General features: G+C 39.6%; 4 protein-coding genes and 2 pseudogenes across 4 annotated transcripts; 2 read left to right on the forward strand and 4 right to left on the reverse strand.

The window, feature by feature from the left end:
• Window positions 1-5,993: 5,993 nt before the first annotated feature.
• LOC130711162 (DNA damage-binding protein 1a-like) lies at window positions 5,994-21,544 on the reverse strand (annotated as a pseudogene).
• A 5,668-nt stretch (window positions 21,545-27,212) lies between these two features.
• Window positions 27,213-43,404, forward strand: LOC130713012 (uncharacterized). Its single transcript, XM_057562820.1, has 4 exons — window positions 27,213-27,283; window positions 39,414-40,051; window positions 41,853-43,249; window positions 43,390-43,404. Exons 1-4 carry the CDS (start codon window positions 27,213-27,215, stop codon window positions 43,402-43,404), a joined length of 2,121 nt encoding a protein of 706 aa, XP_057418803.1.
• A 10,549-nt stretch (window positions 43,405-53,953) lies between these two features.
• On the reverse strand, window positions 53,954-55,002 carry LOC130713013 (UDP-glycosyltransferase 74F2-like). Its single transcript, XM_057562821.1, has 2 exons — window positions 54,493-55,002; window positions 53,954-54,274 (listed from the first exon to the last, which is right to left on the reverse strand). Exons 1-2 carry the CDS (start codon window positions 55,000-55,002, stop codon window positions 53,954-53,956), a joined length of 831 nt encoding a protein of 276 aa, XP_057418804.1.
• An 11,623-nt stretch (window positions 55,003-66,625) lies between these two features.
• LOC130710214 (calpain-type cysteine protease DEK1-like) lies at window positions 66,626-94,333 on the reverse strand (annotated as a pseudogene).
• Window positions 94,334-116,484: 22,151 nt separating this feature from the next.
• On the reverse strand, window positions 116,485-117,330 carry LOC130713014 (uncharacterized). The gene has a single exon (XM_057562823.1). The coding sequence runs from the start codon at window positions 117,328-117,330 to the stop codon at window positions 116,485-116,487; it is 846 nt and encodes a 281-aa protein (XP_057418806.1).
• A 22,318-nt stretch (window positions 117,331-139,648) lies between these two features.
• LOC130713015 (uncharacterized) lies at window positions 139,649-140,480 on the forward strand. The gene is made up of 4 exons (XM_057562824.1): window positions 139,649-139,711; window positions 139,881-140,148; window positions 140,226-140,322; window positions 140,411-140,480. Exons 1-4 carry the CDS (start codon window positions 139,649-139,651, stop codon window positions 140,478-140,480), a joined length of 498 nt encoding a protein of 165 aa, XP_057418807.1.
• Window positions 140,481-144,179: the final 3,699 nt, after the last annotated feature.

Genomic DNA, 144,179 nt, shown 5'->3' on the forward strand with positions numbered 1-144,179 from the left:
CTCTTCCGACATCCACTGCAAAAAGTAACTTATCGGGTAAAATAGATTTACACCGACTTTGCGTTATGCACCTAAAATCCAAGAAACCTCTTTTGAGTTTTGGAATTCTGTCGCCAAAACCTATCTTAGAATTCACTGAGAATGAAGCCGGAAAAATCGGAATCGCGAAACTTTCATTTTCCCGCTTTTTTCCATCCTCTATATATAGCAAGAAAATGAGAAAAATTGCAAAACTTACCCATTTTCTTCCCAAGAGGCCGCGAGTTTGAGAGGAGAGGAGGAGAAGAAGATTTTCGCCATTTCTTGCTTGATCGTCGATCCAACAATTGCTACTTGAAGGTATCGAGGTATAGTCGCTAATCCTTACCTCTGATCGTCGTTTCCGTAGCTTTTCACTATGTTTTTCTGTGCTCTTAGTTTTGAGGTTTTTGCAAAACTATCCAGATAACTTCATTTTTCTATCTAAACATCTTCCCTACGTGCCCAAGAGCATGTTTAGCGAATAATATTACGCCGATTCTCGAAAAACTACCGTCGAGTTTCAATTCTGCTTCAAATACCCATTTTGGGACAAAGTTTCGTCCTTTGGACTGAAAACTATCGCCTTAGCTTAGTGCTAGTAGGATTAGTCGTCATAAACGTCGTTGGTGACGTCCCCATCCAATTTGCTTTTTGAAATTCCAATTTTGAAATTCTGAGCTAAAAATATTGACCAAAATACCCCTACGACAGTTTTCGATCCGATAATTTTTCCGAGTTTAGATTAACCTTAGTTACGGCTAATGATAACCTAGGAACCAAGTTTGATCGAAGAAAAATCGACACACACAATTACCATGTGTGGCCGTGAGCACCCTAGGAGGAGAAAGAAAATTCTTTTTTCAAAAACTTGTCCTTTCGCGCTAGATTATCGTACCTCGGAGTATAGGCTACTTCGTGTAACCTTAGTGAGTATTTGATTGCTGAGTTTCTGATAGATTTTTGACGGAATTCTGTGGTTTTTACTCTAAAGGTTCTTTTGAGGAATTTCCTGAAGAACAAGGAGCTGATTGTGAAGGAGCGTTTGAAGAGAACCCTGGAGAATCTACAGGTGAGGGCTACTCACTGAAGTATTAGTTAATGCTTTAGGTGTCGACGTATTCGACTTGATTTATTGTTTAAGCACTTGTTTGTGTTTGACTGGGAAAAATGTTTTCTGAGGCTTCGGCTGACAATGATGAGTATTCATCTATTGATTGTTTTGAGATTGATTCACATGCTATGTGCTAAGTGGTTAATCTAGGATGTGTGATATTTGCCTATATGCTAAGTGCTACGTGGTTATTCTAGGATGTGTTGATACATGTGACATGTTTGTTGACTGTGCTGATTTAACTATGCCATTACACATATATCTGTGGTACTGAAGAGTGAGGATAACAGGCAAGTCATGCCGAATTTTTATGAGAGTTTTGAGAAATTTTGACGGGACGAACGGAGTTCGGGCCTTGTTCTTGTTTTAGTGGATCGAGACATTCTCTGGGAATTACTTGGGAATATAGATTCTTCGAAAACTCGTAGGAAATACGATAAGACTAAAAGGAAACTATTTTTACAAGAAAAACTCATAAGATATTAAACAACCTCTAAACCTTTAAATAATGATAACACTCTCGGATGCAAGCTTTGGAATTGAATATCAGTTTTGGAAAATGAGAATTGTCGTCGAGCCCAAGTTTTAGGAAAACTGTAAGTTCTGAGTATGTCGATACTCCTTCGCTCTTTGAGCAGTTTGTTTAGCCATCCAAGGGATGAGCCGAGAATCTCCACTGAGGCGTGAGACCTTGTGAAAAGCATGGATCTTCACAGAGGCGTGAGACCTCGTGAACAGCATGAAACTTCATTGAAGCGTGAGACTTCGTGCAAGTGTGTAAATTCACTGAGGCGTGAGACCTTGTGAAATCATAAAACTTCACTGAAGCGTGAGACTTCGTGATTGTATGAGACTCCACTGAAGCGTGAGACTTCGTGAGAGCATTGATGACTCGAAAAGTTATCATGAGTGATTGCACTCATTTTATGATTAGTTGTATTTTGTCGCAGAAATCGGCTTTTACCTTAGGGTATTCTTTTTAGAGACAATAAGTTAGCTAGAACACGTGGCGACGTGTCGAGTGGGGTCGGAGACGTTGTTTGGCTAATCACTTTGCATTCATGCACTCATTTTGAGGTATTAACACGGGACGAACTCCGGACCTCGGTGGATTCCAAAATGGTCATAAGACCCGGATTTCGGCGTAAGAGCGCTATTAGGCGACTCTTAGTAGCAGACCGAAATGGCAGGCCTTCGGGTTTTATGCTGATCTGGCTACCTTTGTGTGGTGTATTTCAAAGAGGCACGCGGGCCGAAATGGTCCCACCGTGGCTAGTGCTAGGGCTGATCAGTTGATGTCCATCCTTTTCCGGAATGCATTTGGTTAACTGGGTTAACCGGCATTTGCATTTCATGCAACATGCATATTGACTTAGTTGTTGAGTGTGATTGATACTTGTTAATCTTATCTGATGCATGTTAATTGTTATTTACTGTCGTTTATATTCATTGTGGAATATACAACCCTAGGATGCTACCTATAACTTATAAGCCTAAGTGGCTATCTCTTATCTGTATCTATTGGAATTACTACTTACTTAATTCTTTGAAGTTGACCCTCGCGTCTTCTGTGTGTGTTTTGGCGGACTACGCCCATTGTCAGATGTCCATGGCGGACCGGTTCATGATGGTTCACCCTTCGGGGGGAACTAGTTTGGAGATGCTTGATCAGGAGGACTACGGTTCATGGGTGGTCGACCCCGCTGGCTACCGAGCGACTTGCTCGAGACAGAATTAGTGTAGGAGTAGAGTCTTAGCTCTGACCGTCATTGTTTCTTTGGGAACAGGGTAGTTTCTTGCCGATAGCTTTTGTGTGGTTCCTTTACGGGGATCACAGAGAGTTGGTTGGGCTAGGAGGTCTTGTTTTAGGCCGTTAGGGCTGACTTATTATCATTTTTGAGGGTTTGTGTTGCAGACACTTAACCTCTTCTTTTGGATTGTACGTATTGCCTACGGGCGTTACTTTTCTTACTTCCCGTCACTGGAGGTTTACTCGTGACGTGGTTTACTACTTACAGCGGGGGCTGTAATTATTATTGTACATTAGTTCTGTTATCTTTTGTTGTAGAGTTTTATTTCTTTCAGCCTTGGTGCTATTATCAAAAAAAAAATATTTACGATTTTCCGCATTAATTTCTTTTTGGTTACTAAAGTGACGCCACCGAAATCGGGGTGTTACATGCGCTGCTCGCGGGGTGAGGATCCCGGGTTCCGGGGATCTGTGGCGGGGCGAGGTTGGAGGTGTGGTCCTCTGAGGCTGAGGAGAGGCTCGGCGGTCGGTGGATTCGTTGATGGTTTCCACATGGCCCTTGGGGGTTGGGTTGAGGCGGCGTGAAGTTTGGCGTGTGTCCACCATTGCGTCTCTGAGTTGCGGTGAGGAAACTACGACACGTGGTGACGGGAAGAGTTTCACCAGATCTCCACAAACGGCGCCAATTGATCGGGGTGACCAAGCTACTCGGTGGGAGGGAGTAGCGGAGAAAAGCGGGGGAGATGGTGAGTCGGCGAGCTGGACGTTCCCGGGAGGGGCTCCTGCAAGGGAGTCCGATGCTAAAGTAAGTAAGAGTATGAGTAATGAGTGTGATGAAGTGAAGAGAATGAGTTACCTTGACAATGGAGGAAGTGCCCTCCTTATATACACGAAGGGAAATTAGGGTTGGAGCCATGCAACGTCATGCATGGCTCGTACTTGGTTCATCCTGGGTCGTTAGATCATCCGTTGCTCTCTACCGCAAAGCAGTGATCCAACGACCCAGGGTTCACTGGGATCTGTGCCTCCAACCACTAGTACCATAGGGTGGTTGGGATAGGTCAACCCCTACATGGTGGGCCCAGTGATTGTCTTGTACTCAAAAGGGAAGTCTCTCCCGTCCCAAGCGGGCCAGGAGAAGGTAGTGATCGTTTAGTGGGTGATGGTCCCATTAGGTACCCTCCCCGGAGTCCACTCCGGTCGTCCGTTCATGGGTTTCCTGGGGCAGTGATCGTCCACAAGCGGTGGTGGTCGTTCTATTATGTACCCTCCCCGGAGTCCGCTCTGGTCGTCCGTACCAGGGTTTCCCAGAACAATGACCACACCCCTCTTCACTCCACAACTCTATTTTCTTCTTTGTATTGCTCACGTCGACGACCATTAGAGCACGAAGTGAGCACCGCCGCCACCATCTAGAGGAAACTGTTCTTGGTCGCTCTTCATCTTCAAGCAAACCTTGCAAGATGAAACCTTTTCATCTCTGTTGGTGGTGACGAATAGCAAGGCTTTTGTTATCTTCTATTTTAATTTGTATTTTTCTTTCTTCATCTGTGAAATTTTGTATCATTCTTCTAAGTTTTTATCTCCCATGTCTGGCTAGGGCAGACACCGCCCCAAACCGCCCGCCCAACCCGCCACCCGACATGCCCCGTGTTGTTACATGTTGTCGTGCATTTTGTCAAAACAATCGATTGTCGAAGCATATGCCGTGACATCTGATTTCGTGAAGCTAGGACATCAGTCCTTTGCTTAAGTTTGATTTTGTGTGCCCTTGAAGATTTTATGAAGATATGTTTTTATAGTTACTTGAGGATCAAGTAGCTGTTCTAGAAGGGTTTTGATTTGTGGGTTGTTATTTGTTGAAACAATCTTTATTAAAAGATTGGTTTCTATCTTTACGTTTGAATTTTGCAACAATATCTTAGAGATTCAGTTTTGATTTGTTGCTGCAATCTGTTACTTCAGCCTAAGAAAACCCTAGTGCCCAAGCCACTGCTGCTGAAGTTTATAAAAGGACAAAGACCTAAAGCTTGAAGACCACCGAAGCTAATAGAGAGATTAAGTGTTTTAGGATTGTTATTGTTTTTTTTTTTTTTGAATTTGCTTGTTCTTAGAAGTTTGTTCTGTTGTATGACTTGATGGTTCTATTAGGAATTTGTTTTGATTTTTTTTTTTTTTTTTTTTTTTTTTTTTTTTTTTTTTTTTTTTTTTTTTTTTTTTTTGTTTCTGTGTTCTTTGATTCTTAAAACTCTGATTGTTGATTGTTTGTTACCAATCACTGTGGCAGTGATTGAGAGAAAGTGAGAGGGGCTCTCATACTTAGGTTGAGATACTAAGTAGAAATACACTTGGTAGATTAGGAAGTGAACTATGAACTCGGGTGTTCATGAGTGTCTGTAATTCCTGAATCTTGAGATAGTGGATTTCCTTTCTTTGTGTGCAAACTCTCCAGACGTAGGTGAAAGTTTTTCACTGAATTGGGTTACCAATCCTCTGTGTTATTATTTATTATTTTGCTGGCTTTGTTATTGTTAGTCGATTGTCGATCCTGTTGTCCCAGCATCGCGTTCGACATTTGTCCTGTGCGAGAACTGTAATTACAGCCCGAACCCGAAAAAACCGACCTTGAGCACGGTTGGCCACGAACCAAGTAATGCTCAGTTCGGTTTTGGTCGGTTGGGCAAAAATTAGTCCGAAACCGACCTGAACCGCCCGCTGCTCAGCCCTACATCAAAGTCCGGCGCGCTTGAGAGAAAGTTGGGACTTCTCTTAAATGCTGACAAGTACTCAATCATGCATGGAAAAAATAATGAGAAGAGAAAAATCAACGAGTGACTCAACCATTTATCATTTCCTTTTGTCGCATATATCTATAAGAAAAATCCTACATAATATTCAACCAAAACTTCTAAACATTGACTTACACATGACATCAGATTCATCCCATGTTTGAAAACTTATGTTCAATTGACTTTAAAGCTAAAATCAATTCTGATGAGAACTTATATAAGTAGCTTCTAGATTTCAAAATTGATTCTGATAAAAGAGAAGTTGATCTAAACATTCTATTAGTGAGATGATTTTCTGCCCTCTAATTCGTGCAACCATAACTGACAGCCAGAAAGCATATCTTATGAAAATTGTAATATGGGAAAAATGGAAAGACCCGTTAAATGCCTTTGAACATAACGCCTATTATACACCATTTGTGACCCATATAATGTAAAATGCAAACAAGTCTAAGCAACACTGAGGGCAAAACTAGGGGAAACAAGACGACACATACAGTTATGTCAATTTAACCCACATTCACAAAAAGGAAAGAAAAAGTTTAAGGAGAATAAAGAATAAAGGAACAAAGAAGCTCCAAATGAGGATAATAAACTCAGTGCAACCTAGTCAACTCTTCCACTCTCTTGCATAACTCTTCTACAGAAACGTCCAATGCCTTGGAAACCTCATCCATCTTACTGCGGTTAAGATCAAGAAACGATTCAATTAAATCCCCATCCAAAAAGTTTCTGCCTTCCGCAGTTTTCTTCTCATTGTTAAATGACCTCCATTGCTCATGGCTCAGTCCTCCAACGCCTTTAATCACCTTCCTCAAATTTGACTGGAGCTTCTCCAGGAAAACATACTGCTCATGAGGAAGAGAGGCAATTACCCCGATAACGCCATTAATGGTGCCGAAAATAACAGTTGGAATCTGGCCGACGTCAGAATCCGGCAAGCACATGACAAGGGAGCCATGCCGGAACCGATTGACAAATTCCCCAAGGTGATACTCACCAATCACTTCAAGACGACCCCGCTCTTCATCAGTAGCACCTTCACTATTTTTCCGAACTGTAAAGAGATTGAAACTATTTTCCGTACCTAGGTATACGTCATCATCAAGGATTTCAACAGCTGACATCCAATTTGCATTGTAGTCACGAGCTCTCTCCTCAATAGCACCTTCTTCATTCTTAAATAATGAAGAGCAACAATTTATCATTCCGAAAGAAAATGGAGTAAATATCAAGAAAATTAACTATTCACCCACAATGATAAGATCGCAACTGTTCAAAATTTAACGAAATTAATCAAAGACTTCTATCAGGTTTTAAAAAAATAGTGGGAATAAAAAGGAAATGGCATCGTTGGTAAAGTTAACATTGAAGATAGTAAATTTATTTGAAGATAAACTTCAGCATTAAGACCACTTAAAGACTTACCTTATAGATCAACAAGGAAATTGATTTCATCAGATCGCCAACTACAATGAAATCTCCTCTAGTTTGCACATATAGAGCTAGGATGTGTCCATGGTGCCCACATTCAGACTGTAACTCATGGGTGCCATCATCCCGGAGCACCCATTTATACAGCTGAATATTTTGATTAATAGCAGCAAGAAATTTACCATTGAACGCATTCAAGCAGTAAACAGCTCCTTTTGTCTCTTTCTCAGCAATTAGTTGTAGCTTTCCATCTTCAACAGTAAAAACAAGAATTCTTCCCTACATTTGTTTAGAAAAGGCCAACAAATCAGGATCAGAGGCTTTGACAAGACCAAAGCTGAAAAGAAGTTATATTTCTCAACTTGCCTTGGTTGGTTCACTTTCCTCTGGCAATACATAAGCTGTTCCAACGCAATAATACATGTTATTATCATCTGAGAAGGAACAGCTAATTATAAAGCAACCATACTCGTAAGTGTCAAGTGGATAAGTTGATATGAACTCAAAGGTTTGGTCATCTAACAAGCGGACAAAATGACTTTCAGATTCTTCAGCACTTGTATGGTTGTATTTCAAACTGCAAATAGCAAAAGTCCTTGATTGTTCCTGGTGACAGATACGCCGTGCATGCTCCCCCAGTGGAATTGTACGAATATGAAGTTTTTGAATGTCATCAATGGTGCCAATAGTGAGCTCACCTTCTTTTGCAATTGCCAAACTGTTGAAATTATGAATAGCAGAATACATCACCATCACCAATAATGGATTTTGCATCGAGGTACGAGACCCAGAAACAACAATATGGGATAAAATATAAATCAACCATTCTTGGATGTCAAACTAAAAGAGACAAATATACCTGTCAGGAATAGCAGCAGAGTTGAAAGGGCACATGTGACTCACTTCCTTCAGATTCACATTACTAGACAGTAATTTTTTGTTACTACTATAAATCACAGTTGGCCGATCAGATGCGGCAAATACATGGGTAGTATTCTTGGATGAGAAAGTCCGTAGCGTAATAGGTTGTGTCCCAAGAGAGACCTTTTTCCTATCTGTTAACTCGCCAGAACTTGTGTTCAACATAAAGTTTAAGAGATGACCATCACCAAGGGCACATAGCAAGTAAGATATCTGGAGAATAAAATGAAGAGCAATACACTTTAATAGAAAGCTTCAGACTAGGAAACTACCATTGAAGTTAAGAAAGATGAGTTGGAAGCTTAGCAAATGTGTCAATTCAAAATCCTTGGAGCATTATTAGAAAAATATGTAACTCGAGCAGAATAGTAAAATAGGCATTAATGTTGCTGATCTTGTTTATTCCCCAAAACCATTTAAATGTGTAAAATCCGAAATACCCATTCTGAAATTAGAACTTAGGAGATGAGCACCCCAAATGATATTCCGGCATTTCAGAAAAATAAATAAACTAGTACACCCTATGCAGAAGCAAAAAAAAACAGTACACAACAAGATAGGTCAAGAAAAGCGCACCCCTTCAACGCACAAAGAAGAACAGATCTAGGTATTATCTCTCCTCCTAAATGCTCCTTTGTGATGAGATTCAGGTCAGGAAGAGAAAAAATTCTAACACTTATCTCAGTCCACATTCCAACTGCTGCTAGATGACTCTGATTGGGGTTTTCACCAATTGGATTTATGTCTAGGCATGAGACCTCATACTCCAGTTGGGCGTGCTTTACTTCCTGTAGTATGCCATCTCCAATTTCGAGGTAAACTAAATGTCCACCTCCTGTGGCCAACAAAACCTGTATCCAGGTGTAACAATAATTACCAACTCGATACAAACTTAATGTGTGCAGAATAAAATCCAACATCTGAAATGTGCATAATGTTCAAGTAATGAAATAGATTGAAGCAAAATCACTCAAATGGTAACTTTTATATAGCTTCATTCGATACTATATAAAAACTAGTTGTGAGAGGCATCATTGGAGAATCCTAGGAAATGCCAAGTAAATAATAATAGTGGAAGAAGGCATTTGAAAAGTAGAGCCATATCGCTCTTTGAAAACCTCCAGGGAATGCTCCCCTTCAAGCTTACAAAAGCCATAAAATCATTGTTCAAGGGAATTCAAAACAACCAATGACGTAGGAATTCCTAAATCATTATTCATTCCAAACACCAAAATTTTCATGACTATGAAATATTCTTTTAATATTGCTTTTCTGACTTTCTCCTTTTAACTTACAAGTTAACCCGAGGTAGCAACTGTTAGTGTTATATTCTACTTGAACGATCCAATAGATTTCTAAACACAGTATCTTTTATCCAAATAGAACTAGCATCTACTAGCAAAGCTGGTGCTCAGTTCAAATTAAAATTGATGATAAGAAGCTGCTCATGGGTGACAACCAAGCACCAACCTTCTACATCTTGACAGCTAAGTTACATCCATGTTCCCATGGGAAAGAGTGGGAGGGGGAACGAGACAGATTCTGTGATTCTCTGCCTCAGCTCAGAAGTGCCACATTGATGAGGGAACCCATTGCATTTACAAAGCCAACAAGCAAATATCACCTATAGTATAAAATTAACATTAAAAAAGAATCAAACCTGGGTAGCATTTGCAGTAGCTACGTTTATTGAATAGCCTTCTGGTGCATGCCATTCATTCCGGAGCTCCCTAGTTGTGGAACTGACCAGTCTCACAGAGCTTGAGGTGACCAGTTATGTTGGTTTATTAGCTAATGATCGGAAGCTACCATTTCAACAAAATAGATAAGCAAAAACAAAAACATAGAAGAGTACAAATGATGAATGTTAATTTATGGAATCAACTTACAAAGATTACACAAACTACAAACGAGCATGCAAGACTTAAGCTTTCACAAGAAGCTCCTAGAAACATAAAGCATAATTTCAAATCTGTTCATTTTAATCACAATGGATTTCGGTTATTTTTTGTTTACTCAGATTACAACAAATTAATATCAGTGTATTCTCCTTAGACTCAATCAAATTTCCTGCCTTATATTTTTTGAACAACAAACAAAAATCGAAGACAGCAGCAACAACTGAGCCACAACCCACTTAATAAAGTCTGCTGTATGTGCACAAGATATATCTTCTTTGAATAAAGATGATTTCATTTCAAAGTACCGCAATTACAAAATGGACAATGATTTTTAAAGCAAATGCATACTTAATAAACTTGAATCACTGATGGATACTATTAGAAATTGGGAGGCCTATACTTAACCACAAAAGCTAGCTCAAGAGTTGAGGTTTGCACAACCCTTATAAAGCTTATCTTGGCTCTATCTCTAGCCAATGTGGGACTTCTAACACACCCCCTCACGTCCAGGACTGAACAACCTGGAACGTGGGATCAACAACAACGGGTGACCCAATAATGGGAGGTCTCCACAAACAACAAATGGATCTAGGATAGGCTCTGATACCATATTAGAAATTGGGAGGCCTATACTTAACCACAAAAACTAGCTCAAGAGTTGAGGTTTGCACAACCCTTATAAAGCTTATCTTGGCTCTATCTCTAGCCAATGTGGGACTTCTAACAGATACACTTAGAAGAAACCCCTGTTACAACTCTAAGTACAAACACCATAGTAATGCGAAGAAAGCAATCCTGTCTTCTGTCTTGAGTAAGTAAAAAGATATGGGGAAATAAAACTTTTTTTTTTAAAATGAGTTTGTTAAGATTGAAAACACATGTACAGCTGTTCACACTCCAGGTAATTTTTGTAAAGATCTCAAGATAAAACATGCCATTAATCGTTATGTAAAAGTTTAAAACAGTGAATGGGTATTTGTAATACGAAAGGGTAATACATGTTAAAAACCTTGAGAGAACCATACCACAAAGGCTAGTCATTGTGGTTGGATATCTCAAGGCCTTATAAACCCTACACTAGAATCTTATATTTCCAATATGGGACTCAAGTCTCATTCCTTGCAATTGGATCCTAACATCCCACCACGCTCTACAGCCCCAATGCCCACATAGAATGGCTGTGCACTAGCCCATTGATTAGTCCCCAGGCAAACAGCGCAATGCCGACATCACCACCCGTGCCGCTCGTTTTTAGTTGAGAGACATGGTGGAAGGCTCAGATACTAACTGTTAAGAACCTTGGGAGAACCATACCACAAAAGCTAGCCGTTGTGGAGAGAGCCCAAGGCCTTATAAACCCCACATTACAATCGCATAGTTCCAATATTACCTTGCAATTGGATCCTAACAGCGCATTTTTTTAAATTAATGTTCGATTAGTTGAGAAACAATATAAACATTCAAGGAAAGCAACCATGTAGAAAAACATAATAAATATAAAGCCTGATTAATTTTGATTGTAAATTCATATGACAACAATTCTGCAGAATGAATATGTAAGACCCAAGTTTTTAGCTTGGAATAAATTGGTGAAAGGACAAGATTCGAACCGACGGAACTTATGACGCAAGCAGCATTCGCTTAAACCTAGGACAAGAACCTTAGGAAAAGAATAAATTTCAAAGATCTTCCACCCTTGGAACACTATAGGAATAATTCCAAAAATCTTCAAGAGGAATATAAGACTTTCTCTTATTCCTTTTTATAACTATCGTTTCAAGGCGAAACTCTAGGATCTACGAACGTCCGATTCCAATCATTGGAAGTTTGCCGAAACTAAAACCCTGATAGTTCAAGAAACCTAAAATCAACCGACGATGAAGACTTTTTCTATTCAGAGCTTCAAAAGAAGATTCCACACGCGTACACCCATTTCTCTTGATGATTTCAATCTTTCTTCAGAAGGAAGTTTTCTATTCCGACATTCGATGCAAAAAGTAACTTATCGGGTAAAATAGTTTTACACCGACTTTGCATTAGTCACTTAAAATACAAGGAAACCTCTTTTTAGTTTTGGAATTTTGTCGCCAAAACCTATCTTAGAATTCACGGAGAACGAAGCCGGAAAAATCTGAATCGCGAAACTTTCATTTTCCCGCGTTTTTCCACCCTCTATATAGCAAGCCTCGAAAACCAAAAATCATACTGATATTTCTTTGAAGAATTAGAAGATTCAGCGGGATAAATATCGTGTCTAAAATACGTTGGAATCAGTAGGAAGAAATCGGGATCGCTCTTATATTTTTATCTTAACTCTATGAGTTAAATCCTCCGATATCTAAACTAATCTGTACCGGTTTACAAAATATCTATTCAACCTTATCCAATCTTTGATAAATATCTATTCATACTTATCCAATCTTTGATAAATATCTATTCATACTTATCCAATCTTGATAAATATCTATTCATACTTATCCGATCTTTGATAAATATCTTCCATTTCATTCCCTATAAATATGTGAAGCTTGAAACAAAAACCTCACAAAACACACACACACAACCCGCGGCCACAAGAGGAGAAGGAGGAGAAGAGTTTTTCGCCGATTCTTGCCTGATCGTTCCATAGTTCGTTGCTACGCGTATGTCTCAAGGTACTGATGCTAATCCTCACTTCTGATCGTAAATTCTGCCGCTTTTCTCTATGCTTTTATGTGCTCTAAGTTTTGAGGTTTTTACAAAACTATCTAGATAACTTCATCTTTCTATCTAAACTTATTCCCTGCGTGCCCCTGAGCATGTTTAGCGGATTTCATTTCGCCGATTCTCGCCGAATTGCCGCCGAATTTCAATTCTGCTCATAATACCCATGTTTGGCTAAAGTTCCAACCTTTGGGCTTAAAACCCTCGACTGAGTTTAGCGTTAGTAAGATTAGTCGTCATAATCGTCGTTGGTATCAACCCCATCTAATTTATTTTTCGAAATTCTGATTTTGAGTTTCCGAGCTAAAAATATTGACCAAAATACCCCTGCGACAGTTTTCGATTCGATAATTTTTCTGAGAGTTTCCCTGGCCTAGATATCGCCTAAGAATACCTAGGAATCGATTTAGATCGAAGAAAAAATTCGGGAACCCTATTTTTTAGAGTGGCCGAAACCTATTGCTTAGGATACCGTGTCCAAAAATAATTTTTGGGTCTCTATGACCTGAACCATTGCGTAGCTCTTTCGATTGTCGAAATTTTGACGCTGGTTTCGTGTCATTCCGAGTTCTGTAGCTCGAGTTATGCTCGTTTTAGCGAACGAAGTTCTGTTGTCAATTCATGCCTTAAGAGGAACTCTGAAGCTTTAAAAGCTTTCTTTCCGGTTTCGATTAGCGTTATTAGATAGTGTTACTTCTAGTAGGGCTTGTGTTGATGATTGTGTTTCCTTGTTCTAGGTTCACAACTTCCATGCCCAACTTCTACTCACGAAGGTAAGGGTAACTCAGTTTTAGAGTGTCTTTGAGTCTTGCCTGCTTTTATCGCACTGCCTGTGTTTGAGATGAAGATGTTTATATTGATTGGCAGATGATTATGATTATTATGCTTGCTTATGTTGACTGTTTCTGAGGCTTGTGCCAAATGTTTTCTGAAGGCTTCGGCCGAGTAAACTTATTGAGACGTGTGTCTCCGTTTTCTGAGAGGCTTCGGCCGTTTACTGGTTTCTGTCATTACTGCTTTCTAGTGGATATGGCATGGTTATTGTTGATACTTGACTTGGTTATTGGATTTGGGAGTTGTTGATTGACTTGGCATTTAGGGCTTGAACTTGAAGTGGCAATGTGGTGGTGATTGTCCCACGTGATTGTCCCGTCTTTTAAGGCGTTATAAAGTGGCGGTGTGGTGGTGATTGTCCCACGTGATCGTCCCATCTTTCGAGATGTCCTAAAGTGGCAGTGTGGTGGTGATTGTCCCACGTGATTGTCCCGTCCGTAGTGGCGTTAAGTGGCGGTGTGGTGGTGATTGTCCCACGTGATCGTCCCGTCTTGAGAGACGTTGCTGATCGATCCATTTTGGTAGAAGCATATAGTTGCATTATAGGGAACTAACACCTACCCTATGTTGTTGGATTTTAGTTATTAGTTTATTGATATCTGAATTGATGTTATATGTTAGGTTGTCGATATCTGAATTGATGTTATAAGTTAGGTTGTCGATATTTGAATTGATGTTATATGTTAGGTTGTCGATATCTGAATTGATGTTATATGTTAGGTTGTTGATATATGAGTTTAGTTATGTTGTTGGTTTATTTACCATGATAGGTAGTTAAATTTGAATAGCATGATTTTCTCTTTCATACATGGTAATGGTATGGAGTTAACCCTTTCTATTTGCTACTTGTTGTTTGGGCGCTTAACGCTATTAGGCGATGGAGAGCCTTCCGCTGAAGCTTAGTCGTTCGAGTTAGAGACCGTGACCGTGGGCGGTCGTGTAAAGGTGGATGAAGCAGTTGCTTCTTCCTTTTGGTGGACTATGTCCGAGTTTCTTTCCCCATCTGAAAACTCTGTTGTTTAAACTTTATCTTCGCCACTGTTCCAGTGAGCGTACTTATTTTGGAAACCTGCTTACGATATTGTATGACACTATTATTATATGTCGGGAACGGGTTGTTGAATAAAGTCTATGTTATGTATTCAATTATGTTCAGTGTTTCGAAAAGGAAAAAAAAATATATTGTGTTTTCTTAGGATTACGAAATAGTCCTTAGATTTTGTTAGGTAACTAATGTGACTCCTCAGTTGAGAAATTGGGGCGTTACAGAATAGCTTTCTCAGCATCCATTTTTCTTAGGATGCCAGTGTCGAAATCAACAAGAAAAGAAGAAAAACACCAAAGCAGAAAAATAAGGTGATAAGATTAAACCACCTTGGGTCATCCCTATACAGCTACTGAGGTTGCTGCTGTATTCCTTCAAGAAATTGTCAGGCTCCATGGTTTTCCTTCCTCCATTGTATCTGATCGAGATCCCCTTTTCTTGAGCAATTTTTGGAAGGCACTTTTCCGAGCAGCAGGTACTCAATTGAAATTTAGTTCTGCTTATCATCCCCAAACTGATGGCCAAACCGAAGTTGTCAACCGGTGCTTGGAGGTGTACTTGCGCTGTCTTACAGGTTCCAAACCCAAAAAATGGGTTTCTTGTCTTCCATGGGCTGAATTCTGGTTTAATACTAATTATAATGCTTCCAGCAAAATGTCACCTTTTCAAGCCTTGTATGGGCAGGATCCTCCTCTTCTTTTCAAAGGTTCGACCATTCCTTCCAAGTTAGATGAGGTTAATAAACTTTTTAAGGACCGGGACGAATTGTTGGCAGATTTGCGGGACAACTTGCTTAAGTCTCAGGATATCATGCGTACATATGCCAACAAACATAGAAGACAAGTGGAATTTGAAGCTGGCGATTGGGTCTTCTTGAAGTTGCAGCCTTATAGAAGGCGATCTTTGGCTCAACGAGTTAATCAGAAACTCAGTCCACGATTCTATGGGCCATTCCAAGTGTTAACCAAAGTTGGAGCTGTAGCTTATAAATTAGACCTTCCTTCCCATAGCAGAATTCATCCGGTGTTCCATGTCTCTCTTCTTAAGAAAGCCATTGGTGATTCGTTTCAATCTCAGCCCTTGCCTCCAATGCTATCTGAAGATCACGAGTTGCAAGTTTATCCCGAATCGGTTCTCAATGTTCGTGAAGATTCTCCTGGTAATGTTGAGGTTCTGATTTCCTGGCAGAATCTTCCTTCTTGTGAGAATAGTTGGGAATCGGTGGCCCGCATTCATGAAGCCTTTCCAGACTTTCACCTTGAGGACAAGGTGAATCTTCAAGGGGGGGGTATTGATAAGATTAAACCTCCTTTGATCCAAGTTTATCGCCGGAAAAAGAAGAATTTCAGGTCTGGAACCACCATGGGGGGTGGCACAGCCTCTACTGTGGCCATGGAGACTGCTGAGCAGCCAAAACAGCAAGGAGAGAGGGGAAATACGAATTTGACAGATGGATAGGGGCAGTTACCAGTCTGTAGTTATTAGGAGTTAGCAGTTATTATGTGTGTATGTCAGTTTGAATTCAAAATAGAAACTGCACTATGCAGTTGTATAAATAATAGATGTAGCCTATTAGATGGTTGTCCAGGAAATTATAAGTGTGTGGTAGTATGGAGAGAACAGGCTCTCGAACTCCTTCTGTATTGTATTATTTCCAGTAGAGATTCTTCATCTCTGCAGTATCAATAATAATTATCCATTATTCTATTCCCCTATCTTATCATAAGGTCAGAACCTACTTGTACAAGTTGATTGTGAACTGCATCATGGCAAAATAATGTCTGTACTAGAGAACAGAATCCCTCAATCTCAATTTCTTCAAGCTCATCCTCAATATTCATTGCTAAGATTCTCGTATCTCTTATGAAACTTACAACCAGGAAAGTGTCAAACGGATCATCTGTTGAGGATCTTAGTGACCACATTCCTTTGATACCTTGAAGTTCTACAGATGCCTACATCAATGAAATAATATTTTACAAAACATGCGTTGTTTGATAAAGTTTAATTTATCTTTTTTTAAATGTCTCAGGTGCAGAGGTCCCACACTGGCCCAATAGGAAGGGAACTGACCTGTTCATTGATCCCTATTCCATTACGAACAACACGAAGAGAACCATCCTTGTAAGCTCCAGAGCAGGTTACAACCTGACCTTGGCCTTGCCTTTCAAGGTCAACCACACAGAAATCAACAATTGGCCCCAAATTGACATACCTTTCCAAAACTTCCACATAAGAGCCTTTTGCATCAGGCTGTAGATTTAGTTTTATAAGCTGTTTTCCATCCATCAGAAATTGTTAATACGTTATCAAGTCTGAATATGGAAGTAAAAGTAAACACCTAAGGATAAGCCATAATACATGTCAAAGTCTTAAAAGCAATATGACCAGGGAAACAGTGAAGAAAATACATCAAGTACTGCAAAAGCTACATGATACAGATTTTGGTGACGCTGCTATGAACAGGAAACGGCCCATCCTTATATTGTCTTGTTGACTTGTTTTCACTTTATTTTTGTCATGAAGTTGAAATGCTAAATATTTGCGATATATATGCTGTTAAATTATATGTGGGGTGATAAAATATTTTTTAGGTAACATTTCAAAAGTCTCATCAAATTTTCAAATTGAGTATATCTAAACTTGAGTTTGACAACCTTGCCATTTACTATATAAACAAACCATGTTCTCGGAAGTTCTAGAACATTCAAGAGTTTGAATTCTCAATACATGGGCAATTAATTACCCAACATCCAACATAGCATGCAGACTCCACTTCACACACAAATAATACAGAATTCAGAATCTCCATACTGAGTTCAAAAGAAGTAGTTGGACTTGGGGAAGTCAGAATTTTGGATAAAATTAACTATCATATCAATATGGACTCGATAAAAATCTATACAACAATGTTCAAATTTATCATCCCACCTGAGAATCTCCATAACTTGAACCAATGTAGACAAATGCATTATCAAGGTATGATATTGTAGATGCAATGGAAGTCTCCCCAAGGGGCTCAATTTTCAGTCCTGTAACCCTACAAAATAAATGCACATGATAAACCATAATATTCACTTAAAATACTGAATGCTTAGTTTTTTAAGAAAAAATACAGATTATTACCTTAATCAACAAATTTATGCACAGGGAAGATTAATAAATCTGTTATGCCAACAGTAAAAGAAGACATTGGGTGATACTTACTTTTCTTTCTCATGGGTTATTACAAGCAGACTAAGCAACCCCGTATGGTCACCAAGTAAATATCTAGAACCATCAGGATCAACTCTTCCATATGCTTTTGTAATTGACTGAAAAGCAGATCAAAAGGTATAATTTAGATAAGTCCAAAAACTTTGTAAACAGTTACAGTTCATCAAATTTAAAATATCACGGAAGATGATTTAAATGGAAGTAGCAGATACAGTTCTATTACATACAGGTCTGATTGGAATAGCTTTAAAAGAATTGGCACTGCAGTATACTATGGTTTCTTCACCAATAATAAGCACACCACAAAGAGGAGGGGGAACTGGTATCAATAAATCAGCCCCATTATCAAGGTTGTTCTGGGACCATGGGCCCTCAACAAAATCTTTATCCTTCAGAGCAACCTCATACGTTTTCACGTGACGAGCATCTTTGTTGTCCTGTCATTGTTTTAAATATAATACCAAAGCCATCAAAATGGTTATGTTAAAAACAGTTATGTTTGCAACCAAATATATTACATAAGGGAAATAGAGAAAATGTAGCAGACGTTTACATAGATAATAAAACCATAGAAACATTGAATAGATAATGTTATGCAAGAATATGAATGTGCCCAATCATGAACTCAAACTACAATAATACAACTAAGGCATGTGGGTCTCAAAACCTCAACACTACAAATGTTGTCTTAAACACGTATCAACAATTCTAATTCTAATACAAGTCAGTGTAATGCTAAATCTTCAGTCATTTCTATAAAAAAATTACATGTAGAACCTTCCCGTAATTTTTTTTTCATCTTCTGTTCATCAATTATATGCTATATTAGAATATGAAGGAATTATTTTGAAAAAAAAAGACACAAAGCACATGCTATTATCACACTGATCACAAGCCTTCTGTGCGGGCATTTTTTTTATAAGTGTTTGCTATTCACCATCTAACTGGTACAAAGTTTGGCTTGCAAACCATCTATTCAACTAAACATAGATTAAACCAGCTAATCAAAGCATATACATACGTCCTTTTTTTTCTCTCCGAGAAAACTACATCCAAGTTCATTATTGACCCAAATGCATGACTCATGAAAATTATCTCATGTAGAGACATGACAATATCCAACATGAAAGGTTCTAGGTCATAGTCATACATACACAGTTAGGACTGTGGTATACTGGTAATAATTAATCAAGGCAATACCCTCAGTTGCTACAATTATGCACGCCTAGTAATGAAGGTCCAATGTACATTTGCTAAATGGAGCATCATCATTGATAAGAAGGTCTTTTTCTACCATGATAATTGATTTCTTTAGGACAGAGACAAGGAGCCCAAGGGAGTATAGGTATCTTAATCATCTAACTGGTACAAAGTTTAGCTTGCAAACCGTCTATTCAACTAAACATAGATTAAACCAGCTAATCAAAGTATATGCATACTTCCTTTTTTCTCTCCGAGAAAACTACATCTAAGTTCATTATTGACCCAAATGCATGACGCATGAAAGTTATCTCATGTTATAATATCCAACATGGTCATACATAAACAGTTAGGACTGTGGTATACTGGTAATAATTAATCAAGGAAAAACTCTCAGTTGCTACAATTATGCACGCCAAGTAATGAAGGACAAATTGTAAATAAATTCTGTGTGGAGACAATTAAAAGATAATAGGATTACCTAATATTAAACGCTTCCTTGAGTTGTCCTTTATTATCGAAGGGAATAACCTGGAAGGCCAATGAACAGTGAATCACCAAAGTAGTTAAAATGAAACTGAAAACCTGAATGTATCGTCATTCTAATCTAACATCTTTGCAGGATAATGAACGAGAGGAAGTTACATACTTTAAACAAGCCATCATACAAATGGAGTCCAATCAACCTACAATCAGGATCGATAATGCCAATCTGCAGAAAGAGAAATGTATAACTGCTGAAATGAACTGAACAATAATCATCTGAATTTAAACTAGAAAAAACATTGGTGTTGTTAAAAATTATAAGAACTATGAGAACACAATCACCGCCCATGAATAATTAGAAGTGAAACAATTTATATACCTGTCCATTATCTGTGGGTCGTCCTATACGATCAGACACATCCCCCATAGCCCTGGATGACAACAATCCAGAAAATCCAACAAACAAACGAGATAAACAACATTGCTCTTAGCCTCTTACTAAACATTTCAATTTATAATTTACACACACACACAAGATTCTAATTGTAAAAAGTACACCAAAGTGAAATTATGAGCTGGGGATCCCATTGGAATTGAGTTACAATGCCTAATTTAACCCTAAATCTTCGTCCCGCTATACATTCAACAAAAACAATCTCAAGAAAAACTTTTAACCTTCATTCTTCACTGAAATTCCCAGCTTTTGCGGTTAAACCACTGATTAAAACAAAGAACCAACAACCATTAATCCCACCCTAAGGAAAGTAAAATTGCTGCCTAGTACGTGAGGCTCAGTCTATGGAAGGGAGATGAAAGCAAGTAAGAAAGGAAGCTAAAATTCTAAGGGATCATTGCTAGTTTCAAAAGGACCCTAAAATTCTAAGGGATCATGGTTATTTTCAAAAGGATGCTAATTGCCTTCTTCATAGGCTCTAACTCCTAAGAGAGGATACAAAACTCATCAACCAGGATTTTCTGGCCATACATAGTGTTTAAGCAGCTGATAAACTAACAAGCACGCAAAAAACACACATCGCGAACACTATTATGTTTTCATTTCTTTAGCCAATGGTGACATATGAAAGCCTTGCTTCAATGACTATTGACAATTTTAGGCTTATACAAATGCGCAATTCAGTTTTGATGAATAAAGATGCTTGCGCCAAAGATACGAAACTGTCTTTCACACACAGCATACAAACTTCTGCTTCCTAAACTAACTAAACGGATTAGCACTAACAAGCAGCTGACGCCCCAGCATCAATAATTGCTGAATAATTTTTTAAAAAATATATATTAATTACAATTAATATTTCTTCTCATTCATACCTTGTAACAAGTTCAGAAGTCTCAGGATCCCATTGAAGAACACAGAACTTGTATCGCTTAGTCGCAACAAACAGATAATCCTGTGCTTCACCCTGTTTGAGACCAAACCAGCAAAGAGGGGACTATTATGTCAGAATAAAATTACAAAAAAAATAGATAAAATTCAAGAAAAGTAGATGGTTTGTTCTTTCTTACATGAGGGCGGAAGAGTTCAAGGGTGGCAATTCTTCCTTAAATGGGCACATCTAACATGGGCTGCAAAGAGAAATTTCACATTCATCTTACTCTATTACAAATTCAACCAAGAAGGAACATGCAAAGAGAGTAGAAAACAAGAAAGAAATGGGATATACCTGCAAGCCCTGAGGAGAGAGCAAATGAATCTCGATACGGGTGCATTTCCTGGAAGAAAAACAAAGAGGAATGAATGAATAAAATTGAAGAGTGAGTGAGGAGAAACCCTAAGAATGAATGAGAGAGTGGAGTATCGAATTTACGCGACGATGAGATTGAGGTCTTGAGGGCCGGTGAAATTGCCGACGCAAGAATGGGTAACGTTGGTGGGTTTGTGAGCTGTGACGACGTAGTTCCATGTACTCATCGTTTTCTTCTTCTTCTTCTTCACTCTTCATTAACGATGCTGCTTGCTACGAATCTCAGTTCTCACAGTGAGAACCACAGAGCGTTACCTAGCTTCTTCCTTAGGGTGCTGCAACTGTAAACAAACCCTCACCACGAACCACGAGCGAAGTTCGAAGCCCTCGTTGTGTGCTGTGAGTTTTCGTTCGGTTTTCACTGGTTTTTGCCGGGAAGTGAAAATATTTAAAATGCATATTTAATTAGTGGAAATAGATAATTTATTTAGTGAAGTCTTAGCATCCTCTATACCCCTACCACCTCACTAGTAGATTAAGACCTCTTTCCGCCCTTCATTCTCGGTATCTATTCAAAGCAAACAAATTTAATAGCACTAGCATCAACTATCTAATTTATCTCAATTATCTAAGTAATTTCTACTATCTATGTTATATCAATATTAAAGAATTCACTAAATAAATTATCTATTTTCACTAATTAAATATGCATTTTAAATATTTTCACTAAATAAGAAAAATAAAATTTCATTTTAAATAGGGTAAATCATTTATGCCCTCCTCAACTGTATAGTCCATCCCTATACAGTCTCGGAATACCTCTTGTTCGGGTGTAAGATCGGCTCATTCCTGTGACCCTCCGCCTAGAAGCCTGCCAGGAGCCGCTCCTTGTTCGTGCCTCACTGCACCGGCGATCACTCCCCGCCCTCGTCAGCCCCGGGTGTCACAGGCCCACCAGCTTCCGCTTGGTTCGTCCTCGAACCACACCGTACTGGGAGAGGTTGGTTCTGATACCATTTGTAACATCCCGATCTGACGACTGGCCTCACGGTAACAACACAAGTCTTTTCAGTGCACTTTGTCATCACTTGTGCACTTCCTGAGAAAACTTCCCAGGAGGTCACCCATCATAATATTGCTCCAAGGCTAGCACACTTAACCATGGAGTTCTTATGAGTTGGGCTCCCGAAAAGAAGTTGCAACTTGTTATGAGTAGTACCAATCAAATCTTTTATGCCCTCCTCAACTGTATAGTCCATCCCTATACAGTCTCGAAATACCTCTTGTTCGGGTGTGAGATCGGCTCATTCCTGTGACCCTCCGCCTAGAAGTCTGTCAGGAACCGCTCCTTGTCCGTGCCTCACTGCACCGGCGATCACTCCCCGCCCTCGTCAGCCCCGGGTGTCACAACCATATTGAAAACGGTAAATCATTTACCATATTGAAAACGGTAAATCATTAACCGTATTTACAGTGAAACCCATGAAACCCACTCGCGGTCACCCTGTTATACGTTTAAATAAAATACGGTTAATGATTGGCCGTATTGAAAACGGTATATCATTTACTGTATTCTAGTCAGGAGGGACTTTACGGTAATTTTCCCACTTTAAGTGGGGTGGGGAGCCTAAGGGGTGGGGCGCCAAACCCAATTCCCAAGTTTTTGCCCTCGTCGCTTCAGGCTAGAGATGGCACCCGTGCGGGGCGGGGGCGGGCCCGTCCCCACATATTTCCTCTTTCCCCGTCCCCATCCCCATTTCCCACGGCGGGGTGAATTTTCACCCGATCCCCGTTCCCTATCTCCCCACAGGTTCTCACGGGGATCCCCAATATGTCATTAAAATTTTAAATTAAATATATAAAATACATAAGTTAATTTAATAAATTTAAAAAATACAATTGATAATGCAACTGCATCAAATTTCAAACAAATGTATAACAAAGTTAAAATAATACTAAATGAAATTCATCACACAATATGTGAAGCTTACTAAATAAACAATTGAAAACGTAAAGTACTAAATTCAACTCATTTAAAATGGGAAGTACAAAACTCAATACTTTCTCAAGCATTTAACTCATCCAAAATGTGAAGTTTTCATCGTAGATAATTCAATATTTTGAAGTACTTGTATTTTTTTACTTATATATACAAGGCGGGGACCCCACAGGACAGGGAGAGCGATCCTCATCATCGTAGGTAATTCAATATTTTGTTGTTGTTGGCTCGTCGGATTGTAGGTTGGGTAGGGTAGGTTGACCGACCCTAACCTATTCTCGCCAATTTTGGTGAGTTTGTGGATTGACGAGTGTATCCATATGGACTCAATTTTGGGCATCAATTTTATTGGGCAATGAAGTGCTGCAATTTGTGTTTTGAAGTCTAAAATGAAGAGAAAGCTAGAGTTACAAGAGTTTGAGGAGCTTCATCTAAAAGCATATTAAAACTACAAGATATTCAAGGAGAAGACAAGACAACCATAATGAAGTGATATTGAAGAAGGAGTTTTATGTGGGTCAAAAGTTCTTCTTTTCAACTTTCATCTCAAACTTATACCCAATAAGCTTCCCTCAAGATAGGAGGCCCCTTTTATTGTCACTAACGTTTTTCCTCGTGGTGCGGTGGAAATGAAAAAGGAAAGGTTAGGATACATTTTTCAAGGTTAATGGGCAAAGCTTCAAATGCTTCTAGAGAGTCCGGTGCTACAAAAAGATGTGTATTTGAAATATCTACTCTATCCCAAATGTTTAATATGGGGTATTAAATGTTAGTTAATTTGTAACATGAATAGTCATGGTTCATTTATATTTTGTTTCAGCCAATTTATCTATTTCTCTTCATGAGTCCATGCATGATAGTTTGAGTTTAATGTTTTTTATGATCATATCAAGCCAGACAAGCCTCATTTCATTAACTAATTATATTAATTGTAAGTGATTGCAATAAATACAAGCTCATTTTTCAAGTCTAGTGTAGAATGGTTGAAATGCTTCCTCAAGTTTTTGTTATTGCCTCTTAAATATTGACGCTCCCCCATTGACGACGTTGGTACCGCGTGAGTTACCATTTGTTTATATATTTTTTTTACAACAAAAAAAAATTAAACTTTATTTTGTTTATATTTTATATTAAATTTGTTAAGTTCAAACGTCTAATTACATCGTTTATCATGTTTTGTACGATAACAATTTTAAAGGCATAATGGAACACTATAAATTTCATATTTTAGGAACACTTTGACTTATCGTCTATGACTATGTTGTTTTGTTCAAGTCTAAACAGCCTACACAAAACGACAGTTCAATCCCTGTGAAGAAGCTGCATTCTATTGGTCAAAGCGCATCGTCTTACTCAACATGACCATTGGAAGAAAGAAGATCATCTAACCGAAGAAGATCGTCTGAAGAATGAGCGTTATCTTTGAATCACAAAAAGATATTAGACAAACTTGGAGAAGAAGTTTCAAGAGGAGAGCACGTGATCTGACAAAGCACAATGGCCAAAGCTGGAGTACAACGTTGTCACCATCACGCTGCCATATTTGCTTCTCAACAGATAGAAGCAAAGACCAATGCTATCTACCAACTGACAGACTACTTCTTTTGGGCAAAAAGTCTTCATCAAATAGTGTCATGCATTTAATGTACCTGACACAAGTACACTAAAGCACCGTTTGATCCAACGACTAGAATCTTTGTGAATTTTTTTGACATTGTCTGCTTCAATAAGATAACCATACCCAGAGTCAAATCCTCTTATCTCACTTTCTCTAGACTTAGAACATAAAGTATAGCCTCAAAGTCAAATCTCACTTCAAATACTTTATAACTCCAGAGCTTGAAAGTCTCTACAATCACTCTTGTAAGATATATACTAACAAAAGATGCCATCATTGATGAACAAATATTTTAATTTTGCCGTGAATGGATACTATAACAATCAATTTAATTTTCTTTTGCAATTAACCGTAAAAAATAAAGTAAAAAAGAAGCATATTTTAATAATTCTTTTTTTATTTGATGAATGTATAATATAATTTTTTTTTTAAACGTGAATTGATACTATTTTTTTTAAATTCGACTGCAAATATATTAAAGGCCAACCGGCAAAAGGTTCATTACATCAGCATCAATAAGCGGTGCGGCGGCTAAAGGGACCTCTTACACCCATACCATATCGGTATAAGCTTCCGCGTTTTTAGCCAAAAAATCCGCCACCGCATTGCTCTTACGGCGAACAAACATAACAGAAACTAAATCAAAAGCAGAACTCAATAAACGACAATAACTAATAATAGAACTCAAATACGACCGGCCATCCTCCTTTGCATGCTAGTGGTTAAACAACTGCAGACAATCTATCTCCAATGAAATCCGCCGGAAACCCAAATCAATAAACAGTTGTAAGGACCACCTCATGGACATTGCTTCAGCCAGAAGAGGAGTGGTAACATGAACTGGATAGGAGCATGCAGAGGCCATCACCTCGCCTCTATGTTTACGAACCACCATACCCAAACCGACCGGTCTCCCATCCACGAATGAAGCATCAAAATTGCACTTATAAGTGCCACGAACAGGTCCACGCCAAGCCACATTTCTCTCAATCGTAGCTGGAGCTGATGCACCAACACACACCTCCGCCTGCACGCTTGCTACTCGCTGGAGAATGTGCTCCGTTGAAGAAGGTCGCTGCTGGAACTGGTGGTGATTACGGGCCTCCCACATCATGTAAATAGTTGTCTGGACTAGAGCCATAACTTCACTATCATGCAGCTCATGAATGTGTCTCCAAATATCTGCAAACGTGAGAAAATTATCAACACGGAGAGACAGAGGTGATGCAAACCAGACCTGACAAGTCGTTGGACAATGCATAAAAAGGTGCTCCTTCGTCTCACTCTCTTCACAACACATATTGCAGCCTGGGTCTACATCGACATGGCACCGATACAGCTTCGCTCTCAAAGGAAGATAACTTGAAACCGCTCTCCAACTCACTTCCTTGCGTCGAGGTAAGGCCGTGGATGCCCAAAATCTTTTCCAGAACCCCGCCGTGAACAAAACAGATGAGGATGATGAAGGAGCTTCACGGGACGCTTGGTGCATTAGGAAGTTGTAACCTGCCTTAGAAGTGTACTGACCTCTTGAATCTGTGGGCCAAAACAGCACATCTCGGCCACCATTTATGCTCAAAGGGATTGAAAGAATTTCCTCAGCTGTGCTTGGACTGAAAACATGTTCTATCAAGTCCCTCTTCCAGCTATGTTGCTCTTGGTTAATTAAATTGGCAACCTTAGATAGTGCTAGTTCTGCAGCAAGGTCTTTCCTATAGACAGGAGAAAATCCACTAGGAAACCATTTATCAGTCCATAAATTGACTTGGGTTCCATCCCCAATCCTCCACATTCCCCCACGCTAAAAAATCCAACTAGTTTTCATGATACTAGACCATGTATAGCTTTAACCAACCTCAAATCACAGTTATTAAAATAGACCGCCTTGAAAATTCGCGCCAAAAGGCTCTCTGGTTTAGTGTAAATACGCCACCAATTTTTTGCCACCAAACCCAAGTTAAAAGATTTAAAGTTTCTAAATCCCAAGCCACAATCTGTTTTACTCTTGCATAGGTTCTCCCACTTTGTCCAATGTAGACCTTGTCGAGATGGATCTCCGCCCCAGAATTTTTTTGAGACCATACGGTCAATTTCTGCACATAAACCATTAGGTAAAACAAAGCATGACATAACATAAGAGGGTATCACTTGCACTACAGATGTAATTAAAACTTCCCTCCCTGCTCGTGATAAGAATTTCTCTTTCCATCCTTTAAGCTTTTCCAAACTCTATCCTTGACAAAACTAAAGATTCGGGATTTAGACTTACCAATGATGGTCGGTAATCCCAAATACTTGTCATAGCTTTCCACCGCCTTTACATTCAACAGCTGCTTAAGCTCATGAAAACTATTATCAAGTACGTTTCGGCTTACAGAAAGCATAGATTTGTCAAGATTAATCATCTAGCCAGAAGCTCTCTCATGGATGGTGAGAATATTTTTCAGGCACTGGGCCTCCTCAACCCTTGCTCGAGCAAACATGACACTGTCATCTGCAAACAGCAAATGTGAAATGGCAAGAGCATGCCTACTAATTTTAAGGCCAGTAAGGTAAGACGAAATAATAGATTTTTCAATTAGAGCTGAGAAAACTTCCCCTCATAGGATAAATAAATAAGGAGATATAGGGTTCCCTTGTCTAAGTCCCCTATATGGCTCAAAACCAGGCTGAGGGTTTCCGTCTAACATAATAGAAAAGGACACTGATGTCACACAATACATAATAAGACTTACCTAGCTATCAGGAAAACCCATCTTTTTTAGTACTGCCTCAAGAAAGGACCATTCAATACGGTCATACGCTTTGGACATGTCCAATTTTAGCGCCATAGTGCCATTGCGGCCAGTAATTTTCTTCTTCATATAGTGAAGCATTCATATGCAATCAACGCATCATCAGTAATTAAACGCCCTGGGACAAACACGAAGGTATGAAAAACGGTAGAAAAGGGGGGTTTGAATAACGTTTTCAGAATAAAACTTCCACCTAAAAGATTTTAACAAATCTTTCGAGAACAAAGTGCTTAAGATAAGGGATAGAAAGACACACAAGGATTTTATCCTGGTTCACTTGATAAATCACTCAAGCTAATCCAGTCCACCCGTTAAGGTGATTTCTTCCTTCTTAGAATGAAGGCAATCCACTAATCAAGTAAATGTTACAACTGCACTTGAAACCTTCAAGTGACTAACAATACACTGACTTAGCTCACACTAAGATTCACTCTCTTAGTCTTCTCTAGGATCCGATCAAACTTAATCTCCTAAAGGTAACTAAACAACTGTTTAAGAAAGAATGTTTACAAAGAATTTGCTTCTGAAAAGCTAATAGTAAACACAATGAATTCAGATGAAAGAATGCTTAGAAGGTTTGAATATAGCTTGCGCGTGTGAGATTCTTCCAACCGCATCTTTGTTGGGTCCAGGTGGGCCAGCATCCTGCCTGCAGGTAGCATTCGAAACGGGGCGCTGTCTGCTACGCTATAAGAAATAACGTTGCGCCCTCACTAACACCAATTGGTTTTGGCGTAGTGGTAAGCGCGTGATCCTACAAGTGGTATCAGAGCCAGGTCCCGTGTTCGAATCCCACGGAAGGCATGCTGTGCAGCTAGTTTGGCTGGCAGGTGCTGGGGGGGGATTGTTGGGTCCAGGTGGGCCAGCATCCTGCCTGCAGGTAGCATTCGAAACGGGGCGCTGTCTGCTACGCTATAAGAAATAACGTTGCGCCCTCACTAACACCAATTGGTTTTGGCGTAGTGGTAAGCGCGTGATCCTACAATCTTTCAATCTTCAGCCTCTATTTATACTCCAAGGATTAGGGTTTGAACACTGCATGGGAATGCTACCGTTGGAGGGCAGTTCTGGAAATTCCAGCTTCTGCTGTGGCTGAGAGTGTTAGGTAGGTCGTCAGGATAGTACATTTACTTTTGTACTTGGATAGTGACTTGACCTTTAAACCTAGTAGACTTCTGATCAGGGGAATGCTTCATGTTGGAACTTGTGAAGCAAGTTGATCAGAGTCAGAGGGAAGCAGAGATCCTCTGACCGTTGTATCTTCTGATTCTGAACTCAGAGGGAAGTACATGGTCTTCAGAGTCATCTTGCTTCTGGACATCAGAGTTTCCACTTTTCAGCTTCTGGATCTTCAGAGTCTTCTACACCATCAGAACATCTGAACCTTCAGAGTGTCTGGGTTGTCAAAACGTCTGGATCTTCAGAACTTCAAGTGACTGAGTCCATATCAGAGCTTGTAAGGCTTCAGATCTTCTGAAGCTTTTCTACTGTTCAGAGTGAACATAAATGTTGCGAAAGCGTTGCTTGGGTCACTCTTTAAGCACAGTGCTTCTGATTTGTGTGAGATAAAGTCGAGGTCAGAGCCTGTAAATAGCACACTCAGAAAAACACGTTAGAGTACCATAATTGTTCATACTAAAATGTTAACTTGTAATCATCAAAACATAGAGTTGTACTACTCGATCAAAACTTGATCTTACAATCTCCCCCTTTTTGATGATGACAAAACCAAGTATTTTGATGAAAATTCTTAAACAATAAATTGAATTCACTCAGAGTTTAGAGAGATAGAATTAGACTTATCCTGATGTGAATAGTTTATTTTGCTCATTCTGAATCCAAGTCACAACTTGATTCTGAGCATAGCTCCCCCTGAATCTAAGACTTAATGAAAACGTTAGAAATGTCTAGATTCTGAGCTAAATAATATAAGAGTTCAGAGTGAAGGCGCATGACATAGATGAAATAAAATAATCAGAGCACATAAGTATTCAGAATCACCAATAAGTGGTATCAGAGTCAAATAGAATCACTTCAGAAGAAGTGAAATGTATTCCTTGTATTTGCCCAGTGACACATCTATGGTCATAAAGGTGGAACTCTTAAATTCTCCAAAAGAAAAATAAATCACACTAACATAGCTTACACATCAAAAACTGGGTGTACTCCCCCTTTTTGTCATAAGCAAAAAGTATGGGGTGTGAAAAACTTAGCTTGAAGTACAAGGTACTCCCCCTTAGAGAAGGTCTAAGTTTCAAACGAATGGAGAAAATAAACGATGCATGAGTGAGAGTTAAGCGAATTAAAGAAGGGAGTTAATGCAAAAGAAGAACGTTTACCACCGGCCACGGGAGTAAAGAAAAGCTTCAGTTACCAAGGACTTAACCTCGAGAAACTGTAGGAGCAATAACTTCCAAGGAGAGAATGAAGCTTATATAAAGCAATTTAGAAGAGGGTAATCTTCACAACTCGATCAATACCAATTAAGAGAAAATGGCATCATACAGAATGGCATTAGAAGAGCTCAGAAGGAAGGCTTTTGAGGAAGATATGTTCCTCAATATAAGACATCCGGATGGTACAAAGACCATACAAGAGTTGACGAAGACACTACTGGGAGAAGATCTTGGTCCAGAGATGGAGAAAGATCTTAAAGAATTCCTCAGCTTCGTGGAGGAGATTCAGGTGCTGAGCCAGCTTGAGAAGAATCTTCTTGAAGAGAAGGAGACTGTTGAAAGGATACTCAAGACGACAGAAGATAGTCTGGAGAGAGATGAGCTGAGCATCAAACTCGGCAACATAGAGTATACACTTGATCGTCTGGAAAAGGAGAGAGTGGAGCAGCGCCAAGAGTGCAGAAGAATGAGGAAGGATCCTCCATTCTAGATGTAGGGAATTATGTATGATGTAATAAACAAGATTGATAAAGAAAAAAAACATTTGCAAGCACAATGTGATATATATAGATATGCAATGAGAAACAACGAGTAAGCAAGAAAAGCAAATATCTTAAATAAAAGTAAAATAAGTTAAGAAAGAAAAAGGGTCTGTTGAACTTGTTGGGCTAAAGGGTCTGCTTCATGCAAAGGGTCAGCCTGGATAGGATGATCTGGGTCAACTAGACGTTCTGGTCTAGGTCCAGGGTATCTCCTAGGGCTAGGTACTGTGAGGTAGTACTCTAGAATGGCAGACTCTTTCTCTTTCGCAATTTGAATAAATTTGCGATTAGATTCAGAGTTGTTTGAGGGTGAGGAGTCAGCAACATTGGTAGGAAAGGATACAGAAGTATAGGGAGTTGAGGAATCTGTATCAGTTGTTCTGCGAACAGGATGTTCTGAAGCTCTGGGGACAGAGTGATCAGAAGGTCTGGGTTCAGGTTTTGGTTGGTCGAGAATAATGGGTTCAGAGGTTAGTGGGTTGTATTGAATGGTTATGGGTGAGGTTGGTTCAGAGGGTCTAGGAGTCTGAAGCATGTTCCAAAGAGGTGCTTCTTGTTGGGAAGGTTGGAAAAATGAAGACCTAGGTGAATTTGGTGGAGATGTGGTTTGGTCAGCTGGTTGAGACTCTGGGATAGGAGTGAGTTGGGTGGCAGTGCGGTGGAGTGCATCAAGTGAATTTAACTCATCATCAGATTCAGTAACAACAGACTTACTTGATGATCGCACGGCAGACCGAGTCACTCTGGCAGAAGTCTCCATTCTGATTACTTGAGCAGCTGGTTCCACACGAGTTGGCTTATCCACAATTCTAACTTGCTTCTTTTTCTTCTTAGGAGGAGGAGCATCACCATCAGATGGACCATCTGGTTTGGTGGGTTCCTCGTGCTTCCTCTTAGATTTGTCAGCCTTCTTCTTCTTCTTCTGATCATCAGACTCTTCAGAGGATTCCTCCAAGACCATTTTTCTCTGAACTTTCTTCTTGGGAGGAGAGTCAAACTCTGGAGTTGGTGGCAGTTTTCTGAAAAACTCGTCCACATCTATCTCATACCCTTGTTTCTTCAGATTGCACAAAATAGCTTCCGGGTTATCTGCTTGAGACCAGAGAGGGTAATCATTCATAGGCACCCTTCTTTGTCTTACTTCATCAGAAGTATCTTCATGAGCAGGGGCAACCTTTTTCTTGATCAATCCCATCTTCTTCAAAGATGTGGATATGGTGAAGACATCACTAACAATTGTCGACAGATCCTCTGTGCATCCTGCCTTGATCAGATTTTCTATGAATTTGCTCTCAATGAAGAGGTCTGAAAGCAGTCTCCCAAAGGGGATATACTTGATAACAGACTTGATGGAAGCAGTGGTTCTGGATTTCCTGATACACTCTTTCAGGTAAGAGAACAGGAAGAAAGGAAGACAGATCTTCCTATGATCCTGAATGAAGAACAGCATCGCCTTCTGACAGAAGTTGATGTAATCAGGAGAGCTTTCCTTTGGCCTCTGGTTGATGCAGTGAAGCAGAATCTTGTGCCAGATCCTTAGCTTGGGATGAAGATCCACCACTTTGTAATCACTCTTGCCAGGTTTGTAGTTGGTGTAAAGAGCCTTGTTGGTTTCTTCCCTTGTTCTGGGTGTCAACTTTGATTCCGTCAGTTGGAATCTATACCCAGTTCTAGTGTGTGCACCCAGAAGATCAACAATAGACTTCTCAGTAATGATTATCCTCCTTCCAGCAATGTAGGAAACCACTTGTGTGTCATCGCAGTCGGCATGTTTCCAGAATTCCTTGACCAATTTGTCATAGATTGGACCTCGAAGCCTGTTGAAGTATTCTTCCCAGCCTTGAACATGAACTTCAGGACGAAGATCATACCCATTAGCAGCTATATTATCCAGGTCGAATCTCCATTCAGCAAGCACCTGGAGTTCTTCCGGAGAAAAAACACAGTGAACGGCACAGCCCCGTTCTGCAATTGGAATCATCTTCTCTTGAGCTTGACTTTGAGTTTCAGGACCCGATTGACCTGTAGCTTGGCCTACTACCATAGTAGGAAATCTGGTTGCATCTGTAGTTTCACGTCTGTTGGGTCTAACCATCTTGAAGGCGGTTGAAGGTTTTGGGTAGAAAGGAGAAGGATGAATAGAGAGAGAGAGAGAGAGAGAGATCGTGGGGATAAGGTTTTGAAAAACTGAAGAGAGAGAAGGTAAAACCGTAAGTGTAGGAGAACGTGTGTGTATAGTGGGTTTTGAAAAATAACCGTTGTTGATCAAAAAGCAATTTAAAATCAACGGTTAAAAATTAAAGACATCATAGTAACAGTTAATACACATATCACACGCAGGAGAGAAGCACATCAACACTCATTACGACAGACTGTCAGCACGGGCACAAGGAACTATGTATCAGAGATACTGACACACATTTACTGTCTCTGCTTCAGAGTCAGCAACAATGGGTACTTAAACTCTGATAGAGTTACCTTCTGAACTAGACATCTTTTGATAAAGAAGCATCATAGTCAGAGGTTCTGATCCATCTTCATGCTGGACAAAAGTCCATATTCAGATTTTTCAGAATGAAATTAAATCTATCCTCTGCTAAGGGCTTTGTAAAGATATCTGCCCATTGATGGTTAGTATCAACAAACTTCAGAAGAAGTACGCCCTTCTGTACATAATCGCGAATAAAATGATACTTTACCTCAATGTGTTTTGCCCTTGAGTGTAAGATAAGATTCTTACTCAATGAAATTGCAGCAGTGTTATCACAATAGATTGGGATATTGCTCTCAAGGATTTGATAATCCTCCAGCTGATGTTTCATCCAGAGCATCTGAGTGCTGCATATTGCTGCTGAGATATATTCTGCCTCTGCAGTAGATAGTGAAATGGTTGATTGCCTCTTGCTTGCCCATGAGACTAAGTTGCTTCCCAGAAATTGACAATTTCCAAAAGTGCTTTTTCTCTCTGTTCTATCTCCAGCATAATCAGCATCACAATAACCTGAAAGCTTATACTCTGATGTTTTCTTATACATCAAGCCAAGGTTAGTGGTACCTTTCAGATATCTTAGGATCCTCTTAACAGCTGTTAAGTGGGTTTCCCTTGGATCTGATTGAAACGAGCACATAAATGAACACTAAACAGTATATCTGGCCTAGATGCAGTTAAGTATAGAAGTGATCCTATCATACCACGATAGAGCTTCTGACAAACTTTACCACTTGCATCTTCTTTCTCCAGAATGCATGTAGGATGCATTGGAGTCTTGGCAACTGTAGATTCCAGCATATTGAACTTCTTCAGAAGTTCTTTAGTGTATTTGCTCTGATGGATATATGTTCCTTCTGGTGTTTGATCAACTTGTATTCCCAGAAAGTACTTGAGTTCTCCCATCATGCTCATCTCAAATTCAGCCTGCATCATCTCAGAAAATTCTTTGCATAGAGATTGATTAGCAGAACCAAATATAATATCATCAACATAGATTTGCACAATTAAGATATCATCTTTGTAAGTTTTGCAAAAGAGAGTTGTATCTACTTTACCCCTTACAAACTCATTCTCCAGAAGGAATGAGCCGAGTCTCTCATACCATGCTCTGGGAGCTTGCTTCAGACCATAGAGAGATTTCTTCAACTTGAAAACATGATCTGGGTTCTTCTCATCTTCAAAACCTGGGTGTTGATGAACGTAGACTTCCTCTGATATGTATCCATTTAGGAAGGGACTCTTAACATCCATCTGATGTAGACTTATGTTGTGATTCACTGAGAAGGAGATCAGCAGTCTGATTGCTTCAAGTCTTGCTACTGGAGCAAATGTTTCTGTGTAGTCTATTCCTTCCTGCTGACTGTAGCCTTGAGCAACTAGCCTTGCCTTGTTTCTGATTACATCACCTTTCTCATTCAACTTGTTTCTGAACACCCATTTGGTTCCAATTACATGGACACTTTGAGGTTTCTTCACTAAGCACCAAACATCATTCTTGGAAAATTGATTCAATTCTTCTTCCATAGCCATAATCTAGTCCTTGTCCTGAAGAGCTTCATCAATTGACTTGGGTTCAATTAAGGACACCAATCCTTTCAGACTAAGCAAGATCTCTTCAGAGGGTCTGAAGGCTGATCTGGTTCTGACTGGTTCATCTTTGTTGCCCAGAATCAATTCCTTAGGATGAGCTGTAGTGATTCTGCTCTTCTTCTGAGATTGAGAATCAGAGGGACCAGCTTCTTCTGGTTCAACTTCCTCTGGCTCAGCTTCCTCTGGAGCTTTGCTTTTGTCAGAAACGTTTATGCTTAAATCTGCAAACTTCTCAACTAGCTTTGACTGATCAGAGTCAAGCTTATCATCAAATCTAACTTGTATAGATTCTTCAATTGTTTTAGCATCAGTATTATAGAATCTAAAACCTTTAGATCTCTCAGAGTAACCAAGTAATAGACATTTAGACGATTTAGCATCAAACTTATGCAATCTATCCTTAATATTAAGAACATAACAAACACAACCAAAAGGATGAAAAATAAGAAATGTTGGGTTTTATATTATTCCACAATTCATAGGGAGTCTTATTCAGAATTGGTCTCACAGAGATTATGTTCTGAATGTAACACGCTGTGTTTACTGCCTCTGCCCAAAAGTGCTTAGCCATGCCAGTTTCTTGGAGCATGGTTCTAGCCATCTCCTGAAGAGTTCTGTTCTTCCTCTCAACAACACCATTTTGTTGAGGAGTTATGGGACAAGAGAAATCATGTGCAATTCCATAGGAATCAAACAGACTCTCAAACTTGTCATTCTCAAACTCTCCACCATGGTCACTTCTGACACGCACAATCCTACAAGCCTTCTCGTTTTGCACTTGGGCTATGAAGGTAGAGAATACAACATGAGACTCATCCTTGCGGGTTAGAAATTTTACCCATGTCCAGCGGCTATAGTCGTCAACAATGACCATCCCATATCTCTTGCCACCTATAGACTCAGTTTTCACTGGTCCAAACAGGTCGATATGCAGAAGTTCCAACGGCCTTGAGGTTGAGACAACATTCTTTGCCTTGAAAGGGACTTTTGTGAATTTGCCTTTCTGACATGCTTCACAAAGAGCGTCTGAAGAGAACTTCAGAGTGGGTAAGCCCCTGACAAGGTTTAGCTTACTCAGCTGAGAAATCTTTCTCATACTGGCATGCCCTAACCGTCTATGCCATACCCATTGCTCTTCATTAACAGACAGAAGGCACTTCACATTCTGAGCCTCCAACTCAGATAATCTGATCTTATAAATGTTGTTCTTCCTCTTGCTGTTAAACAAAACAGAGCCATCGATCTGACTTACAGCCCGGCAGGACTTTTGATTGAAGATAACATCATAACCCTTCTCAGCTAATTGACTTATAGACAATAAGTTATGAGTTAAGCCGTCTACCAATAAAACATTGTCAATGCATGGACTACTATCTACACAAATAGTACCAGTACCAACAATTTTACCCTTTTCGTTGCTACCAAAGCCAACTTCGCCTCCAGGCTTAAGTTTTAGCTATTGGAACATACGCCTTTCTCCCGTCATGTGACGCGAGCATCCACTGTCCAGATACCATGATTGGTGTTTCAGTGGAGCTATCAAGGATATCTGCAACATAGATAATCTTATCCTTAGGTACCCACTTTCTGGGTCCTCTCTTGTTAGTTACCCCAGAGGTTCTGATCACCTTGGGTTTCTCAACATGGTAATGTAAAGGAATATTTGCATGATATTTAGACATGGAGAAAGATCCCTTTTTGAGAGGGGGTTTAACAACTTCAGCAGGTAAAGGATCAGGCAATATGGTACCAGAGGGAACAAAGCATTCATACAAAGATTTAGCTTTAGGCATAGAAGGCTCATTTCTAATTGGTTTAGAATAGCCAATGCCATGCATTCCGTTTCTGCTTACGCCATAGATCATTGAAGCCATTAAGCTTCTGTCTACGCTTTTAGCCAGGAATCTTTGAAAAGATTTTTCATACTTAGATTCATGCTTACTATCAGAGGCATCGCAGGCAATAACTTCTTCTAACTTAGCAATTTGATTCTTAAGCACAGAGTTAGAATTCACTAAAGCATGATTATCATTTTTCAAATCAGAAATGATTTTCTCATGTTCAGAAGGAGTCTTAGAAGCAGCAGATAAGTCCTTTTTCAGCTTCTTATGCTTAGACAACAAAGAGTTATACTTATCCATAATATCAGACAAGGCATGTTTCAGTTCAGAGGTAGAGAAAGAAGCGAATACCTCATTTTCATCGTCTGAATTAGGATCTCCTTCTGATTCTGAGTCAGAGTCAACAACTTCCTTTGACTCTGCTCCTTTGTCTTTGACAATGGCCATGAGTCCTTGGACTTCACCATCAGAGTCAACGTCCTCTGACTCTGATTCGTCAAAAGTCACCATCAGACTTTTCTTGGTCTTGAAGTTCTTCTTTGGCCTCTTGTCCTTCTTCAGTTTTGGACAGTCACTTTTGTAGTGCCCAGATTCTTTGCACTCAAAGCATGTGACTTCCTTAAGTGAGGACTTCTTCTGACTTGAGGATTCAGACTTTCCTTTGGCCTTTCCAGAGCCTTTGTACTTGCTTTGCTTGTGCTTCCAGATTCGGTTGAGTCTCTTAGAGATCAGAGTCAGCTCATCTTCATACGAATCTTCTGATGCTTCTTCAGATTCTTCTTCTTCAGCTTGAAGAGCTTTTGACTTCTCTGCTTTAGCCTTCTCAGATTTGGATTTTAAGGCTATTGACTTCTTCCTCAGATCTTGCATCTCTGAGCGCTTCAGCTCATGGCACTTCAGTATGCTGATGAGTTCTTCTAAGCTTATACGCTCAACATCTCTTGTGAGCTCTATTGAAGTCACCAAGGGCATCCAGCTTTCAGGAAGAAATCTGATGACCCTTATGACATGATCTTTAGTTGTGTAGCTCTTGTTGAGAGGTCGTATTCCAGCTACCAGCAACTGAAATCAGAAAACATTTCTTCAATGGACTCATTTGGCTCCATGACGAAGGATTCATACTTTTGAATCAAGGACAATGCCTTTGATTCTTTGACTTTCTTGTTTCCTTCATGAGACATCTTCAGGGACTCAAAAATGCCTTTTGCATACTCACGATCTGTAATCTTCTGGTACCCTTCATACGAAATAGCACTTAGAAGAATTGCTCTAGCTTTGTGATGTTGTGAGTAGAGCTTCTTTTGATCTGCAGTCATCTCTGACCTTGGGATCTTCTTGCCTTCTGCATCAACTGGACGCTCATAGCCATCCACAATAATATCCCAGAGATCTGCATCGAAACCCAGAAAGAAACTTTCAAGTCTATCTTTCCAATATTCAAATCTTTGACCGTCAAACATGGGAGGCTTTGCATTGTAACCATCTCTTTGAGTTTCACTGGTGGTAACCATTGTTTTTCACACTGGCCCGGATCACTGAACACTGTTAGGTGTGGTAATCAGAACTTGCGCTCTGATACCAATTGAAGGTATGAAAAACGGTAGAAAGGGGGGTTTGAATATCGTTTTCAAGTTAAAACTTCCACCTTTTTTAAAGATTTTAGCAAATCTTTCGAGAACTTAAGTGCTAAAGATAAGAGATAGAAAAGCACACAAGGATTCTTATCCTGGTTCACTTGATAAGTCCCTCAAGCTAATCCAGTCCACCCGTCAAGGTGATTTCTTCCTTCTTAGAATGAAGGCAATCCACTAATCAGGTAATGTGTTACAACTGCACTTGAAACCTACAAGTGACTAACAATTACACTGACTTAGCTCACACTAAGATTCACTCTCGTAGTCTTCTCTAGGATCCGATCAACCTTGATCTCCTAAAGGAACTAAACAAACTGTTTTATCAAGAAATGTTTACAAGAGATTTGCTTCTGAAAAGCTAATAGTAAACACAATGAATTTCTGATGAAAGAATGCTTGGAGGTTTTTGAATATAGCTTGTGCTTATATAAATTCTTCCAACCGCATCTTTCAAACTTCAGTCTCTATTTATACTCCAAGGATTAGGGTTTGAATGCTGCATGGAAATGCTACCGTTGGAGGGCAGTTCTGGAAATTCCAGCTTCTGCTGTGTCTGAGACTGTTAGGTAGGTCGTCAGGATAGTACTGTTGCTTTTGTACTTTGAAAGTGACTTGACCTTTAAACCTAGGAGACTTCTGATCAGGGGAATGCTTCATGTTGGAACTTGTGAAGCCGGTTGATCAGAGTCAGAGGGAAAGCATAGATCCTCTGACCGTTGTATCTTCTGATTCTGAACTCAGAGGGAAGTACATGGTCTTCAGAGTCTCTTGCTTCTCGACATCAGAGTTTCCACTATTCAGCTTCTGAATCTTCAGAGTCTTCCACACCATCAGAACATCTGAACCTTCAGTGTTGCTTGGTTGTCAGAACTTTTGGATCTTCAGAACTTCTAGTGACTGAGTCCTTATCAGAGCTTGTATGACTTCAGATCTTCTGAAGCATTTCTACTGTTCATGCTGAACATAGATGTTGCGAAAGCGTTGCTTGGGTCACTCTTTATGCATAGTGCTTCTGATTTGTGTGAGATTGAATTGAGGTCAGAGCCTGTAAACAGCACACTCAGAAAAACACGTTAGAGTACCATAATTGTTCATACTCAAAAGTTAACTTGTAATCATCAAAACATAAGAGTTGTACTACTCGATCAAAACTTGATCTTACAGAGGAGAAACTCCTCAAAGTTTTGAGGGATCATAAGTCAGCTTTGGGTTGGACTATTGATGATATCAAAGGTATTAGCCCTGCGATATGCATGCATAAAATTTTGCTGGAAGAAAATTACAAACCTATAGTCCAACCTCAAAGAAGGCTTAACCCTTCCATGAAGGATGTGGTGAGGAAAGAGATAATTAAATTGCTTGATGCAGATGTTATTTATCCAATTTCGGATAGTGAATGGGTAAGTCATGTTCAAGAGGTTCCCAAGAAAGGAGGCATCACTGTGGTTGCCAATAAGAACAATGAGTTGATTCCCACTCGTCAAGTGACGAAGTGGAGGGTTTGTATTGATTACCGAAGGCTGAATTCGGTAACTAGAAAGGATCATTTTCCTTTGCCTTTCATAGATCAAATGCTAGATAAGTTGGCTGGACATCAATACCACTGTTTTCTTGATGGCTATTCCGGGTACAACCAAATTTGTGTTGCACCGGAAGACCAAGAGAAGACGGCATTCACTTGCCCATACGACGTGTTTGCTTATAAGAGAATGCCATTTGGGCTTTGCAATGCCCCGACCACTTTCCAAAGGTGTATGTTTGCTATTTTCTCTGACTTGATAGAGACTTGCATCGAGATTTTTATAGAAGACTTCTATGTTTTTGGTCCAAATTTTGATGCTTGTCTAGGGAATCTAGCTTTGGTTTTGAAGAGATGTCAAGAGACCAACTTGGTCTTAAATTGGGAGAAGTGCCATTTCATGGTTAGGGATGGCATAGTGCTAGGACACAAGGTGTCTAAAAAGGGGATTGAGGTTGATAGAGCTAGGATTGAAGTTATTGAAAAGCTCCCTCCCCCAACTAACATCAAGGGTATTAGGAGTTTTCTCGGGCATGCTGGTTTCTATAGGCTGTTTATTAGAGACTTTTCCAAATTAGCTAAGCCTATGACCAACTTGCTTGAAAAGGAAGTGTTGGTCAATTTGCAAGTGCACAGATATCTCCGGGTTTTAAATTATCGAACCACAGGGAATTGGAATGTGAATTCAGTTTAAGAGTCAAGTTCAAGGTTAAAAAGCGAGTAAAATTCAGTTTTTAAGATTGGTTGTTTCTTTGATTATGTAACAGATAAATGAACAAGTAGTAAAGTGATCGAAATTCAGAAATGAGATTGCCTTGGGTTCTTGTTCAACTAATTCAGTTTTAGCAAACCTTCCTATCCAATAAATCCTAAGTCTCTCCTTGAAGTTCTAGCCTAGATAGTCATCTATCGATGCCTCGTAAAGAAAACCCTTTCCAACCAAAAGATAGGTTCAATTCCTTGATAACCTAAGCATTTGATAGAAGCAATAAGCATACAATTCAGGCCAACCAACCCCAACTCTTCCTCTATTCCTAGTAGCAAGTATAGAAGGAGTAATCTCACAACAAGTCCCAATTCTATAACAAACTATCGTTATGATTATAGAAAAGTAAGAAGCTAGCATGCATTCAAGCTTGAAAGATTAAGCATAGAAGTGAGATTCAAGGGTTTACTCAGAACATTACGAATAGGAAAGGAATTAAAAGCTAAAACATCTAAAGTCTTACAAAGAACCCAAAACATAGGGGTTTTTAGCCAAGCATGGCTATGGAATCCATACAAGAAGATGAAGATAAAACCTGGAACATAAGGCCTAGAAAAAGTTCCTCAAGCTCCAGAACTCAAACCCTCTCTTCTAACTTATTGAAATATGATAAAATGACAAAAGGTCCCAAGAGAAATGACAAAAATCCTATTTATAGGCAAAATGGGCGAGTTTTCTGTGTGTCGGGCGCTCAAGCGCCAGCACCAAATCCTGGCACAAAAAGTATCTGTCATCCTGGCGCTCAAGCGCCCATGTGGAGCGCTTGAGCGCCCCAGCTCGCCTGAAAACCTCTTAAACTTCAACTTTAACACACTTTAATGCCTCCATCAAGCCTTTAAACCCCTTGGCCTTCTTCCTTCAGCTGTTACAACCTGATTGCTTGTATAGAAAGACTAGGAACAAAACCAAGAAACTCAAAGGTTAAATTGCACAAAAGTATAAAATGAACTAGGAATTAAACTAGACCCCTAAACTCTACTAAAATACCATTAAAGACCTTATAAAACTATGAAATTACCAAAGCAATGCAAATGGACTAATAAAGATAAAAATGCATGAGAATGCAGGAAATACTACATGAGACTCAACAAAAAGACTCAAAACCCACAACGAAATGACCCTAAAAACACTACTAAACTGGGGTCATCAGGAAGCACCTTTTACTTTTGATGAAAATTGTTTGAAAGCTTTTGAGTCTATTAAAGAGAGTTTGGTGACAGCCCCTGTTATTGTTGCTCCGGATTGGTCTCTACCATTTGAGATCATGTGTGACGCTAGTGATCTAGCTTTAGGGGCTGTCTTGTGTCAAAAGAAAGAAAGAGTGTTGTATGTGATATACTATGCAAGTAGAGTGTTAAATGAGGCCCAAAGGAACTACACTACAACTGAAAAAGAGTTGTTGGGTGTAGTCTTTGCTTGCGAGAAGTTTAGGCCTTACATCTTGGGTTTTAAAGTTATTGTTCATACTGACCATGCTGCTTTGAGACATTTGTTTGCTAAACAGGACTCTAAGCCAAGGTTGATTTGATGGGTCTTACTCCTTCAAGAGTTCCACCTTGAGATCATTGACCGGAGAGGCAAGGACAATGGAGTGGCAGACCATTTGTCGAGATTAGAAGGTGGGGCGTGCAACCCAATACCTATTCAAGAGGAGTTCCCGGATGAGAAACTCCTAGCTGTTTGCACCGAGGAACCCCTACCCTGGTATGTACATTTTGCTAATTTCCGTGTTGCTGGACTTATTCCCCATGACTTGACCTGGCAGCAGAAGAAGAAATTTCTGCATGATACAAAATCATACCTCTGGGATGATCCTTTTCTTTTCAAAATTTGTTCTGATGGAGTCATAAGAAGGTGCATCCCAGATGTTGATTTTGAGAAAATTCTTTGGCATTGCCATGGATCAAGTTATGGTGGACATTTTAGCGGAGAGAGGACTGCTGCTAAGGTTCTCCAAAGTGGTTTCTATTGGCCTACTCTACATAAGGATAGTAGAGCTTTTGTTGAGAGTTGTGATAGATGTCAGCGAACTGGGAACATTTCAAGGAGAAATGAGATGCCCCTAAAAAATATTTTGGAAATTGAGTTGTTTGATGTTTGGGGCATCGATTTCATGGGACCTTTCCCGCCTTCTTTTGGTTGCCAGCATATTTTAGTGGTTGTTGATTATGTTTCTAAGTGGGTTGAAGCCGCTGCACTCTCAACAAATGACTCTAAGGTGGTGGTTGCTTTTCTGAAAAATAACATTTTCACTAGGTTTGGTGTCCCTAGGGCTATTATAAGTGATGGGGGTACTCACTTTTGTCGCAGAGCTTTCGAGGCTCTTTTGGAAAAATACGAGGTTAAGCACAAAGTGTCTACCCCCTATCACCCTCAAACTAGTGGGCAGGTTGAGATTTCTAATCGGGAGTTAAAACGTATTCTTGAAAAGGTGGTAGATTCTTCCAGAAGGGATTGGTCAAGGAAACTTGACGATGCTTTATGGGCCTACCGAACCGCTTTTAAAACTCCGATTGGTACTTCTCCTTTCCACTTGGTTTTTGGGAAAGCGTGTCACTTACCTATGGAATTAGAACACAAGGCCTATTGGGCCATAAGGAAATTGAATTTTGATTGGAAAGTTGCTAGCGAGAAGAGACTCTTGCAATTGAATGAGCTTGATGAGTTTCGACTCCGAGCTTATGAGAGTGCTAGCATCTACAAGGAGAAGACAAAGAAATGGCATGACAGAAAGATTTTGAATAGAGAATTTGTCTCAGGGCAATTGGTGCTTCTCTTCAATTCTAGATTGAGACTCTTCCCTGGGAAACTTAAGTCTAGATGGTCTGGACCCTTTGTGGTCAAGAAGGTGTATCCTCATGGTGTTGTTGAGGTTGAAAACCCAAAGACCAAGAATACTTTTATTGTGAATGGGCAGAGGTTGAAAGTTTACCAAGGTGGTGAGGTACTGAAGTTGGAAACCATGTTTTTCAAACCTCCAGCTTGACAAGGAGGAGAGTCTACCTAAGACTATAACAATGGGCTGCTTGGGAGACAACCCAAGTCTTGTTTTTATTTTGTTTGTTTGGTTGTTGCATTTTGCAGGGATTGAGAGTCTAAATTCTGGAGTAGGAGGTGTATCTAAGGCCTCCATGGTAATTGGTAAAGGAGGTCAATTCTTCCCTCAGTTTAGCTCATGCATTTTTACATATTTTTCTTTTTAGCTTTTATTTTTTTCTTTTGATCATGCATTGTTTTGTTAGAGTCGTTTTTGGGTCCTTACTTCCCTATACTCACATGTTTCTGCCCGTAGTGATGCTCTCTAACATGTTGCTGTTTTTGAAAATGTTTTTGTGAATACTTGTGTTTTCTTTTGGGGATGAGTGATTGCATGCTTTGGGGAAGAGAGAATGAGACTTTGGTCTTCCGAGTGTTTCTTAAGGATAGAATTGGTGTGAGTCCATAAGGGTCCATCTTTGACCCTTCACCATAAAATTCTCTGGAGGATCCTAACTCACTTGCAATTCTTGGTTCTGCATTAATTTCACTCATAGCATGCTTAGTGATTCTTGCTTTATTCTTGAGACTTGTAGGATTTCTTGAGATTCTGAATTTGTTGGTCGTACATTATCCTTAGTTGTCCCATTTGAGCTTAATTGGAGAATTTCTTGTAGCCAAGTGTTTGGGACGGATGTTTGGTTGGAATATTGGGGAGTGATGGCCCTTGTTATATTTGTTTGGAGCTGAAAAAATTGGTAAAATGATCTCTTTCCCCAAGAAAAATGTTGTTGAAAAAAAAGAAAAAGAACTCCTAAACAAAAGTTGGAGTTGGTAAAGAAAAAGAAAAGGAAAAAAAAAAGAGTTTGAGAAAGGGGGTGCAAGAGATTTGTGCTAAAAAGTTTGTTGTGAAAAGCTCCGGGGTTATTAGAAGAGGACCACACTCAATGCACTTTGAAGCCTAGAATTTCCTTAGGGACCAACCACCATCAAATTTTACCAATCCAACATTTCAACCCTTTGTGAAAGTCTCTTTGAATAATTGCATGTTTGATCTTTGTTGCTATTGAGTGAATGACATTCAGGACCCATGAACTTGCTTGTGTGCTCAGTGCACTAAATTAACATCTCATCCTAGGATTTGTAGATCTAAATGCTTCCCATGAATGGACTTTACACTCTTCTCTATTCAAAAGATGCATGAAGTAGGTTGTTGGGTCTTTCTCTTGGAACTAGTTGTGATTACTTTGTCCCCCTGTTTTTTGTGAAGTATTCCTTGTTGAGCGCTTGTTTTGGGAGCATTTCTTGCGCTTGAGGGCAAGCGAGTGTTGTTTACGCTCGAGGGCGAGCTGTCGTTGAGTATAGTGGTGTGATGACCATAGTTTAGTAGTGTTTTTAGGGTCATTTACTAGTTTGTTTCGAGTTTTTTTTGTTGAGTCTCATGTAGTGTTTCATGCATTCTCATGCATTTTTATCTTTATTTGTGTTTTTACTTTGCTTTGGTAATTTTGTAGTTTTATAGGGACTTTTCTCGCGTTATAAGTAAGTTTAGGACTTGCATAGTTTTCCTATTTTAATTTAGGGATCTTTTTGATAATTAACTCTTGAAGCTTCTAGATTTCTCCTTTGCTTTGTGCCTAAGTTACCAGGTCTGAAACTGATGAATGAGGAAGGTCAACTGGCTTGGTCAATTGAAGAAAAGGTTAAAGAGGCTTGAATAGGAGTTAAGAGGAAGTTCAAAAGGTTTTCCAGCGAAGTCAGAGCGCCTAGGCGTGCTCCATTGGCGCCAATTGCTATATTCCAAGTTTTGGAATTGGCGCCTAGGCATGCTCAATTGGCGCCTAGGTGCCAATTACCTTCCAGAGAGCTTGTTTTGAGCTGGAATTGGCGCTCAGGCGCTCTGAATTGGTGCCTAAGCGCCCATACTCGCCTGTTTTGCCTATAAATTGGTTTTTAGACATTTCTCTTGGAACCTTTTTTCAATTTCACATCTTGTAATAAGTTAGAAGATAAGGTTTTGGTTCTGGAGCTTGAGGAGCCTTCTCTAAGTCCTATGTTACAGGTTTCATCTTTATCTTCTTGTATGGATTTCATAGCTATGTTTGGCTAAAACCCCTTTTGCTTTGGGTTCTTTGTAAGACTTTGAATGTTTTAGCTTTCATTCCTTTCCTATTCATGTTGTTCTGAGTAAACCCTTGAATCTCACTCCTATGCTTTATCTTTCAAGCTTGAATGCCTGCTAGCTTTTTACTTTTCTATTATCATAACGAGAGTTTGTTATAGAATTGGGACTTGTTGTGAGATTACCTCTTCTATACTTGCTGCTAGGAATAGAGGAAGGGTTGGGGTTTGTTGGCCTGAATTGTATGCTTAGTGCTTCTAACAAATGTTTAGGTTATCAAGGAATTGAACCTATCTTTTGATTAGAAAGGGTTTTCTTTACGAAGCATCGATAGATGACTAACTAGGCTAGAACATCAAGGAGAGACTCCGAATTTATTGAATAGGGAAGCTTTGCTAAAACTGAATTAGTTGAACAAGAACCTAAGACAATCTCACTTCTGAATTTCAATCGCTTTATTACTCGTTCACTTGTCTTTCACTCAATCAAACAAACAATCAACCTTTAAAACTGAATTTTACTTGCTTTTCAACCTTGAACTTGACTCTTAAACTGAATTCGCAATCTAATTCCCTGAGGTTCGATAATTTAAAATCGGGTAGATTCTGTACACTTGCAGATTGACCAACACACTCCTCGAGCTGGAAGACCTTAGGGCGAAGCGGGAGGAGGACGGTCAGCTGACAGCGACAGTGAACGGAGAGTTAGAGGCCGGTGTGACTGCTATCGAGGAGATGAAGGCCTGAGTAAGGACAATCAGGGTCACCCGGAGGCGACCTCGCCCTTAAGCTCATGCTCCACCTAGGCGGTGGACCAGAGATGGGGGACTACTGTTCCAGGAAGGCCCGAGTTAGAACGATCAGGGCAACCCTAGAAGCGACCGGGACAGATACCATCCCTGAGGCGACCACCTGAGACCACGACTAGGTCGGGGCTTGCACCCGGAGCGGACAATCGCCCGCGTAAGGCGCCTTGCCTTAGGTTAGCATTGGGACCGATCACCTTCCAGGACGAGGCCTGTCTGGACGACCACAGAAGGGACGGTACCTGTCTCTAAGCTAGCAACCGGGCCCACTTGGTCGTACAAGATCGCGGCGGACCCCACCACCTAGGAGTTGACCTAAGCCAACCACCATACAGAACTAGGGTGTTTGAGTGCAAATCCCTAGGAACCCTGGACCGTTAGATCACTCCCTTAGCGCAGGAGGGACAGAGGATCCAACGGCCCGCTACCAACCGATACGAACCATGCATGACGGTGCATGGCTCCAACCCTAATTCCTCTACGTGATATAAGGGAGGCTCTCCCTCTATGCTAAGGTAACTTATTCTCTTCACTCAACCTTCCTTCCTCTTCATACCTCTACTTACTTTAGCATCAGAGTCCCTTGCAGGAGCCCCTCCCGGGATCGTCCAGCTCGCCGGCTCACCAGTCCCCCACTTCTCTCCGCTGCCCCTTCTCACCGGGTAGCTTGGTCCTCCCGATCATTTGGCGCCGACTGTGGGGATCTGGTAAAACTCCTCTCGTCACCACGTGTCGTCAGAGACAAGTGCAGTTCAGAGACCCAATGGTGGAGACGCGACAAACTTCACGCCGTTTCCACCCAACTCCCGAGGGCCATGTGGAAACCATCAACGAGTCCACTAATCACCAATCCTCCCCCCGGCCTCAGTGGACCACTCCTCCAACCCCACCCCGAGACCGCTCCCCGGAGCCTGAAGTCCTTACTCCGCGAGCGGCTCACGAGGCACTCTGCAGGCTAGAGGTCCGTGTTAAAGCCATGGAGGAAGATCACCCCAAGGGCAAGAACAGGAACGCAACGACCAAGCCCACAGCACTCGGGAAGAAATCCGCATGCTCCGAGCGAGCTTGCGCCAGCTGGAAGAACAGGAAGAACGCTCGAGACGAGACCCGACGTTCTCTCAGGAGGGGGAGACAGGTCAGAGGCCTTTCCCTCCCTCCCACTACCACGAAGACTATCGCCAGGAGCAGACCATGGAAAGGGCGGCTAACCAGCCCTCCCATCACCACCGTAAGCCCCACTCCCCTCAAAGAAACTTCTCGGGAAGGAGGAGCCTCGTATCAGTCAGAGAGACGACTCGGGACCGGGCTAGACCATATAACGCCATCGTTACCCTACCCCAGGCGATCAACGACCCACTATCCCCGGACATTATGGCAACTCCATTCCCTCCGGGATGGTCAAGGCCCAAAATGAAGCTCTACGAGGGCGACTCAGATCCAACCGAACACATCAACTTCTTCATAGGAGAAATGCAGTAAGCTGGAGCAAGTGACCCGATCTACTGTCGTTGCTTTCCGATGAGTTTGGGGAAGGGCCCGATGAACTGATTCCAGAACCTCCCCAACAACTCCATCCACAGCTGGGACGGGGTCATGAATTGCTTCCTGTCTCAGTACTCCTCAGTAAGGACCATTCCCAAATCAGAAGAGACCCTAGCTTTAGTTAAACAAGGCGAGAAAGAATCCCTGAAGGATTTCCTTAACCGCTTCAACAAGGAGGCGGCAGACATTCCGGACCTCCTTCCCCAAGTCCGTCTGATCCTAGTGCATCAAGCCCTCCGACCCGGACCTTTCTTGTCCTCCCTGGATGGAAAGAAAGCAAAGACCCTGGAGGAATTCCAAATCCGATCGGAGAAATACATCATCATGGAGGAAGCTGCAACATTGAGGTCAGCCAATCAAAACCCTACCCATAGGTCCCCTGAGAAAGCTAAAGAACCGGGTGAAGCGAAACGGGACCGAGAGACCCGTCGCAAGAACCAGGACGACAAGAAGCCAAAACGGAAGAAATATAACAGCTACACCCCCCTGAACTCTTCCCTCTCTCGCAGCTTGAGAGAAAGGGCCTCCACCGACCTCTGGGATAAACCTCGCCCCTACTTACTCGGGGAGATAAGTTAGACTCCAAGAGATTCTACGAGTTCCACGACAGCCTCGACCACAACACGGACGAGTTCCTGAACCTGAAAGACATGGTCGAAGAACTGATAAGAACCGGAAGACTGTCAAAGTACGTCGCCCTCTCCACGGGGGACCTTCCTCGTCAATGCTCACCCCCCTCGAGACGGTCCGCGATGCTGCCAAGGTACCGAGCCTGAACCCCGCCAAGAAACCGCGCCCGAACTCCAATAGGACACCGAGGCCGATCACCCCCATGAAACAGGAGCCCTAATCGTCGCAGAAGCCCCAATCGTCGTAGAAGCCCCTCCAGACGCAGAAGTCCCGACCGTAACGGCCAAAACGAGGTACATAGGCGCCACGGGACTAATCTAGTTGATGTCGGCTTCATTGTCGGGGGTTGGGCCGCCGGGGGTCCTTCAAACAGTAGCTGGAAAAGGAGTACTAGAGTTATCATGTCGGCCGCAGGACGACCCCGCCTGAGCTCCTTCTGCCCTCCACAACAGAAGGTAGCCATCAGTTTCACCGAGGACGACTATGGTGCGGACACCGGTGAGGAGGACGACCCGATCGTGGTCGAGGCCTTCATCGCAAACGGTAAGATCTGAAGGATCCTCATCGACACATGTAGTTTCGCTGATATTATGTTTTATGATGCTTATAAGAGCTTAGGCTTTTCGGTGAAGGACCTGATCCCCTACGACCACGACCTGATCGGGTTCACTGGGGACAGAGTACTTCCTTTAGGATATTTTGATACATACCTCTCCCTAGGAGACACTGATGTTTGCAGGACAGTGAAGGCCCGATTCTTGGTGGTGGAATGTCCAACAATGTACAACGCTATCATCGGTAGACCAAGCCTCAACGTCTACCGAGCCATCATTTCCACCCACCACCTCATGCTGAAATACCCATGGGCCGGTAGAGCGGTTTTCGTACGCGGAAACCTAACCATGGCCAGGGGATGCTACAACTCCAGCTGCAGAATAGCCAGAGAAGACCGCAAAAGGAAGAAGTTCGGCCACGGAAAGCGAGTCGAGAACTTCCATCTTCGAGAAGGAGCCTGCTTGACCGACATCGCCCCTAGAGTGGACCAGTCCAGGGACGACCAACGCCTCAAACCTGACGGAGAGGCCCAACCCCTCCAGATCAGCCCCAGACCCGAGCAAGTCACGAAATTAGCACGAGACCTCCCGCATGACCTGTCCGACCGATTGGAAAGCATTCTGAAGGACAATGGGAAGTTATTTGCATGGTCGTCCGCAGATATGCCAGGCATTGACCCAGCCTTCTGCAACCACAAGTTAGCAGTCGACAGGAAGTTCAGACCAGTCGCCTAGAAAAAGAGGCAGATGAGCGCGGAAAAACAAGAGGTGATCAAGCAACATACTAACGAGCTACTTCAGGCCGGGATCATCCGCGAGGTCAAGTACACTACTTGGCTATCGAGCGTGGCCCCGGTGAAAAATTTGAATGGGAAGTGGCGGATGTGCGTCGACTACACCGACCTGAACAAAGCATGCCCTAAGGACCCTTTCCCCCTTCCCAGCATCGATGCCCTGGTAGACAACTCCTCGGGTACGAGTACCTATCCCTCATGGACGCGTACTCCGGGTACAACCAGATTCCTATGCATCGTGAGGACTGTAACGCCCCGATTTTCAAGGGTTAGTTAGTGATCCAAAAGTAAATTAATCATGCTAATGTACTTCCGAAATCATAAAAATGCAGTTATATATATTTTTTTTTTCTTTTGAAACATAATACTTTGTAATACTTTCGAAAACATGCTCTAACCAATGCATACATAATACCCATCATAATAAATACCCTTACATCAACGAATATAATCACAAAATAAACTCCAAAAGGAAAATAAACTAAAAGGCTCATATGCCCACCGAGCTCCCCGTAATCTCCACACGACTAATCTCTGAATTGCTAGCTCGTCGTCACATCATTTCCTTGCGGCGTCTCCTCACATGCGTCCATCGGTCTCTTGCTCATCCTTTAGAGCGGTGTCGTCGAACATTCATAAGAGAGAAAAGGTGCAAGGGCCAACTTCTTATACCACAAGGCCATAATTAGGACGTGCACACATACGAGCAAGTAAGAGCATGCATATTCACATATATAATCACCTATCAAGAATCTTACCAAACGACATACTAATACATCCCTAAGGAATTCTAGATGTAGCATAAGATAAGGAAAACACTTCAACAAGCAAGGCACAAGGCCCACAACCACACGTTGCACCTTATAGGGAATTCAATCGTCTAACACAAGCCACAAGACAACAACCAATGTTCTTACGTCAACGACGTTCAAGGGAACCTATGTGTCTCTATATTGTTAGCGTATGTTATATGCTCAATGCTCAATGCACACCATGATCCGGATAAACGCCAACTCCATACCAGGCAGGCGGGACAAAGACCCATCCAGCAGTCAATTGCCACTTATCTAATGACCCTTGCCATGCAGTCATTAGCCAACACCTCGGCGTACCCTATCCAAGTAGTACCCTCGGTCAATGCAATGATATGCTCATGAATTAGTCAAACAACGAAGTTATAGTCTTCTGTCGTTCGATGACGACTTCACCACACCTCAACATGAGTGATCGGGGTCACCGACTCATAGGTGTCACCAGCTATCCGTCACCACGGTAGCCCAACCATCGTAGGTTCCACATTCGATCTCATTCGATCAACATCGCCCATACAACTCATATCATTCGATAAATATCAGGGCATACAATATCATGCATCATAGGAACATAATTCAAGACTTACATTCATCATAAACATCCTAAGAGTTCATCATGTCATATTCAACAAGTAGTCATGTACTCAACAAGTAAGCATGTTCTCAACAAGTGATCATGTTCTCAACATCAAGGCACTTAAGCATGTTATCATTCATCATGTTCATAAGAAATTTCTCATGTTAATCAAGCATTCTTAACTCATAAACTTCATGTATATCATGCAAATAATTCAGGGCAACAAAACAGCAGAAAATGGTAGAATTAAAATTGAAAACTGTATTAAACTAGCAATCAAAAAATTAGGAAACTTTCACAGATTTAGGAACTTTAAGTTAGCTTTCAGATAAAATTGGTTTCACCCGATTTGGACTCGTATCCAAGGAGTTATGCCCAAAACAATGCGAACTGCCTAGCTTACTCGGCAACAGAAAAAGGGGTGAAACAAAATTAAAAACTGTATTGAAATAGCAATCCAAAAATTATGAAACCTTCACATACTTAAGAAATTTAAGTTAGCTTTCAAATAAAAGTGGTTTGACACAATTTGGACTCGTATCCAAGGAGTTATGCCCAAAACAGTTCAAAGTAGCAAAAAAAAAAAACGTCACTTGGCGCTGGAGGGACAAAAGTCCCACGCATGTGCGTCGTCTATCCACGCACATGCGCCCATAGCTGCAGGTTCCCCACACATGTGTGCCAGCTACCCACGCACATGCATCGCGGTTCTGTACCTCTTTTGAGTTTCATACATTTTCTCACTTTTAACTTGATTTTTAGCCCAAGACTTAACCTTTAAGTTTCCATTCATGATTATAAGGATCATACAACATACTAAGCTCATTTACATAAGTCTTCCAATGTCTTAACATGTTCATAGTCATCAAACAAGTTCATGCAATCCTAACACACAATTCGTGCACGCTGAAGTCCAAGACCCGAAGTGCCCTTACCTCGGTCGTTGGCTTTCTCCTTAACTTCTCTAGTCTGATTTCCTTCCTAGCCTTTAGCTCCTCGTAATGAAATGTACAAGGTGTTCTTCACCTTCACACAAACACATAGTGCACACAAACATCAATCACCAAAATCACATAGAAATCACACATACTCTTAACTAAGTCTAGCACTTCTCATGAATTGACTTAGTCTTAAGAGCTCAAGGGTATGAGTTTGAAACAACACTTGAAATGATCTTTGAGGGTTAAAAACTGAACTTTTAGCCTCAAGGCTTTTAAGAAACAAGCTTGGAAACCTACTCTTGAAGTCTTTACTTCATGAGAACATTAAAACATCAAGATTTAACCTTTTGAACAAGAAAAGGTTTTATGATGAGTAGTTTTCTTCCTTGGCTCTCTATTTTCGAAATCTATGGTTCAAAACACAAGAGATTAAAGCCTTAACATCAAGCTTCAACCTTTTTCCAAAACTCTTTTCACAAACAAGAAGCCAAGGGGATCACAAGCTCAACACAAGCACACAACAACAACAACAACTCAGTTTTTAGAAAGGATGAAGAGAAAGATAGCTCTCTTTTGAATTTGGAAACCATGACTATGATCCTCACCTTGAATGCTAGTTCCTTTGTGAAGGAATGGAAGACAAAAGTTGATTTCTTGGTGGTGTTTAGAGATGATGAAGATTTCAGTTTTTTGGTAAGAAGGATGAAGATAAGATGAAGATAAGATGAAGATGATGTTCACTCTCTCTCACTTATCTCTCTAAAGTCCTCTCATTTCCTTTAATTTTGGTTCAGAAATCTGATGGAAGTCCTTATGAAAAGGTGATGGACATTTCCCTATGTGAAAGGCGGCTTGTACTTTTGGCTTTGGTTTATCTTCTCATGCACACTACTTATGGCAAAGCAATCATGATACTAACTTTTTTTGACCTTGGTTCATGAGCCTACCCTAATGACCTTTCTCTCCACACTCAACATCTGAAAACTCAACCCCAAGATCAGATATTTTCTGGCCAATTTCGTGATTGACTCGTTTACGAGTCGAACTCAACTCGTTTTCGAGCCGAAAACACTACCGGACGAGATTTTTGACCTTATATCGATATTACATTCAAAATTCTCGAAATTACGCGTAGATCATCGTAATGATAAGGAAAATATTTATTTCACACTCAAATAATAATTCGATGACAAAAGGGCGCTCTAGGCGAAACGCGTCGGTTCGACCGTTTTCCGTACTGCAGCCGAATCCTCTGATGAACGAAGAATAGAGTACTTGGAAAAATAACTTCTTAATAATCAAAATATTACTTTCATTAGATAAAATTCATCATACAAGGTCACACCCATAAAGATCACATTAACCGAGCATTAAAGCACTAAACCGAGAAATTGACCGAGTTTATTTCTCTTAAACTTTCACGGGTCTTACAAGGACGAAGAAAACTTCGTCACGTCGTCTGCGACGTGTCTCCATCGAGCTTTGCTAGTGAACCGAAGAACACGAACGGAAAATCTCCTAAACTCAAGAAAAACGTGCAGAAAATCGTGCTTCTCTCAACCAAATCAAAATCCACGTAGTCCGGGAATCGAAATCTACCGTTCCCCACAGACGGCGCCAAATGTTCTATCCAAGAACATAGAGTAGAGGTATAGTACCCAAAGTGTGAGGAACGTGATGTGAATGCTTAGAGAGAATGAGATTCTAACTGTTAGAGAGAGAAAGAGTAACTGAATTTCAATCTTGTTATTTCTCAAAATAGGCTAAGAGTCTCTTACAATTGGTAACCGTCCCCTATTTATAGGTGTGGAGTTGGGCTTGGCGCCTCTGAACTATTTTAATGGGCTAGTTGGGCCTGCGGGAGAGAGGTCCAAGTCACTGGCGCGTCCATCGTCCTAGGCCAGTGCTTCCTGGGCGAGGTACCCCTGGGTCTCGCCCAGTCCAGGGATCACCCACAAGAAGTGGAAGCCAGTTCCCATTAAGCCCAGTGCTATTTCCTTCATCTGCTCTGTGCTAAAGGAGACCATGCTGCCAAATGATACATAAATGACTGACCTTGGTGGCTTTGGGTTGAGCCAGTTGATGGCTGATGAGTCTACTTGGAAGAGATTCACATTATTTGCTTTGTCACTTGGGACTCCTTCGTCCAGATGAAAGGATGGAACTGTTGGCCCAATCGTCACAAATGGACATAGCTTTGACATGGCATCCACCACCTGTATGGAAATTCATGGGGTCATAAATTGTTTAACCACACTCTACTACACACTCATATTTAATGCCACAATATGACTTTTGTTTGTATGCCACTTTTATGACAAACATTGACATAGCTATTAAGATTTCATGAACCTTAAATTACTCCATATTTGAAAGGAGTGAAAAATAATGTGCAAGCGTGACAAGGAATATAAAGAGGAAGTAACTGAAAAACCTGGTCCTCTAGCTTGTAGAAGGAATTAACAAGAATGACATCTGCTTCGTGGGGATTAGAAAATTGATTCATGACTAACTCATTGTAAGCTGGATAGACACCAAGGTCATGAAAAAAGGAGGGTGTGTCTTTTAGATCAAGCAATGGAAGCCCCGGTATAGAGATTGGTGTTGAAGAAATAGGAAGCTTTAAAAGTCCATGGTGGACATAATAAAAAATACAATTAACAGCACACATTTGAGTGAAAAAAGCAGCTCCTAATAAGCTAAATTCTTTGGCCACTTCCAAAACCCATGGAAGAAAAGGGTCATAAACTAAGCAATCTATGGGGTAATCAGAAATTTTGTATTTTTGGATGAGTTCCCTCAAGTTCTTGGAGCATGTGGCTTTCATGCTTGAAAGATAGGTTGGTATGCTGGATGCTTGAGCAAAACCACCTTGGTCATAGCCATCTGATATGGTGTCAAATTGAATGGAATTTGGTAAGAGTGATGATGAGTGGAGATGCATGGTTTTGGAGATGAATATGGTTGTAACTGTTTGTAAGACCCAAGTTTTAAGCTTATGCTAAGTGAATAAACTTCCTATTCACGATTAGGGTTGATGTATCGTGAAAGGAAAACCTGAACAAGAGTTTACTAAATGGAATAAATTATGAAGGAGGGAGTTCAGGAAAAGTCAAAGGATTGTATCGAAGTCGATTTAAGTTATAGCACGACTAATATTCGCTTTAAAACCTAGGACAAGAACCTTAGAAAATCAAACTATGTTCCACCCTTGGAACACTGTAGGAATTTAGTCCAAAAATCTTCAGAGAAATGTTAGAACTTCTCTTTTTCCATATATAACAATCGTTTCGAGGCGAAACTCTAGGATCTACGAACGTCCGATTCCAATCATCGGAAGTTTGCCGAAACCGAAACCCTGGTATTTCAAAACCCTAGAATCAACCGACGATGAAGACTTTTCTATTCAGAGCTTCAAATGAAGATTCCACACACGTACACCCATTTCTCTTGATGATTTCAATCTTTCTTCAGAAGGAAGTTTTCTATTCCGACATTCGATGCAAAAAGCAACTTATCGGGTAAAATAGTTTTACACCGACTTTGCATTAGTTGCCAAAAATACAAAGAGACCTCATTTTAGTTTTGGAATCCTTTCGCCAAAACATACCTTAGAATTCATGGAGAATGAAGCCAGAAAAATCAGATTCGCGAAACTTTCATTTTGCCGCGTTTTGCCAACCTCTATATATAGCCAAGAATGAGAAAATATCACAAAATCTTACCCATTTCCACCAAGAGGGCCGCGAGTTTGCATAGGAGAGGAGGAGGAGAGATTTTCTTCATTTCTTGCTTGATCGTCGATTAATCAGTTGCTACTTCAAGGTTTCGAGGTATAGTCGCTAATCCTTACCTCTGATCGCTTTTTCCATAGCTTTTCTGTAGACTTTTCTGAGCTGATAGTTTTGAGGTTTTTGCAAAACTATCCTGAATATTTCATTTCTGATTCTAAACCTCTTCCTTATGTGCCCAAGATAACTTCTGCCGGATTAGATTTTCCGTTATGTCGCCGGAATTCCGCCGGAATCAATTTATGCCTTAAATACCCATTTTTGGAGTAAAGCTTCAACCTTTAGGCTGAAAACTATCGCCTTAGCTTAGTGCTAGTAGGATTATTTGTCATAAACGTCGTTGGTGACGTCCCTGTCAAATTTGCTTTCCGGGATTTCAGTTTGGAAATTCTAAGTTAAAAATCATGACTAAAATACCCCTGCGACAGTTTTTGATCCGATAATTTTTCCGAGTTTAGAATACCCTTAGTTACGGCTAATGATAGCATAGGAACCAAGTTTGATCGAAGAAAAATCGAACCCCACAATTAACCAAAGTGGCCGAGCCCTATAGAGGAGGAGGAGGAAAATTCCTTTTTCGAAAACTTGTCCTTTCGCGCTAGATTATCGTACCTCGGAGTATGTACTACTTCGTGTAACCTTAGTGAGTATTGATAGCTTAGTTTCCGATAGATTTTGATAGAAATTCTGTGGTTTTTCTCAAAAGGTGCTTTTGGGTACAGTATACCTTCGGGTACAGTATACCTTCGGGTACAGTATATCTATATGCCTTCGGGTACAGTATACCTTCGGGTACAGTATATCTATATGCCTTCGGGTACAGTATATCTATATGCCTTCGGGTACAGTTTATACCTTCGGGTACAGTTTATACCTTCGGGTACAGTTTATGCCTTCGGGTACAGTTTATACCTTCGGGTAATTCGGACATCGACGGGGGATATGATCGACCGTGAGGTTAGGATCGACCTGTTGATTGTCGGGCATAGCGGAGGGAAAAGTCGACCCACAGGGTTAGGACTGATCCGGCTATGTCAAGGTTGTAAGTGACACCCGAGGGATTATGGTCGACACAATGCCAGTGTTAGGACCGACTCGATCGTGCCCAGCCTACTTCTTCCGGAATCGTCGAGATTGTCGTTGCATGGGCGTATCATGCACTCTAATTATATTCGTTGGGATTTGGATGAGTTAAAGTTGTTAAACATTGTTATGTGTTTTTGATGAGTAGATGCTGATAAATATCGTTACGTGCTTTGATGACATGCTATGTACTAGAGATTTGATAACATGCTATGTTTAAACCTTAGGGTAGACAATGCAAAACTTGTATGTATGTATACAACATATATATATACCCCTTATGCTTTACTTGTTGTATTGTATTCTCTATACTGTCTTCCGTAAGTTGACCATTGCACGTGCTACCTGTGTGTGGGGGGCTATGTATGCCCTTTTTGTCAGATGCCGTTGACGGATTGTTCCGTGATGCTTCGTCGTACGGAGAAGACCCGGAGCGAAATGACTACTACTGAGCTTTCGACGTGGACCCGGACTGAATGCATGACCAGATGAGGGTCGATGATGGAAGTATAGGGGATGGGTGTTTAGAGTCTACTAAGGTTGGGTGTTAGTGTCATAGCTCTGACTTATTCTATTTTGAGGGCTTATGTTGCTGACACTTGACCTATCCTTTTGGGATTGTACATTTTGCCTACGGGCGTTACACTTTTCTACTTTCCGTCACTGGAGGTTACTCGTGACGAGGTTGCTACATACAGCGGGGGCTGTATTTATATTGTATATTAGTTCTATTGCTTTTCGCATTTGGGTTTTATCTATTTCAGTTTGTCTTAGTTATCATCGAAAAAAAATAATAATTCACGTTTTCCGCTTTAAGTTTCTTTTTGGTTACTAAAGTGACGCCACCGAAATCGGGGTGTTACATTGTGGTATCAGAGCTTGTCGAGTCTTTCGGGAGTTTTTGGGGAATAGGTCTTCTGTGCTAGGTTGTGTGACTCTGCAAAGAGTGAAAATTGATTGTCTGCAAGCGATTTTTCGCTTAGAATTGATTGAAGTTATTGCTTAATCATATTGTATAGTCATGCTAAATGCTATCTTATGATGAGTACTAACTGTTTGCTTAACTATAGAACATGGTGAACTCTAACCAACTTGCTGAGATGGTGGCCACTTTGGTCCAAGCAATGACTGTACAGACGAATGACAATGCACATAGGCGTGCTACTGAGGATACACGCGAGCTACACCGACTTCGGAGAGAAGCAGCCCTGGACCAGAACAGGGGACTGAATGATTTCAGAAGGCAGGATCCACCCAAGTTCACGGGTGGGACTGACCCGGACAATGCGGATCTGTGGATCCAAGAAATTGAGAAGATTTTCGAAGTACTGCAGACTGCTGAAGGGGCTAAGGTGGGCCTGGCAACTTATCTGCTGCTGGGCGATGCTGAATACTGGTGGAAGGGTACCAGAGGAATTATGGGAGCTAACCTTGAAGAGGTGAATTGGAACTCTTTCCGTGCTGCATTTCTAGAGAAGTACTTTCCAACTAGCGCTCGAGACGAGCGAGAGGCACAATTTCTGACCCTTTGTCAAGGGACCATGACCGTACCTGAGTATGCTTCCAAGCTGGAATCATTGGCTAAGCACTTCCAGTTTTTCAACAACCATGTTGATGAACGCTACATGTGTAAGCGGTTTCTGAATGGACTGAGAGCAGACATCGAGGATTCAGTGAGGCCGTTGGGGATTATGCGATTTCAAGCCTTGGTGGAGAAGGCCACAGAGGTGGAGCTGATGAAAAATAGAAGGATGAATAGAACAGGAACTGGGGGACTGATGAGGTCGAGCTCCCAAGACAATCTTGGAAAAGGAAGGTTTCAGATGAAGAAGCCTTATCAGCGCCCTATGGGGGAAGGTTATACCCTAGGACAGTACAAACCGATGACCCTTGCTACTGGAGGTGCAGGGAATCAAGTCGGCAACACGGATGTGACATGTTTCAGGTGTGGGAAGACTGGACATTTCGCTGACAAGTGCCCAGCGACTGGACCAAGATGCTTTAATTGCAACCGAGTGGGACATCTAGCTGTGGATTGTAAGGTGCCCAAGAGGGAGCCATCTGTTAACACTGCAAGGGGAAAGCGCCTCACTCCTAGGGGAAGAGTTTATATCATGGACGGAGGAGGATCGAAGAAGTTAGCCAGAGGAGAGCGCAAGAACGACGGTAACCTTCTAACCATTCTTTCACATTCTAGTATAATACGCTCCATTACTCTCGTAGCGCATGCAACACACCTATCTTATTTATATTGTTTGAGCTTTGACCTTATAGTTATTACACCTATTAAGACTTTATTTGACTATTGCTCGTGTTTAAACTATAGAAGTACACGAGGTTTAGAATAACACGTTAAGCCTAGAAAGTAGTCTTGTACCGATGCGTTTAACAAGAAGCTAGAACCTGAAGAATGAATCTCATAGAGATTCCGTATGGATAGTATATGGATGATGTTGAGAGTGTGTAGTTCCGTAGCGGCATCATTGAGGATTTAATATCAGGGTATTTGTGACTACTGGATGATAGGAACTCATTGACTGTTCCAGTGGGCTTTTTCTAAATTTTCACCTTCGATGTATTAGGCCTGATCAACTTAATATTGAGAGGGTGATATTCGGAATCACAGCTGGATATGGACTTTGATAGAAGGAATGGTAAGATTAACTTGAGTTGATCGAAGATTAGTTGAGTTTGGGAGGAAAAAGTTCTCATTAAGTATTTGTTTTCTTTGCGAAGGAGTTGTAGTTTTAAGAGGTGAATATTCATTTAAGGAGTGTTGGAGAGTTAAAGGATATTAGAGGTCCAAACTTAGTGAAGGTTTAGATTTTAGATCAATCGATTGTATCACGAACGCGTGAGACATGAAGTCTTGTCAAGTTTTGATCGAGAGACTAAGTATTGGAATGATTGGAGGATGGTCAAATTACAGAAAGGGAAGTGTTCGTATCAAGATGAATACTTGAGGTATAGTTATGATTGGATCTTCTAGAGGATAAATCTCGATTTATGCGAAGTGTCAGGGATTTCAGTAAGCCTAAATTGGTTGGAGTGAGGAAGATTTTGAGGACGAAGACGACAATAATGGATTGTTGGATATTAAGAGGATGATTAGCTTATGAGTGGTCGATGAAGTGATGATTAAGGGGATGAGTCTTGTCATGCACGAGGTATTAAGACTCAAGTCGAGTTTTAATTTGAATGGTGACTAAGTAGAAGATTGACTTCATGGTGCGAATGAGGATAGTTACGAAGTTGGAAGTGACGTTAATGGACTAATAGATTCCAAGGCAATCGTTCGTCTAGGAGTTATCAAGCGATCGAGTTGAGTTTTGGATCGTGAGTGAACATCACGAGGACCAGTTGAGCATTCACTTCGGAGCATAGAGGTGTACCGAGTTTCTAATCAGCATTTTGGACGAACGAAAGAAAAGGAGCATGTGGTTAAGGTTGTGCGATTGCACGAATGCCAACAAATATTATTTCCAACGGAGACCCGACGCAAGTGGTCGAACCGGACAACATAGAATTGGAAGATGATATGTCTTTTGAGACGTCGTCGGTCAACATTGGGGCCAGAAGAGTGAAACAATCGAGGAGAAAGCAGAGTGTTTTAGTGAAAGTTATTTGGAACAAGGACACAGACGGTGCTATATGGGAGTTAGATGAGAAGATCGAGGGACAATATTCAGAACTTTTGCTGAACCCTAAGTTTCGAGGACGAAACTTTCTTTTTGGAGGGTAGTAATGTAAGACCCAAGTTTTAAGCTTATGCTAAGTGAATAAACTTCCTATTCACGATTAGGGTTGATGTATCGTGAAAGGAAAACCTGAACAAGAGTTTACTAAATGGAATAAATTATGAAGGAGGGAGTTCAGGAAAAGTCAAAGGATTGTATCGAAGTCGATTTAAGTTATAGCACGACTAATATTCGCTTTAAAACCTAGGACAAGAACCTTAGAAAATCAAACTATGTTCCACCCTTGGAACACTGTAGGAATTTAGTCCAAAAATCTTCAGAGAAATGTTAGAACTTCTCTTTTTCCATATATAACAATCGTTTTGAGGCGAAACTCTAGGATCTACGAACGTCCGATTCCAATCATCGGAAGTTTGCCGAAACCGAAACCCTGGTATTTCAAAACCCTAGAATCAACCGACGATGAAGACTTTTCTATTCAGAGCTTCAAATGAAGATTCCACACACATACACCCATTTCTCTTGATGATTTCAATCTTTCTTCAGAAGGAAGTTTTCTATTCCGACATTCGATGCAAAAAGCAACTTATCGGGTAAAATAGTTTTACACCGACTTTGCATTAGTTGCCAAAAATACAAAGAGACCTCATTTTAGTTTTGGAATCCTTTCGCCAAAACATACCTTAGAATTCATGGAGAATGAAGCCAGAAAAATCAGATTCGCGAAACTTTCATTTTGCCGCGTTTTGCCAACCTCTATATATAGCCAAGAATGAGAAAATATCACAAAATCTTACCCATTTCCACCAAGAGGGCCGCGAGTTTGCATAGGAGAGGAGGAGGAGAGATTTTCTTCATTTCTTGCTTGATCGTCGATTAATCAGTTGCTACTTCAAGGTTTCGAGGTATAGTCGCTAATCCTTACCTCTGATCGCTTTTTCCATAGCTTTTCTGTAGACTTTTCTGAGCTGATAGTTTTGAGGTTTTTGCAAAACTATCCTGAATATTTCATTTCTGATTCTAAACCTCTTCCTTATGTGCCCAAGATCACTTCTGCCGGATTAGATTTTCCGTTATGTCGCCGGAATTCCGCCGGAATCAATTTATGCCTTAAATACCCATTTTTGGAGTAAAGCTTCAACCTTTAGGCTGAAAACTATCGCCTTAGCTTAGTGCTAGTAGGATTATTTGTCATAAACGTCGTTGGTGACGTCCCTGTTGTAGGATCACGCGCTTACCACTACGCCAAAACCAATTGGTGTTAGTGAGGGCGCAACGTTATTTCTTATAGCGTAGCAGACAGCGCCCCGTTTCGAATGCTACCTGCAGGCAGGATGCTGGCCCACCTGGACCCAACAATCCCCCCCCAGCACCTGCCAGCCAAACTAGCTGCACAACATGCCTTCCGTGGGATTCGAACACGGGACCTGGCTCTGATACCACTTGTAGGATCACGCGCTTACCACTACGCCAAAACCAATTGGTGTTAGTGAGGGCGCAACGTTATTTCTTATAGCGTAGCAGACAGCGCCCCGTTTCGAATGCTACCTGCAGGCAGGATGCTGGCCCACCTGGACCCAACACCTGTCAAATTTGCTTTCCGGGATTTCAGTTTGATCCGATAATTTTTCCGAGTTTAGAATACCCTTAGTTACGGCTAATTATAGCATAGGAACCAAGTTTGATCGAAGAAAAATCGAACCCCACAATTAACCAAAGTGGCCGAGCCCTATAGGGGAGGAGGAGGAAAATTCCTTTTTCGAAAACTTGTCCTTTCGCACTAGATTATCGTACCTCGGAGTATGTACTACTTCGTGTAACCTTAGTGAGTATTGATAGCTTAGTTTCCGATAGATTTTGATAGAAATTATGTGGTTTTTCTCAAAAGGTGCTTTTGAGGAATTCTCTGAAGAACAAGGAGCTGGTTGTGAAGGAACGTTTGAGGAGAACGCTGGAATAACTAGAGGTAAGGGCAACTTACCTTGCTAGCTAATGCTTTAGGTGTCGATGAATTCGACTTGATTTACTGTTTATGCACTTGGTTGTGTTTGATTGGAAAAATGTTTTCTGAGGCTTCGGCTGACAATGTAGATGATGCATCTACTGAATGTTTTGATGATTGACTTACATGCTATGTGCTATGTGAGTAATTTAGGATGTGTGATGCATGCTTTATATGCTAAGTGTTACGTGGTTATTGCATAATATGTTGATATATGACATGTTAGTTAATTATGCGTTTGCAATGAAAGCTGAGTTTCTGAGTAGAGAGAATAGTGGGCAGGTCATGCCGATTTTATTTTGAGAGTTTGGGGAAAGTTTGATAGGACGAATGAGATTCGGGCCTTGCTATGGGTTTTTCATGGATCGAGACATTCTCTGGAGTCATTTGGGGATTAGGAGATCCCGAGAACTTATAGGATTCGCGATAAGATTAAAAGGATATTCTTTTGTAAAGAAAACTCATAAGACATTAAACAACCTCTAAAATCTTCAAATAATGATAATAAACTCGAAAGGAAGTTTAGGATGAAGATCTTAGTTTTGGAAAACGAGAAGTGTCGTCGGATCCAAGCGTTGGGATATTGAGAGGTTTTGAGTATGTTGATACTCTTGTGCTCTGGGAGCAGTTTGTTTAGCCATCCAAGGGATGTGCCGAGGAGCTTCACTGAGGCGTGAGACCTTGTGAATGCGGGATACTCCACTAAGGCGTGAGACCTTGTGGAAAGCATGGATCTTCACTGAGGCGTGAGACCTCGTGAACAACATGAAGCTTCACTGAGGCGTGAGAGCGAGAATCTTCACTGAGGCGTGAGACCTCGTGGAAAGCATGGAGTTACAGTTTATGCCTTCGGGTACAGTATACCTTCGGGTACAGTATATCTATATACCTTCGGGTACAGTATACCTTCGGGTACAGTATATCTATATGCCTTCGGGTACAGTATACCTTCGGGTACAGTATATCTATATGCCTTCGGGTACAGTATACCTTCGGGTACAGTATATCTATATGCCTTCGGGTACAGTATACCTTCGGGTACAGTATATCTATATGCCTTCGGGTACAGTTTATACCTTCGGGTACAGTTTATACCTTCGGGTACAGTTTATGCCTTCGGGTACAGTTTATACCTTCGGGTAATTCGGACATCGACGGGGGATATGATCGACCGTGAGGTTAGGATCGACCTGTTGATTGTCGGGCATAGCGGAGGGAAAAGTCGACCCACAGGGTTAGGACTGATCCGGCTATGTCAAGGGTGTAAGTGACACCCGAGGGATTATGGTCGACACAATGCCAGTGTTAGGACCGACTCGATCGTGCCCAGCCTACTTCTTCCGGAATCGTCGAGATTGTCGTTGCATGGGCGTATCATGCACTCTAATTATATTCGTTGGGATTTGGATGAGTTAAAGTTGTTAAACATCGTTATGTGTTTTTGATGAGTAGATGCTGATAAATATCGTTACGTGCTTTGATGACATGCTATGTACTAGAGATTTATAACATGCTATGTTTAAACCTTAGGGTAGACAATGCAAAACTTGTATGTATGTATACAACATATATATATATACTCCTTATGCTTTACTTGTTGTATTGTATTCTCTATACTGTCTTCCGTAAGTTGACCCTTGCACGTGCTACCTGTGTGTGGTGGGCTATGTATGCCCTTTTTGTCAGATGCCGTTGACGAATTGTTCCGTGATGCTTCGTTGTACGGAGAAGACCCGGAGCGAAATGACTACTACTGAGCTTTCGACGTGGACCCGGACTGAATGCATGACCAGATGAGGGTCGATGATGGAAGTATAGGGGATGGGTGTTTAGAGTCTACTAAGGTTGGGTGTTAGTGTCATAGCTTTGACTTATTCTATTTTGAGGGCTTGTGTTGCTGACACTTGACCTATCATTTTGGGATTGTACATTTTGCCTACGGGCGTTACACTTTTCTACTTTCCGTCACTGGAGGTTACTCGTGACGAGGTTGCTACATACAGCGGGGGCTGTATTTATATTGTATATTAGTTCTATTGCTTTTTGCATTTGGGTTTTATCTATTTCAGTTTGTCTTAGTTATCATCGGAAAAAAAATAATAATTCACGTTTTCCGCTTTAAGTTTCTTTTTGGTTACTAAAGTGACGCCACCGAAATCGGGGTGTTACACTGTTAGAGTCTCACATTGGCTAGAGATGTGGCCAAGCAATTGCTTATATATGGTTGTGCAAACCTTAACTCTTGAGCTAGCTTTTGGATTGAGTTAGACCTCCTTTATGGTATCAGAGCTGCTGGTTGTTTGACCATGGGCCTGGGCCCCTATCCTAGATCCATTTGTTGTGGAGACCTCCCATATTTGGGCCACCCGTTTCATTCCACGCTCCAGATGTTCTACACTAAACCTTAACTCTTGAGCTAGCTTTTGGGTTAAGTAAGGCCTCCTTCAGTAACCATGGTGGTTCTGACTCCTTTGGTGCTCAGGAGTTTGGCAAATTGAAGCATTGGATTTATGTGGCCTTGGCTTGGGTATGGAATCATTAACACATGCCTACAAGCATTCTCCGTGCTCTTTTTCTCTTCCATCACCTTTGTGTTGACACAAGCACAAAGAGAACTGAATTATGTTGGAGGGGATGATGTTGAAATGATTTGAGCAACACATCTATTTATAACGCAAAATGTTTGGTGGACAGCAAGTAGGTGCAGATACCTGGAGTAAAATGATGAAATGGAAGAGAGGTAGTGGACGTGGTATATGATTTGATGTGATAAGAAAAGTTAGAGAGAAAAATGCGATGTATGTGGATGTATACCCTTTTGAGTGCTTATAAATCATAACTAATCTATAAATATAATTTTTGAAACGCAAATTGCAAACTGTGGGCTGGTTTATCAGTCTTTATTTAACGTATGAGTCATTTGTAATTGTATGCTTAGTTGCATTTGTGGTAAGTTATTCTATATTTTATTTTAGGCTTAATAGCTCTTTTGGTTCCTCATTTATCACGATTTTACACTTTTGATCCTTAATAAAAAAATTAGCACTTTTGGTCCTCCACATTGCTTACTTTTTGCAAAAATGATCTCTATTTGGGACTAAAACGGAAAAAATGTGTAAATGTGAGGGACTAATTTTATTAATTTTTTCTGGAGGGACCAAAAGTGAAAAATCGTGATAAGCGAGGGACCAAAAGAGCTATTAAGCCTTTGTTTTATTTCTAAAATAAAAAACTCTCACATTATTTTATTTTTTTTGAAATAAAAAACTCTCACATTATGAGTTAAATGTATTGAACTTTCAATTTTCTTTACTATGGAAATACCGAAAAATTTCTCCTTAGAAAGGAAAACCATTTTGAAATAGATAAATAATTTATTCAAACACATGTAAAATGAATCACTAGATCACATCACATATATGAGGTGTCTTGTGGATGTGCAAATAGCATGCAAAGATTTAAATATCACGAATGTTCCAGTGAGTATAACATAATAACAATCTTATGTAGACTTCAAACAGCACACAGATACCCCACATATCACACGACATCATATATCTTCTTTTCCCTCTCAAGGTTTTACATCAATTAGGTGTATAACCAACATTTTCAGAAACTATCTCAACTCTAAAACTACATGTAGATATCCAACATGCTAGTCCCCACATTTTTGGTTTTACTCTCAACCCACATTGATGTGAAAAATAAGTTGACGACTTTTTAGTACAAACATCTTGAACGATAGAGATGATCGAATAAATTAACTCTCAACCCACGTAGATGTTAAAGTGAACTTTTTGTCACAAACTATTTTTTTCACTTAACCTATCATCAAGGACTCTTCTCCACGTCCACGAAGCGGTGATACTGAATACTGATAATTATAGAGATCATATATTGTTCTTTTCATAGGACCACAGAGGAGTTTGTTCACCTTAAAATTACTTGTAGCCACATATTTGTTTGGCGTTTGTCAAGTGATCAACGCAGAGATGAAAATATCTAGCCAAAATTCCTTAATTTTTGAATTCAAATTAGATTAGAAAATGTTTATACAAAATTTCCCCAAAGGTCAATAAATGATAGGGATTAATAATTGTTAACATTTGTACAATTTTTTGTAGTAATAGCAAAAAATGATAGCGGAATTTACAATCGATTACTCAATGCTTGTCACTATACCTCCTAGATCCCCCTTCACGTCCAATTGAACCAGTTGTTAGCAATTTCCTACTTATTTTCAGCTATTTCCTTTCCCACTTTGCTTAAATGGTTACAAGTATACTCCTATAGTGCCACTTTCTATGTACACAAAACACCCCGAGGGCCCTCTGCAATCATGGCACATCATATTGGAATTTGTTAGACCAAGCATTTTTGTACACAGGTCTCCCTCTTTCTTCGTTACAACAAATGACATGACATTCCCATCAGGAATTGAATCTCAATGCTCTGAAGCAGTCCCCTCATGTAAGAAACATCAACCACAGGCTGTGAAAACATAAACATGAATGTTAGAAAACATCAATTGATTGGAGATCCTTCTATAATTCATTCTTAAGCCAGAATCAATTCTGAGAATGAGAAGAAGCTAATACAGAATTGATTCTGATAAAAAATAAGCCGATACAAAGATGCTAATACAGACTACTACTATATGAAATTCGGAGAGAAAATTACCAGTGATCTAAGCAGCTTCAGCAGTGCAAGCGCACCCGAGAACCCGAGCAAAGAAACTTATCAAGAGGACAAGATACAACAGGTAAGGTGTCCCTATGCACTACAAAGCTTCCAGATTTATTGATGCCTTGGTGAAAACAGAAAGTACAAAGGGTGCTTCTTCCCCAGGATGTATAGTAGTAGGGACTATAGTGTATCCCTTAGGCTCAGGTTCCAGAACCATTTCACAGGATATTTCTCGAGAGTTAACATAGTCTGTCCCACCAACTGATTCATGTAGGTATATATTGTACGCAGCACGCCAGCCACGTGTTTTGAGTATCCTCATTCCAATGTAGAACATCAGTGAGTCGTGACTGGATTGGTAGTTTCTGAAACCAGCACTAGTTCTTGAAAATCCCACACCCTGTAAAAATAAAATAAGGTTTTAAAGAAATTCGAAGGAAATGTTTTTTTCCCAATGAATGCATTACTGAATATCTAATACCATTAATACCTGAATTGATGTAATGAATACATGAATTGGATGTGATGCATCTTGACCAGTTGCAGTCAGTCTGAACTGTGGATTTTGATTCCATGTGTCATAATCCTGACAACCCCCAGCACTATAGCCACGCCATTGACCATGAACAGAATGACGCATCTCCGATGGATAGATTCGGCAAATATATATCGATCGAAAATGAATTTGAAAATCTTGCCAGGACATCCAGAATATACCATCTTTTGACTGTTACAAAAAGTGAAAAAATAAGGATTGAAGGGTAACTTGTCAGTAAATAAATGTTAATAACACTGGCCGAGAGCAAATAGCCTGCTCATACATAAAGCTAAGGAGTCGAAGCATATGACAAACCCACAACAGTAAGGCATTAACAATACCTGAGAAACATGCTTCAGCTTGTGCTTTATCCTATCTGTCCATTCAGGTGATGAGTCAGACCAGGGACCATTCCACTCAACTTCATTGGCCCATGGATTTCGGATCTGAACAAGTTTATGACCATCTACCTCTCTTACCTAAAATTGTATGACAGCAATGATCACTGAAAATCATTAGGATTGGCAAGAACCAACAGGTTTAAGTAGTAAGGTATTTCTATATCAAATACAACTTCTCATAGGAGCAATTCGGCTTGAGCTTGAATAATGTACAAACCCACCTCAACGTAATGCAGATATTCAATTTTTTTATTTAAAAGAATGAGGGTAGCAAGGATCAAACTCCACTTGATCATTTAGACTTTATTTATATTCCATGTCAAGGACCAATTCTCCTAAAATCTTAAGCCGTTTGGTGGACGATTATGAATGGCCTTATTATGCCTAACAAGGATGACGAATACAATCAGTATAAAAAGTTATCCCATTACCTGCAGTATTGAGTATGCATGTCCTTGCACAATGCCACTAGAAGATATGTGCACATCTGAACCTGAAGGACTTCCTGCACCTAGCAGAAAACCTTCTTGCTTGAAGCGTAACAATTGAGACCACAATCTACCACTTGCAAGGTCAATCTGGGCTTCACCACTTCTCATGTCAATTTCCTCCCCAGAACCCCCAGTTAGATCAACCAAAGCATCCTGAACAAGCCCGCCTTCTAGTGCTTCATAAGAACCATGCAACTTAGCATATGCCTTCTCCAATATGGAAACCCAAAGTTAATAACCTTTCTTACTAGTAGCAAATGCAGGTTTACCCGGTGATTCACATGGAATCCAATCATCAACCACAACCGGGATCCAGTCACCCTAGATATAAACCAGAAGGTGCAATGACTAAGATGTCAAAATCATAGGAAACTATGGCAAACATACAACTAGAAACAACATGGAGCCGATATGAAAATGTCATTGTCAGGTACCTCAGATCATATATGTAGGATATTAAATGTCAACTTGTCAAGACAAGTATTTTATGAGTAAAGTAAATGAAAGCAACGCAAAACCATGTGTCACCAACAATGCAGAAGAGAAAACTCTAATGATATACTTTCATATTTAAGAGCCCTAAGCCCCTAACATCATTGTTAACCACTGAGTTACACATCACTATACCTATATATATGTACTGAAAAAAGGAATTCATTAAACAACTTTAGGGCTAATGGCGCCTTTACATCTTCTAGAAGTGGATCGAGATGTTACCTTCCAGAACTTTACAGGTGATGCAAGTGATGTACAGAAGCAAAGCGACAACACAACAACTACATTCTTTATCAAAAAATTGATAAAGTTCTTCCAATTAGATGAAGGTGACTTAGATGATAGTTTATTCTCAAGTATCCTTCGAGAATATTTTTCCCTGCTATAATGAATCTATCTTGAAAACTATTCATCAATGGAATAATTTTATGTTCTTTTCTACCAAAAGCTTCGCTATAAACTGCTTCAAATCACATCATTGTTTAGGTTAAGCAGCTAAACCAAGATAATCAAATAAATCTTCAATTTATATTAATTTTTTGGGCAAGCACAGATGGTTATTTAGTTGTAAGTTTTAACAATCATGTTACTAGCCTCTCTGAGAACAGAGAAAAAGCAAAACAAAGCTAAAAGTTCATCAGTGTTTGAAGTTCAAAACATCATAAATTCATAATAATTGCAAGTCATTTTGAAAACACTATCCAGATACAGCATGAACAAGAGATCAACAATAAGAAAGTGAACTCTTCTTATATGCTAATTACCTGAACACAAAAGCGAACGGTGTATATTCCCTCCTCATTATATTCTGGAGTGATGATCACCTCTGATATACGTGAAACCTGTAACACCCCGATTTCGGTGGCGTCACTTTAGTAACCAAAAGTAAACTTAATGCGGAAAAACGTGAATATTTTTTTTTTGATAATAACTAAGACAAGACTGAATTAAATAAAACCCAAATGCGAAAAGTAATAAAACTAATATACAATATATAAACAGCCCCCGCTGTAAGTAACAACCTCGTCACGAGTAACCTCCAGTGACGGAAAGAAAAGTGCAACGCCCGTAGGCAATATATACAAACCAAATGAAAAGGTGAAGTGCCCGCAACACTATCCCTCAAAACTGAGAATCAGCTGACCCAATGGCCTGAAAATAAGACCTCCTAAGTCCAACCAACTCTCTGTGATTCCCGTAAGGAAACCACACAAAAAGCTATAGGCGGATCTACCCTGTCCCCTAAGTAACAAATGAAGCAAGACTGTCAGAGCTAAACTCTACTCCTACACTAATCCTAACTCGAGGAGCTCATGCCAACACCCACAACTATGTGTCAGCATGATCGTCGTCTGAATCAGAATCCAGAACGACCAAGTCTATCAACCCTATCCGTCCTCCCCTCGCACCCGCAACGCTCTCCGATGCTGGACTCACGGGCTTAGGGCCCGAACCCTGATCATCAATGATCGCAACGGAGGGTGCACTAGACCCTGCCGAAGGCACTCCCACTGGAATCTCCTCTGAGGGATCCTCCTCCTCTGAAGATGACGGTGGCGGCGGTGCTCCTCCAAGACCTGGTCCACAGTGAACGCCCGGTGGCAAGTTGAAGCTGATAGAGCATCGCCTCAACACTCCTGACCTCAAGAGTCCTCCACTATCCACGTGGTCCTCCATGATACGCCCCGAATACGTCGCTCGGTGGCTCGCGGGGTCAACCACCCACGACCCGGGGTCGTCCTGGTCGATCATCTCGTACCTAATCCCCCCCGAAGGGTGGACCATTGCGAACCAATCCGCAATGTTCATCTGACAAAAGGCGTTGTCCGCCAAAACACACACAGAAGACGCGAGGGTCAACTCTAAAGAACTATGTACATAATAAACCCAATAGGTACAAATAATAGATAGCCACTTAGGCTTATGACTAGAGATATCATTCCTAGGGTTGCATGTTCCATAATAACATAAACACAATAAAAGCAGATAGCATGTTCCAAATAGGTTTAACAATTACCAATCACACTCAACAACTAAATTAGTATGCATGTTGCATGATATGTATGCAGGTTAACCCAGTCAACCAACATGCAATCCGGAACGGATGGACACCAACGGATCAGCCCTTCACCAGCCACGGTGGTGCCATTTCGGCCCGCGTGCCTCTTACTCCAACAACAACGGTAGTCAGATCAGCCGTAACCCGTAGGTCTGCCATTTCGGTCTGCTACAAGAGACGTCTACAGACGCTCTATCACGGAAATCCGGGTCTTATGACCATTTTGGAATCCGACGAGGTCCAGAGTACGTCCTGTGTTAATACCCCATTAATGTTGCATGAATGCAGGATGATTAGTCAAACAACGTCTCCGTCCTCACTCGACACGTCGCCACGCGTTCTAGGTAAATTAAAGTCTCTAAAAATCTTACCCTAAGGCAAAGTCGATTCTGCGACAAAAGACACATTTCACAACACACATCGCTGCTCCAACAGCACAAGAGTATCACATACTCGGGAACTAACGGTTCCCCGGACTTATCCCCAGGATAGCCCAACAACATCGCTGCTCCAACAGCACAACAACAACCGCTGCTCCAACAGCACAACATCAAACGCTGCTCCAACAGCACAACAACAACAAACTCAATACTTGGATCCGACGACACTCCTCCTTTGTTTCCAAAACTAAGATTTGACTTCCAATGCCTTCCTTCGAGGTTGTTATCATTACTTAAAGATTTAGAGGTTATTTAAGGTCTTATGAGTTTTCTTTATAAAATAGATTCCATTTTGTCTTATCGCAAGTCTTATACATTTTCAGGATCTCCCAATCCCAAGTCGCTTCCAGAGAATGTCTCGATCCACTAAACAAAATTAAGGCCCGAACCTCGTTCGTCCTATCAGACTCTCTCAAAACTCTCAAAATAAAAATCGGCATGACCTGCCCGCTATTCTCACCATTCAGAATCTCAGATTCCAGTACAGAGCATATTTAAATCTTCACAATCAACAACATGTCATATATCAATAAATCGCATCATAAACACTTAGCACTTAGCATATAAAGCATGCACCACACATCCTAGATTACCCACATAGCACATAGCATGTAAGTCAATCTCAAAAACATTCAGTAGATTCATCATCTACATTTTCAGCCGAAGCCTCAGAAAACATTTTCCAATCACACACAATTCCAGTGCATAAACAGTAAACAATGTCGAAAAATCGACCCTAAGCATTAACTAGAGATTCAGTGAGAAGCCCTCACCTGAAGGTTCTCCAGAGCGATCGTCTAGCGCTTCCTCGTACTCAAAGTGTTGGTCCTCGGGGAAATCCTCAAAAGCACCTTTACAATAAAATCACAGAATACTATCAGAATCTATCAGAGGAAAAAGGAAAATTTCCTCCTCCCCCCCTAATAGGGCTCGGCCACTTTGTGCAATTATGGGGCTCGATTTTTCTTCGATCAAACTTGGTTCCTATGCTATTATAAGCCGTAACTAAGGGTATTCTGAACTCAGAAAAATTATCGGATCAAAAACTGTCGCAGGGGTATTTTGGTCATGATTTTTAACTTAGGATTTTCAAAACTGAAATCCCAAAAATAAAATTTTGCAGGGACGTCACCAACGACGTTTATGACAACTAATCCTACTAGCACTAAGCTAAGGCGATAGTTTACAGCCTAAAGGTTGGAACTTTACTCAAAAACTACATAAATGGGTATTTTAGGCTCAAATTGATTCCGGCGGAATTCCGGCGACATAACGGAAAATCTAACCCGGCAGAAGTGATCTTGGGCACATATAGAAGAGGTTTAGAATCAGAAATGAAAGATTCAGGATAGTTTTGCAAAAACCCATAAACTATCCGCTCAGAAAACTCTACAGAAAAGCTATGGAAAAAGCGATCGGAGGTAAGGATTAGCGACTATACCTCGAAGCCTTGAAGTAGCAACTAACGGATCAACGATCAAGCAAGCGATGAAGAAAATCTCCTCCTCCTTCTTCCTCTTTGTGGCCGCGGGTTTGGGTGGGGAAATGGGTAGAAAATTTGATTTTTTCTTCCTTTCTTTGCTATATATAGAAGATGGAAATTCGCGGGAAAATGAAAGTTTCGCGAATCTGATTTTTCCGGCGTCATTCTCCGTGAATTGATAGATATGTTTTGGCAAAAGAATTCCAAAACTATAAAGAGGTCTCCTTGTAGTTTTGGCAACTAAAGCATAGTCGGTATAAAACTATTTTACCCGATAAGTTGCTTTTTGCATCGAATGTCGGAATGGAAAACTTCCTTCGGAAGAAAGATTGAAATCATCAAGAGAAATGGGTGTACGCGTGTAGAATATTCATTTGAAGCTCTGAATAGATAAAATCCCCATAGTCGGGTGATTCTAGGGTTTTGAAATACCAGGGTTTCGGTTTCGGCAAACTTCCGATGATTGGAATCGGACGTTCGTAGATCCTAGAGTTTCGCCTCGAAACGATTGTGATATATGGAAAAAGAGAAGTCCTAACATTTCTCTGAAGATTTTGGAATTAACTTCCGTCGTGCCTAAAAGTGAAAATTAGCTATATACTAGGGTTTCTGACCTAGGTTTAAGCGTAAAACGTTCGTGCTATAACTTTTATCGATCATAATGCAATCCTTGAACTTTTCCTGAACTTTCTCCTTCATAAATATATTTCATTTAATAAACTTTCGTTCAGGTTTCCCTTCACATTACATCAACCCTAATAGTGAATAAGAAGTTTATTCACTTAGCATAAACTTAAAAACTCGGGCCTTACAAAACCTCTGTTAGAACAGCAACAACGCTCAAGAACCAACAATCACCTAACCGACCCTATTCAGTATACATAGCAACTATTAAGAGAAATTGCAAAACCCAAATCTATCACATATTTGAACAAGCATTTATTGTTAAATTCTTTCTAGTGAGATGTAATAGCATGAAACCTGATAAACACCAGAAGGATTTGGAGATCCTGAAAATAAGCAGGGATGGCGGTCTAGATTGTTCAGGCTAGCAATTTCACCTGGTCTCAACCACTTAGAAACAACCTGTATACAGGAAACAATGTGAGAAAAATACAATTAAACTAAACTAAAAATAATAATAAAGATAAGCACCTGTAACTTTGCGGGGGGGATTTTCAGGGTCCAAAAACAAAGAGTGATCATTTGGAGGAAATTCCTGATCTGTAAAACATGTCTCTCCTCTAGCCAAGAGAGCTTCTTTGACGGCCAATTCTACTGATAGCATCCACTGATTAATCTCTTCCTGCGTTTCAATTCTAGGTTTTCTATACTTCATGGAAAAGGAATCCACATCCAACACAACACCATCACGTTCTGATCTTTTTTTCCTCCCACTAGAATACTGTCCATCCCAATCTACATCATCTCTGTCATATAAATCTATATCGGTTGGATCACTGTCATATAAAACAAGTTTGACAATCATTGGCCGGGTCAACTATCCTATATCCTATAGTTCAAAATTTCTTAAAAGGGCATATGCGCTAGCTAGGACTAATTGCCTAAGTGATCACTGAAACTATGTCATTTTATGTGACTCATGTTACTTAAAAGTACTTGACTTGATTGAGAGACCCGTCATCCATCCCGGATGTTCTAGCTCTTCAGGGCCGGACTGTAACTGCCCCGCAGGGAACCGAACCCCCGGAGGGAAAAAGTCTTCTATTGATTGAGTGAAGTGAGCCCCCATATAGTAGGGACTAATGGCTCACGAACGAGAAGATAAAGACTTCCTATTTCGTACAAGGTCAATCGAAATACCTGTTTTGGGATCGACGAGTACCTTGCCCGCTTTAGCCTTATTAAATTAAATAAATTGTTTTTTCGTCCTTGTCCGGTAACTGCTCACGAGGGATAAATAAATGAGGAAAGATTTAAGCAAAAAACATTGAAACAAGAAAGGGTCCCTCCTTTCTTTCATACCAGGCAATCCTTGCCACTGATGTAGAAAAAATAAAGGCTATTCCTTATTCTTGATAGCACAAAACTCGGTTTTTTCCATTTGAATAAGAGAAGACCAAGCCCCCAAAAGGTTCACTAAATCTTAGCCCAGAGAGCGACCATGAGAAGGAAAGAATGCCACTTCCCACATAACAGTAGTGGAGAAGGTGTAGTCGGAATGTCTTGGCAAGCCCCATTCATACGAACCCAAAGAATGCCTTTTAAAGAAAAGTGATCCAACCAGTTGATTACTTCCCCCATCTTGGAAGCAAGGGAGTGTCGTCCCTACCAAGAGGTAAGGTGACAGGCGAAACAAAACTCCCGGGGCAGGCTATCAACTAAGACATTCACTTTGCATCTCGAAAATCAATTCCGTCTTAGCCGTGTAACTTGGTCTATTGTTCTAGTGCTCTTCGGTAAAATCTCCTTTGTTTTTTGTCCCGTCGTTAAAGGTCGAGGGCAGAACTTAGGGTTAGAGCTCGTGGGTTATATCCAATGAATGAAGGGCACCGATGCCACCAATCCCCTTTCATCTTGGGGGCAACTCTATGCCTTCCCAGCTTTCTTTGCCCAGACAATTTCTCTTTACTTGGCTCAGTCTCTTCGAAGATGCTCTAGGTAGAGGTTCGAAGAGTTGCGGCGAGTAACTGAACTTCAGGAAAGAAGCTCGACTAAATCTTATTGAGTAAATGCTCCCTGAAATCTTCCTGGAAGGGGATTCCCTTATCGACGCTTCTTTCTCCTGTAAAGTCGAACCTAGTTAGGAGTTAGTCTTTCCCAACCAAGTGGTATACCTTAAGAGTAGTCAAAGCTTTCAATCTCTCTCTTATTAGAAGATACAAAAGGCAACTCTCCACGTAACATAGAAAGGAGGATAATTCTTTGCGCTTGAGCCCTTGACAAAAGATCTTCACCTTTGAGAGCTGGGGCCCCACCTCTGAACCAATGTACGTACTACTTCCCGCGTCATGGCCAATGCACTATGATCCGTGGCAACAACTATCTATCTTGGAAACACTGCCAGTTTCCTTGCCGAACATCTCTTTTCCTTATGAGACTGGATTAAATCATCACATCAAGAAGTAGTCTTTCAATTCCACTCTAGTTTACCTGACTTCTTCCTTCTTGGATGCCTTCATTTTCTTAAACGATGATAGTTGCTTCCTTTTGAAAGCAATGAAATCAGGATCGTCGATAAATAGAAGAGAGGGAACTCCTCTCCTTAATAAAATGCTACTTCATTCCGTCGCTTTAGAATAAGAGAGAAGTGTGAAAGCAATGCTACCTAAACTCGAATAAGAGAAGTGAAAGCGGCCTCTCACTCACGGCACACACGCTATATGTGCGATGTCGACACCAAAGAGCCCCCCTTCGATAAGCTGTCCAACTACGATAGGAAGACTATCCACTTTCTTAGCAAACTAGGCCTTTTTTCAGTAAGCCCTACTCTACCAGACGTTGACCGGCTTTCGTAATAGCACCTTTGGGCGCTGGCTTTTCACGCTTTATGATAGAGACTAGTCTGATAGAATTATTCTTCTTGCTATACGCAATTTATTTTTGAGTAAGACAGTAGGAATTCTTTAACTCAATAAGCCTCTAAGGATAAAGTCTTTCATCTGCAGGGTAGGCGCTGTGCCTTGAATTTAGGTACGGGATAAAAAAAAGAAAGTCATGCCTTACTTTGTTCCGGAGGATATAATGTTAAAGGCTTCACATATGATAGAACTCTTAAAGGGAGAGCGTCATGACTTTTCGGAGAATAAATATTTAAAGAGGTAAAGTCTCTTGGGAGATATAAAATTTTATTTATTCACTCTTGTGAGTAAGGGCATTGAGCTTATTACTCTCATTTTAGCAGAGTTATGAGACAGTATCCTACCGAATTCTGTCGATGGAAAATCCTCTAGCGTCTAACTCTTCCTCAAGAGTCCTTCAGACTCAGGCAAACTCAAGCCGGAAGAGCCTCTTATCTTATAGGCCGCGTCTACCTCCTTTTCTTAGATAAAGGCATAGAGTAATGTAATGGCAAGATCAGCCTAAGGAACTATCCATTGCTCGGCTACAATTGCTTTAGCGGGTCTAGGTCTATTTGCCAGAAAGAGTTCTCAAACATCACAGCACTTCTTCCCTGACGGCTAAAAGAAAGTAAGCCGCTAGTTAAACTTAACGCGGGAAGCGCCTATAACTTGGCTTTAGGGAAGCCGGTAGTCCCTTCTTTATTCTGGGAGAGACTTTCGATTCCTTCCGCCTCAAGTACGTTCCTGTTTCTGCCCGCAAAGGTCTTTTGTCTGCTAGGACCATCTCAATCTCATTCCAAAAGACTAAGAATGAAGCGAGGCAACTAGCCTGTCTCTACCTAGTAAGGCATTGTACGCCACCAAAAAGCACTAACCTTGCAGATAATAATATAAAACTCGAAAATAAAGTCCTGCTTGCACCGGTCGACTACAAGGCATGGGCCTTGCAGCAGGCGTGGTAATCTTAGCAAGAGGGCTGAACGTCTCCTCAGAATCCTGTCTATATTTCATAGTGAACCTCTTAGCCACTAAGCGAGCACCGGGCCTACCTCTGTGGGTCTCTCAACTGTCTGTGGGTATCGCGAGAATACGAAGAGTCACCTTGTCTTGGATTTACGCCTACAACCAGATGCCTTTTTTGTGTAATGGAGTAATCATTCTCTTTGAGAAGTAAGTCTATGGCCTTGTAAGGATTAGAGCGTCCTCGGGGATTAGAAGAACTCAAGGATTAGGCCTCTGTCGCGCAGCTTGTCCACAGAAGTCTCAGTTCAACATCTTAATGAACCAGGCCGTTCAGGATGTTGAGGGGACCCGTGAAGGCTATATTTGAAATGACGACAAATGTGAATGATTTTTGTGTGCGTGGTAACCCGATGGAATGGCATTTTCTAGGAGTTCGAGAATGGGGGCTCTGACAGTTATCTCGAAGTAATACGAATCTGTCAACTTGAAAGGTGGGGCACTAGCCGCCAGAAAGGGCTTGGAAGTAAACGCATTTCGAAATCGGCTTAGAAGGGAAGCCCTTCTCTATTCAATTCAACCGTAAGGTATAGTATGATGGCACGACTAGCTGCTTATTTCCGTCCGTCTAATCGGCTTGGCCTATCGGCCCTAAAAATATCATCAAGCTCTCACTCTTTCAGGCTCAACGGTTCAATGTTCGCTAATGTCCGAAAGAATTATAATACCCCTGTAATTTAATTCAAAAGCAGCGTAAAGAGCTGAACTTTCTTCAGTATCTTCCCCGGCGGGTCCGAGACTTCTATCTTAAAGCTATTGAAATGTACGATCGGGCAGTCAAATAGGCATGTAGTCTTGACTCTGGCTTTACTATATGATATATAGCCCCACTTTCCCGCTTTTCTTTGGCGTTTTTATTCTGGCATTAATTATTTTCGATCCGCAGTTCTTGCTTCCTTCACTTACTTACTTTACTACCTTAGAAAGGAAGAAGCTTAACTCATACGAGCCTCCTTGCATTGTCGCTCTACTCTTTTCTCGCTGTCTGGGAGCTCCATTCATCACCCCTATTCACTTACGAAGCAACCGGACTCGCCTCAACAAGAGAAGCTGCATCCCGTAGGGAAAGAGTCCCGTAGGCCCTTCGGGAAAGATAGCAGAAAGAGAACCGCTGCTTTGACTTGACTCTCCCCTGTAACCCTTTGCCCTCCTGCCTGCAGATTGCCACAAAAGACGTGTGAGTACGCCCCTCATGCTTTGCTTTGTCCAACCCCTTTGACTCCCTGCACCTATAACATAACTATACCCCACTTAAGGCTTCTTTCGAGGCAGTTAAAGACGGTGGAAGGACAGCATTCAAACAATTTAACAATTGCCTGTTGAAAAAATCCTACGTTAGAACCAGACTTTCAGCAATCCCAGAATGCGGGTGGCAGTGGGATGTCCTAAATCCCTTTGATGAATCTCATCCTTGGGGTCAAGTTAAGGTTGCTCTAGAGCTACACAGAATCCGAAATGGACTGTTTTCCTTGCTTCTCGTCGATATTTTATTTTTTATCTTCCTATTGTTTCATCAGATGTGATTGGAATGCTTTCCTTGGAAAAAAAGGCTTAACTAGACTGCTTTCAATGGCTAGATGGTAAAAATCCCACACCCGAAACAAGAGAATCAAAGGGGCGTAACGACGGAGAGAGTTTAACTCTTTCTCGATGCGACTCGATAAAGGTTATTCCCAGATATGTTGATAGCTTACAGTCAGAAGCCAGCTCTTCTTCAAATCGACTGGAGTAGAGGGGAAAAGACCGACTCAGCATCCCGAAGAGTTCCATTTCTAGGCCCTGGCCCTTCGAAGGCGCTGCTCTGTCGGACCTTTTCTTTGACTTTCCTGGGATGAGTCTTTCGCACGAGATGAGCTCTTTCGAGCTGCATTCGTACATTTCTTTCAAGCGAGCCAGTCCAAGTCCAGGTTTAGGAGTGAAGAGCTAAGCCTGAAACTCCTAGTTTGGCTATGGGTCAGGATCGGTGGAAGAGAAAGAGGCCAGTCCTGCTTCAGCCTACGCACAAAAAGCATTGATAAGATTAGACATCCATAGTAAACATGCAAGCCAAAATAACATTTCTTGTTAAACTATTTTTAATAGTAAAGCAGACCGAATAGTATGATGCAAAGTGAAGTGCGATGAAAACAAGTGATAGTCACTAGGAACGTCTTACTCAGTTTAAGTGATATAATTTGTTTTAAAATTTCATTTATGCTTTCTTCCATTTCGTGATGTAATTAGTTTTTAGAATTTCATTTATGCTTTCTTTCCATTTAAATAGTGAAGGGCTGAGCAGAAGGATACCCTAGAAGGTGATTCAGCCCACTGCCAATTATCTTCAGGGAAGTCAAGTGCACTGATGTCCGCTGAAGCCACTGAGGTATAGAGAGCAGAAACCTCATCATCTGTTAAACACCTTCCCCAGAGAAAAGCATCCATAATATGCATCTTGGATTCAACCCCTTCACTATCTGACCTACCAAATGCATCAATATCTGTTGGCGGTCTAGCTCCAATCCACACTTCTGTCCCCTGTTCCCAAATGCTGCTACCCACACACAATGGCAATCCATTTTGGTAGCCGTCAAATCCACCATCTAAATAACATGTTGCTTAACCTATATCAGAATCAATTGTCATTGTTACAATATGCCACCTGCAAGATGATTTATTCACACACACATGTTAGCAAGTACAGCAATAACTTATTTGTAGAAATGACATTTTAAAAATATATTAATACAAGCATAACCAAGCAAGCAAATAAGAAAATTAAATGTTTCCTAAGAATCTCACGCATTAAATAGAGTCCTAAAAGACTCATGCAGATTTACCAAAATAGAAAAAGTTGGAGCTAACAGTCTCTAATTGGATCTAGTTATCTTGCACATCTAAAAGAAGCTGACAGAGAGATAGAATCTTTGTATTTCGTATTCAAAGTTATTGATGAAATCTTAAAACTTAATCTTGAGAAAAGACTTGTAACAAGTAACTGAAACCATGTAATTAGAAAGTGCTTTTGGATAAAATTATAATATTAATAATAAATTACACTAAGAAACTTTCTGTTGCACATTTAGAATCAACCTACAACAAGTCAACAACAGGTAAATGATAACTAGAAAACTCAGAAAGATGTAAACTTCAATTTTAGAAAACCAAACATGAGATACGTATAATAAAGTGAAAGGCCAAACCTTCCATCTGCAATACTTGTTGCACCAATGCTCCACTCCTTTGCAACAGTTGTATGTCTATCACCTTTAGTAATCAATCTAAGCCCAACTTGTCCAGCCTCAATACCTTGTTCAGAACCAGCCACAAGAATTTCCCAGCAAACCTTCTTCTGAAACTCCGTGCCCAAAAGGCAAATAGGACCAGACTCAGGCTGAATCATCAATGCAATGGAGAAGCTAATCTTTTGACTTTGACATAGACTGGAGTCAATTGGACCGCAATGCCTGCCACTTGCCGTTGGCTCATCATCAAGAACACATATTGCACCAGTCACTCCAGTCTGCCAAAGATACCAAATAGTCATTAGTACCAGAACCACATAAATTGAATATCTCCATAAGAGTTACCCTAATTAATTAAAATATTTTACCACAAGCAGAGTCAATATAATAATTTTTTAAGCAGTTTCAGGCCATAATTTTTGTGGTGAGTAACCCATTAAACAAACAAGGATACGCTGCAATGGGATTGTGGGAATGGAATAAGTATCCAATGCCAAATATAGGAATGGAAAACATTTCATTATTAACCACATGAAAGATGATAAATAAAAGGAATGCCCAGTATAGTCCATGTCCTATGCCTATTCTTATTTTATTCCTACTGCAAATTACCATCAGAGTTCAGAAGTAATAGCAAAGACAGTTAATGAACCTGAAGGGCACGGCAAGCTAACTGTGAAGCACGTATCCTACGTGCAATGCTTGAAACCCTCTCACGAGCAAAAGAATCATCTAAAACAGAATCACCACCTACTGCACGCACTGCGGCTGCCATGGCTGCAGCCTCTCTGCTGCTAGCATTAGGGATAGAGGAGAGCAGAGAAGCTTCTATCTCTTTCCATTTGCGTTCCTCTTTTTCTAGGAGGACCTTCCTCCTCTCTTTCCCTCTTCCCTCCTCTTCACGCCTTTGCATAAAGATTTCCTCTTCCATCTCCTTTTCTCTTATGTAACTAGAAAATTCATAACAAAATATTTAGATAGAAATAGCTTGTAAGTCCTACACTTACTAATATAAGATGGATGAGATAGTACCTCTCCTGAATGATTTCAAATTGCCTGCGATCTTCTGGCATCCACTTCTTTATTTTCTTAGCATTTAAGTCAGAAAATCCAATGCTATCAAGAGTCTCAAACGAACTTCATCCTACGAGGAAAAATGGATTATTATTGTTAGATTAGTTAAAACTAGATATCATCCACTGCATGCAATGCAGCTACAATTGTTCTTTTACCTGTGCTTGTTCTGCCTTGGACGTCAAACCAAGCAACAGAAGCAAGTAACCACCAAACTTGTCCCACATGTACACCCATTCAGTATCAATGGCCTCTTCTAGCGCTAGAATCCGCTCATGAGCACACATCACCCTTCTGTGATCTACATCACTGGTCGGATCATGGCGAAATGTCCTTCCATACCTTAATCTACTAAAGAATGAACCTGCAACCAATTCTTCATTTCTTAAACGGTCTCTCAATTTCATGACGTCAGCTCTGGGAAGCACAAAATTCCCTGCCCTATCAAGCATAGCAGTAGGGTCTCCAATCAAAAGTGCTGCCGAACTGGCTGATCTCTGTGGTGCTGAGTAAGTTCCAGATAATGCATTTCTGGTCTACAAAGCAAACAAACAACATCAACTTTTATTTAAAGTACATTGGCGTGCGGGGTCCAATATCAAAGAGTACAGTTCAAGCAATTAACACATCTCCATATGTTTAGAGGCTAGTTATTTTAATTGTCAGGATATAACTAGAAAGACAAAAACCCTTTTTCTCAAAGTATAGATGCATGCACAAGAAACGGATGCAAGGACTAAAAATTCTCCAAACTCGGGATGATGGGAGAGTGAACTACAGTACTTTAAAATACATATAGCGAAATTCACATGTTTATGCCAGTGGAAAAAAGTTCTCATCTGTACAAATATACATAGGTACTAACTACAAAGCAGTAAAATATTATTTTAAACAAAGCATTGTAAATTTCTAAGACTAGCACAAGCATAAAATAAAAATATAGGCATAGTAGGGTCCTGCAATCTCATTAAAAAAATGACAGACCTTCGTCGCTGATCTAGCGATTGTTTGAACAACAGTTTCCTTGCTGAGAAAATGAACAGCATCTTCCATCATCTGTATATATAGAAAGGTTGGAACTTCAATTATAAAGAAGTAATCATTCAGCAGATTATGATAGATTTCAAAGTAATTTATGAATCCAATCATTTGAATTCTGAAGTAGCTTATAAATCTCAATGATGGTCACAACTAACTCTCAAACCTTAAGAGTTAGGCAAGGACGGGAGACAGCAAAACCAAATGAAACAACAAGTGTTATTGCTGATACAGCTGCACCAGCAAAAGGTGGATAAATCTTTAAACTGGCAACCACCCCCCCCCCCCCAGCCTTCAGCAGCCAGGGCAATCCCATATAGCATGAGAAAGGACACACTGTATATAGCAGATACAAGCAGAGGATCATAAAGTAATAAATCAGATATATGTAAATTAAAGAAAGAATCAATCAACATATTTTACAAGGAATAATCAAACTTAGAGCATATAGATAAACCTGACATTCTTTCCACAATCTGCATGAGCATCATACACATACACTGGCAAAACACGGGGAGAATATACCACAATAGGGTTTGAAAGCAAAACCTGGACAGCAGAAAAAATAAAAGAATGAATCCTCTAAGCAAATTAAAGATGAAGCATTAGAGTATTCAAGATTCAGAACACGCTGACTATTATATATAAGGTTGAAAATTTGAATGAGGAACTCACTGTCAATGCCCGTCCAGCTAGAAGAAAAAGAAATATAAAGTAACCAACGGATGCTCCAAAGAATGGTTTATCTAGAAAGTAGAAAATAAAGAAGATAACATTAGTAGATGAGGCACTTTCTACTTAAGGTATGTATATCAATGCCAATATAATAGATTTGGCTAGCACCTTCAAACCACCCAACTAGAAATGCAGCCAAAGCCAAAAGAAAGGCAAGCAAGCAAACAAAGACCATCTGTTTCCGGCTCAAATAAAAATTGTTTGAGGCCCAGTAATGAATGGCGCCAATTGCTAGAACCATAAGAAGAAGAACCAAAAGGAAAGCTACCCCTATCTGTAGTAGCAGAAAAGAAGAGGTTCAGCCAAAACGTTGGAAGAGGGAAGGTGGTGATATTATATTCAACAGAACAAAGTGAATTTAACTTACAGTCCAAGGTTTGACGACAACTATCAAAGCTGAAATAGCACTAAGCAGAAGCATCAGCCCAATTATAACAAAAATATATACACCACGAGAAAGCTTCCAATCATCATCCTTCCTGCAAATAGACATTTTAGAAAAGATCAGGAACCCATCAAACTGCAAAGCAACAATGGTGTCAATTAACCATACAGATAAATTGACGAGTACAAGAAAGTTTTACCAACCACCTAAGCAATCCGCAGCAAAGTGAGAGCACTGCTGGAACGCAGACTAAAGGAAGTAAAGCAGCTAAAAAATCACCCTTTGTTGGAACTTGGTCATCCCTAGATTTGATAACTTCTAAATAAGACACACCACAAAATGCTACAAGGATAACTGCAGCGAGAAAAAAAAGGTATAAAAATAAAGAAATCAGCAATTATAACAAAAAATAGTGTATACATTGGTGTTTAAATCTGTTAGTAGTATAAACAAAATGAAAAAATACCTGCAGATATTCCAACTAAGATAGCAGATGAAAGGGAGAACCGATATGTTGCAAACCAAGAAATTATTGGAAGTGCACTAGTAACAACTAATCCAATGTCAGATGCCATTGCCCAGCCAAGAAAAACAGATGATGTGTAAGAGGAGACCAAGCTTTTCTGATCACCATTCAAACCCTTATATCTTAAATCATCTAAGGGCTTTGCAGAAACTATTGCTCCCAAAGCCAGCACAGTTCCAACAAATACTGACATGCAAAAAATGAGAACTATACCCTGTAAAAGAAAACAAGATGAAATTAGGCATTTACGAGGAACTTACTTGGCCAAAAAACAAGTGTAACAAAATGCATAAAAATCATCCCCCTAAGTAATGACTCCCTGAATTACAACCTTCCATTTTACCAGTCATGTAAACTAAAGTACATGCTTCATTGATGTTGATATGATTCGCAGTGAAGCAGATCCTATTACATTCTGTAAGCACTCATCCTTCAATCAGTGTATTTACCTTGTGGTCTATGTGGATGATGATATCAGATCCCATTATATCTATTTTTATTATTTTCTTAATTAACATTTCAACTTTCAAGGACCTAGCCACCCAGGCACCATTTCCATACAATAAACTAGCTTATAAGAAAATTAAATAAATTTAATGCAAGTGATCACAAATTTATCATTTCCCAAAAATGAGAAATATTACTCCATGCGTGTCGCCCTGAAAGGGAAAAGGACTTTCAAGGAAAGAACATCAACTTAAGAGAGAAAAACAGATAAGAAGAAATTTTAATGAAGAAAAATAAGCCAAACAAGAAGTAAATACATGGCCTTTAAGGTCTAGTCATAGTAGAAAAAAAATAGATATATAAGAATGACATATCTTACAATGAAAAACAAACTGATCCATCAGGAGGTAAAGCTAAAGACAGCAAAAAATAATTTATAGACACCATAAAGGACACGGTAGGTTGGAAAGGAGTTAGCACTAACCTTTGTACGAGGAATTCGATCATTTCCGGCACTTCCAGTACAGTTTACACAGGGAACCCAAAATTGGTAACCATTACAAATCCATATAGGAACAGCAACAGAAAGGCATGCCACCATTAGTGGCACAGTTAAGGACAGTCCGAGGAGAACAGATGATTTGCTGCAATATACAAAGAACAATTAATAACATGAAAACAAATGCATGAGCATTATTACGTAGTCGCCTGACCAACAAGAAACTAAATTAACTGGAATGAAACGATGAGAACTTCAAAACAAAAATCTGGTTCAATTTCATAAGCAACTGCATCATTCTCCTAAAATGCTATAGATTTCATTGTTTCATAAAATGAAAAGAATTGCTAAATGTCATAATTTGATATCAATCCTACTAAATATTACTTTTAACAAAATTCAATATGCTGTGAATATACAGTTATGTACTCAATTGCAATCATAAAATGTTTTCCATAAACAATTTCAGTCAAAATAAGGTCATAAAATAAAAAGGCATGAATGACTTTCTGGAATAGCAGGGCATACCTCAAAAAGGAAAGCAACAATCCCACACATGTGCTAAGCAGCCAAGCAATGAAACCATACTGAAGACAGCAAATCATGAAGGAAAATCAGGGATAATATATTATTAGAAGATAGTCATCTTTGAACTTAATACATGACTAGCTACTATAGCGTAGTGTGGTCTTGCTAACCCCATCTAGCGGGGAAAGACTTGGTTGTTGTTTTCGTATATTAGTATTAAGTAGTTATTAATCAAACTTCAAATAATGTCTATCCAGGCTAAACATATAAATGAGGAACATGAAAACAAACACAAGGACAAAATGGAATCCCATATTGTAGTTAACTTTACAGTAATTGTACTGTAGCTAAAATCATTCCCACGACAATCAGTGCCAATAGCCATTAACAAAGGTTAATCCTCTAACAAACTCTTAACTATAGTTAAGCAGCAACTAACAAACTAACAATCATACTTCTAACAGCTGTTAGTATACTCCTGTTGTACAGGATGATAAACTCAACTCTGTTAGTTCAGCTGTTGCAACAGCTTGTATTAACACATGGGTGCACATGGGTAGTTAAGTTTAGTTAGTTACTAACTGATTCTAATCGGTTAGCTTTATATAGTTAAACTCTATGTACCATAATCATAGAGTAATGAAGTCAGAGTTTTTAATTCATTATTTCTCTCTCCCTCTCGCTAACTTGTATGAAATCTAACATGGTATCATAGCCTGACCTAGGAGAGTCATGGCTGATGCCGGTTCTCCTCCAACAGTTAGGGATAGAGAGAGACTTAGGAAAACTATAGGCCAAGTTATTAAGAAGGATTTAGAGGTAAATAACCTATCTGTAAACTTAATTTCTTACAAGACATTATAGCGTAGGCTGATCCATGTAGCCAACCCAGCGGAAAAAGGCTTGGATGTTGTTGTTATGGTTGTTTGTGAAGTCATATGGCACGGAATTTCTACAGGATTATGATATAAAGTCTACATGAAAGAACATGCAAATAGATTTTCTTCACAGATTAAAAAGATTTTCAAAGAACCATTGGCACTTTTAATGAGAAACTACAAAAGGAAGCGGAAATGATAGAGATCAGCAGTCAACTTAGCACTCTCGTCTAAAGCTAATGCATGTGCTCTACAAGAGAACAAACCTCAAAAGACTACAAAACTGCAGAACTCAGACCAATAACATTGTAAAGGAACAAAAGCACTTTCTATTCTATATTACAATCACTAGTCCAGTAGACAGAGCAACCCCTACTTAAATAACATAAAAAGAAGTGGATAATCAAATCCATGCATCTCAGTAGAAGAATTGCGCATATTTGATCCAAAATCAGCCAATCCTGTACCTTTCTTGGTCTCGATGTCATGGTCATTTCTTCTGCTGTAATTGATCGAAGAAAAGCCATAATTGAACGTATCACAGGAGACAACAGCAGTACTGCCAAGCCAAACTCAAACTACAAGCAATAAAGGTTTATAAAACATCAAGATGAGCGCATGTGACATTGACAATTAGGTTTGAACGATTTCCACCCCAAAACCAAACAAACAAAATAAATAAATTAGGCTTCCAGAAATAAGTTTTCTTGTATATAAATCTTTCCCCCAAAACAAACAAGAAATAATATAGGGTGAGACTAAGCACTAACCTGCTGGTGCGTTGCATTGATAATTTTGATTGTTTTTGGTCGAAATATAGCAACAGTGACAGTTTCAAGTTTGAACGATTTCCACCCTAAAACCAAACAAACAAAATAAATAAATTAGGCTTCCAGAAATAAGTTTTCTTGTATATAAATCTTTCCCCCAAAACAAACAAGAAATAATATAGGGTGAGACTAAGCACTAACCTGCTGGTGCGTTGCATTGATAATTTTGATTGTTTTTGGTCGAAATATAGCAACAGTGACAGTTTCAAGTTTGAACGATTTCCACCCCAAAACCAAACAAACAAAATAAATAAATTAGGCTTCCAGAAATAAGTTTTCTTGTATATAAATCTTTCCCCCAAAACAAACAAGAAATAATATAGGGTGAGACTAAGCACTAACCTGCTGGTGCGTTGCATTGATAATTTTGATTGTTTTTGGTCGAAATATAGCAACAGTGACAGTTTCAAGTACGAAAATGAAACTAAACAGAACCCATGCTCGTTCTGGAGTACCCGTTATGTGGTGCAATAGAAGTCTACACAACTGAAGCCACTTTTCAAGTCCATGTAGCCTCAGTTCTTCAGATAATGAAATTTGATGAGGTATGGCATTATCAACACTTGTATTATCAGTATTTTGTTGATGATCTCTATCTGCATCCAGACTACTCCTCTGCAATAATGCCCGGATAGTTGGATCTAATTCCAAACTTTTCTCTTTTAACACCATTGCAAAATTTGGATCCAAGCCTTTATCTTGTAATAAACTACTCAGTTCTATATCACCATGTCTTGTTCTTCTTTTCAGCATAGTTGCAATCTTAGGGTCTTTCAACCTTTCTTGGAATGCAAGAGCCAAATTAAAATCCAATGTTTGTTGATTTGCGGAGTTTGATGCACTAGAGTCATTCCCTTGACTATCAATGCCACTACTGGAACAAACCACCAAGGAATTATTGTGATCCAAATTTCTATCATTAGATGATGCTGCCACTTCTGGCTCATGAACAGCTGAGCGACAGGAGCTGCTATGTTATGCCAAACTTGATCTCCCACTATCTATGCTTTTATCACTATTTATTCCATCAGGCAAGTTAGCAGTTTGAGACAGGACATTGTTCCAATTGCTCCCATCAGCTGCAGTCATACCCCTGGCAGTTTCAGTACCATTTCCAAGATTACTGGCTTCAACACTACTACTTCGTTTCATACTTGAGCCACAGCCTTCAGAGAAGCTAGATGAACTGTTTTGCTCCTTCTTACGAAATCCTTCTCTCAGGCGAACTACAGTACTTTGTAAGGCATCTCTCCTTGCAGCTAATGGATTTGTGACTGATAAATGGCGAGAAACAGCAGCTCCTAAAAGTACAGAGGCTATACAGCATAACTAATACAGTGCCCCAGGTACCTATACGAGGAAAGTAGAGATGAGTTAACAAACCATTAGTAATGTAGTTGGGTTAAAAGACTACACATTTCAGATGAAGGAACTAACCAGTATTGAACTCCAAAACAGATAAGAAACACCCGTGATGTTCCAGCAATAAATAGTACTGTAACACGTTTGTTAAGAAGTTGAAAACCATAAAGGCATGCTCCCATATTCCAGTCTACAGGACAAAAAATGCACCGAAAAAGAGCAAATCAATTAAACAGAGCTATAAAGTGAATCAGAGTTTTATTTGCAGGCAACCTTTAGAGATCAATATAACTGATAACAGTAAGGGTTAATTAAATAACCAAGAACAACAACAGCAACTGATGTGATTGCTCCAAGCCAATTTTTCTCCTTTGCAGTTAGACCATACAAGATGGAGTATACCACCAGAACAAATACCGAGCCAAGATAAAGAAGTACAAGATGGGAAGCCCTGCCAAGAAGATAAAAATCAATAAGAACTTGAAAGAAAGTTCACTGAAGTAAATCAAGTAATCACTATATCCACATAAATATTTGAGATTTGAAAAGCCAAACTAAAGCGTAACCATTCAGTCATTGTCAGAAGATAGGGAACAAATGAACCAAACCAAGGTAATTAGATGACCAACACCAAATAATGAAAGCTATTTAAATACCAGAGTTGTTTAGTCTCCACTTAGATAGTCAAAAATCAAAATTGAGAGCAAGAACTAGAATAAAAACAAACCTTCTAGATTGCCGAGGATATAACTCGTTCGGCTCTGGTGGTTCAGGCAAACAAGCCACAGGACCCACTTCAATGCAATCGGAATAAGCAAATTGTACGCTCTTCGCACATATTCATCCACATCCAAACCATTCCCTGCAATGAATAATGGTAATAAGAATTTTCACATTATATAAAAACAGAATCAAGCATTCAAGCCTATATAAGAGTAAGTACAACTGGAAACCATCTACATCATCAACGTACATCAGGATGCAATGTTTCTATAATCAAGACATAATTTAACAATGGTTAAAATTTACTTTTAGTTCCTATACATGACACTTTTCAATTAGGTCTCTAAAAAAAGTTTCCAATCTAGTCGCTATACATATAACCATTTTTAATTTGGTCAACTGCTATTATAATACTCTATATTGGAGCTATCACACAATGAATTGTAAGGACTAAACATAAAATAAGTATCATTTATAGGGACCAAAAAGATAGTATTTTGGTCCCTATGTGTGATAATCATAATAACTTAGTCTCTGTAATTTACAGCAACAACATGTCAATCTCAGGGTACATAACCGGATAATTGAAAGTATTCAAAGTAACTGTACATAACTGGATAATTGAAAAGTTTGGTATAAGAACCAAATTGAAAATGAGAATCATACATAATGACCAATAATATATTTTAACCTCTGGCTACTAACAATTTGCATACAAATAGTGACTCAAAAACATACCATTAAATATCATCCGGCAAATAAATAGCATGTTGATCGCCAGAGCAATTGCAGAAACTCCAAAAAAGAAACCAGAAGGAGAATAACGATCAGATGCTCGTGATCCAGTTGTAACATATACTGCACAAAGTTCATATGCACAAAGTAGAGCAACCGCCAGAAGAAGCAGGATTGCAACAGCCCCTGTGAACGAAAAATGTGAATATTAGCTAGAAGGATTATAGCAAGAGCCAACATATAAGACATAACAAACTGGTCAGCAAATACATACTAGAGCTTTGCCATTGTGTTCTCCACCACAACATAATTGAATAAAATGCCAATAGAAGAGCAGTGCCGGCCATTATTACAGCCAAACCGATCAGGTCTCGATTCAATATTACAATCAACCAGGAGCCCCAAATGATAAGCACCATAATTGGAGAAACAACAACAAACCATGCAGAAAGATTCAGGAAACCACAGAGCAAATGGAGTTGAGGACCATGCAAGAAATTTGGCCATTTCCGAGCAAAGATCCAACTGGAAACAGAAACCAACAAATAAAATTACATCTGTAAAGAAGCCCAGCATAGGGTCAAAAATTCAGCGTAATTTAATTGCATTATTAGATCAGCACAAAACAACAGTTTCTTCCCAAAACATTATAGGTTAAACATGACAAAGTGCAAATTACTTTCCTACTTCCTATGCTTTGATCGTAGAACATAATCATAATCTTTACTGAGTCATTATCTCAATAAAAATAAAACAGCAGCAGCAACCAGTAATAATATAATAAACCTGCAGTAGCAACCGTAATAATAAAAATATAAAAAAAAAAGAGCGCGTTCAAATTAACAAGCTGACAAACCATCCGCAAAGCATAAGAAAGTGGGATTTCGGGCCAAAGTGGGACCGACCTGAATCAACTCACTAAGAATAAACAGGCTGACAAAGAAAGGGAGAGCAGAGCACGTTCATGCTACAGCAAAAAAGATGAAGCGGTGGAGCTTGGAGTCCTTTGAGCGAATTCTGTCGGTCCTTCGAGGGAAGCGACCCCCTTTGTCCCTTTATATTTAAAAAACATAAAAAGAAGCACAAAACCCGCAAAAATGAAAACAAGTTATGTAACCCGACCCGTTTTCCCGAAGACCTGCTTATGTGTATGAATCGTCCGATTCATTGTTCGCGATTCTGGCGATACATAATGATTCAGCCCATTCATGGCACAAATTGATACACTGCAATTTGAATCTCTACACCCCTTGAATGTATCGATTCGCAATTCGAATCGTACGAATACTAATAAGTAATAACTATGCTTTGGACTAGTGTTGTCGATCCAGAATAGAGGCATGTCACAGCTAACCTCAAAAATGCTATAGTGGTATAGCAAATTGCAGGATGGTCGCTATGCTGATTTTTTTTATACAACTTATGTATACTATATGTATATATATATAGACATAAATGCTAAAAAATACTCCAAAAACAAAATTCATTCCATTCATAATTACCAATAACAATTCATAGGGGTCTTAAACAAAACATACAAAATAGAACCAACAACACAAAGAAAAAGAGGGAAAGGGAACTAAGAGAGAATAATCGCCATGTCTGATCAGATAGACAAAATAGATCACAAGAACCAGCAAAATAAAGAAATAGAAGACAGCAACCTAAAGCTGCTGGACTTTGAAAACTGAGAAAAGAGAGATGGTTGCTCGATGGGTTAGCTTGGTCACTCAACGATAGATCAGCTCAGAGTCTCAGACAGAGAAGGTGTGGAAAGTGCAAAGAAGCCGGGGGTTTTACTACAACAGACCTTTTATTTATGTTTCAGATGTAGAAACCCAAAAAAACCCTAATGTTGACATCCCATGAACACTTTCGGGTTTTCGTCAATTGTTACTTAATATCCAAACACCCATCATAAAATTATAAGCCTAATACATTTTATTTTACTATGGTAAAATTGTAAACCATATTCTAATAATTTTGATGCTTTAGTATAAGACATCAACAGATAACGTTGTCTTCTACAATAACCATAAATATAATTTTGAATGTTTCAGGTCAGTATGCTGCTCATCTTACATTCCGCATCCCTCACATCCATAGTAGTCAATCCCGGATAGCGGCGCGTAGCAGCTGGCCCCAAAAGTGGGATAGCGTGATAGCGCATAGCGGGATGGCCGCTATTCTGAATTTTTTTATGTAATTTTATATCATTAATAGTTTAATACTATATACATATAAATAGCAAACAATGTCAAATATTGCCTAAAATTCATAACATTCATAATAGAAATAAAAATCATAAGTCTTGAACAATAACACACAACTAATAACTTCTCAAAAGCAAGGTAAAGAAGTCGAATTTGCAAATCTGAATGAAGAATGAAGCTTAATTCTTTCAATTTTGACCTATAATGGCCCTGAGAAGTCCTAACATGCCCATAAAAAGGTTCCCCAACGATTTAAAACGAATGGGCTTGAGTCATTTTCTCCTTCATTCATATAGCGCCGCTATTTCCCGCTATTGGCCGCGATCTGCCGCTATTTTGGCCGCTATTCGCGCCGCTACGACCGCTATTGTGAAGTTGGCCGCTATTTCATCTCAATAGCGGCAGGGAGCCGCTCCGCTCCGCTACGCCGCTATAGCGCCGCTATTTGCCGCTATTGACTACTATGCTCACATCAGCGAACGATCTCCACGTGGAATCTCAAAAAATAATTAAAACAGAAGCAAAAAGGAAAAACACTCAAAATTGTAAAGATCAAGATCGTGATACGACCGTAAATACCCGTGTATAGAATCTCCTTCAAGTTGTCAAAAATCAAACTACTCAGAATTCAATACAGGAGCCAAATTTCTATAATCCATAGAATATCCAAAAAACCCAGAAAGTGCCCCCCCTGACAATTTAGCTTGTTTCCCAAATTATACTGTCACTAACAACAGGAGTACCCTAAAGCAGGCAATGCCAGTAAATTTCATTTAATTTCAAAACAAGTATGAATTTAATCACCAACAATTCAACAGCATTTGCAGTGTATCATGATAATTAAACCTGAAAACTACACAACATAACTGAATTATAAACAGAAATAGAGAAAATCATGAAAGGGGTTTTAGTTTTACCTATAAATTCGCCAGGGCCTCCAATTAACAGTCCAGAGAATGGAGAAAGAAGCCGCAGACAAAAGCGAGAAGAGGGTACCGCAAATCGCGGAAGCCAGGAGAACCCCACGGTCACCCCCTTCTTCTTCCATGTAGTTGTTGTCCTCTCAAACGAAGAAGCGCATGCACCTACAGTGATGATGATGCATGTGAAGAGGGCGATGCAGGATGCAGCTACTTCATTGTTGCGGAGTGAAATGGCGGTGGAAGCAGCATGATAGCATGATGATGAATTGAGCTGAAATGGGTGAAGCTAGCTAGTTAGGGTTTGAGAGTGGAGCTAAGCTAAGAGGTGAGGTGAGGTAGCTAGGGTTAGGAAAAAGCAGAGAGTGAAATTGTTTGTTTGTTTGTATGTTGTGTGGAATTGGGTATGAATCTGTTACTGAAAGTTAGTCTCTCTGAGATTGTTGCAGAGTTGAGTGGGTAAGAATGAGTATGAGTAATGATATATACACACCTCATCTTTTAAACACTTTATTTCCACATATTTTTGTTTCTACCTCTCTCCTCTTATCATATATCACATGTCATACTTTCTCTTTCATATTTTTTCTTTTCTTCCTATCTCTCTCCTCCTCCACCTTCTTCCACCTCAAAATGAGGTGTGAAGAAATCATAATTCAAACAAGATCAAAAACCCTACTCTCTCTCTCTCTCTGCTTCAGCTAGACAGCTACATTTCTTTTTTTGGTACATGCTAGACAGCTACTACTTCTTTTTTTGGTAATTAGGAAAAGTACAAGACAAACAAAAGAAAAAAAAACTAAGACTAGCCACACCCCACTAGAGGAGCGATCTCATCCGGCGGAGAATACTAAGTAGTGAAGTCCAGACGCTGTCGCAAACCGAGCTTAGCTAAGGCATCCGCAGGACGATTATGTTCCCTAGGAACATGCTGAAGGGACACCTCCCAATCTTGATGCAGGAGGCTCTGAGCTTCAGCCAAATAAGCTGTATGTGAGTACAGATTGAGAGATCTTGAACCATTCAAAGCTTGTACCACCTCACGGCAGTCTGACGTGCAAACGAGCTTGCGGAATCCTTGATTCCAAGCCAGAGACAAGCCACGGATAAGCGCCAGTAATTCTGCTAGGAAAACTTCACCACGACCTTCGTAGCTAGCGAACCCAATCACCCACGCTCCAGTATGATCTCTAAAGATCAGAAACTTTTTTAACTTTTTCTCTCTCCTATGTGTCTGAGAGAGTGTGTGTGTGATATTTTATTGTGAAGACAAATGTCTGAAAAAATATTTGTCTTAACTTTTATTTATTTATTTATTGAAAAAAATAACCACTCACACTTAAATTTCATATCTACCGTAGTGAAATGATAGCTCAAGTGGTAAGAGTTATGAGACACGTGATAAAATTAAAAATATATATATAATGGATGATGTAATAAAATTAAAATAAGATGGATAGTAAAATATAGATATTTGAAAATATTTTTTTCATATAACAATGGGTTTTAAGTTTGGATTTCATCACTAATAAGTGTCTTTATGATAGAGATGCCTTATGTCAATATTTCTTGTCTCGTGTCAAAATTACTAATAGGAACTTCAAAGTGAATGATGTATGGGATCATGGGTGACTCTTGGAAAATTGCATCATGTTATCTTGATTGAGCATGATAATCTTATTTCCAGCCTTGTAGAACCGAATGGATCTCTCGCTTTGAGAATATTTGGGGCTTGAATGTCACGGAGTTAAATGTTCCATGGCAGAAGCTATAGATTCCGAAGGTACCAGAAAAATATAAAGATTTTTAGCAACACTATTTGTTTGTCTACATATTGTAAGGCCCAAGTTTTAAGCTTTGGATAAGTGAATAAAATAAAAGAGTTTATTTGATTAAAATAAGTTTGTGAAGGAAAAAGGTTCAGGAAAAGTCCAAGAATTTTATCGAAAAACCGATAAGAGTTATAGCACGACTAACATACGCCTAATCCTAGGTCAAAGGTATTAGTGAATAGTTAATTTACACTTTAGGACACGATGGAAACTAATTCCAAAAATCTTCAGAGAAATGTTAGAATTTCTCTTTCTCGTCCATAAACAAGTGGTTCGACGCGAAAACCTGGAAAGTACGAACGTCAAATTCCAATTCTCGGAAGTTTGCCGAAACGGAATCCCTGATAGTTCGAGAAACCTAAGATCGACAGACGATGAAGACTTTTTCTATTTGGAGCTTCAAATGAAGATTCCACCCACGTTCTCCTATTTCTCTCGTTATTCCTAATCTTTCTTTAGAAGGAAGTTTTCTCTTCCGACGATCACTGCAAAAAGTAGTTTTTCGGGATAAACCGACTTACACCGACTCATGCCGACTTTGGATCGTTTGGTTTAATTCCAAGAATCCTGTTTTGAGTTATGGAATTCTGTCGCCATAACCTATCTTAGAATTCGCAGAGGAACGCGCAGGAAAAATCGGAATCGCGAAAAAATCATTTTTACGCATTTTCCAAAACCTATAAATAGCTTGAAAATTAGATTTTTTGCAAAAACTTACCCATTTCCCTCCCCAAACCCGCGAGCTCCAAGAGAGAAAGAGAGGATCCGGATTTTCGCCGTTTCTTGCCCGTTTGCTTCACCGATCGTTGCTAATCGAAGACCTTGAGGTAGGTAAACTATATCTCTCTTCTGATCGTCGTTTCTGTCGACTTCTTCTATGTCTTTCTGTGCTCAAAGTTTTGAGCTTTTTGTAAAACTGTTCAAATAAGCTGATTTCAGTGTCTAAACTTATTCCCTGCATGCTCCTGAGCGTGTTCTGCGGATTAGATTTTGTCAGATGTCGACGAAATGCCGCCGGGATCAATTTTTGCACCAAATACCCATTTTTAGGCAAAGTCGCAACCTTTAAGCTGAAATCTATCGACTTGGCTTAGTGCTAGTAGGATTAATCGTCATAAACGTCATTGTTGACGTCCCCATCCAATTTGTTTTTCAAAAATCCAGTTTTGAAATTCTGAGCTGAAAATAATGACCAAACTACCCTTATATCAGTTTTCGATCCGAAAATTTTTCCGAGCTTAGAACCGTCTTAGTTACGGCTTATGTTAACCTAGGAACCAAATTTGATCGAAGAAAAATCGACCCTCCCAATTAAGGAAAGTGGCCGAGAGCTATACCAAGGGGGGAGGAAAATCCGACTTTTCGAAAACTTGTCTTAACGCGTTAGATTGTCGTACCACGGAGTTGTAGTGTACCGTGTGACCCTAGGACTTATTGTTTGCTGAGTTTCTGATTCATTGTGTTGATTTCTGTGATTTTTGCTTAAGGTTCTTTTGAGGAGTTTCCTGGAAATCAAGGAGAGGAGTGTGAAGGAACTTGCGAGGAAGAAGCTGGAAGACCCACCGGTGAGGGCTACTCTCTGAATTACTAGATAATGCTTTAGGTGTCGACGAATTCGACTTGATTTATGTGTTATGCACTTACTTGCTAAATGTCTGAAATGTTTTCTGAGGCTTCGGCCGATCTTGTTGAGTACTTGATGCCATGATCTTGTGTGCTAAATGATTCACATGTTATGTGCTAAATGGTTAATCTAGGATGTGTTGGAATATGTTGTTTATGCTTATTGATTGAGCTGATTTAATTATGTTATTCCACTTATAACTGTGATTCTGAGGAGTGAGGATTGCGGGCAAGTCATGCCGAATTTTTATGAGATTTTTGAGAGAGATTGATAGGACGAACGGAGTTCGGGCCTTGTTATGTTTTAATGGATCGAGACCTTCTCAGAAATTATTTGGGATTATGGAATCCCTGAAACTCGTAGGAAACGTTATAAGACTAAAAGAAACCTATTTTCTCAAGGAAAATTCATAAGACATTAATTAATCTCTAAAAACCCTTGAACAATGATAACAACCTTAGATAAGAGCTTAGAGCCTGAATATTGGTTTTGGAAATATGAGAAGTGTCGTCGAGACCAAGTTTTGAGGAAATATACAAGTTTTCGAGTATGTTGATACTCTTTTGCTCGATGAGCAGGTTATTGTTTGGCTATCTAAAGTTTAGCCAGAAACTATGAGTTTCCAAGTACTTCGGTACCTTTTCGCTCGATGAGCAGTTTATTGATTGGCTATCTAAAGTTTAGCCGGGAACCATGAGTTCCAAAGTACATTCTTTCTTCTTTGATTAATTCATTTTGTCGCAGAATCGACATTTACCTTAGGTATTCTTTTAGAGACATTAAGTTATTTAGAACACGTGGCGACGTGTCGAGTGAGGTCGGAAACGTTGTTTGGCTAATCACTTTGCATTCATGCACTCATTTTGAGGTTAATACACGGCGTGATACCGGACCTCGGTGGATTCCAAAATGGTCATAAGACCCGGATTTCCATATTTAGAACACTACGGTGGTTCTTAGTAGCAGACGGAATGGCAGACCTACGGGTTCACTGCTGATCTGACTACTTTTGTGTGGTGTAAGAGACACGCGAGCAGGGAGGTACCCACCGTGGCTGGTGTTAGGGCCGTCTCGTTGATGTCCATCCTTTTCTTCCGGAATGCATCTTGTTAACCAGCATTGCATTGCATGCAACATACATTCTTACTTAGTTGCTGAGTGTGATTGGTACTTGTTATCCTATTTGAGGCATGCTAATTGTTATTATGATCTTTTATATTTATTATGATACATGCAACCCTAGGATGTTATCCCTAAACTTATAAGCCTGAGAGGCTAATAATAATTATTATCCCATTTATATATCTGGCTTTAATATTTATATAATTCTTTGGAGTTGACCCTCGCGTCTTCTGTGTGTGTTTGGGCGGACTACGTCATTGTCAGATGAGTATGGCGGATTGGTTTACGATGGTCAGCCCCTTGGGGGGGACCAGATTCGAGATGCTTGACCAGGACGACCCAGGTGCATGGGTGGTCGACCCCATAGGCCACCGTGCGACCTACACCGGTCGGATCATGGAGGACCGTGTTGACCGATTCGGACGCTTGACGGAGGGGGTCATGAGGAGACACATAGTGAGCTTCAACTTGCCGCCCGGCGTGCATTGTGGACCCGGCTTGGGAGGACCACCACCACCACCATCATCTTCGGATGATGAGGACCCCTCTGAGGAGGTGCCAGTGGGTGGGACTTCGACGGAGTCCAGTTCGTCTACTGCTGCCGTCATCGAGGATCCTGGTCCGGGCCCCGAGCCCGAGAGACCAGTGCAGGAGCGCATCCGGGTGGATAGAGAGGGTAGTGTTGTGTATGTCGACTTAGTCATCCTGGATGTAGATTCGGACGACGACCGCGCTAGCATGTAGGATCGAGTGCTAGTGTGGGCTCCTCGAGTTGGGATTAGTGTAGGAGTAGTGTCGATGCTCTGACCGTCATGCTTTCAGTTTTGGGACAGGGTAGTTTCCTACCGGTAGCTTTTTGTGTGGTTTTCTTATGGAGATCACAGAGAGCTGGTTGGACTTAGGAGTTCTTTTCTTAGGCCGCTGGGCCAATTTGTTCTCAGTTTTTGAGGTAGGGTGTTGCGGACACAGGTTTTACCTTGGTTTGTACATATTGCCTTCGGGCGTTACTTTCTTTCTGTCACCCGTCGCTGGAGGTTACTCGCGACGTGGTTGGTATTAGCTGGGCATGTATATATTTGTAGATGTATATTAGTTTCTTTTATCTTTCGTTGAGATGTTTAATGTTTCTGTATTTAATCATATTATCGAAAAAAATAATTCACGTTTTTCCGCTTAAGTATTTCTTTTGGTTACTAAAGTAACGCCACCGAAATCGGGGTGTTACATTGTGGTATCAGAGCTTAGTCGAGTCTTTCGGGAGTCTTTGGGGAATAGGTCTTCTGTGCTAGGTTGTGTGACTCTGCAAAGAGTGAAAATTGATTGTCTGCCAAGCGATTGCTCGCTTAGAATTGCTTGAAGTTATTGCTTAATCATATTGTATAGTTATATTAGATGCTATCTTATGATGAGTACTAACTGTTTGTTTGACTTAGCAGAACATGGTGAACGCTAACCAATTAGCTGAGATGATGGCCACTATGGCCCAAGCTGTGACTGCACAGGCAAACGATAATGCTATGAGGCGTGCTGCTGAGGAGGCACGTGATCAGCATCAACGCCAGAGGGAAGTGACACTGGACCAGAACAGAGGCCTGAATGACTTCAGGAGACAGGATCCACCTAAGTTCTCGGGGGGTACCGACCCGGACAAAGCGGATCTCTGGATCCAGGAGATTGAGAAGATCTTTGGTGTATTACAAACTGCTGAGGAGCCAAGGTGGGGATGGCAACCTTTCTACTGTTGGGTGATGCTGAGTACTGGTGGAGGGGCACCAGAGGAATGATGGAAGCAAACAACTTAGAGGTGAACTGGGTTTCGTTTCGTGCTGCTTTTCTGGAGAAGTATTTTCCAGATAGTGCTCGTGACGAGCGTGAGTCACAATTCCTGACTCTTCGTCAGGGTAGCGTGTCCATCCCGGAATATGCTGCCAAGCTGGAATCGTTGGGCAAGCACTTTCGATTCTTCCGCAATGGGGTCGATGAACCCTACATGTGCAAACGCTTTGTGAATGGGCTGAGGCCCGATATTGAGGACTCGGTGAAACCGTTGGGAATCACTCGCTTCCAGACCTTGGTTGAGAAAGCCACGGAAGTGGAGATAATGAAGAACAAGAGACTGAACCGTGTTGGAACAGGAGGGCCGATGAGGTCGGGCTCTCAAAATTTTCAAGGCAGAGGGAGATTTCAGAGCAGGAGGCCGTATCAACGTCCTGCTAGTAGAGGAATTGCTTCAGGATCCTATAGGCCCATGGTGGGCACTGCTGGTGGTTCTGGAGGTCAGACTGTGAACAGGGAGATGACCTGTTACAGATGTGGGCAGCCTGGGCACTACGCCAATGCTTGTACTGATATGAGGCCCAAATGCTTTAACTGTAACAAGTTGGGGCATACTGCCGGTCAATGCAGAGCACCCAAAACAGAACCAGCTGTCAACACTGCTCGTGGGAAGCGTCCTGCTGCCAAGGCAAGAGTCTACACCATGGATGGTGAAGAAGCTGAAGGAGTTGATGGTCTGATCAGGGGAGACTGCGAGATTGACGGTAATCTCCTAACTGTACTTTTCGATTCCGGAGCAACGCACTCTTTTATCTCTAGAGAATGTGGGCAGCTTGGGCACTACGCCAAACTGCCAAAAAGGTCAATTCAACCTCGGTGAAGCATCTATATTTTTTTTTTAATCACTAACGAAATTACTCGTGCCCTACACGGGTGACTAATTTTATTATTTACAATTTAAATTTCGTGTAATATTATGTTTTGTATCTTTTTAGTCAATATATTTTAACAATTGTTTCAATTATATGTTCTTAATAGTGACAATTGTGTTTTTTTTACATTGATAATTGTGTATTAGTCTACAATAATTTTTTACTTATTTAAATATAAAAAAAATATTTTAAATTATAAGACTTAAATTCACTCAAATTTGTGTATATACATTAAATTAGTATTTTAAAGTTTTTAATACATGTTTAATTATTAATATTTGATTGACTATTCATATCAGTGTTTTTATTTATAATAACAATAAAAACAATAATAATATATATTTTGATTCAAAATTTTAATTTTGAAGAGAAATCAATATCAACATATAACAACAAAATGAAACCTCACTTCTAATTAAAATCAAATCAAATCATAGGAAAAAATCACAAGATTAAACAAAACAAAAAAATAGATAATTTACAAAAAAAAATTGAAAGCAAAAGAATATATATAAAAAGTGTTGAGAAGTATCCCCTCTCAACATGGGTACAGTAACCTAGCAACATAAAGCTGAAATAATAAAAACATGTCACTATAGCGAAAACCTCGAAAGAACCCTAGAGGCACACAAACGTGCTAAAAAAGCCCACATAAAATCCCTAGCGCCTACCCCCACTGAAAAGATCCCAATTGAAATCGAGAAAACAACGACTAACGAGAATTATTTCGATCCAAAGGTTTCTCTTATTTTTGAATAAAGTCTCACGTGACTATTGAAAATTTGAACTCGTTCCCCTTTTTTGTCTTTGGCTCTTCGATCTTGCCTTTGGTAACCACCGCCTACCAGAGACGATGGAGGAAAAATCCATTTTATCAATCCAAGCAGATAAATTGAAAGATTCTCATCTTTCCCCTTCATGATTTTAAAAAGGGGTGAAACAATATATAATGGTGAATCAAAAATGAAAGAATGAGTAAATAATAGGATCATGAAATAGGAGTGTTCATTTTTTTTTTTTTGAAAATGAAAGTAGAATTATTATTAAGAGATATAAGGTAACCTGTGCACAAACAAGCAACAGGATAAGTACAATGACCAAACGACTAAGCAAATAATTAACCCACCACCAACCCGCAAAATGGCATCAGCGTCATCCCAAGCAAGGGCCTCATTAAAACATTACTAGGCAAAACCCAGTGGGAAAAAACCCAGTAAGGAAAAAGAGTACCACAAGCTTGGGATAGCCATTCTGCTACAAAATACAATAACTCTATACTCATAAGAAGTCTAACTCAATAAACAGCTCCATGGTAGCCAGATTCGTGCAAAACATTAAAAGCAACAACAAAACAGCAACAACAGTAGCACAAACAGCAACATCAGCAATTAGCCTCAGCAAAACAGCAAACATCACACATTCAACAGCACCAGCATCAGCCAACAGCAGCCAGCAACAGCAAATAGGAAAACAACAACAGCAAACCAGCAGCAACAAAACAGCAACAGCAATAGAGCAACAACAGAAACAGCACCTGCACAAACTGCTGAAAAATTACCTCGCCTGCATCCAGCACCCCTCCAGATGACCGTTCAGATCCCAGCAGAACCGCGTTAAAATCCCCAACAAGAAAAACCAATCCATTACACTACCTCCTTCTTCGTTATTCCGCCTAGCCCACGTACATTCCAAGTGAGACAAGGCCCCGTCATGTCAATTAAGGTGAGGGTGATTTTCGCGAATTTGAGCTTCCAAACCCCGTATCATCAAAGCTTCCGACCCCCGCGGTTTAAGCCCTAACTGCTTTCCAACCAACCAGGCTCTCTGCGCGCGTGTCGTCACACCATCCTCTCCTGTCACTGGTTCTAAGAAATCATGTGGAACTGCTAAGGGTTTGTTCTTGCTCCCTTTCGGACGCCCCTTCTTGGATGAATTTGTGTTTAGTGAATTATACGGCGTCGGCGTAACTGGTTCTGCGTGCTCAAGAGGCAGCGGAGTTTGTAGCGTCTGAGCTTCAATGTTCACGCCTTCCACAGGAAAGATAGGGCTGGTAGGATGCGTGAACCTGACAATCTGATGAGGAGAGGTATGCACAAAAATTTCACGACATGCGTTAACTTGTTTCTGCGAGCCATAAGTTGTCGAAGCTGGAAAAGAAGTCAAACTCAATAAGTTGTTATGTCTGAGAAAACCATTTGCCAAACACGTCCCAGACACTTGTTGCTGCAGGATATTCTGTGGGTCCCAATAAGTGGAAAAGAGAGGCCAACAATATTTCTGATTCAAATCCTTTGAATTAAATGAGAAACCTGAAACAGCTAAATTGTTATTTGCATTAATATCATGATTTTGAAAATCATTAGAACAGATTTTGTGTGCATTTATCATGATGGTAGCAGCGTTTGATTTTTTCCTCCACTCCTCAATCTCTGGAAACGTGTAACCTGAGTCCAACAGCACCTGAAACTGCTCCTTGATCTCCTCCCTAAAATTAATGGCTTCAGTTATTCCATTCGAATTTGAATTCTTGGCTGCATCATCCACGCACACCGTTTCCGGCCGCTCCTCCTCGTCGGAAACCGCCGCCGGCGAAGAGCCTTGAAACCCCAAGCCGCCGCCGCTCAAAGGATTCTCTCTGGCTTCATCATTCAACGTTAAAAAATCTTCATCCTGAATCACGTGTAACCCTTCCAGATTTTCATCCCTAAAAAGCTCATCATCTTCATCTGATGCAACATCAACAACAGATTCATAATCTTTCTCACTAAAGAGAATTGGAACATGTGTTTCATCTACATCTTCATCTTCCTTATTCTCAGAATCATCATATGACTGAACGTCGTCCTCGGAGTTGTAAATTTTCACCGGCGTAGACGGCATACATTCAACCTTGCCATAGTCATAGGCACCATCATCTTTCTCCACCAAAATTATAAACGCAGTACCCTCTACGTCAACTGCCACGGTAAAACAGTGAAGCAGTGGACGATGCGTTCGGACCAAAATGCGAGCAAAATCAGCCCTATGTCGCATTTCAGTTGCTGTATCCAGACTCACAAAACTCCCCAATCTATTCCCCACAGCGGTAAAAAAAGGCTCTGACCATAATCCCAACGGGACTTGCCATAAACGAATCCAAACCAAGTGTGCTACCCCATAAGTTAGCAGTGTACACGGCCTCAGCTCTGTCAACTTCTGTTCTAGAAAAAATCTGCATTCCGCTAGTGTTGACTCCATCTCTTCCTTATCCTGAAACTCTAACAGTACCTCATTTGCACCAAGCGGGATGAAACGAAAATTATACATTCCAATCTGTGCCAATTCATCCTGAATGATGTCAACTGGCTTTGATTCAAGTGTCATTGCCCGGGCACACCGTTGGTACCAAAAGTTGTCCAAATCTGATGCCGAAAGACTCAAACGACACGCCACTGCATCCTCCTGTGGCTGGACTGAAGCGGATTCCTCTTTCGGTATTGCAATATTGTCACTTGGTTGCTTACTTTGCTGGGATTTACGGCGCCAAACTTTCCTTTGCTCCTTTGGTTGTTGGCGTTCTTGTGCCTCTGTTTTGACATTGTTGAGAGCTTGTTTTGTCTTTGCTTTTTTCACAACAAGATAATTACCCTCGAAGCATGACCCATTGAGAATTCGAATCGCCGTCAATGCCTCTTCCTCCTTTTGAAAGCGAACAAAGCCATACCGAAACCGTCGCTGAAATTTTTTCTTGAATTGAATATAAACATCTCTCACCCTCCCTGCCTTCCCAAAATAGCTTCTCAGTTTCAGTAAGGTGATTCGATCACTCAATCCATCAACATACACCGAAAACAACTCCCGCTGCATCTTAAAGTCATTGCAATCTCGAGAAGAACTCTGTTGTTTCATAGTTGTGTGCCTCTGATCATATAAAATCTCAGGTTGCCTCTGATCATGTAAAATCCCAGGTTGTTTCTGTTGATCGTATCTAGTAGAGACAGCTCCTGGGCGCGAGAATTGACGGGGCGCCACCCGCCTCCGCTGCTGTTGGCGAAAGTTGCCAGCCCATAGCTGTGAAGACTGCGAGGCATGATTAGTCTCCAACCTCCAATGAGGAGGTAGATCATAGTGTTGTCTTGAAACCCGCCAGGAACCTCCATAACCGAAATCCCTCCTCTGCCTCTCCTGCCCAAAACGGTGATAGGATCCTTGGCCATTCCTGGCCGTAGTCTTCCACCACCGTGGCTGGCGCCACCGCTGCTGCCACCCAGAGCCTCTCTCTCTACTTTCTCTCATTCCATATAATCGAACCAAACCAATTAAAACATCTCAAACCGACCCAAAAAACCAAAACTCGAAAAAATCGATAACCAAAAAAACCGATATTTTGGTAATGGATCAGTTTGATTTTCAGTTCCCATGTTCAAAATAGAACCGATCCAAACCAAACCGAAAGCATTTAATTATTTAAATTTTGACATACATAATTACCCATTTAACCATAATTATAATGTTTTATTCCATGTACATCCAAACCTTTACAGTAATGTGTTTAACCTTTTCCAAGTTAGAAGACATATGTCTTCTTTTCATTAAGCGAAAGTGAAACCCTCATTGTTCTGCTTCTTTGCCTCTTACTCAAAACAATACATTTGTAACATTGGTTGATAATCAACTTAGATAAAGTTAATTAGATATTGTCCATGAAATGCAGTAGTGTTACAAATTACAGTCATCACTTAACAATAATCATATCAGTGCGTACAATAATGTGAGAAATATCCCAAAAGAGCAAATGAATTCTAACCAATGCGCAGGTATAGCAAAATTAATTATTTTTGCATTAAGATAAAAAGCATTACCTTGCACATGATTGATAAATTATTTTTCTCTATAGTTGTTTTAAACGAAAGAAAAATTGAAGGTGAAAGTTCCTTAACATGAAATCGAATAACAAATTGAGAAAAAGAAAAATGAAAGGGAGGAAAGAGAGGAGTATGAAAAATATGGAAGAAGGTTGAAAATACTTACCATTGAGTAGAAGAACGAAGAAAAAAAAAACATGATGAGTTTTTTTCATAAGAAATCTCAAAGATGCGAGGAAGAAGTATATATGACGAATAGAAAATGAAGGAAAATGAAAGTCCTTGCCTTGTTGTTGAGGAGATATGCACAAAATAATGCTAAAATTGTGACTAATGCTATAAATTTAACATGCAATTTTATTCCTAAATTAATAATTTTGATTTATTAATGCTTAATTTTTTTCCTAAAATGAAATATTCACTATTGGTCAATGAAAAATTAATCAGAAATTAAACATATCAACAAAATTATTTGTATTAAATGTTCTAAGGATTAATTAATTAAATTATATCAATTTAATTTCGAAAATGTGGAATATTTCATTTTGAAAATTCAATTCTTTAATTTAATGAAAAAGAAAATTTAATTATTTAATTAATCTTGTCTCATCGAATTAAATTTTTTCGTTATTTATTACAAATTATTTCATTGTTCCAATAAATTATCAATTCTTGAGCATCAATGTTTTTAAAATTTGAATTTCAAAAAGATAATTAATTATACTCATTAATTTTAGGAATTAATAAGAGCCATTAATTTCAATTATAAGAAATAAAATTGTTGTATCTAAAATATGAAGTATTTATTCAATTGGAAATTTTTTGAAAAAAAAAAATAGTTATGCTGAAAATTTAAAAAAATCAATATTTATTTTATTTTCAAAAATTCATTTGCTCATCACATTCATTTTACATCTAATCTAGTATTAATTAGATTTTAAACAAAAATTAAAGAAAAACAATTTTATCTTTTAAAAGCATTTTAACCATAATATTTAAGGAAATTCGAATTTAACAAAAAATTAATTTATCTTTTATAATCACTTTAACCATAATATTAAAGAAAAACAAATAAATGAATTTTAGAAAATAAAAATTAAAAGATCCAATATTTATTTTTATTTGAAATAAATACGTATATTTATTATTAGTATGTAGTATATTATTAATTAAAATAAAAAGGATTCCAATTATTTGTATGAATTGTATTTTCAAATTTGTAATATATATTTTTTAATATTTGATAAATCTTAAAAAAAATTAAGGGAAAATAAAATTGAATTTATATCCTTACTTTGATAGTTTTTATATGTATTGAGTTGTAGTACCCTTGTACTTCATTTCAATATATCATGTTGCTTATAAAAAAAATGAGCGAAACAGAGTTAATTATGCTGTAAAATATTTAACATCTTGATTTTAGTTTGTATACAACATCTCAAATTTTTCTGTAATAAATGTTTTTTAGAAAATGGTTTTTAATTTTAAATTTTAAATTTATTTTTTGTTTTGTTTTGAAACATGTCTCCAAAAATATATTCAATAATTCATATTTTTATTGGTTAATTTGAGTTGCATGATAATTAGTTAGTGTATAATTGTATTAATCCTTAGATGTTAAATATTTGTTTTTGACGTTCAATGTTAAATATTTGATAACAACATTGTTATAAAATAATTTCAGAAATTATTTATTTATTGTGTATGTCGTCATAATTGTTATTAAATTTCGCAATTAATGTGATAAAAAATATAATGGAAATGAGATTTTTGTTTTGGAGGGAAAATGAATTACTAAGAAGGAGACATGTGGCATAGGTTTTCTAGAAGAAAACCTTCATTTCATATATATATATATATAGATTAATATTTAGAATGGTGAAAAATCAACCTAATATTTTTACCTTATATAGGGTAAAATTAGGTAGCTCACAATTTTTTTTTGAAATATAAAGGATTATATATTATTATCCACAAAAAAAACCCTTAAGGACAAAACCCTTAAGGAGAGAGTACAACCCCAATAAAAACGAGGCAGCTTGACAGTAAATAAAAAAAGCAATTCAGACCAAGCCAAGGGATACAAGCCAAAAAGAAGACCCTAAGACTATACAAGCATACCCCTATAGGAACAAAATAAATCAAGACATAAAGTGTTCCTCGTATACCTTTTCCAGACCTCGAATAGCATCAATGTCATTCCCCTCAAACTCTAGCCCCAAGACTTTACCAACAAGCCAGGTCTTTTTCGATCGCGTGAAGTAACGCCCTCCATTAGCTTGATCTGAAGCCTCCGACGCCAAGGGTCTAGAGGTGAGAAGATCCTCCTGAACCTCCTCAAGAACCGGAGGCAGAACAATAGGTCTCTGACAAGGGGGAAACTTTTTAGGACGCCCCCGCCGGCGAGGTTGCTGAACTAGAACCTCTGCTGAAGGCCCCTCCTCAAGTGAAGAACTTGCTTCTTCCGCACCCCCAACCACAGGTACCAAACTCGAAGAAAGGTGAGACTCCGGCAGAACCAGCGGGTCTACCTGAAGCGGCGGAGAAGCTTCATCGACAGCTGCACTAAAACCAGAAGCGACCAACTCAGAAGACTCGGCACTCTCCAAAAGCCCACACCTAAACCTTACACCCGCAGAAGGGGAAGTCCTCGGAAAAACCGAATTCCTTAATCCCACCATCAACGACAGAATAGAGGGGGCAGCAAGAAAACTAAAGCGTAGGCGCGGGACATCAGCGCAATGGAGGCATCTGCTCCACCTTCCAGCCGAGGGACCTTGAAAAAAGAAAGAAAGCAACCCTTTTTCCAAGAACCCCTGCCCCACTGAAAGAACAGCAGCAGGGGAACCACCATTCTGCACTACCACCGCATCTATCGCTTCAGCCGCTTCTAACACACCACTATACCATCGAGCCTTCCTAGCAGAATCCATGAGCTGACCATCTTGCATTCCAACGCTCCCTTTAATCTCTCTCACATCACTATCCAAACCTGAACCTGAAATCTCTGGAAAGAGGACCAAATCCGGAACTCTAAAATCCTGAACAGCAAATCTCCTAGTATTTTCAAACATCCTCAACTCATCCTTGGAGAAGGAAGATGAGTTGCTCACCTTTTTAATCCCCAAGACAGTATCACGCTAGGACAGAAGGGTAGAAGTAGTGCCTACCTTCCATTGTTGCCCCAACGCAGAGGACCTCATCCCCTGTTCTGAACTGCTCTGAGAATCAACCCGATTCTTGTCTGAAACAGAATTTTCAACCCTAGGAAACCTGGCCATAGAAGCTGATAGATAAGTTTTGCCTAATTTAAGCCCATCGAGCCCCTCAATCGCCTTCAAAGCCTGCTCACGAACCCCATATCTGACGAAGCCAAAGCGCCAATTTCTTCCAACCTTTCTCTGTCGTTGAACAAAGAGATTGATAACCTTACCATATTTGGAGCAAAGATCACGGAGCTGAAGGTAATCGCTCTTCTCTGCTAACCCATCGATGAACACTGAAAAGCACCTCCTCCTTCTCCCGTGATTTCCGTCTGAGCCACCATCAGCTTCGCCGTCTAGCTCTCCACCGTCCGCCTCTCCCTCCACTTTGCTGTCGCCGCGGGTCGCCGTCGAGCCCCTCCGATTCGCCGCCGCCGTCTTCGCATCACATGGTCCAGAAACCCTAGCAGAGGGGTTCAAACGCATTTGCCAAATCTTGGTATTTATCAAATATAGGTAGCTCACAATATAGGGGTGGGGCAGGAGTTTTAATAAAAGCAAAGTGATGAAATCTAAATCAAAAGTCCTACATCCTATGATCTCTCTTACATCATGTTTTTCTTTTAATTTTACATTAAAAACTAATGACAAAGATTCCCTGCATTTAAGTATAGTGAGTCACGATTCCTTTGTCAGGTCCTTACCTCATAAATTATTAAAGATTTAATCACTTTAGTTTCTCTTTTTTGCAATTTTATATATTACGATTAGAATGAATCTGGTTGGCTTGTACATACTTCAATTGATATACCTTTTCATTATGACAAAGGACATGTTATTTAAGCTTGAGAATATTGTACTCCATCCGTTCCTAATTATAAGTTAAAGTTGTAAAAATCACGTTTACTAAAGTTTTAATATCCGTCATATTCAATGCTCAAGTGTATGTTTCATTTAAGTGTGTTGGGATATCAATTAATTTAATGTAAAAACATATTCATCTTAATACATACAAAGAATTGTCCTTGCCGGAGGTTCGGCGGTGGTGGAGTACTATTTTTCATTCCTACTGAGACATTTTGTGTTAGGCTACTCTTGTGCCTAATCAGCTATTATGACAATCATACCAACTTCCGCAATTGGGTTGGTGCATGAAGAATTGTGCATAATGTGTGACGACCAAACTCACACCCTACCTAAACTATAAAATAAGAATATCTTCAGAAAACAACACTTTTATTGATGAACTTGGAAAAAAGTACAAGACCTTTGGATCAGAATTCATCGAGGTCCAATTGATAGTCTGAGAACGTCTCCAGGAAAGTTAGCCGCGCTAAGCGTCATTAAAAGCAATTCCTTTCCTTAGACAAGACGTCCCAGAGTCTCGCATGGACTCCTCTGAATCTTCCCCGCTTACTTTGACAAACTTAATTACAAAAAACCCACTGCTTTCATACTTATTTTACAGTCTGATAGAGTACAAGTCCAGTCGTACACGTCTTCTTCCATCAGCTGGTCTTTATTCTACCCGAACCCTCTCGTATATTCACAACTATTTACAGCTCTTCCTGCCTTGGTCACTTTTTCATTCTAGTTCTTTCTCCTCGGTCTCCGTCCCTAAGTTGTTCAATTAGAACAACCAACCAAAACAAGAGGGGTGAGAAGCAATCCAACACATTCGAGCAAGAGAAATAGTGTAAAATAAATAAGCAAGTAAATCAAGTGAAAAGTAATAGCATAATCCAATAAATCATTAAAAATATAATTAGAAATAGTTTCGGTCTCTAGACGAGGATGTGGGCCCAACATTCTCCAGGAAATCACCGAGAAGCCGCTCGGCTGGGACGATCATCAGGGGGCCTGCAGTGTGATTAGGTTCCGGATGGGACAAACCTCATCTCCAACCTGTTGGTAGGTCCCACCTAATCACACCCCAAGGACCGCAACCATAAAGGTATCCCTTAGATCTCACAGCGTTACCCAATGGCACAGCCTGGCCTTGACTGTCCAGTTGGGGCCACTGACCTTTCCTTTTCATAGAGTACCTGCAAGCCGTTAGAAATCTCGTGGAAATATTCTGAGAATTGATCAAATAATATTTTCTTTAAAAAAATCGGGATGCCTCGTAAAAAAAAAGTTTAAGAAAAGATTCGGAGGCTCCTATCGAATCAATTCCCAGAAATAAATCCTGTTTACAATAATCATATTTCAATAAACAAATAGGGACCCAAGGGAGGTCCAACACTTATTTATTTACACTACACTCCCTCATGAGTTGAGCATTCTCCCCCCCTTACCTTTCTTCGAAAAATTCTCCAATTAATAATTATCTGCAATAATATCGTAAGGCATTTTAGTCAATTTTTCACCTTAAAGTTATAAAATTCCATGTTATTCTTCATAATTTAATATTTAATTTCGTTTTTATTTTGTAAGAAATCAAATAATTAGGCGGCAAGGCCGACCATCATTATATGTGTGTGGCGGCAGAGCCAGCCTTTATATTCATGCGGCGGCAGAGCCACCTTTATATTTATGCGGCGGCAGAGCCACCTTTATATTCAAGTGACTTAACCAATAAGAAAATAATTAACTATTTTAGCTTAAACTTAAAAATTTCATAACTTTTGTTCTAGACCTCCAAAATTCATTCTGTTTCTTTCTAAATGTTCATTTTAATCCCATGAATCATAATCAACTCTTACTTTACATTGAATCATTAAGAATAGTGAGTTATAAGGCCGGGAAGTTGCATACCTTCTCGTCTCTTGAAACCCTATCAAACCAAGTTAATTTTCCGAGCCGAATATGTATATGGAACCTATGGAAGACAAGGATTCGAACTATGCAAGAAAATCTAAGTTCTGAACAGTTTTTCCGGTGAGCTCGCCGGAGAAGGTGGTGGTTGGCGGCGGAGCTCCGGCGGGAGGGTGGAGTTAAGGGTGGAAACCGGTTGGAAAAGCTTCCTCTCACTCCCAGGAACTCAATGGTATAGGTGGGTAGCTGAGAAGGTCTCTGGTTTGGCCAAAACGATGAGCTCCGTGAAGCTTTTCCGGCGAGGAGCTCGGCAACAATGGCAGAATGAAATCTAGGCCTCCAAACTTCATAATTCTTGCACGAATAGCTTCCTGGTGAAATTCTAAGCAAAATAGACTCTTGGTTCGACAAAATTGATGGAGATTTGAGGGAGAACCGAGAGCTCAAAGTTTCAAAATTGATGGAGATTTGAGGGCTATCTCAGGTGGTTGTTGGGCGGAGAAGAGGTTAGGGAAGGCTTTAGGAGGCTGAGGGGAAGGTTTAGCAAGGATTTGGAGGCTTGGGTTGCTCTGATTTGAGCTGGTTTGAACTTGAACTTCGTGGTGGTATTTATAGACAAAACCAGGGACCTGAATTTGAATTAAAACTATTTCTGATATCACAGTTAGGTCCCTATAGAATAGGTCGGTTATTAACTTTGGTCCTTAAGAGTTAAGTCAGTTTGCAGTTTGGTCCTTCCTGAAATAATTTTTTATTCTCATCCTTATCCTTTGAATTTTCTAGAACTTGATTTCATCCTTATTCTTATCTTGATTTTTTTTTTAGTTATAATATAATAATTGCATTAATAATAATACTAATTAAAATACTCCTATTATTTCTAGTTGAGGGAAAAATTTAGGTCATTACATTTCTCCCCCACTAGAAAGAAAATTTCGTCCTCGAAATTTCATACCTAGTTGAAGAGAAACGGATGACTTCTCTTCATTTGATCCTCCAATTCCCAAGTGGCCTCTTCCTCCATACCCGTTCCCCAAGCTACTTTGACCAATGGAATTTCCTTTCCTCTGAGTTGTTTGATTCGTCGGTCCACTATTTGTACTGGAGGTACACTAAAGGTTAAATTATCCTTCAGCTGAATGGTCTCCGGTTCCAGTACATGAGAAGGGTCAGGTACATATTTCCGTAGTTGAGAGACGTGGAATACGTTATGAAGATTTGATAGTACTGGTGGCAAGGCGATCTGATATGCGACTGGGCCAACCCTTTTTATAATTTGATAAGGCCCAATAAATTTTGGAGTAAGCTTCTTGGCTTTCAATACTCGACCTACTCCTGTGGTTGGGTTTACCTTTAAGAAAACATGGTCTCCTTCTTGGAGTTCCAGAGGTTTCCTTCTTTGATCGTAATAACTCTTTTGTCGATCTTGAGACGCCTTCATCTTTTCTCGTATGTCTCTGACTATCTCTGTCATCTTTTGCACCACTTCCGGTCCCAATATCAGCTTGTCTCCATCATCGAACCAGCATAGTGGTGTTCGACACTTTCTTCCGTATAACGCCTCATATGGTGCCATTCCGATACTGGAATGAAAGCTGTTATTATAAGTGAATTCAATCAAAGGAAGGTATTGATCCCAACTCCCTTTGTATTCTAGTACACAAGCTCGCAGCAAATCCTCGAGAGTCTGAATGGTTCTTTCCGACTGACCATCAGTTTGAGGATGATAAGCGGAGCTTAGTCGTAGTTGAGTTCCCAAAGCTTGATGTAAACTTCCCCAGAATCTTGATAGGAATCTGGGATCTCGATCTGAGACAATAGTTGTTGGGATTCCATGTAATCTTACTACTTCTTTTATATATAACTGGGTTAACTTCTCCAGAGAATGGGTAACTTTGATGGGTAAAAAGTGTGCTGACTTTGTCAATCGATCCACAATTACCCATACAGGTCGTATCCAGAAGAAGTTCTTGGTAATCCGGATACAAAATCCATGGCTATAGCATCCCACTTCCATACCGGAATCTCTAGGGGTTGCCGCATCCCAGCAGGCTTCTGATGCTCAATTTTCGCTTTTTGGCACACCAGGCAAGCCGCTACATATTTTGCCACATCCTTCTTCATTCCTCGCCACCAAAACATTTTCTTTAGATCTGCGTACATCTTATTGGTTCCTGGATGAATGCTCAGATTACTCTTGTGTGCTTCATCCAAGATCAACCTTCTTAAAGTTGCATCTTTGGGTACACAGATTCTGTTGTTGAGTCGCAAAATTCCTGTGGTGTCTTCTCTAATCTCAGCGCCAGCCTCTTTTCGTTTTTGGAGATACTCATCATTTTGTTGTGCCCCCTTTAGTTGCTCCAGAAAATCATTGGAAATTTTTAACATTCCCAGTTTTAAGTTGGTGGGGGTAGTTTCTACTGCTAGATTCAGATTACTGAACTCTTCGATTAGTTCCAGCTCCTTGATCATCATAGCTGAAACATGAAGAGATTTGCGACTCAAAGCATCAGCTACCAAATTAGCTTTCCCAGGATAATATTGCAGGTCAAAATCATAATCCTGCAAGAAATCCATCCACCTTCGTTGTCTCATATTCATCTCCTTCTGGCTAAATAGAAATTTTAGACTCTTATGGTCACTGTATACCACGAACTTGGCTCCATACAAGTAATGTCGCCATAACTTCAGGGCAAACACAATAGCTGCTAATTCCAAGTCATGAGTGGGGTAGTTTTCTTCATGAGGTCGGAGTTGTCGTGAAGCATACGCCACAAGTTTTCCTTGTTGCATTAGCACGCATCCCAGACCCTGCTTAGAAGCGTCACAGTACACTTCAAAGTCTTGTTTAGGATCAGGATAGTTAACACTGGGGCTGTCGTCAACTTGGTCTTTAACTGTTGAAAACTTTCCTCGCATTTCGTAGTCCACATGAAAGGTTCTCCTTTGCGAGTAAGCCGAGTTAAAGGCAAAGCCAGTTTCGAAAACCCTTCGATGAACTTCCGATAATAGCCAGCAAGACCAAGGAAGCTCCTAATTTCTGTAACGGTCTTGGCCTTTCCCACTTTAACACCACTTCAACTTTAGAGGGATCAACAGAGATTCCCTCAGCAGTGACCACATGCCCAAGAAAATTAACTCAATCCAACCAAAATTCACACTTAGATAGCTTGGCATACAGTTGCTTTTCCTTCAATATTTGAAGAACAGCCCTTAGATGCTCCACGTGCTCCTCCTTTGTTTTCGAATATACAAGTATGTCATCGATAAAAACAATGACAAATTTGTCCAAGAACGGGTGGAAGATTCGATTCATGTAGTCCATGAATATGGCCGGAGCATTAGTCACTCCAAAAGGCATGACTAAATACTCATAATGACCATATCGTGTGCGAAAGGCAGTCTTCTGAATATCTTCCGCCTTTACGCGAATTTGATGATATCCTGATCTTAAATCGATCTTCGAGAACACAGAGGCTCCTTGCAACTGATCTAGGAGGTCATCTATCCTAGGGAGAGGATACCGATTCTTTATTGTCACCTTGTTTAGTTGACGGTAATCAACACACATCCTCATACTGCCGTCCTTCTTCTTTACTAACAACACCGGTGCACCCCACGGTGACACACTGGGGCGGATAAATTGCTTTTCTAGCAACTCCTCGATTTGCCTCTTTACTTCAGCTAACTCTAGAGGGGACATCCTATAGGGTGCTATAGATATCGGCCCTGTACCAGGAATCAAGTCAATAGCGAACTCTACTTCCCTCTCTGGAGGTAATCCGGGAATGTCATCAGGGAATACATCCGGAAACTCCTCCACAACAGGTATGCGCTGCGTCGGATGTTCCGCCTCTCCTTCCAGCGAGCACAATAGCATGTAAACTTGTTCGCCTTGCTTTACCGAGGTGTTAACGTTGTTAGCAGAAATGAATCGGCCATCATGTGGGGGATCTGATCCGAAGATTATAATTTTACGATGGCAATCCAGAAGGACATGATTGGACGAAAGCCAATCCATTCCCATGATTATGTCAATTTGGGACAGTGGTAAGCAAACAAGACTTACCACAAAATTTTTGTCCTGAATTACAAGTGGACAGTCTTTACAAAGGAAGGTAGTACTCACAGTATCTCCAGTAGGGGTTGATACTATGAGTTTACGAACTAAGGATTGCGTGGCCAAACGCAATCGTTTCACGAGATCAACAGCAATGAAAGAATGGGTAGCACCAGAATCATACAAAACAACTAAAGGAATGCCATTCATAAAACATGTACCTTGAATCAGATCTTCGGTTGGTTCTAGGTTTGCTCCATTCAGAGTGAAGACACGTCCTCGGGCAGGCGCCTTGTTGTTCTCCTTCTTCCCTTTGTTGTTATTGTTGTTGTTGCGATTGCCAGCTCCTCCACGTTCATTGTTGGAAGACTCTACTTTAGGATTTGGGCAATTTGTACTGACATGCCCTGGCTGTTTGCACCGGTAACATACAGCTTGGGTGTGAGGACATTCATGCCTTCCGGTAATGGTTTCCTCCACAGTTGTAACATCGGGGAGGATTTTGCGGCTGGTATCTCAGGATTTTGTTTTTCTCACTAGAAGAAGAGCTTTGCGATCGGAAGGCTTTTTGGACTGGTTTCTTTTTATCAATTCCTCCTCGAAAGTTCTTCTGAGGGCCGAGGGTTTTAAGGTACTCCTTTCTCTGTTTGTCGTCATTCTCGAATATGCGGCATTTGTCTACCAACGTATAAAAATTTCGAATCTGCTGGTACCCAATGGCAGCTTTGATGTCTGGCCTCAATCCGTTTTCAAACTTAATACATTTGGAGTTTTCATTTGCAGCATCGCGGTACGAGGGATGAAATTGAGCCAGTTCCTCGAATTTAACTGCATATTGCCCAATAGTCATATTTCCCTGTTTCAGCTCCAAAAATTCAACTTCCTTTCGAGCCTTGACGTCTTCAGGGAAGTATTTCTCCAGGAATACTCTTTTAAACTCTATCCAAGTCATCAGGTTAACTTGGATCATCCTTGGTTTAACCTGGGCCCACCAGGTTTCAGCTTCTCCCTCTAGCAGATAACTGGCATAATTCACCTTCTGATTATCGGTGCAGTTCATCGAGTTGAGAATCTTTTCTACTTGGGTCATCCATTTATAAGCTCCGTCAGGATTGTACTCCCCTTTGAAAGTTGGAGGGTCCCGTTTCAAAAATTTATCAAGTCCACGATGTTCTCCTCCTGGAGCAACATGAGCCCCTTGCATGAACTGTGCCTGTGCCCTTAAAACTTCAGTTAGACCATTTAGAGCGGCAGCAAGATCGGCGTTAATGTTTGCAGGTCTACCTCTACCAGCCATTCTTCACCTGCAACAAACCTAAGGTTAAAACCGTCTAAACCTTACTTATTCTTATTCATAACCTAAGCCCTTGACTCTAGACTCTCGGAAGCACGTCAGACCCTAACCCTAGCCTAGTGAAAGGACATGTTATTTAAGCTTGAGAATATTGTACTCCATCCGTCCCTAATTATAAGTTAAAGTTGTAAAAATCACGTTTACTAAAGTTTTAATATCCGTCATATTCAATGCTCAAGTGTATGTTTCATTTAAGTGTGTTTGGATATCAATTAATTTAATGTAAAAACATATTCATCTTAATACATACAAAGAATTGTCCTTGCCGGAGGTTCGGCGGTGGTGGAGTACTATTTTTCATTCCTACTGAGACATTTTGTGTTAGGCTACTCTTGTGCCTAATCAGCTATTATGACAATCATACCAACTTCCGCAATTGGGTTGGTGCATGAAGAATTGTGCATAATGTGTGACGACCAAACTCACACCCTACCTAAACTATAAAATAAGAATATCTTCAGAAAACAACACTTTTATTGATGAACTTGGAAAAAAGTACAAGACCTTTGGGTCAGAATTCATCGAGGTCCAATTGATAGTCTGAGAACGTCTCCAGGAAAGTTAGCCGCGCTAAGCGTCATTAAAAGCAATTCCTTTCCTTAGACAAGACGTCCCAGAGTCTCGCATGGACTCCTCTGAATCTTCCCCGCTTACTTTGACAAACTTAATTACAAAAAACCCACTGCTTTCATACTTATTTTACAGTCTGATAGAGTACAAGTCCAGTCGTACACGTCTTCTTCCATCAGCTGGTCTTTATTCTACCCGAACCCTCTCGTATATTCACAACTATTTACAGCTCTTCCTGCCTTGGTCACTTTTTCATTCTAGTTCTTTCTCCTCGGTCTCCGTCCCTAAGTTGTTCAATTAGAACAACCAACCAAAACAAGAGGGGTGAGAAGCAATCCAACACATTCGAGCAAGAGAAATAGTGTAAAATAAATAAGCAAGTAAATCAAGTGAAAAGTAATAGCATAATCCAATAAATCATTAAAAATATAATTAGAAATAGTTTCGGTCTCTAGACGAGGATGTGGGCCCAACATTCTCCAGGAAAGTCACCGAGAAGCCGCTCGGCTGGGACGATCATCAGGGGGCCTGCAGTGTGATTAGGTTCTGGATGGGACAAACCTCATCTCCAACCTGTTGGTAGGTCCCACCTAATCACACCCCAAGGACCGCAACCATAAAGGTATCCCTTAGATCTCACAGCGTTACCCAATGGCACAGCCTGGCCTTGACTGTCCAGTTGGGGCCACTGACCTTTCCTTTTCATAGAGTACCTGCAAGCCGTTAGAAATCTCGTGGAAATATTATGAGAATTGATCAAATAATATTTTCTTTAAAAAAATCGGGATGCCTCGTAAAAAAAAAGTTTAAGAAAAGATTCGGAGGCTCCTATCGAATCAATTCCCAGAAATAAATCCTGTTTACAATAATCATATTTCATTAAACAAATAGGGACCCAAGGGAGGTCCAACACTTATTTATTTACACTACACTCCCTCATGAGTTGAGCATTCTCCCCCCCTTACCTTTCTTCGAAAAATCCTCCAGTTAATAATTATCTGCAATAATATCGTAAGGCATTTTAGTCAATTTTTCACCTTAAAGTTATAAAATTCCATGTTATTCTTCATAATTTAATATTTAATTTCGTTTTTATTTTGTAAGAAATCAAATAATTAGGCGGCAAGGCCGACCATCATTATATGTGTGTGGCGGCAGAGCCAGCCTTTATATTCATGCGGCGGCAGAGCCACCTTTATATTTATGCGGCGGCAGAGCCACCTTTATATTCAAGTGACTTAACCAATAAGAAAATAATTAACTATTTTAGCTTAAACTTAAAAATTTCATAACTTTTGTTCTAGACCTCCAAAATTCATTCTGTTTCTTTCTAAATGTTCATTTTAATCCCATGAATCATAATCAACTCTTACTTTACATTGAATCATTAAGAATAGTGAGTTATAAGGCCGGGAAGTTGCATACCTTCTCGTCTCTTGAAACCCTATCAAACCAAGTTAATTTTCCGAGCCGAATATGTATATGGAACCTATGGAAGACAAGGATTCGAACTATGCAAGAAAATCTAAGTTCTGAACAGTTTTTCCGGTGAGCTCGCCGGAGAAGGTGGTGGTTGGCGGCGGAGCTCCGGCGGGAGGGTGGAGTTAAGGGTGGAAACCGGTTGGAAAAGCTTCCTCTCACTCCCAGGAACTCAATGGTATAGGTGGGTAGCTGAGAAGATCTCTGGTTTGGCCAAAACGATGAGCTCCGTGAAGCTTTTCCGGCGAGGAGCTCGGCAACAATGGCAGAATGAAATCTAGGCCTCCAAACTTCAGAATTCTTGCACGAATAGCTTCCTGGTGAAATTCTAAGCAAAATAGACTCTTGGTTCGACAAAATTGATGGAGATTTGAGGGAGAACCGAGAGCTCAAAGTTTCAAAATTGATGGAGATTTGAGGGCTATCTCAGGTGGTTGTTGGGCGGAGAAGAGGTTAGGGAAGGGTTTAGGAGGCTGAGGGGAAGGTTTAGCAAGGATTTGGAGGCTTGGGTTGCTCTGATTTGAGCTGGTTTGAACTTGAACTTCGTGGTGGTATTTATAGACAAAACCAGGGACCTGAATTTGAATTAAAACTATTTCTGATATCACAGTTAGGTCCGTATAGAATAGGTCGGTTATTAACTTTGGTCCTTAAGAGTTAAGTCAGTTTGCAGTTTGGTCCTTCCTGAAATAATTTTTTATTCTCATCCTTATCCTTTGAATTTTCTAGAACTTGATTTCATCCTTATTCTTATCTTGATTTTTTTTTTAATTATAATATAATAATTGCATTAATAATAATACTAATTAAAATACTCCTATTATTTCTAGTTGAGGGAAAAATTTAGGTCGTTACATAATGTACCAAATATTAGGAACCATCCACGGTGGTTCGAATTAGTTAAAGGTGTACTTACAGATGGAAATGCTTTTAATAATTGAAAAACAGGTGAGACACACTATTGAAAATCTGAACTTTTGGATATTTGGGTAGCACTTCAACATTTGACATGGGATTCTGGGGTAATCATTACCCTCTCTTCTTTTACCTTTTTTTTCTTTTTCACTTTTTCGTTGTAGGTGGTGAATAATGAGATTTGAGGTCCAAATTAAAGTTGTTGAGTTAGAATTAATTATTTGTTGCTGCATATATTTTGAATAATAGTACTTTGCTCGTGCAACGGTGCAAGAAAAGGGAAAATGGGGCAGTTTGTTTTTTACTGTATCCGGAAAAGGTTCATGATGATATGCACTATGTCTTGTAACTCTTGGATAAAATACACTTGTAGAAGTCTGCATAATTGAGTACGTTGTAGTATGTTATATGCCAATTTTGTTTGGTCTCTGGTTCACTGAGGACTGAGGAGCTGAGTGATTTTGCAAATTGAGAACTAGACAACCATCATGTGACTCTGTTGACATCATTTTTTTTATCTCCTAGCACCAAACAAAACGAACAACCAAAACACCTCGACAACCATATAAAGGGCCCAAAGATATTGTAAGTTGCTCAGATGGGTCTTACGTTGTACAAAATTTATAGAACAAAAATGTTACTAAACATTAGCTTTTTAGCCGACATACAATTTAACAGTGTTTTTTAACTATCGCTAATATTTGCTGCCGTTAAAAATCATTATTAAATTGTATGTCAATTGAATATCCGTTAATTTTAGCAGATTGTATCTAACTACGCATCGATCACACAAGTGGCCAAGTGGGACTGCACAAATTTGGGAGAGAGATACTGTTGAGACACTTGTGGCTTTAGATTCCAAGAAATATAGCACCTTCAAAAGTTCAAACATGCAAATATTGGATCCATTACTTTTCATGTTCTTATCAATCATAAATATTTAGATTTAGGTAGCATTTGACCCAGCTTTTTTTCAGCTTTTAAGTTATTTTTAAGTTAAGCTTACAATAATACTTTTAAAAAAAGGCAGAAGCTGTTTGTCAATTTACATAGTTTTATAACTTAAAAGCTACTTTTAAGTTAAAAATTGTTTGGTAAAATATTTTTGAAAGTTTTAACTTTATTTTAAACATATAAACTAAAAAGTCAAATGCAACCACATCTTGTACCAAAACAAAAATACAACCCAGATTGAACTTTTCAAAAAAAAAAAAAAATACAACCCATATTATGAATATGAACTCATTTTTTCATATAAATCCAAGTGTATCAATCCAAGGCATTAACGGAAGCAACAAATTCAGCAATCAAATGCCTTGGAGATTACAGGTAAATGGCAATGCCCACAGACACGTAAACCTTATGTTGGGCCTGCTTTGAAGCCACTTAGGCTTGAGCGCTGGGTTTCGTAGGGTTTGAAATTAGATCTCCCATCTTCACCTGCGGCAGCATCCTGATTTAAAAATTTTACAAACGAATACCATCAATTTAAAGCTAACGATTAATTATAGCAAAGGGAAAACTGACACTTTGATAGTAGCTTACCATTACAAAGTTCATATTCTAGGTTTTTAGGGTTTTCTCATCAATCAAAACATTAAAACTTAGTACAAAGAATAAAATGAAAAGAATAAATTAGAAAGATCACACATTTCAGTTTTCTTGTAAATGGTGAATTTAGATTGAGAGAGGAGCAAAGAGAAGCGTGAGTAAACAAAGAAGAAGAAGAAATAAGCCTGAGGAAAGGAATGTGTTGACACTCTCAAGTCTCAACAACTTATTAGAAAAAAGTTCATTCATTTAACTTTTTCCTTAAAAGTTAAATTTTTTATATTTCTTTGTAAAAAAATAAGTAACTTAATTTTTAAGATCTTGTTAGAAATTGTGTTTGACCCAACTTTGACTTAAAAGTTAAAAAGAAGCTGGGCCAAAATTACAGCAATTAGTCAACTTTTGTAAATCTAATTTTCCCTTTCTTTAGGCTCAAGTTTAGTACTCAATCAGTGGAATTTATTAGCAAGATTCCTTCCAGAATTAGGTTATCAATTTGTATATTTATATTGTTGTAACCCAATGACAAATTATCAATTCAATTTATTTTTAACATATTCCTATATGGTATCAGCCTAATCACGGCCCCCCCCCTGTTTTTCCAACATAGAACGCTGCTCCTCCACCATGGCCAACGACAACTCCTCCACCATTAACAACCCCCATGAGCCATCAAAACCCTTCACTTGCATAACCCTTAGTAGTGTCACCAAGCTTCTTCCCTCCAATTACCTCACCTGGAAACTCCAAGTTGAGGCTCCCCTTGATGGCTATGATCTTCTCAAATATCCAGATGGATCTTTTCCTGCACCAAAGACGTCGATCTCCACCACCGCCGAACCTCCGGCAACGACTCTGAATCCTGCTTTTCAAACCTGGCGTCGACAGAACTGTCTTATCTACGGTGCTCTCCTCACCACTCTCTCCCCTGAAGTGGCATCCTTGGTGTCTCAAACAAAGATATCACATGATCTCTGGATTCTTCTCCATAACACATATGCCTAGGCATCCCGCAGCCACCTCAAGCAGTTGAAGGATCGTCTCCATACGACGTCCAAAGGTACCCAATCCATCACCACCTACATGCATTCTCTGAAGCAAACCGCATATCTCCTTGCATCACTTGGCTCTCTAGTCTCTGTTGAAGACATGACTGACCATGTCTTGCGTGGCCTCGACGACGGCTACAGTCTACAAAGCTGTCATTGACGACGTCAATGCAAGGGACACTGTCATTCCTTTTGACGATCTCCTCGAGAAGCTTCTCATTCAGGAACTCTCCCTTGTTGCTGCTCAGCGACAAGTTCCTGCTCCAGTGACAGCCCTGCACGCTCAGGCTCGGCCCAACAACTATGACAAATCTCGGTCTGGGCAACCTTCTGCCCCATCCACTCCGCACTCTGGCAATCGCAAACCGTTCCTTGGTCGCTGCCAATGGTGTAATGTCAAAGGCCATGTTCTGTCTCAGTGCTGCACCTTCAAGCAGCAGCACCCTGGTGTTCCACCACCCCATCGTCCCTCTCCGGCTTACACTAGACTGGTTCAGGTCCATGCTGCAACTGCTGGCACATCTCAATCCAATTTTCTGGTTGACAGTGGAGCGACGCATCACGTCACCAATGACCTTGACAATCTGGCGCTTCATCATCCGTACACCGGTCCTGACTCATTGTTTATGGGTAACAGTTCAAATATGAACATCTCTCATTCTAGAACACTTTTACTTAATGATTTATCCATCTCTCATACTTTGTGCGTTCCTTCAATGCAACAGAAAATCATTTCTGTCTCTAAGATTACCAAACAAACTAACTCTGCTGTTGTTTTCCTGCCAAATTCTTTTTGTGTGAAGGACTTGCAGACGAGTCTAACAACCCATAAAGGCCCGTGTGTGGAAGGACTCTATCTCTGGCCAGCCAAATCTTTGTCCGTGCACTCTATCTGCAAGGATTCCTCGGCTTCATGGCACCATAGACTTGGGCATCATTCCTCTTCTACCTTCGCATTTGTTCAGCAACATTTTTCTTTGGGCTCAAATAAATTCCCGCAATCAGATTGCAACTCATGCCAAATTAGCAAGAGTCATAAACTTCCTTTCCATGAATTTACTCTTAAGTCGTCTTATCCTTTGGAAATAATTTTTTCTGATGTATGGACTTCTCCTGTCTTATCAATTGATGGTCTTCGCTACTATTGCATGTTTGTTGATCATTTTACTCGCTATATTTGGTTATATCCAATGAAACGCAAATCTGATGTGCAAACTATATTTTCCAAATTTAAATCGCTCGTTGAAAATTTTCTATCATCACACCATAAAAATCTTTTACACAGATAATGGTGGAGAATATATTGGTCTTTGTTCGTTTTTAAGCACTCATGGTATAAGTCATCACACCACCCCACCTCATACACCTGAACACAATGGTATTTTAGAACGTCGGAATCTGCACATTGCCGAAACCGGTCTCTCTCTTCTCCATTACTCGGGCTTACCCCTCACGTATTGGCCTCATGCCATGACCACTGCCGCCTATCTCATCAATCGTCTCCCAACTCCAATTCTTGGGTATCAATCACCTTATTCCAAATTGCTCAAAATTATCCCGGCTTATCATAAGTTAAAGTGTTTTGGTTGTTTATATTTTCCATGGATTAAACCATATGCTAACCATAAACTTGCGTCAAAGTCTCCTATGTGTGTTTTTGTAGGGTACTCAGCTGATCAACATGCATACTTGTGTCTCAATCCAACCACAGGACGAACCTACACCTCTCGCCATGTCCAGTTCGTCGAATTTGAATTCCCGTACAGCACTCTAGTACTTCACGCCAGTCCTAGTGAAGAGCCACAAGCTGGCCCACTTCAGCTCTCCATACTACAACCCATAAACCAACCCACGGTCAGTACCACTATGAACCTCCGGATGAGTTATCTGCTGCCCCTTCATCTCCATCCTTCACCAATTCCCCGGATCTGGCCCAATCCTCAACCAGACCCTCCGAATCCACTCACTCACCTCCTCCAACCTCAACGTCATCTCCACAACGTTTAGTGCCACCATCCCAACCCGTTGTCAACCCCGACAAGAGATAGCAAACCGATGGAGGTGGCATCATCACCCGGTCTAAAAACAACATTGTCAAACCCCTCAAGAAGCTTAACCTCTATGTCCAACCCTCCACTCCAATCGAGCCCAGCACCATCACCCAAGCTCTTCGCGACCCTGATTGGCGCTCAGCTATGCAAGCTGAGTTTGACGCCTTACACCGCAACAACACTTGGGAACTTGTCAGTCGATCCTCTACTCAAAACTTGGTTGGATGTAAATGGGTTTTTCGCATCAAGCAAAACCCGGATGGATCGCTTGATCGGTACAAGGCTCGACTAGTTGCCAAAGGGTTTCACCATCGCCCTGGTTGGGACTATACAGAGACATTCAGCCCGGTTGTTAAACCGGTCACCATCCGCATTGTCCTCATACTTGCAGTTCGTCAAGGGTGGCCCATCCGCCAACTTGATGTCAACAATACGTTTCTTTAAGGGACGCTCAAAGAGGAAGTCTTCATGCTCCAGCCCCCTGGTTTTGTCAGCAAAACCTTCCTTGATCATGTTTGCCTCCTAGAAAAGGCACTCTATGGGCTAAAGCAAGCACCCCACGCTTGGTATACAGAGCTTCGAGTATTTCTCCTTTCTCTTGGCTTTGTCAATTCAACTACAGTTGCATCCCTCTTCATCTACCAAAAATCAGGTGTTACACTTTATTTATTAGTCTATGTTGATGATATAATTGTCACTGGGAGTTCTTCTACGGATCTGTCCAACCTCATTGCCACCCTTGCTGCTCGGTTTTCGCTGAAAAGCCTTGGATGTCTCAATTATTTATTGGGTGTGGAAGTAATTCCTTCCGCCACAAGCCTATTTCTTTCACAAAAGAAATACATCACTGACCTGCTCCATAAATCCGGCATGGCTAACACAAACCCAACGTCTACTCCATTGTCCGCAAGTGTTCCATTACTCAAGGATTCTGGTGACCTCCTACCTTCTCCAACTGAGTACCGCGCACTCGTGAGCAGTCTTCAATACTAAGTCTTACCCGCCCGGACATCGCCTTCAGCACCAACAAACTTGTGCAGTTCATGCAGAACCCAAGAACGACGCATTGGTCTGCCCTCAAACGTGTGCTCCGCTATTTGGTGGATTCTTGTAACAAAGGCATCTTCATCTCGGCAACTGCTCCGCTGACCTTTCATGCTTACTCAGATGCGGATTGGGCGGGTGATAAGGATGATTATATCTCCACCACTGGTTACTTGTTGTATCTATGCAACACACCCATCTCTTGGAGCTCAAGGAAACAACGCTCTGTTGCTCGATCATCAACCGAAGCGGAATACAAAGCCTTGGCTGACACAGCTAATGAGCTTCTATGGGTCCTATCCTTGTTCACTGAACCTGGTCACATGCCCACGACCAATCCGGTCATCTATTGTGACAATCTTGGTGCCACAACTCTAAGCGCTAATCCTGTCTTCCACTCTCGGATGACACATATAGCCTTAGCCTATCATTTTGTCAGAGAAAATGTTCAACAAGGCAAGTTTCGGGTGTCCTTTGTGTCTACTGAAGATCAGCTTGCTGATATACTAACAAAGCCTCTGCTTCACCCTCGGTTTGATTCCCTACTGTCCAAGTTGCATCTCTCTTCCAGATCATCCAACTTGCGGGAGGATATCAATCATAAATAATTAGATTTAAAATTACAGCAATTAGTCAACTTTTGTAAATCTGATTTTCCCTTTCTTTAGGCTCAAGTTTAGTACTTAATTAGTGGAATTTATTAGCAAAATTCCTTCCAGAAGTAGGTTATTAATTTGTATATTTATACTGCTGTAACCCAATGACAAATTATCAATTCAATTTATTTTTAACCTATTCCTATGGTTCTTAGGTGTAATGGAAGCATTTTTCAATGGGTTGACTTTCACAGGGAAAAAATAAAGTAAAGGCTTAATTCCAGTTTCGGCCCCTGATGTTTTAGGAATGGGCATTCTGCACCCCCCATGTCTAAAAGTTGAGGTCAAGCTCCCCTTTGTAACAAAACTGTGCTAACGAAGCCCTTCCGTTAGCTTCCGTCTGTTGACCAAACGGAAATGACTTCATTAATTGACGTGGCGGCCACGTGTAATTATATTTTCTTTTAACAATTTTTTTTTCATGAAAATCACCCCCTTCAATTCATAAGACCCGATCCCCCCCCAAATTGAACCCAACTTGAACCCTAATTTCACCATTGTTGAAGAGAAAAGAAAGGGAGAAGAAGATAGGAGTAGGTTGAAGAAATAGTGAGAGGGAGAAAAAGATAGCAGTAGCTTGAAGAACCGATTCCCCCTAGGAACTCGTTGCTGTGATAGATGGAAAGAGGAAGCCAAATGTCAAGTGGAAGCTCCATGACCCATGGGTCTGTTCGAGGAACGACAAGGGTTTGCGATTGTGGGGCTGAGTCGAAACTGGTTAAATGTTGGGTGGGTGAAAATGCTGGCCGACGATTCTATGGATGTGGAAAATATCATGTAAGTTTTGACAATCGAAACTTGGTTTCCTCTTCATCTTAGTTTAGAAAATATCACTAACAATGTTTGTAATATTTCTGGGTTTCCTTTTCAAGTTTATGGGAGGAGGTTGTGCTCATATTTTCATTGGTACGATGGGGAAGGCAATGTACGTGATATGAAGGCTATTTCTGGGCTAATCCGCAAGCTTGAAGTGCATAAGAAGACGGAGATCTATTTGACTAGGTGTTGTGTCATTGGGTGAGGGCTTAGTGCAGTTTTTCTGCTTGTGATTGTAATGTTGTTGCTGAAAATTTACCTTAGGAAATAGGGCTCCTTTCATGTACTGGTTAGGAATTAAGCCTACATGTTTATGATGGAATGTAATTGGTAGCCTAATTGCTACTTGATGTTCTAATGCAATGAGAATTCTCACAGTTTAATATAAAAGTCTATCCTGGTGCATGTTACAAAACAAAGAAACCAAATCATCCTTAATTAAAACAGAAACCAAATCATGTCCACAGAAACCAAATCATCTTTAATTAACACAACATTTGAAGCTCCAAAGGTATCATGCTTAATTAAAACACCACAAAATACATAATTTAGGTTCACAGCCTTCAAAGGTAAGTTAGGAAAATAACAAATTACATAATTAAGGTTCCCACAACATCATAACTAAGGTTCACAAAACATCATAATTAAAGGGACCAAAACATCAAAATATGCCTAACTAGTTCCCACTTGACACAAAACACATAATGTTGCAGCCTTCTTCAAGTGAGGTTGTCTTGAGTTCCCACAACACCCAAGGATGCTCTTGACTTCTTTCTGGGCCTTGATGTAGTTCCCACTTCATTTCTTGAGCTTCCTCCCTGTGATGGAACTTCTTGGGTCAAGACACTAACATTGAATTGTGCTCCTTGAGTTGGTTGTTGAGATGCTCCTTGACTTGGTTGCTGAGATGCTCCCTGGGGTTGTTGCTGAGATGCTCCATTAGTTGTTGCCCCTTTAGTCTTCTTCTTCTGTTTCTGTTAGTTCCAAACATGAAATAACCATAGCTGAAATAAAAAAAGTTGAAAAGGAAAACAGATTAATAAGTTAGTTGATGGAATCATTACCTTATTCCCTCCTGGTGGAATAACAATATCAACAACTGTTTTTGCCTTGCATGATCTGATGTTGTGGCCTGCTCTTCTACAGTTGCCACAGAAGACAGGTGATTGAAACCTTTGCAGCTTATGTGGATCTCTGGGCTCATCAGCATCCCTCACCCTTTTTTTCTTTGGTCTTCCAGGAGCCCTCCTCATTTCTGGTGGGATGATTGGCAATACATTATTCCCAGGATTAGGCCACAGGTCAGGACCAGTTGATGGTAGTATGATATTTTCATATGTCCTCAAAAAGGTACTTTTCCTAAACACATAAATGAGATAATTTCAGTAATACAAGATAGACTGCCTACAAGATACAACATATGCAAGATACAATTTCAGTAATACAAGATACAACATTAACACAATTACCAATAATAAGGGTCGACATAATCCTCAGGCCTGGTGTTGTTGTACCATATGCAAGATACAACATGGCAGCAAGGGATACTAGTTAGGTCCCACCTTTTGCATTCAAAAGTTTTAGCATCCAAGTTCACAACATACTTCCAAGACCCATTAGTTACTTCAAACAGTGAATTCTTAGGGTCTCCAGCATATAAAGGAAGCCATGCAGCAACGTCTGTCTTAGACACCTCTAATTTCTTTTGAATGGTTGGACATAGATCACCCTGGTACCTAATAACCATATCCCTTTGCTTCACAATCCTGTTGGTAAGATAGAACTTCAATCCTTCAAGCATGTTGATTATAGATTTATCCCTATACTCTAGGATTGCTCTGTTGAAGGCCTCGCACATGTTATTAACTTGCAAGTCACATTTTGGGTATGTTCTATAGCCAGCCCTACTCCATTGTTTGATAGGTATCTGCTTCATGTCATTCCCAGCCTCCTCATTCAATTCCTTCAACTTATCCATTCTCTTCTCCCAATGTGACATAGTATTTGCTCTTGCAGCAGACCAAAGTGCTCCTTTCATTTCCTGTCCAGGGTATTTCTTCCTCCAATTTCCATAGAGATATTTAACACAGAATCTGTGATCAACATTCTCATCCATTGCTGCCAGTGTAGGAACAAGCCCCTACAATTCAAGACATTCAAGCACCAACAAGTAAGAATGTAATTAAAATTAGTCTTAAAATTAAAACAACAGCTCAACCAACATGTAAGAATGTAATTAAAATGCAGTAATATATACCTTTTGCTGGTCAGATATAAAGCACCATCTCTTGCCCTGAGTACTGTCTAAGTCTGCCAGTAACAAGTTCACAAACCACTCCCAAGAATCTTTTGTTTCAGCCTCTACAACTGCATATGCTATATGATACATCTGATTATTACCATCCTTTCCAACAACAGTCAAGAGTTGCCCCCCATAAACTCCTTTGAGGAAGCACCCATCTAAACCAATGAGAGGTCTACATGTGGTGGCAAAGGCTCTTTTGCATGCAGCTAGGCATACGTATATCCTCTCAAATACTACTACACCAGCATCTGCCATGGTTTTGATTTTGACTATGGTTCCTGGATTGCTTCTTCTAAGCTCTTCACCATAACTCCTGAGATGCTTATATTGCTCCAAGGTTGCCCTTTCAATCATAGCTATAGCCTTCATTCTAGCTCTAGATACTTGATATCTGCTCAACCTCACACTCCACCTATGTCTAGCTTCCTCAGCTAAAGCTTTCAGTTTCATATGAGGGGTGTGCCTTAGAAGGTGCACAAACTTCTTAGTAAGAAAACTGGGCCTTGCTTGTCGGTTTCTATTACTCAAATAGCATGTGTGCTCATCCTTAAATGTGACAATCTGAAAATAATTATTCTGTACATACTTGGAAGCCCTCAAGTAAAATGGACACTTTTCAGTGCATTTTATCACAATCCTCTTTGTATCATTCTTATCAAACACAAGATCCTTCTTATTCTGCAAAGCATAGTTTCTCACAACATTTTAAACAGATCAACATTTGTGAATATCTGGCCAACCTCAAATTTGATCACAGAATCATCATCTCTAGCCTTGAACTTTGGAAACTTCCTCTTTACATTGTCATTCTCTTCATCACTCTCTGCTGGACTTTCTAGGTCTTCAGAACTCCCATTCTCATCCTCAAAATCTTCAAAATAGGCAACAATTGAGCTTTTGCAAACAACATTAGGGACTTTGTAATCTACTGGAAGAACTTTACTCCAGCCAAAGGCTTCATCATAGTCGCTGTCATCAAGGCTCACGTCACTGTCATCTTCAACTTCTTGAGAACCACCATCATAGTCTTCATCTTCACTTGAAACCTCAGGTTCAGCCCCTCTCACAACACTAGCATCAATAACAATTTCAGCAGTTTCAGGTTGACTAACCTTAGTTTCAGGTTGAGTAACCTCAGCAGTTTCAGGTTGAGTAACCTCAACACTTTCAGGTTGAGTAACCTCAGCAACAACACTTTCAGGTGGAGTGACAAACTCCTCTTGAGTAACCTCAGGTGGTGTAACGCCCCGATTTCTCGAGTGTTACACAGTAACTAATTAACCAATTTTCGTAAAGAGTTTTCGTCGATTCATTTATTAATCTTGAATTAATGATAAAAGTTCAATTTTACAAAATTCTCGAAACTTAACCATTTCAAACTTGCGGAAATAATCATCAACGTAAACCTCAAACTTTATTAATCATTGAAAAGAGTATGAAATAAATATCCGGAAGAAAACTTCAAAGTAAATTACATCAAGTTAAACTATCTCAACTAAAATAAAGTAATGGTTCAATACTTCCAAAACTCGGTACTCTCAACCCAAAAGAAAAATGGATGTCTCACAACCCAACCATATCATTGGCCCCTTCCTCTTTATCTTCTTCCTCTTCATCAGAAGTGTAGTCGTCATCCGGTAGTGGCTCATCACGTAGCATCAACTCCCAAGAATGAGTCGTCGCCATTATCTTCACGACAATCTACCCCCCCCCCCAAATAAACACATAGCAAACAAGCAGGGTCAGGTCCAACAAAAAGAATGATAATGACAAAATCAACAACAACATAATATAAGTACATTATATGTCTTTTATGGGAAAGAGTCAGTTACTAACGGAATCTCACATCACACAACCCACCAATCCTGCCTTGGCCAATCACTTACATCCGCAGATGTACAATCACGTGAAGCTGCAATACTTCACAAAAATCTCATGGTGACCGCAGTCAACCAAACACGTGGTGCCGCAATGATCCACAAAATCTCTAGGTGACCGCAGTCAATCTTTTCACGTGGAGACCAACAGTCAATTCTCAATTCTCCCTCGCGTGCAAGCCCATCGTTCTCATGGACTATAGTCTACACTAGACCTATGCCCATATTATTCACATTTACTTGCAAGTGAGTTAATTACACGTTTCTCTTTGTTTAAGTCTCTAAAGTCAACCTAGAGTCTTACATCAACATCGCATAAATACAACAATTAAACGATCACAGACACATCGGGAATTACAGCTAGATGAGCGACCCTTTGAACAATTTCCAATAATATCACAATTCACGTAAGGCATAGCATAAACTTACACTTACGCATGGCACATCATGACATAAATTATCAAATAAGGTAACATAAGGCTTATGCATGGAAAACAACACATTTTCGCAACTTAGCTTTTTGGACAGCAGAAACAACGTTCATTGAAACTGGTCTACAGAATGCGTCCTCCAACAAAAAATCATGTATAATATCTTTCTGGAAAGATATTTTAAAGATCTACAACTCTCTAGTTAAAATCATTTTCATTTGAGCCCCAAAATTAGGTGATATTACTCCTTCAAGTTTCTGTCCGACACAGGGAAAAACAGCAGGTATGACAGTTACCCAAAACGACCTACAACACACAATACTAGACCAAAATTTATGATCTTTATATTCCTGGAAAGCTCTTTCGAAGATCTACAATTTGTATGTTAATCATTTCTTTATTTGGCGACCAGAAACAAGTGAAAATAGGACCTGAAGTTTACTGTCCAGCACAGAAATCTGACAGAGAATGCATTTGCCATCAATTTCGTTTTAGCCATTCTATTCTAAGGGTTCTAAGTCATCTACCAGCATCAAATATAGTAACATGTTCACAGTGTAACCCAATATCACATGGAAAAAGTCCAGCACACATCGCATATTCAAAACCTCAAGCACATCAATCAAGTTCATACATAAAATCATGTCAAAGCATGGCAATATGGCCTAGACATGCTACCCAACTCCTAGGACCAGCCCTTACCTTGGCCAACTTGGTGAAAAGGAAAAGGTTTTGGTGAAGAAAAGGTCCAAGAACGCTGCTGTCCACGTCCCTCACTCTCCCTCGCAGCTCTCTCTCTCTCTCTCTCGCAAGGTTCTCCCTCTCGCGCGTGCGTCACTGGCGGTGGTGGCGGCGTCTCTCTCTTGCTCTCTCTCAGGTTTTCACGTGGAGCTGTATGGTTTCTGTTCTTGTTCAGAATGAGGGGAAAATAAGGGTTTCCCCCCTTATTTCCCATGCAACCCGCGGCCTCACACACATGTGGGCTAGGGTTTCATTTTTTTTTCTTCTTTTCACTTAAGCCTGCAACCACCCTTGACCCATTAGTAATCACCACTTAACCAGGTCCAAATTACAGATAGGCCCCACTCTTTATAATTAAAACCCAATTAAACTCGGAATTAAAAAGAAAATACAACACTTAATCCGCTGGCACATTACAGCCCGACCCTTGCTCAGTAAAATTCGAATATCTCGAGCTACAGAGGTCGGAATGACCTGATTCCACTTCGAGAATTTTCTACACTTAAAGGGATACAACTCTCATGAAGGACGTTTTCCCAAATGAGGTCATTAAGACCCTATAAAAATTCACACAAGTTGACAGTTGTAATCTGTCAAAACTCAAACTTAGCCAAAAGTCTTATTTTATTCAATCTATCACTTAAGCATTACATAAGTAAGTCTAGGGTCTTACAGGTGGAGTGGCAACCTCAGGTTTAGGTGGAGTGAGAATCTCAACTTCAGTGACCTTTGGTGGAGTGACAACCTCAGGTTCTGGTCCAGGGAGAAGCTCAGGTTAAGTAACCTCAGGTCCAGGGACTATCTGAACCTCATCATCATCATCAATTACCAAGCCTGATAGAGTTCCAGGAACATCTGTCAATATCTCAATGTAGAATGTAATTTCATCAACCCCAATGTGCTCATCCAAGAACCTCACCACATCACTATCATTTGAAAAGTGTCTGCACCCATGTTGAAGCCCAAACCCAGGTTGAAGGTACCACACTTTGAAGGACTTGTAACTTAGACCTTTGGCTAATTTGACCAACTCAATTGAGTTTATGGTATCAACATCACACTTCTCAACACTTTCACAGACCCCATCAATATAGTCATACGTAGGGTGAGCCACAAACTTTCTCCCATGCCAAATATGTACAGTTGCCAACCAAGATTCCAACAACCACAGTAAATTGCAATAAATTAAACACCCTGAAGCATAAAATATACAGGAAACGACAGAGAGGAAGGGAAAAGGTACCTCGAATGGCCATCAGTGTGGACCACATGCAGAGCTTCACTGTTCGACAGCGAATGGGTTTACCTCGGATTCCTTGCTCCAGCCGATCCTCGCCGTCCACGACCTCTCCCTCTCCTTGCCATGCGCGAATCTTGGTCTGCAACCGTTCGATTCAGAGATAGAAACCCAGGAACTTGAGGGATTGAAGGCGCACACTTTATCTTTGTTCTAATGGTGAAATTAGGGTTCAATTGGAAATATAGGGTTCAATTTGGGAAAAATTTGGGGGGAATCGGGTTTGGTCAATTAGAGGGAATGTTTTTGAAAAAAAAAAGGTTTAAAGAAATTTAAAATACACGTAAGCCATTTCCGTTTGGTCAACAGACGGAAGCTAACGAAAGAGCTTTGTTAGCACAATTTTGTTACAAAGGGGAGCTTGACCGCAACTTTAATACATGGGGGGTGCAGAACGCCCATTCCTGAAACATCAGGGACCGAAACTGGAATTAAGCCTAAAGTAAAACACGAGGAATATTAGGACTAAGGAGCCTAAAATCTATAAAGAGATTGCCATCATATTGTGATTGTGCCCGACCAAATAATTGACCGTTTCCTTTATTTCCAAACCTATCTCGATCATTGGATCTCTTCATTTTCATAGCTGTCCGCATGTGTTTAATCTGCAAAATAAGTTGATATCTCATCCTCTCATACCCCTATATTGAATAGGTTCATTTGTTATTACTTGAATCTTTGATAATGATTTGTGCATACACATGTACATTTGGGTAGAAACTATTGTTAGATAATATAAGTTTATTATATTATTTAGATTTAAGGGTAGCTTAGTTTTTTTAGGCTCGTTTGGTGGTCAGAATAAGATATGATAGGATATGATATGTGAACAAGATAACAACATGATATGATAAGAGCAAGATATAATCTTATCATATCCTGTGTTTGAGGTGCACATGATAAGGACATGATATGATAAGAAAAAATGTATCAAATTTATATTTGAATAAAAAATACATTTAAAAATTGATCATTCTATTAAATTTAATTTTTTATATATTTTCATGAATGAGTTTATATTTTAAAATAACTAAAAATAATTTAAATTTTATTAATTAGCCTATTTTATTGTTTTGAAGATAGCCTATATTTTAAATAAATAACTCACTTATTGTTTTGAAGTTAGCCTAGTTTGTTACTATCAATCAATGACTCAAAAAATGGCATCTAGAAATTACATTTTCACATCCATTTTTACTATATACACCACTTGTATTCCTCGGAATTTAACCAAATAGAAAATTTAGTTAGGGTGTGTATTCATAGCAGAAAAGTCATGTGCAAAAATGCTAGGCAACATAATAAGGACATACAACGTGATAGTTAGACTTTTAACGTGATTAAGTGCGTGTCTAGTTCAACATTGTGAGAATTGATTGTGGTAAAAATGAATTAAAATTTGAAAGTGAAATGATTTGTATTTAGGTACGCTAATATACAGAATGATTTGTATTTAGGTACGCTCATTTTTATTTACACACACCACGCCGCTCACACACACAAAAAAGTGGAAACAACCAAGAAGAAGAAGAAAAATGATATTATTCCACACACACACACACCACGCCCGCTGCACACACTGTGTCGATGGTTATACAACTCAGCTTAACCTCAGCCCGTTAGTTTAACAAATCAATGAACTTGAAACTAGATATGTTTTTCTTTTCAGACAGGAAACAAATTCTTGAAGCAAAAATGACTTGTACAGTTCAAAATTCAAAGGAGTAAAACAAGGGATGCTATAGTGCATAGAAAAACTTTTCACAACAAAATTAGCTTACAACATAGTCAGAATAAGTATTCAATCACTCAAGTTTCCCTAGGCCAGACAAGCATTTTTTATATTTTATCATTCTGCTTCGGCTTAATTGAACTTCCAAAACAAGGGGAAAGACATTTGAATCATTTACCTGCTTGCACTCTTCAAGCAACGTTATAATCCATGATTCCTGAGGATAAGACATGAATTCATTCACCTAGCTATTTGAAAAAAGAACATATCTGCAATGATAGAAACAAATTCTCCAACCATGAAACAATTAATTTTCTTGCACCACTTACATGAAAAATATCAAATTAGTGATATAGATCAGAATTGTGACTTAAGCAGAAGGCTTTAAGTTAACGAAGTACCAGATGCTAGCGTCCTCCCTGATATAGACTTAGTAGCTTAGATGTTTCCTCCTCCTCAAAACATTCCACAAATTTTTGCAGGAACAACTTATCCGTATACATAAAGGTGATGGAAATTTGGGGTAGCATAAATCATCAAAATACGAACTATACTTATCTTATTGAAAAGAGCACACGTAGAGCTTTGAAGTGTCACCATCCTTGGCTTTCGTTCACATTTCTTGTTAGTTCTTGGTTGTGGAGGCGGGGACTATTTTACCGGGCCCCACGGTGGGCGCCAATGTTCAGGAATAAAATTCTCAAGAAGAGCAAAAAAGCTCAAGAGTATTATTTGAGTAAAGAAAATGAATCTCCTTTGTACATCACATGCCCCCCTTATATAGTTGGTGAACCCACAACCCTAGTAGTAAATGCATTGAATGAGTTGACTAGGTTACATAACTTGGGAGGAAATCAAGGGGAATAATAATAACTACTTTGACTATTCTTGGGGAGAAAATGGGGATGAATCTGGACTCCACTTCATGCTTGGTTGTCTTCCTTTTGGGCCTCCTTACTTGGTTCATGGGTTGTTATGCTTGGAGGCACGTTCGGCCCAATCCAAATCCATGACGGTACAGCTAGTTTGGAAGATGAGGGAAAGTGAGGAGGGGGATGGTTGGCGTTAAATATTATATGATATGGGGGATAGCTAGCTACATGCACCTAACAAATCATAAATGGAATATAATTAATTTGTATACCCGAAATGGGAAAATGGGCAATATAAGCAGTAATTATTTGATAAAAATAAAATGAAACTGTGAGTTACCTAAAATGTAACTAAAGCTATTAATAGATACAGTTGGTAGAATTAAAAGTGTGTACAAAAGTAAGGGGTTGCCTATATCACAGAGGATCCCTTCTCAATCCCTCACTAGGAGAGAGTATTGAAATGAATGCAATAACTAAATTGAAGGGAGAAAGATTGAATGAGGATGATAAATTGCCACTAGAATGTTTGATGATCTGTCTATGGATCACTTAATGTGCTTGTTTGAAGTTAATCTATATATTATAGAAAAGAATAACATTGTGAGACCCACTTAGAACACTTGGCATTCCTTGACTTACTCTCACCAAACCTCCTTCATTAGATGACAAGTGTCAACCTCTCCTTCATTCAGACCACCTCATTGAAACCCATTTTTCTTGGACTTTTGTTTTGAGGTCCATCATTAACAACTCATTTAATGATCATTATAAATTTCATTAATAATTGATTTTTAAAATCAAATCTCCCTTATGAATTAACCCTTTCTAAATTAAAGCAAGAATGCAAGATAGGCCAGAAATTTATAGTTTCTTTTTTTTTTCTCCCTTATGAATTAGTTTGCCTTTACTTTTTACTGCAAAGGTTTACCAATGAAAATCATTTATTTGACCTCTCTATTTTTTCCGTTCAAAAAAATAAATATTAACCGTATTTAAATCATATTGATCCGGCACAGCCTAAGAGATGTAGTATCATAATTTTTATGACAGCTACTATATCATAATTACATACCGTATCTATATTTTTTTTTAACAGACCATATCTATTTTCTAATTTTTATACAAATATTTTTTTCTTATACTCAAATTCACCTATAATTAGTTTTTCCAATAAAAAAACAAAGATTCACCTACAAATCTCACTATTATTTGTTTCAGGTTAAAAAAAATAAAAAAAAAATCTACATCAGAGTTTCACTAAGGAAAATCAATGTGTCAAGTTTTTTTAAAAAAAGTTTTATACCTGAGTATCACATTAAAAATACTACCATTTTTTAAAAATATTCCAAATTTGACATTGTCAAAATTTGGTGAGTCTAATTAGAAGGAAAAATTAAAGTTGAGTAAATGCATTTTCTTTCTCAAAATGAAAAAATAAAAAATCAATATTTCTCATTTAATTTAATTTTCTTATTTAATTTATTTGTCTTATTTCATTTAATTTCGTTATTTGAGTTAATAGTGTATATTTTAACCCAACACTCAATGTTTTTTTTTTAAAAAAATTATGTGAAATATTGAGTGTATATTTCTAAACATTATTAAATTATTCCCAAATTAATCACTGCATGAACTAATAAATACTATTAATTTTCAGTTTTAATTTCGTTAAAAAAAATATAGTGATATTCCATAAATTTTTAAATGAAGTTATGAGCATTAATTATTTATTATGAGTAGCATCATTCTCTCCATTATTAAATATTTTTCAAACTTATAGATCAATGAAAGCATTAAATGACTTTAAAAATAAATTAATACTAGAAGATTCATCTATATACTTTAGAAAAAGAGGAAGGTTGTGAGCCTCACCTCCATGATTTGACACTCCAAGAATGACTCTCGCTCACCCCCCTCTTTGCATGACAAGTGTCACATTCTAATTGTTTTGGACCAAAATAGTAGAAGCCCATTTTAATTTAAGTTTTTTTATGAAGGCTCATTATTCAAAGTCATTTGAATGATGATTTTGTTTTTATTGTTTTATAACCCCTAATTAATTGTTAACATAAAAGTTTTATACATATACCATTATACCATTGATTATCATTTTTAAAAAAAAATCGATTTTTTGGTAGGCATGAAAAAGGTAATTTAGTAAGGTGAAAACATTCTCAAATTCAACGTTTAGGCTGCAAAAACTTTTTTGTTTGAATCTGAATCTTCAAACTATTTTTAAAACGGATATTCACAGCCTTGAATTTGAGATTCAGCACCTGCACTGAATGAAGAATTAATGGTGTTAATTCTGTTAAGGAAAAGAAGTCAAGAATTAAAAGAGTGTTAATTCTGCTGAGCAAGTCACAGGTTAATTTCTTTCAAGCATTCACACCATGTTAATGCTGCTTTACAAGTCAAACCTTAAAAACTTAATTTTGAGAACCATATTAATGACCCGTTCTTGAAAGAAATACGCACTGTTTTTTTTTTGTGCGAAAATAAAGAAATTAATTCTTGAAAGAAATTAATATGATTTGCAATAAAAGTCAAACCTTAAATACTGTAATAACACCATGTTTTTCTTAATTCCTATTTTCCTTTAATTACTCATCAGAATGAGTAATTCACGTGTAAGGCATGGTATTTGGTCGATAATAATTAATTTCAATAGTGAAAATTGACCTGAAAAAAAAAATTTACCTCCTTGCAATCAGATTTGTATTACCGTCCAACCTTTTTTTTTCTTTCCTTTTTTAACATTCATTGACCAGTAACCCTAATTCTCAAATTCCTATATAAATCATCTCATCCTATTCTTTAACTTCATCATCCCTTCCCACTAACTATTAGCTTCGAAATATATTTTGTTCTAATGGCTATCGACAATCTCGCCACCATCGATGTCTCAAAGGAGAACTGGTCTATTATTGCAAAGGTGAACCGGTTGTGGCTTAGTCCGAGCTTATATGGCTCCAAGCTTCCATTTTCCATGGACATGATTCTTATGGATGACAAGGTAAATCACTTTTTCACATAATGACCATGTGTTACGTTCTTTTTTTTAAACTATAAATCTCAAATTTCCTCATTTTATTGAATTTCAGGGTTTTAAGATTCATGCTACGGTTAGGAAGACTCTTATATACCGATTCCAATCTTTGCTGAGTGAAGGACGTGTATATCAGATTTTGTTTTCTGGTGTTGGTGAAAGCGGTCGTGATTTCCGTTCAACCTCGCACCCATTCAAGATCAACTTTGATATTCATACATTTGTGCGCTTGGTTCCCAAAAAGGCCATCAACTTAAACCCTTACAATTTTGTGCCAATATCTGATATAATGTTTAAGGACCTTTATACGTCTTTTCTTATAGGTATAGACTCTTTTTTAGTCTTTTGATATTTAAATTAGTGTTCTGGGTTTTGGATTAATGTTTCTATGATTTTGCAGATGTGATTGGAATTCTCACTGGTGCAAGTGCTGAAACTGAGTTTGAGAAAGATGGAACAAAGCAGAAAAGGATTACTATTGAACTTGACCAAGATGGGTACACACAATGTTTATTGCTTATTCATATTTTTTCCATCTTTGATTATTGTGAGTAAGGTTTTATAATTTCTCAATTTTCTTAATAGAGTTCGGGTTGAATGCGCCTTTTTTGGAAAGTATGTTACTGAAGTCGTTGGTTATTCTCTTTATTGTTGACAGCATAAAAAAGATAACAAGCAGTTTATTGATCATCTAATTTGAAAGTGTATTGACGTTTCTATAAGGTTAGTTTAACACTTTTAAATTATACACAATTTATATTTGTATTGGCACTGATAATTTTTTTTCCTTTCTAGGTTCTATAGCTCAAATATGCTTGATTGACAACAAGCTCGGTTATGAAGTCTTTATCATTAATCATGGACTACAATTTCGAATAAGGGTTCATGTTGCTGTCATTGTTATGTTTATCTTATTTCAATTTCAATGTAATGCATTATTTAAAAACTTGACTTTTATTACTATTCAAGTGTTGACACTGTGAGGTATCTACAACCTCATCAAATTAATATATTTACTGTGGTCCATTCATCTACATGTTTGTAACATATGTTCAGTTCTATATCTTTTATACTTACTGAAAAGAGGCTAAATTAAGTTAAAACATATTACTACTCATTCATCTTTACAATAAATTTAATCGCCGTGCAACGCACGGGTAAAAAACACTAGTAATTAGTGATATTTAAAAAAAAATTTAAAAGTACATAAAATTAACATAAACGACAACTGCATGCAAAAGATTTTCTTAGATAAATATAAGCAATTGTTGTGAATTGTAACACCAAAGAATTCAAAAAATGAAGGTATATGGGACACTTTAAAGACCGACGCCCGACGGTATGTTTTTTTTTAATCACCGCTAAATCACCGTTGCTAGAACTCCGAATTTTTGTAGTGAAAGTTTTCTATTAGGATAAAACTTAGGCACAGTTCTAGATACTGCTTTTAGTTTAGTCATATTACAACATAACACGAGTGTTAAAATGTGTAACTTTTTTGTGAAGACATGTGTTCTCATTTGATGACAATCATGTTCGAGTCGGGAATATCCAATTATAGTGGGGCTAACTCTCCACATTAAAGGTAAAAATGTGTAATTTGATAGAAATTGTCATAAAGTTTTTCTTAAAACATATTAAAAATCACTGAACAACTACATAGACAGATGGAGTACAAATAACTTAAAAGCATAATGTCAATTTACCTGAAATCAATGGTTAAAATCATAGTACTTCTCTAAATTTAACACACGATTAATTTTAACTTTTTATTGATGTCTTGAGATAGTACATGATATCACGTTTACATTTGCTTCATAGGTAATCTAAAGACATATATTCCTCATGAATTCTTGCCTGCATTATGCTATAGTACACGAGCATTAATTGTCATTCCATAACATTATTTATTGCCCCTCTTCAGCACCGCCCCCTCCCATCCAATCCCTCTAGAGCATTTTTAATTTCCAATCTTCATTGTTTTGTTGTTTCGTTCAAGGATGAGTTTCTTTAGCGCGCAATTGTTTTTTTCCTCCTGAAGCTTCCATCAGTTCCATGTTAAGATGATTGGCGATAATTAAGGAAAGAGTAGGACAAGGAGAAAATAACCATGAATTGGTGATTAAAAGAACAATGTTTATTTCATAACAATTTCTTATCTATTCATAGTGTAAACTTTCATACTACAATTTCTAACGAAATTAACCTGACCAATATCCTCCTTGTGCTTTCCGTTCTTATCATAAAACAAAGATGTAATTATTATTATTATTATTATTATTATTATTATTATTATTATTATTATTATTATTATCTAAAGGTAAGGTGTCAAATATTACATCAAAATCAAGCAAAATAAAGTTAATAATTTAATCATATATATATATATATATTCACTAATGATTTGTTTGATTTTAGGAGAAAAATATAAAGAGGAGAGAAATAGATAGAAAATGAAAGGTGAGAAATATAGTATATTTTATAAATTGTTTGGTCTAATAGAAAGATAAATAAAATGGAGAAGACAAAGTTTCTTTTTGTGTTTAAAGACAATTTTATCAGACTACGTATTAAATAAAAATTTGTTGGTAGGGAAAATTGAAAAATAAAAATAAATGTATCACATCTTTTCTCCCCAATTTGTAGAGAAGGTGGTGAGGCCCACCCGCTCACGTCTTTCTCTCCCCCTCCCTCTCCTACAACACAAGGTTGTCTCACCTATCTCTTCTCTAACTCTCTTCATCATCTTTTTCTCTTCTCAAAGTTACTTCAACAAAGATGGTGGAAGATAGAAATAGATGAAAAACCGTTATGAAGAAATAAAATGTTTGGTTGATGCTCCATTTTTACCCACAACCATAAAGAGATAGGGAGAAGTAAGAGAAATTAGAGATACCATGAGTGGTGTTATTTGAAGAGAAGAGAGAAATGAAAGAGAAAATAAATGAAAATTGGATGGAAAAGAAAGTTAAATGCAAATGAATAAAAAAAATGAAATTGAGACTGTATACTATACTAGTACTTTTTACCCGTGCGATGCACATGGATATTCATTTTTAGCTTTTGTGTATGTTTTTTTGTATGTAAATTTGTCTTTTTTTAAATATATTTTGTTGATTAAAATATATAAATTTATTTTAGACTCTGAATTCATTTTTTTTTCTTTTTACCAAATGTTTGTTTTTGTTTTTTCCGGTTGTTATTTTGTTTTTATCTTTTGTACTTGTTGTTTTAAATGCTAGATTAATATTACTTTTAGAACTATTGAATAGTTTATCACGAGGAGTTGAAGTGACATGTATGTGCTAAGAATGAGAGTTTTTTTTTTGCATTTGACATTATTTCATTAAAAATAAAACTGAGAGTGTAGCATTTCATATTTTTGGTAAAAATATCTCCTTCATATGACACGGTAAAATACTTCTTTGTAAACTGCATTTGAAGTACTGTGAGAATTGCTGCCATCACCATCGCAAATGAGGAGTTTTAATTTTTTACGATGCATGACTCTAGAGAATGCTACATATAACTAATCATGTGAAAATATGGAGTTGAATTACTTGCAGACTTGCTTTGTCCAATACTTCGTCCACATTCACGGGTTCGATTCTAAAGATACATGCGTATATATGGTTCCATATAGACCATATTATCGCAATCCATGACAATGTAAAGTGTGCTGCTCAAAGTGATCTTTCCCCCGCTGTGGCAACACCGTGGAAAATCCCAGCCACTTATAGCTCGCCATCCACACACTCCAAGTTGCGGGACAAGAGAAGAGAAGATGATCAGTTGCTTCTTCCTATCAAGTAGAACTTTCCAAGCAAATACCACCATGTTAGACGGTGCCCTTAAGCTCCACAAGTTCAAGAAGGTATAATCTGTAGGTCCTGCACTCCTTGCCAGCAAGTAATCATAGGCAGATTTCACTGAGTAAACACCTTCCGGTTCAGATTGCCAAACCCACCTGTCGCTGGTATTTATCGAAGGCACAACGAGCCGCAAACTTGACGGGAGCTGATGTAGCATATCAGCCTCGAAATCCCTCAATTCTCTTCGCAAGTTAAAATCCCCAGTTCCAATTTCCATCGAGCCACAAACCCAACATCCCTGTTGAGTAGACACAGAGAAAAGCCTTGGGAATTTATCACACAGATTCCAATCACCAAGCCACAAATCTGTCCAAAATAGAATATCTCTCCCATTCCCAACCTTCCTTGCCAATTGCTCTTCAAACCACCTATCATTACTGTCCACACCTTTTTCAGATCTTGCCACCAAACTGAAGGCTTCAAGATACTACGATGACTATACTTAGCAAGGAGCACATTATGCCAAAGACTGCCTCTTTCGT

Source organism: Lotus japonicus, chromosome 4, assembly GCF_012489685.1.
Source record: "Lotus japonicus ecotype B-129 chromosome 4, LjGifu_v1.2".
NCBI classification, from domain to species: domain Eukaryota; kingdom Viridiplantae; phylum Streptophyta; class Magnoliopsida; order Fabales; family Fabaceae; genus Lotus; species Lotus japonicus.

Excerpts from the sequence above, each read along its gene's own strand:
- LOC130713013 (XM_057562821.1), bottom strand. The coding sequence starts at position 55,002 with ATGCATCTCCACTCATCATCACTCTTACCAAATTCCATTCAATTTGAC. Across the intron at positions 54,275-54,492 it reads TCTACAAGCTAGAGGACCAG|GTGGTGGATGCCATGTCAAA; the intron begins GTTTTTCAGTTA and ends ATTTCCATACAG.
- LOC130713012 (XM_057562820.1), top strand. The coding sequence starts at position 27,213 with ATGACACTGTCATCTGCAAACAGCAAATGTGAAATGGCAAGAGCATGC. Across the intron at positions 27,284-39,413 it reads CTAATTTTAAGGCCAGTAAG|TGAATGGGTAAGTCATGTTC; the intron begins GTAAGACGAAAT and ends AATTTCGGATAG. Across the intron at positions 40,052-41,852 it reads TCCCCCAACTAACATCAAGG|AGTTCCACCTTGAGATCATT; the intron begins GTATTAGGAGTT and ends TACTCCTTCAAG.
- LOC130713015 (XM_057562824.1), top strand. The coding sequence starts at position 139,649 with ATGGCTATCGACAATCTCGCCACCATCGATGTCTCAAAGGAGAACTGG. Across the intron at positions 140,149-140,225 it reads TTATACGTCTTTTCTTATAG|ATGTGATTGGAATTCTCACT; the intron begins GTATAGACTCTT and ends ATGATTTTGCAG. Across the intron at positions 140,323-140,410 it reads ATTGAACTTGACCAAGATGG|AGTTCGGGTTGAATGCGCCT; the intron begins GTACACACAATG and ends TTTTCTTAATAG.
- LOC130713014 (XM_057562823.1), bottom strand. The coding sequence starts at position 117,330 with ATGGCTGGTAGAGGTAGACCTGCAAACATTAACGCCGATCTTGCTGCC.